This window comes from Somniosus microcephalus, chromosome 1 (assembly GCF_052327205.1).
Source record: "Somniosus microcephalus isolate GS21.2 chromosome 1, FLI_Smic_1.0, whole genome shotgun sequence".
NCBI lineage: Eukaryota > Metazoa > Chordata > Chondrichthyes > Squaliformes > Somniosidae > Somniosus > Somniosus microcephalus.
This window is the reverse complement of record NC_140987.1, coordinates 181,847,816-181,991,994: the sequence shown is the minus strand read 5'-3', so window position 1 is coordinate 181,991,994 and position 144,179 is coordinate 181,847,816. Positions and strand designations below refer to the sequence as shown.

The following is a 144,179-nucleotide window of genomic DNA, read 5'->3' as shown; positions in this document are numbered from 1 at the left end:
GAACACCCTACTGCAAACGGGGGTACCATGGAAGTGGAGTGACGAATGTAAAAGAGCTTTCCAGAAGTGCAAAGCATTGATCACATCAAAAGAGGTGTTGGCTCATTTCAACCCAGCACTACCAATTCGGTTGGCGTGTGATGCATCACCCTATGACATTGGAGCGGTGCTGTCACACAAATTCCCGGACGGCTCGGAGAGGCCAGTAGCCTTTGCGTCTCAGTCACTAACCTCAGCCGAGCGTAACTACGCCCAGATTGACAGGGAGGCCCTCAGCCTAGTGTGAGGAGTGAAAAAGTCCAATCACTATCTGCACGGGCAGAAGTTCATCTTGCTGACTGACCACCAACCACTTGTCTCCATCTTTAATCCAAAGAAGGGCGTTCCGGTGATGACTGCGCAACAGCTACAAAGATGGTCCCTTTTTCTAGGGGCGCACCAATATGAAATCGAGTATAAGGGCACGAAACAGCATGGAAACGCTGATGGGCTATCACGCCTGCCACTGCCTACTGCGGAGGAAGAACCAGCAGTCGATCCTGTCGAAATATTTCATTCGACTATAATTGAATGCTTGCCAGTAACTAACGCTGGTATAGAGAAGGAGACCTGAAATGACCCGACACTGTCTCGGGTATATGATTTGACGGTGAAGGGATGGCCAGCACATGGCAACTCACTGTTGCCAGCATTCTCATCCAGAAGAGAACAGCTGTCAGTATGTCAGGGGACCTTGATGTGTGGATCCCGAGTGGTAATTCCACCCAAGTTAAGGGGGAGAGTGCTCAATGAGCTTCACGAAGGTCATCTGGGAGGGGTGAAAATGAAAAGCCTTGCTAGGGCTTATGTGTGGTGGCTGGGGATCGATCAGCAAATCGAGGACCTGACAAAGAGCTGCTCAGGATGCCAGAAGGTCCAAAATGCACCACCACATGCCCCTCTACACCCATGGGAGTGGCCCTCATCTCGATGGCAACGGGTGCTTATTGATTTTGCTGGTCCATTTATGGACTCAATGTTTTTAATAGCCGTGGATGCGCACTCGAAATGGCCTGAGGTGATCAAAATGTCCTCCACCACCACGGAGAAAACTATTGCAGTCCTACGGACCATTTTTGCCAGGAACGGCTTGCCAGAGCAGATTTGCTCTGATAATGGACCACAGTTTGTGTCCGAAGAGTTTCGAAGATTTATGAAAAGGAATGGGGTAAGGCATTACACATCCGCCCCATATCATCCAGCCACAAATGGATTGGCTGAGAGGTTCGTACACACCTTTAAAAAAGCAGTAAAGGCCATGTGCGATGACGACATTCCACTGCAGCATAAGGTGGACAATTTCCTGTTAGCCTACAGAAATGCGACACATGCAGTCACCAACCAGGCCCCGGCCATGATGTTCTTTAACCAAAGGTTGAGATCTCATCTGGATTTGCTCAGACCAAATGTACGAAGAGATGTTGAGAGTAAGCAATTCCAGCACATCAATGAGAAGCCGACAAGGAGCTTCAATGTAGGGCAACCAGCCTTGGCCCGCGACTACCGAACAGAGAAATGGCAACCAGGAACGATATGCACACGGCAGGGGCCACTAATGTACACAGTGGATGTTGGGGAGAGCATCGTGAGACGCCATGCTGACCAGATCCTAGAGTCACAGGAACGAGTCAACCCCATGCCTCGCCCATACGTACCTGGTGATGAACCCGAAGTACAGGTAGCATCTACCCCAGAAACAGTAGCATCGGAAGCTGATGAACCAACCGACGACAGGGGGCCAGAATCGCCTCCGCACCAAGAGCAAGATACTCAGGAAAGGCGCTATCCAGAAAGGATCAGGAAGCCTCCCCAAAGACTGAATTTATAAATAGACTATTTTCAGCTAATGTTGCATGTTAAAAGTGTTAATTGTAATTAGTTTGATATTTAATTGTTAAACGAGTGTTATGGTACTGTTAATCTAAAAGGGGAGGAATTGTAATGTATGTACCTTTAAGGGGGGAACTACTTTCTACAGCTCATGTATACTGTAGTACCGGCAGTGACCACACCTGTATATAACGCTGAGTAGTAATCTGTTATTTCAGTTGCAGTTTGAACCACGTTGAGTAAACACCTGTTGTACCGTTCTCTGCAGTCCTTTTCTTATTATTACATGGACGTAACAGTTAGGGTTAGGGTTAAAGAGGTAGGTGTTAAGGAGCATCTTAAAGGAGGAAAGAGAGGTAGAGAGGCGGAGAGGTTTAGGCAGGGAATTCCAGAGCTTAGGGCCAAGGCAGCTGAAGGCATGGCCACCAATGTTTGACTGATTATAATCAGGGATGCTCAAGAGGGCAGAATTTGAGGAGCGCAGATATCTCTGGGGGGTTGTGGGGCTGGAGGAGATTACAGAAATATGGAGGAGTGAGGCAATGGAGGGATTTGAAAACAATTATGAGAATTTTGAAAACAAGGCGTTGCTTAACCGGGAGCCAACGTAGGTCAGCAAGCACAAGGATGATGGGCGAATGGGACTTGGTGCGAGTTAGGACACAGACAGCTGAGTTTTGGATGATCTCAAGTTTATGGTTCTCACAGTGGATAAAAATTTGTGGGTAAATTCTATCACTTTGCACTCCTAATATGTAATGAGAAATGATTAATTAGCAATCTTGTTGTGCGAGGCCCCTTGGGTCGGAACGATTATAAAATTATAGAATTCTTCATTAAGATGGAGCGTGAAGTAGTTGACTCAGAGACTAGGGTCCTGAATTTAAATAAAGGAAACTACGATGGTATGAGGTGTGAGTTGGGTAGGATTGATTGGGGAATGTCACTCAAAGGGTTGACAGTGGATAGGCAATGGCAAACATTCAAACATCGCATGGATGAACTGCAGAATTTGTTCATCCCTGTTTGGTATAAAAATAAAACAAAAAGGTGACTCAACCGTGGTTAACAAGGGAAATTAGGGATAGCATAAGATCCAAGGAGAGGACATATAAATTGGCCAGAAAAAGCAGTAAACCTGAGGATTGGGAGCAGTTTAAGATTCAGAAAAGGAGGACAAAGGGATTAATTAGGAGGGGGGAAATAGAGTATGAGAGTAAGCTTTCAGGGAACATAAAAACTGACTGTAAAAGCTTTTATAGATATGTGAAGAGAAAAAGATTGGTGAAGTCAAGCGTAGGTCCCTTGCAGTCAGAATCAGGGGAATATATAATGGGGAACAAAGAAATGGCCGACCAATTAAATACATACTTTGGTTCTGTCTTCACAAAGGAGGACACAAATAACCTCCCAGAGATGTTGGGGAACATAGGATCTAATGAGAGGGAGGAACTGAAAGAAATCAGTATTTGTAGGGAAATGGTGTTAGGGAAATTGATGGGATTGAAAACCGATAAATCCCCAGGGCCTGATCATCTACATCCTAGGGTACTTAAGGAAGTGGCCCTAGAAATAGTAGATGCATTGCTGGTCATCTTCCAAAATTCGATAGACTCTGGAACAGTACCCATGGATTGGAGGGTAGCTAATGTTACCCCACTATTCAAAAAAGGTGGTAGAGAGAAAACGAGGAATTATAGACTGGTAAGCCTGACATCGGTAGTGGGGAAAATGCTAGAGTCCATTATAAAAGATGTAACAGCAGAGCACTTGGAAAACAGTGACAGGATTAGACAAAGTCAACATGGATTTACAAAAGGTAAATCGTGCTTGGCTAATCTACTGGAATTTTTTGAGGATGTAACTGGTAGAATAGATAAGGGAGAACCAGTGGATGTGGTGTATTTGGACTTTCAGAAGGCTTTCGATAAGGTCCCGCATAAGAGATTAGCATGTAAAGTTAAGGCACATGGGATTGGGGGCAAGGCATTGACTTAGATAGTGAACTGGTTGGCAGACAGAAAGCAAAGAGTTGGAATAAATGGGTCTTTTTCCGAGTGGCAGGCAGTGACTAGTGGGGTACCGCAGGGACCGGTCCTAGGACCCCAGCTATTCACAATATATATTAATGATATATTAAGACGAGGGAACTAGATGTAATATCTCCAAGTTTGCAGACGACACAAAGCTGGGTGGGCGTGTTTGCTGTGAGGGGGATGCCGAGAAACTCCCATATGATTTGGACAGGTTGGGTGATTGGGCAGAAGCATGGCAGATGCAATATAATGTGCATAAATGCGAGGCTATCCACTTTGGTGTCAAAAACAGGAAGGCAGATTATTATCTGAATGGCAATAGATTGGGAGAAGGGGAAGTGCAACGAGACCTGGGTGTCCTTGTGCACCAGTCACTGAAGGTAAGCATGCAGGTGCAGCAGGTGGTTAAGAAGGCAATTGGTATGTTGGCCTTCGTAGCGAGAGGGTTTGAGTACAGGAACAAGGATGTCTTGCTGCAGTTGTACAGGGCCTTGGTGAGACCACATCTTGAGTATTGTGTGCAGTTTTGGTCGGCTTATCTGAGGAAGGATGTTCTTGCCATGGAGGGAGTGCAGCGAAGATTCACCAGGCTGATACCTGGGATGGCAGGAATGACGTATGAGGAGAGATTGGGTCGATTGGGCTTATACTCGCTGGAGTTTGGAAGAATGAGAGGGAATCTCATTGAAACTTATAAAATTCTAACAGGACTAGATAGACTAGATGCAGGAAGGATGTTCCCGAAGGCCGGGGAATCCAGAACCAGGGGTCACAGTCTAAGGATAAGGGTTAAGCCATTTAGGACAGAGATGAGGATGAATTTCTTCACCCAGAGAGTGGTGAACCTGTGGAATTCTCTACCACAGAAGGCAGTAGAGGCCAATTCATTAAATATGTTCAAGAAGGAGTTAGATATATTTCTTAAGGCTAAAGGGATCAAGGGATATGGAGAGAAGGCAGGGGACAGGGTACTGAATTTGGATGATCAGCCATGATCTTATTGAATAGCGGAGCAGGCTCGAGGGGCCAAATGGCCTACTCCTGCTCCTATCTTCTATGTTTCTATGTTAATACACACAGCAGAAACATCAAAGTCTGAAGTAAGAACTTTCAGTTCCAAGATTGTGAGAAAACCAATTTGTTATGTAGGCAATAACTAGATCGTAACAGTAAACCATTCAGGAGCAAAATAATCACCTTGCTTGTTTATAGACTGAAGGTAGGCTACTCCAAAGCCCAGTTAGGACATGTTTGTTTCATTCGCACAAAAGAAGGAAGATGTGATGGGAATATATTTCCACTTTAAGAGCATTAGTTAGAGTAATGTGACTAAGACTGAAAAGTTCAGTGTTTACTCAAGCAATTGCTTGATTCTATGAGATTCTCAGTTGTTAGAGCAAAATCAAACATTGTCTGGTTTCTTCCTGTAAATAAATCTGTTTAAAAACCAAGACAAGGCTCAAACTAGTTATATGATACATGTCTCACTGATGTGAAATAGATTCTGTAGGATTTGCAAAATTGAACATTGTCCTATAAGGGCCTATTGGCAGCAAAGGCCTTAATTTTTAAAAGACTGTTTTAAAAGAAGCCCAGAAAAAGGGCACACAAAATGGCCACCAGGCTCCGTGACCAGCTTTTTTTGGACATTTTAAAATGGTTCCTGCAGTCCACAGACAGATTTTGTGGATTCAGCCCACAGTAAATTCTGGAACACAGTTTCGGAGAAAACGAAACCAGACAGAACCCCATACATATGGATTGGATGCAGATCCAATCAGATCGGCCTGTAGATAAAGGCCATCAAAATGTTTACCCAGACAAAGGGAAACCGCTTCATATTCAAAGGGGAAACATCAAGACCCATTAAAGACAATACAAGGTCATTCCAGACCAGAGATGGCAGTTACCGGCCATCCCGAAGGTACTTTAAACACAAAGACTACCCCACTGTGCTACAAGCCCGCCAAAAGTTAAACAAAGACTAACCTTGATATGGCGGGAGATAAGGGCCTCCATGAAAAGTATAACTGGAGTCCTGGGGTAGCGTTGAGAAGGGAAGAATTCGGATCGGAGACCATCAGGTTTCGGTAGCCATTGAGGAGCATGAGCATCGGGAGAGACCAGTGCAGATCATTTTCGAGAGATTGCTCAGGGGTCCGAAGAAGGCCTTTTCGGACTCGGAAGTAGAAGACGAGACCTGGGGTAGTTATCGGGAGATTATCGACAAAAACCCCGGGCCGTTGACGAGACGATAAGACAGTTGACGAAGAGGAAGAAAATGAAACGCCTTACAGAACGGGTAGCCACCAGCGTCGTGGACAGGAGCACAGAGAAATCGAGACTGTGACCACCATCATTGTATGCAGGGGCACCAAGAAGGCAGCTGGTGGGCGAAACGATGGACGGCGAGTCCTGCTGAATTAAGGTGGCCGAGACGCCATTAGCTTGGGCAGCCCGCTGCGCCTACAGCCCAACGACCACGTGACGACGGCAGGCCCGAGAGAGAGCACCAAGTAAAGAACCCCAACCCAACTGCAGTTTTGGATTGGTGAGCATGTTTCTGGCCCCTCATAATCTAATCTAGCCAGGTTTAGGGGGTGGGCATTTTAGGGGATAATTAACAATGAGTTGTTGTCCCTCAATGTTCCGTGTGTTTCCCTATTTCATGGTGACCATTGTAAAGTATAATATGCCTGTATATATATTGGTTAGTACTGTATTATGATTTGTTTTTCCCTCCCATGTATCTTATTGGCTTACATTCAATCTTTCCTTTATGCAATAAAATTTCATTTTGTTTCATTAAACTTGGTCTATAGAGTATTCTCTGCATTGTAGTTCCTGCCTCAAAGTCCAGTGTATAGAACCTAAGGGGTGAGTGGGTCGAACCACTCGGTAAAATACTGTGCAAGAGAGAGAGGCCTCTAGAGCGAGAGAGAGAGAGAGACCTCGGCGATCAAAACCCCTTACAGAAAATGGCAACCGTGGCAGAACATTGGCAGCAGGATTGCAATGTATTAGACCCAGGTTTAAATGGACGAAATGTTATGGGTGAGAGGATAGCGGATTATGTTTTTGGTAAGGTAAATCTCACTGAGCAGTGGATTTCCGATCTCTTACTGGATGGGCGTCCGGTAGATGCAGCTGTCAGATGGACAGAGAGTAAAGAACATAAAAAGTCAGTAGAGAAGGCAGTGTGGCTGATGTGCTACAAAAGACAAGTCCAGATTTTGGACAGAGTTGTTGCAGCGCAGGCAGCCAAGATCAAAACCCAGGCTTCAGAAATAGAGGAAAAGGCCATGGGTGGGGAAAAGCTGATCGTAGCGCTTCACGCGCTGAATCAGGAACGCCAAACTATAGCCAGCCAACATCAGGCTAAAGTAGAGTACCTGGAATGTCAGGTCACTGAGGCAAAGTTTCAAGAAGCGAGAATACGGGAGAAAAATGCCCGCCTCGCACAACAGCTAAGAGCGCAGGAGGAGAGAGTAGTAGAGGTTAAGGCAGCTTTCAAGCTGACCATTGAGAACGGGTTTGAGAGCACAGACCACAGCCCCTGCCAGAAGGCATTAGAAGACCTAAGAACGGCCCTGGCGAAGGCAAAAGGCATGGTATGCCTCGTAAGCCCAAAAGCAAGTCACATAGATTTCCTGAAGGAATCCAAAAGACCGATTCCACGCGAAGTAGTTGTGGCACCAGCCACTGAACCCTCAGCACCGCCGAGCTATAGTGAGGTTTGGCCCGAAGCAGGGGTGGTAGAAGGGGAGTAAGCCGAGGTAGAACCGGAGGAAGAACAACCCCCGGTAGTGAAGCCGGAGCCGGCACCAATGTGTCCTACTCGGCACCAGAGGTACGGTCCCGTCGACGCAAATGGCGCTGACGGACCCCTCCTGAACCAGATCGTGTTGCCCCACGGTGCCCAACAACTCAGAGCGATGGTGAGCCACCTTCCAAAACTCTCCGAGAAGGGAGATCCCTCAGTCCATTTCAGGGAGATAGAGCAGACAGCCGCCGTCAATGACTGTGACGGTCCACAACAGGCTAAGATGTTGCTATTCTCCCTGGATAGCACAATCCTTCAGTGCCTCTCAGTCGGGAGTAAGAGGGGGCAGAGGGGGTATGAGGAACTCTGGGACGAGGTCCTGGAGGTTATGGGAGTGGACGATGGCAACCCGTTCCTCCGTGTGGAAGGGACTGTGCAGCTAACTGGAGAATCCTCACGGGTTTTCGCAGAAAGGCTGTGGCCAGTGTATCGGCGCAGCTGTCCAGGCATGCCTGAATGGGCCGCAATGAACAATGTCCAGCGGGTTCATTGGCTCCGCTGCCTGGTTGCCAACAGCTTACCGCAGATACAGGCCCAAGCCAAATCTTGGTTTGACCCCCAATGTCCCGGGATCATGGAGGAGACAGTGCTCCGACAGCTCACCATTGCATATAAGAATTGCAGGAGTCAGGAGGCACCTCCCTCTAAGGGAAAAGTGCATGAGGCAAAACCCGCAGCCCGAAGTAAAAAGGAGTGGCATCAGGAGGGGAATCGCCCTCCCCAAGCCAAGCTCAATTGCTACGGGTGTGGGAAGGATGGACATTGGCGCAGGGACTGTAAAAATCCGTGGAAGGATAATAAGGGAAGATCTCCCACAGCCCAAGCCCAAGCCCAGACTGCCACCCCAGCACAAGTCCAGGTCCAAGCTGCAGCCCCTGTCCCAGAAAAGGGAGCTGGTGCAGCTATGGATCCCGCTGCGATAGAGTCAATTTTAGAGACAATGCGGTCTCTTATGATCTCGCAGGGGAAGGTAGCAGTCACCACCGGTCCTGTCGTTCCCGCAGCCCCGACCGTTTCACCCCAATGACTGGAGCCCGTGCAGCCCGTTTACCTGTGTTCGCTGCGATATGATTTATGGAGACGACCCCTCGTGGAGATGGAGGTAGAGCAGGAAAAGGTGACCTATCTGTTGGATACGGGGGCATCGTGCACCGTGATCCACACAGCTAACCCTACCACCTCACCTCTGTCCACCGGGGTTCCATATATTCTGTCAGGCTTCACGGGCAAAGAACAGGCTGGCGCATTCTCCATCCCTCTCTCCATTCATTTAGGACCACTCCGCACCACGTGGAAGTGTGTACTGATGAAGTGGGCGGTGGAGGGTGGAAAAGGGATCCTTGGGTCGGATTTCTTAGTAGAACACGGGATTCTCGTGGATCTTAGAAATCACTGTCTCTGGGGAGCGAGTACAGGTGAGAAAGGAAAAAGGGGTTTCAAGGTGAAACCAGGGAAGGCACGGGTCGGCCAGCAGGAAGTAAAATTCCTGGGTCTGACCATCCGCGCTGGAGATAGAGCCATTGACAAGGCTAGACGGGAACCGGTGCAAGACCCACCGGTCCCCAGCACCTACGCAGTGAAGTTGCCCCGGCGCACTAAATGGTTTCACGTAAACCAGTGCAAACTATTTAAGCCGGGTGCAAAAGAGCCAACAACCGAGGCCAGGTCTGAGGGTAAAAATCCTCAGCCTGAGGCGTGCATAGAAACATAGAAACATAGAAGATAGGAGCAGGAGTAGGCCATTCGGCCCTTCGAGCCTGCTCCGCCATTCAATGAGATCATGGCTGATCATCCAAATTCAGTACCCTGTCCCTGCCTTCTCCCCATATCCCTTGATCCCTTTAGCCTCAAGAAATATATCCAACTCTTTCTTGAATATATTTAATGAACTGGCCTCCACCGCCCTCTGTGGCAGAGAATTCCACAGGTTCACCACTCTCTGGGTGAAGAAATTCCTCCTCATTACAGTCCTAAATGGCTTACCCCTTATCCTTATACTATGACCCCTGGTTCTGGACTCCCCGGCCATCAGAAGCAACCTTTCCGCATCTAGTCTGTCCAGACCTGCCAGAACCCCAACCTAACCGCAGTTTTGGATTGGTGAGCATGTTTCTGGCCCCTCATAATCTAATCTAGCTAGGTTTAGGGGGTGGGCATTTTAGGGGATAATTAACAATGAGTTGTTGTCCCTCAATGTTCCATGTGTTTCCCTATTTCATGGTGACCATTGTAAAGTATAATATGCCTGTATATATATTGGTTAGTACTGTATTATGATTTGTTTTTCCCTCCCATGTACCTTATTGGCTTACATTCAATCTTTCCTTTATGCAATAAAATTTCATTTCATTTCATTAAACTTGGTCTATAGAGTATTCTCTGCATTGTAGTTCCTGCCTCAAAGACCAGTGTATAGAACCTAAGGGGTGAGTGGGTCGAACCACTCGGTAAATTACTGTGCAAGAGAGAGAGACCTCTAGAGCGAGAGAGAGAGACCTCGGCGATCAAAACCCCTTACAATTTTATTATATGAAAAGTATAGGTTCCTCTCATGGCTCAGCAAGCTTATTCAGTGATAATGGAGCCATATAGACCAGGAAGAATTTAGGTTCAATTTTGATGTGAGCTGATGCAGCTAATCTCAGTTTAGGTGGTGGTAGGGGCATTACATTTGGTCAATATATTTTGTTTGTTCACAGTTGCTATAGTGCAGCCTGTAGATTATACATACTTCAGTCACAGTGAGCCAGTGATGAAGGGGTTGCCAATCAAGTGAACTTATCTGTCCTTGATGGTGTTGAGCTGCTTGAGTGTTGTTGGGCTGCACCCACCTAGGTGAGTATTCCATCAGACCCCTGGTATGAGCTTTGGAGATGGTGGATAGGTTTTAGGAGTCAAGAGGTGAGACACTTGTCACAGAATGTCCAGTCTCCATCCTGCTCATAGCCACAGTGTTGATTTGGTTGAATCGGTTCAGTATCTAGTCAATTGTGACCCCCAAGATGTTGATATTGGGTAAGCAAGCAATGGTAGTACCATTGAAGGTCAATAGGAGATGGCTGGACTTTCTCATGTTTAAAATGTTCATTACCTGGTATTTATGTGGTATGAATGTTACCTGCCACTTGTCAGCCCAAGCCTGGATGTTGTCCAGGTCCTGCTGTAGAGATTGCAAATGGAGCAGAACATGGAAAAATTCAGTCAACATCTCCATTTCTGACCTTATGACAGAGGGAAGATAATTGATGAAGCAGCTGAAGATGGTTAGGCTGAGGATGCTTCTCCTGCAGAAATGCCCTGAAGCTGTGATAAATGGTCTCTGACAACGACAACCATTTTATTTGTGTGCATTAAACATACGGCTTCGAACAATGACAAACAGATAAAGATCCTCTGGTCCATCTAGCCTGTCCCATACAATTGTGATACATTGTATATCAGAATATATATTCTCTCCACCTCACCCAAAACCATGTGCTCTCCTGGGAGAGGTGAAAAGCCAGGTAAAAACCCAGGCCAATTTGGTGGTGAAAAAATCTGGGAAATTCTTCCCCGACCCATCTAGGCGATCAACACTAGTCCAGGAGATCACATAAGAAATAGGAGCAGGAATAGGCCACTTGGCCCCTCGAGCCTGCTCCGCCATTCAATAAGATCATGGCTGATCTTGGGCTCAAAGCCACTTCCCAGCCCGCTCCCCATAACCCTTCACTCCCTTATCTTGCAAAAATTTGTCTATCTCCACTTTAAATGTATTTAATGAACCAGCCTCCACAGCTCTCTGCGGCAGAGAATTCCACAAATTTACGACCCTCTGAGAGAAGAAATTCCTCCTCATCTCAGTTCTAAAAGGCCGACCCTTTATTCTGAGACTGTGCCCCCTGAATTCACTGAAGTACCTACCTTTTGTAAGAGGTCATTCCACCCCAACCAGAAACAGGTCCAGCTCTTACTTGAAGGAATCCAGCAAACCGGCGTCCACCGCACAAGACAGTAGCCTATTCCTGAGGTCCACTATTCTCTGGGAAAAGAACAACCTCCTCACATCGACCCCAGATCTAGCCTTATATAACTTAAATTTGTGACCCCTGGTCCTCCCTAATCTATTTAATTGGAACAAACTGTTAGCTGGAACACAATCTATTCCCTTCATCATCTTATAAACCTCAATCAGATCACCTCAAAGCCTACACTTCTCTAAAATATAGAATCCCAACTCTTTTAACCTATCTTGATAACTAAGATGCTTTAGACTGGGAATTAGTCTAGTGGCCTTCCTCTGCATCCTCTCCAAAGCCTCAATATCACCCACCATGTGAGGAGACCAAAACTGGACACTGTATTCCAAGTGAGGCCTGACCAAGGTCTTGTACAAGGACAAACTAGTATGCCTCGTCTTATAATTAATTGTCCTTTGAATGCACCCCAACACCCTATTTGCTCTAGCTATTGCTTCATGGCATTGCTCATGCACCTTTAGAGATCTATGCACTAGAACACCCAGATCTCTTTCTTTCCCCACCTTCTTTAATGCTTTCAGCTTTCCTAGGGTCCAATCAGTCAAATGCTGCTTTGATGTTGAGGACAGTGACTCTCATCTCTCCTCTGGCATCCATGTCTGGATCAAGGCTGTAATGAAGTTAGGAGCTGAATGATTCTAGCAGAGCCATAACTTAGCATCAGTAAGCAGGCAATGGATAAGTAGATATTACTTGATGGTACTATTGATGACGCCTTCCATCACTTTACTGATGATTGAGAAGACGCTGATAGGTCAGTAGTTGGTTGAGTTAAACTTATCGGGGTAGAGTTTCTGCTTTGGGTGCAATCGACAATTCCAGTGAAAATTGCGCCCGTTTTGAAAAGTGTTTTTTTCACCCACGTTTCCGCTCAAACTCATTTGTATATCGGCAAATGCATGACATGAACTAGCGCAATCGGGCAGCATTTTAAAACGTCAATTTTTTACAAAAATGTTGCTTTAAAATATTCTCTTTGATATATTTAAGAGTGGTAACTTCATAAAGTTTGATTAATACAACTGAAAATGGGTTTATCACAAACAATTAGCATTTTAAATCACAGTGTCAGTCCACTACCCGTGAGTAACCCGATCTTAAATTACTGAAAATGACTTTTAATAAATATACAAAACTATTTTCTAGTTAGATTGAGGTACAGTAGTCAGTTCCTTAGCAATTTTTTAAAAAATGTATTCGGAAGCTTTCAAAACGTACCTATTAGTGTTCTTGTGCCTAAAAGTTTCAGCTTAATTTTTGGAGCCTTCTCAAAGGGCTGCAAACAAGCAAAATTAGCAGAAACTCCCAATGATGATTAATTCACCCTGGAGGCATGGCCAGTTTTGTGGGCGGGGCCTGCTTCTAGCACGATATTTTTAAAACTAGCGCAAAAGATCGCAGAAACTTGAGCTGCGTTGAACGCAATATGCGCTTAAAATTCCGCAATCTTTTGCGCCGGTTACACTGTTATCGGGGGAAATGCACCGAACAAACCAACGCAATCGAGTGGAATCTCCAGGACATCCTGTTTTTTGAGACTGGGACATAGCCGGGCAATTTCTACATTGTCAGGTAGATGTCAATGTCATAGCTGTATGAGAACAACCTGGCTCTGGGAACAAGGAGATCTGTTGCACAGGTCTTCAGTACCACTGTCAGGTGCCCTTAGCCTTTGCTGTGTAGGGAAACTCAGCCACTTCTTAAGTCACACGGAGTTAATTAAATTGGCTGGCTATTGGTTTCCATATTGGTGGAAACATTGGGAGAAGGCTGAGTAGGATCATCCACTCGGCACTTTTGGTGGAAGATACTTGCAATCGCTTCAGCCTCATCTCTTGCACTCACGTGTTGAAGATAGGGATGTTTGTGGAGCCTCCTCCTCCTATAAGTTGCCTAGTTCTCCACTACAATTCTCAACTGGATGTGGTAGGGCTACAGAGCTTCGTTTTGATCTGTTGTTTGTGGGACCACATATCTCTGTCTATAGCCTGCTGTTTTTTGTGTTTAGCTTACAGGTAACCCTGTGCAGTAGCTTCACTAAGTTCATACATCTTTCTAAGGTATGCGTGATGCTGTTCCTGGCATGTTGTCCAATGTTGTTACATTGAACTAAGGTTGATCTCATGGTTTATTGGTAATCAAGGAGTGTCTGGCTACAGATTGTAGTGGTATTGAATTCTGCTGCTGATGGCCCACAGTGTCTCATTGATGCCCAGTTTTGGGTGCTAGATCCATTCTTAGCCCATTAAGCACAGTAGTAGTGCCAAACTACACAATTAAGGATGTCCTCATGATGGAGATGAGACTTTTTCTACACAGAGATTGTGTGCTGGTGACCTCTACCAATTATATTGTGGACAGACATGTTTGTGGCAGGTAGTTTGGTGAGGAGAAAGTTAAGGAGGTTAATTCCTCATGTTAGTTCCCTCACCACCTGACACAAGTCAAATCTGGCACTTATGTCTTTCAGAAATTGTCTAGTTTGGTCAATGGTGGAAACAGCTTAGCCACTCTTAGTGGTGAACTATGAAGTATCTTCTTCCAGAGTATATTCTGTGACCTTGCTTCCATTAGACTTCCTCCAAGTGATGTTTAAAATGGAGGAGTACTGCCTTGTCAGTTCAGGTGTGAGGGCAGTAGATGGTGGTCAGCAAGGGGTTTCCTTGACAATCTTTGACCTGAAGCCACAAGGTTTAATGGGGTCCAGAGTAATTGGAGTCACGTGTTGACCTAACTGGGCAGGGGTGGTATGCTCTCTTCCCTGAGTCAGTTGGGATTTGTTTTGACAATCCAGAGGCTTTCAGTTATTTTTCCCTGGTACTAACTCACAGCTTACCAAATTTATTGATTTCTGTTTCACAACAGACTAAGGTAGGATTGTGAACTCACAAAGCATGGGTTACTAGTCCAGTAACATAACCATTAGATTACCATACCAAATTCCTAGGATAAAGAGAGAAAAATTAGCTAACATTGATGATCCTAATCACTATCATCCCTGCTGGAAATTTGCTCAGTTTATCCTATTAGCCTTAGGTCTGAGCTGGACTTATTGGCACCAGTTCCGGAGACCTCTTGGGTATGTGGAAACTGCAACAGGGCTCTTTTTTAATTGGATGCAACTCCCTCCTCCAATTAATCAGCTTAGTTGGTGTTTTACTGACAGCTTCATCAACTATTTCCAATGTCAGAAACAGGTGTTGAAACTTGTAGCCTTTGTCAAGTGGCTAGATGAACAGTTCAAACCACACAGCATGGTTATTTTTGGGCATCATTCAACTGCCAGAAAAATTTATGACATAAGGAAACTCACCACCAAAGTCTGAGGCAAGATGTTATTTTAAAATAAATGGAATGGTAGTCACAAGGAAAGGAAAAGGTTGTCACTTAACATCAGTGGAATTTCTCATGAGCAGCTGTCACCAAACTCCTTTCACATGTTTACTATAAAATTGATAATCTGATGGGTGCTTCAGCTTGGTGATACTGAATTTTAATTCTGAATTGTAATCATTAAACAATAATTGATTGTTAAGAATTAATTAATTGGTCTTGAAATTTGAAGTAAAATATTGTAATCTTCACTATACAAGTCTGAGTAAATGGATGTGTTTTGAAGTAGAACTGACTTTCCAGTGGGTAACAGATGATTACAAAGTTCAATTTGCTAGTAATCAAATAAAATAAGGTGGTGTAAGATCTCTGAGTTCTTGGACAAGACACCAATAGGCAGCAGCCAGTATGTTTGAGCAATAGATCAAAGTTTATTAAGCATACAACATAATATACTTAACATTAGGCGATAGTTTTAATGAGTAGCTCACAGCCCTTGATCTCTGGAACCTCTCGGACACAGATGATGTCATCTTAAGTCTGTTCCTTTGTTCTCGCAGTACGTCTGTGCAAAGTTGTTCTTTGAGTATCGAGGTTTTAACCCTTTTCTTATCAACAGTTCGTTTGGCCAGTGTCCATATATGGTCTTTAACAAAAATCACCTTTTTTAATTGGTTCTAATGGTCAAAATACCATTGTCACTCAGACTAAGGGTAGCATCTTGGCCACTTCTTTTTCAGTACTTTTCCACAACCCTATCCTGCTGTCTTGTTATCCTGTTTATATTTTTTCACCCCATTGGAATTTACCATATCTCTTTCATTTCTAGCTTCCCTGGTACAAGACCTTTATACCAAGGGCCCATATCAGCACTGTTTCACTAGTCTTGAGGTATCCAAACTATCTCACTTTAATCTACCAGATAAATACTCCATGATCTCTCTCTCATTTTATGTCCTTATACTAATTGGCCTAGAAATTCAGTTGTGTGCGCCAGCTGTTAGCGCCTTAGGAGGAGTAGATCTTGAGCGCTAGGCGCTTAGCGCCCGGGCGCAGTGCGATCTGCGCCTCGCCCCAACTTCAGTAGACATTTAGCGCCGGCGCAAAGTCTTTGCGCGCGCCCTGCTGCGCGCGCAGATTATGACGTCATTTCCTCGTGCAACGCCCTTTATGCGCCCCAAACTGGAACTTCAGTCGCGCCGGCCCATTGTGCGCCGGGCGGCCCTAACGACTGTGGAGTGGAACGGTGCACAGCCGAAGCGGGCCGCGGGGAGCGCAAATTAAAGGGCACTTACCCTGCACTATAAAGGGCAGCCATTTTGCAGCAATCACTCTTGTGCAACGGATTTTTTGAAAAAAAACAAGGAAGGGAGCTTACTGCTTTGGGCCAACATTAGGACAGGTATTTTTGGCTTCAGGCCAGAGCTTTGCAATTCGCCTTCACTGATATCTCATTGTTTGCCAGCATATTATGGGGGCTGCATGGGGTGCCAATGCTGAGTTTCAGGATTATGTCGGAAGGGCTCGCAGACGCTGTGTGAGAGGGGCAGCCCTGGCTAGATGCAGAGGGGGCAACAGGCATCGGCAACGTGGGCCTTACCCACTCAGGCAATACCGCCAGCAGGTCTCGTATCTCAACATGACTGGCGCGCAATGTGTTAGGAGGCTGCGATTCAGAAGGGAGGTGGTTGCAGAGATCTGCCATCTGCTTCACAGAGATCTGCGTCCACAGCTGAGTTGCAGGACGCCTCTGTCGGTGGAAGTGAAGGTGACGGTGGCTCTGAACTTCTATGCCACCGGCTCCTTCCAATCAGCTGCTGGGGACATTGCTAACATATCCCAGTTCGCCGTGCATTGCTGCATCCACCAGGTCACCAATGCCCTTTTCAGAAGGAGACGCCAATTCATCTCCTTCCCCATGACCCTGGAGAGGCAGCAGCAGCGTGCAGTGGGATTTGCAAGAATCGCGGACTTCCCCATGGTGCAGGGCGCCATTGACTGCACGCATGTGGCTTTGCGGGCACCTCTGGACCATCCCGAGGATTACCGCAACCGGAAGGGCTACCATTCCCTCAACGTACAGCTGGTGTGTGACCACAGGCAGTGCATCCTAGCTGTCAATGCCCGCTTTCCAGGCAGCAGCCACGATGCCTTTATCCTGCGACAGACTACTGTGGCTGACATCTTCCAGGCACAGCCTCACCCAAGAGGATGGCTTATCGGGGACAAAGGCTATCCTTTGTGTACCTGGCTCATGACCCCGCTCCGTGCGCCCAGGACCCCTGCTGAAGAGGCATACAACGAGAGCCATCAAGCAACTAGGAACATCATAGAACAAACAATTGGCGTCCTCAAGCAACGGTTCCACTGCCTGGATCGTTCCGGCGGATCTCTGCAGTATTCGCCGGAGCGAGTCTCCCAGTTCGCGATCGTTTGCTGCCTGCTGCACAACCTGGCTATCCGCAGGACTCAGGCACTGCCACCTCACGCTGGAGCACCACCTCAGGAGGAGGAGGAGGAGGAGGAGTACCAGGCCAGGAGGGAGGCACAAGGTCCAAGGGCCGCCCGTCGGCGGCTTATTGAACGTCACTTCTAGGCCCCCTGTCAGGGAATGGCTTGTGCCAATGAAAGAACATGAATGCAGCCGCTCCGCAAGCCCTCAGCCGCTTAAGGCAACAAACACTTCAAAGATCAAACATGGACAATATGAATAAATAAAATGCTTTATTGAACAAACTCAGGGCCCTTCCCACATGAAACCCAAAAACAGACAACACCCCCCAAAAAACAGTCACACACATGACTCACTCCCACAACCTGGGGAGGAATAACAAAACATTTAAACAAAAATGGCCTTCATCCTCGGCCTTAACAAAACAACTATCCCCAGAAACAAAACAACCATCCCAATATAAAAAAACATTTGTCCAGACCCTCTACTTTGTGGCCCGCGAGGGCAATTCCTTGTCCAGCCTTTGGCGGCCCCTGGCCGCCCTGCTGCTCCTCCTCAAACCGTGCCCAGTGGCTGCTGCAAGGCTGGGGGAAGGCTCCTGAGGGGGCACATGTCGTCACGGCAGATGCCCTTGGGGGTCGGCCTAGACGAGGTCTGGGCCTCGAGGGGCCGGCTGGTGAATGCAGCAGCTGTGGCTGGCCAGCATCAGTCGGACCAGCATCTTGTGGCAGCTCCACTGGGGGAGTGACAGTGGCGGCTGGAGGAATGGGGGCAAGCTGGCGTATGGCAGGCGGCCGCTGGTCAAGTGACACACTGGCACTCGCCCGGGCCCGCACTGCAGCATGCGCTGCAATGTGCCGAACGACAGACCGCTGTGCTGCTACAGCGTGGCGGGTGTCCTGGTGATGCCTGGCTGACACAGCGAGTGTGGCAGCAGTGAGTGCCCATGCTGCCCTGGTCTGTGACCGCATCAGACCAGCCAGTGACTGCACGGCACCACTGATCACCTGCCCACTCGCTGCGTGAGCTGCCCCGAATTCCACCCAACTCGCTGCCTGTGCTGCCCTGAATTCGACACGACTCGCGGCCTGTGCTGCCCCGAATTGCTCCAAACTCCTGGCCTGTGAGGCCCCGAACTCGGCCACACTATGAGCCAGGGACTCGATGGCCTCAGGCATCCGTGCCACAACCCCCATGAGCTCGGTGTGCCGGCGCTCCGAGTCCACGGACATTTGATCGAGGAGGCGCAGCTCCTCGGAGTTGACCGTCGCCGGACTGGAGGCCGGACTCTCCCTCTGGGGAGAAGGCCGCCGAGCTGGCCGACCCTTCCCGCGTTGCTGGATGCCACTGGGCCCAGCAACTACACCCCTCTGGGAAGAAGGCCGCTGAGCAACCGCACACCCCCTGCGTTGCTGCACGCCACTGGTCCCAGGAGCGACACTCCCCTCCGACACTTCCCCCAGGCTCTCCTCCAGGGAAGATGTGTCCCCTACATTGGCATCCCCTGGCGCGGGTGAGGGTTCCCCTGATGGGCCGCCTTCCTCTTCCTCTTCCTCCTCCTCCTCCTCCTCCTCTTCCGAGGGGCTGTCACTGGCAGCTTCAGGGACCTCCTCCTCACCATCTGAAAGCAGGAAGGGACAAGAGTAGCTTTAGATTGAGGAGAGGGCGTCAGCGAGGGAGGCATGAGTGGTGGCATTCAGCGCATTGGTCGGACAGTGGCAAAGGATGTAGATCTGATGCGCAAGTGGGACGAGAGAGGTCCAAAAGGTGATGTCCTTACCATTGGTGCCCAGAACAGGGTCGGCATCTCCACTGGCAACGGGCCCAATCACCCGGGCTCCCATGAGGCGACCCATGCGCTCTTCCAGGTCAGTGAGCTGCTGGATCTGGGGACCGCCTCCCCCGGTCTCAGTCCGGCTCTTCTGATTGTGGGCCAGCTTGGCCTGCAAGAGAAAGGACGGCCTCTAAGTACAGTGTGTAGCCCTTATCTGGTGTGCACTGCCTCCCATGGTCGAATAGCTTGGCCAGTGTGGAGCCCTGATCTGGTGTGCACTGCCTCCCATGGTCGAATAGCTTGGCCAGTGTGGAAAGTGCAGAATGTGCAATTGATGTTCATGCCAGTCCCATAGCTGCTGGATGAGGGCTGGCCATTAGGGCTTTCAGGTCCCTTTGCCCATAATGTGAGGTGCACATGCAAGGATGAGGACGACACTGGAAAGGGTACTCACCCTGACAATCCTGGTGAGGTCATTGAACTTTTTTCTGCATTGGACAGAGTTCCTGGGGACCTCACTATTGGCTGTCACCCTGATGGCGACCTCCCTCCAGGCTTTCCTGTAGACGCTGGTCGCAGGCTTCTTCCCACTGTCCGGGAACAGGACTTTGCGTCTCCTCTCCAAAGCCCCAACCAGCAGCTTCAAATCATGGCCAGAGAAGCGCTGCGCTCGTTCACGGGCCTTCTGCATCTTTCCCGGCGCTATTTCTGTTCAGCAGCAGTGTTTAGGCCTAGCTGGAGGGCTGCAGTGTCCAGGGTGTGGCAGCAGACGAACTTGACCCTTCCCCCTTTAAGAGCTGGCCGGCGCCAGGGTGTCTGCTGTCAATCAAGAAATGACCGCACCTGCGCTGCGCCCGGCCTCGGTGGTTTAGCTCAGCACCGCCGGCTTTGCGCCTAAAGATAGTTGTGGAACGCCAGTTTTAGCGCTCGAGCAAACTCTTAGGGCGAAGCTACTGAATATCGGCGAAGTGGCCTCGACTTTGTGCCGGGCGCAAACTTTAGCGGCCGCCCGACTTTTCCGCCCCAAAAGTGGCTATACTGAATTTCTAGGCCATTATTTTTAAAATATCATTGCAATTAGTTTTGGTAAGCGAATTCTAATTTCTACTTAGCATCATAATATGTATTTTTAGCAATTTAACCTACACTCGCAGTCTGTGGCTGTTTGTTATCAAAACTTAGTCAAAACTGCTTTTGCCTGTCCTTCACAGCTGCTTTTTCAACGAGTCTTAGCTTTTTAGTTACCCAGGAGTAATTATGGGTAATGTTGGCCCAGAAATTCGGGTCTCCACGGGTGAGTACGCGCTGGGTACTCACCCGTAGGCCTGATGGAAGTGCCGGTTTCCTGCATGCACTGCGCATGCGTGGGAAACCGGCACTTCCGTTCCTCTGAAAGCAGGGGTTCAGAGGTCGAATGTGTGCGTGGGGGAGTCTGCGTGTGCGCATTGAACTTACTTTTTTTTTTACAGGTTTTTCCGTGAGGGTAAGTCTGCAGCAGTTAGAAATTTAAAAAGCAGGCGTAAGTCCTGCTTTTTACAAGGTAAGTGGTGAATTAATTAAAATTAAAACATTTTTTCCACAGGTTTATTATTTTTAAATACTTTAAAGCAAGGTAAGTTTATTTTTAGCCCCGTTAGAATATAAAATTATTTTTTTCAAAAAATTAAATTATTGTTTAAAATAGTTATTTCATGTAATTTATAGTTTATTTTAAAAATGTGATTTTTTTTTCAATTTATTTGAAGGTTTAGTACTATTTTGGGGCCAATGGAGCATTCCCTGCTCCGATTGGCTCCCCATGGCCCACGTGATCCCAGGGGACGCATCGAACTAACTGCACCCCTGGGATACGCAAGCACTGCGTGCCGGCAGCTAGACCAGGCCCCGGATCGGAATTCCACGGGGCCCTACAGCTCAACTGCCGGCGCGCAAGGTAAGCACAGGTCGGGGGCTTGCACCCGCGGGAAGCCCCCGACCCGAATTTCTGGGCCATTGTTTGATCAATGGCTATATGAATCTCATCTACTAAATATCTCTAAAAATCAGCATGGTGGATAGGCAATGGCAAACATTCAAAGACCGCATGGATGAACTACAGAATTTGTTCATCCCAGCTTGGCATAAAAATAAAACAAAAAAGGTGACTCAACCGTGGCTAACAAGGGAAATTAGGGATAGTATAAGATCTAAGGAGAGAACAAATAAATTGGCCAGAAAAAGCAGTAAACCTGAGGATTGGGAGCAGTTTAGGATTCAACAAAGGAGGACAAAGGGATTAATTAAGAAAGGGAAAATAGAATATGAGAGTAAGCTTGCGGGGAACATAAAAACTGACTGTAAAAGCTTTTATAGATATGTGAAGAGAAAAAGATTGGTGAAGTCAAGCGTAGGTCCCTTGCAGTCAGAATCAGGGGAATTTATAATGGGGAACAAAGAAATGGCTGACCAATTAAATACATATTTTGGTTCTGTCTTCACAAAGGAGGACACAAATAACCTTCCAGAGATGTCGGGGAACATAGGGTCTGAGAAAAGGGAGGAACTGAAAGAAATCAGTATTTGTAGGGAAGTGGTGTTAGGGAAATTGATGGGATTGAAGGCCGATAAATCCCCAGGGCCAGATAATCTACATCCTACATACTTAAGGAAGTGGCCCTAGAAATAGTTGATGCTTTGCTGATCATCTTCCAGCATTCGATGGAATCTGGAACAGTACCCATGGATTGGAGGGTAGCTAATGTTACCCCACTATTCAAAAAAGGTGGTAGAGAGAAAACGGGGAATTACAGACCGGTAAGCCTGACATCGGTAGTGGGGAAAATGCTAGAGTCCATTATAAAAGATGTAATAGCAGAGCATTTGGAAAACAGTGACAGGATCGGACAAAGTCAACATGGATTTACAAAAGGTAAATCATGCTTGACTAATCTACTGGAATTTTTTGATGATGTAACTGATAAAATAGATAAGGGAGAACCAGTGGATCTGGTGTATTTGGACGTTCATTCTTTATAAATCAGGATTCATACATCACATTCCCAGGTTCACTTCACCCTCACACACTTAGCACTGCGGCAAGCCTCACACTCAAATTTCACACCTGGCATAAACTGCCAGCTATTCAACCATGACAGGTACATCACCCAAACACATTACGCCACACTCACTGACACATTTCCCTTTCTTTTGCAGGCCAAGGTGGCTCATAACAGGAGAAAGGAACAGCTAACCGGTGGTGGACAGGCACGGCTGCATATCCTGACACAGTTGGAGGAAACTCTGCTGGATATTATTGAAGGGGCCGTCATAAAGGCCGTGGCAATTGGTGAGACTGAAACCAGTAAAGTTGATGGTATGCTCATACCTAATCCTTCTTCTCACATCCCACTTCCTCCTCATCCCACAATCTCTTCTGATTTACAAGCTGCAGATGGTGTAAGCATGTCACTCACTGACACACTTTCGATCTCTTGAACATAAGAACGTAAGAAATAGGAGCAGGAGTAGGCCAATCGGCCCCTCGAGCCTGCTCCACCATTCAATAAGATCATGGCTGATCTGATCCTAACCTCAAATCTTCTATCACTGTGCATTCACCCGAACCCATGTGATCTCCCGGGAGAGGCGAAAAACCAGATAAAGACCCAATGGCCAATTTGGGAGAAAAAAATCTGGGAAATTCCTCTCCGACCCATCTAGGCGATCGAAATTCTTCCAGGAGATCACTCTGTCCCTATATTTTCTACAGTACTTACCTTCTGTAAAGGCGATCTCCAACCCAGCCAGGAACAGGAATAAAACCATCTCCTGAAATCTAACACAGAATTAGAACACAGTAGGAGCAGAACCAGGCTACACGGCCCCTGGGCCCACGCCACTATCCACAGGGCCATGACCATTCCGAACCTAGACTCATGTCCAATTTCCTGCCCGCTCCCCGTAACCCTTAATTCCCTTTACTTCTAGGAAACTATCTATTTCTGTTTTAAATTTATTGAATGATGTAGCTTCCACAGCTTTCTGGGGCAGCAAATTCCACAAACCTACCACCCTCTGAGTGAAGAAGTTTCTCCTCATCTCAGTTTTGAAAGAGCAGCCCCTTATTTTAAGATTATGCCCCCTAGTTCTAGTTTCACCCATCATTGGGAACATCCTCACCGCATCCACCCGATCAAGCCCCTTCACAATCTTATATGTTTCAATAAGATCGCCTCTCATTCTTCTGAACTCCAATGAGTAGAGTCCCAATCTACTCAACCTCTCCTCATATGACCACCCCCTCATCCCCGGGATTAACCGAGTGAACCTTCTTTGTACTGACTCGAGAGCAAGTATGTCTTTTCTTAAGTATGGACACCAAAACTGTATGCAGTATTCCAGGTGCGGTCTCACCAATACCTTGTACAACTGCAGCAATACCTCCCTGTTTTTATATTCCATCCCCCTAGCAATAAAAGCCAACATTCCATTGGCCTTCTTGATCACTTGCTGCACCTGCATACTAATTTTTTGAGTTTCGTGCACCAGGACCCCCAGATCCCTTTGTACTACAGTACTTTCCAGTTTCTTGCCATTAAGATAATAACTTGCTCTATGATTTTTCCTACCAAAGTGCATAACCTCACATTTTCCAGTATTGTATTCCATCTGCCAAATCTCTGCCCACTTAATTAGCCTGTCTATGTCCCTTTGCAGGTTTTTTATGTCCTCCTCACTCACTACTTTCCGTCCCATCTTTGTATCATCTGCAAACTTTGATATGTTACACTCGGTCCCCTCCTCCAAATCGTTAATATAGATTGTAAAGAGTTGGGGACCCAGCACTGACCCCTGCGGAACACCACTAGTTACTGGTTGCCAATCTGAGAACGAACCATTTATCCCAACTCTCTGCTTTCTGTTAGATAGCCAATCCTCCACCCACGCCAGAATATTACCCCCAATCCCGTGATTTTTTATCTTGAGCAATAATCTTTTGTGTGGCACCTTGTCAAATGCCTTTTGGAAGTCTAAATACACTACGTCCACTGGCTCCCCTTTATCCACCCTGTATGTTACTTCCTCAAAAAACTCCAGCAAATTTGTCAAACATGACTTCCCCTTCATGAAACCATGCTGAGTTTGTCCTATTAAATTATGTTTATCCAAATGTCCCGTTACTGTCTCCTTAATAATGGACTCTAACATTTTACCAACCACAGATGTTAGGCTAACTGGTCTATAGTTTCCAGCCTTCTGCCTACTACCCTTTTTAAATAAGGGTGTTACATTAGCAGTTTTCCAATCTGCCGGGACCTTTGCTGAGTCCAGTGAGTTTTGGAAAATTATTACCAATGCATCCACAATCCCTACCGTTACTTCCCTCAAGACCCTAGGATGCAAGCCATCAGGCCCAGGGGATTTATCCGCCTTGAGTCCCATTATTTTACCAAGTACCACTTCCTTAATGATTTTAATCGTATTTAGTTCCTCCCCCCCTAGAGCCCCCTGTTTGTCCAGTGTTGGGATATTCTTAGTATCCTCTACTGTAAAGACTGATACAAAATAATTGTTCAGTGTTTTTGCCATCTCCATGTTTCCCACCATTAATTTCCTGGTCTCATCCTCTAAGGGACCAACATTTACTTTAGCCACCCTTTTTCTTTTTATATAACTATAGAAACTTTTACTGTCTGTTTTTATATTTTTTGCTAATTTACTTTCATAATCTATCTTCCCTTTCTTAATCAATCTTTTAGTTATTTTTTGCTGTCTTTTAAAGACTTCCCAATCTTCCATCCTCCCACTAGATTTGGCTACCTTATATGCCCTTGTTTTTAGTCGGATACTATCTTTAATTACTTTACTTAGCCATGGATGGCTATCTTTTCTTTTACACCCTTTTTTTCTCAGTGGAATATATTTTTTTTGGAAGTTGTAAAATAACTCCTTAAATGTACACCACTGATCATGTACCGTCTTACCCTTTAATCTATTTTCCCAGTCCACTCTAATCAATTCCGCTCTCATACCTTCATAGTCTCCTTTATTCAAGCTCAGCACGCTTGTTTGAGATCCAACCTTCTCAACCTCTAATTGAATATGGAACTCAACCATATTATGGTCACTCATTCCAAGGGGATCCTTTACTAGGACATTTTTAATTAATCCTGTCTCATTACACAGGACCAAATCTAAAGTTGCTTGCCCCCTGGTCGGTTCAGTTACATATTGCTCAAGAAACCCATCCCGAATACACTCAATGAACTCATCCTCAAGGCTGCTCTGCCCAATTTGATTTGTCCAGTTAATATGATAATTAAAATCCCCCATAATTATAGCTGTTCCCTTATTACAAGCCTCAACTATTTCCTGATTAATACTCCGTCCAACAGAGTTGCAACTGTTCAGAGGCCTATAGACTACACCCACTAGAGTTTTTTTCCCCTTATTATTCCTTATCTCCACCCAAACTGTTTCACTACCCTGCTTCTTTGACCCAATGTCATTTCTCTGTATTATAGCGATTCCTTCCTTTATTAACATAGCCACCCCACCTCCTCTCCCTTCCTGCCTGTTCTTCCTGATTGTTAAATAACCTGGTATGTTTAATTCACAGTCATGGTCACCCTGCAGCCATGTTTCTGTAATGGCCACAAGATCATATCCATATGTCGTTATTTGTGCCGTTAACTCATTCATTTTGCTACAAATGCTACGTGCATTCAGATAACGAACTTTCAAATATGTTTTGTAACACTTAGTTCCTGTTTTTTCCCTTTTTAGTACTTTACTTTTTGCTCCATACCTTCTGTCCCTTCCTGACACATTCTGGCCTAGAAATTGAGTGGGGTTAGCGCCCAATTAGAGGCGCTAGAGGGCCTTGTGCCGGAATTATAGCCGCTTCGGAAATTGATTTGGGCCCTACCATCGGCGTTAGCCGGTAGCGCTGCGCCGGCACCGATGACATCATCGGTGTGCGCAGCGTCCCGGTTGCCGTGGTAACGCGGCTGGACGCCGAAATTCAGTTGCGGCCGCCTCGCCCGTGGCAGCCGCAACCAACGATTTTTCAAAAGTTTCTTGCTGGACTTAGTGCCGGCGCATTAAGGTGGCGCAGCGGCCGGCCGCTTTCCCGGCGGCCGCCTGCCCGCACCTCCCTCCCTGGACTCCTCCACCACCCCCCCGCGGCACAGATGTGTGTGGGCCTCGAGCCCGGCACTTCTCCGAGGTGCCGGGCTCATTTTTCGTGCGATTCCACCGGCCAGCGGTCGGCTGCAGGCAGCTCCTCCTTAACAGAAGGAGGAGGCCTGCAGTACCCCAGCCTGCCGCACCGCATCGGGTGCCGCAGCGGGGGATTAGCGCCGCAATCCTGCATTCAGTGCCCATTGCGAGGCACTGACACCCTCCATTAGCGCCCGCAGCCGTCTGGGCACAGCGCAGCTGAATTTTTAGCGGGCGCAGCGGCAATTAACGCTGGCGCTAAATTTCAGGCGCTACAGCCCTGGCGGAGGCAAACTCAATTTCTAGGCCTCTGTTTTTTAATTCCCCCACTGCTACCTAAGTCTATGACCTTCTCTGTTGTCATTTCTATTATTTGCTCTCTAGAAACCTCCCCCACACTAATTAGTTTAAAGCCCTCTCTACAGCCCTAGTTATATGATTCGCCAGGACTCTAGTCCCAGCACTGGCCAAGTGGAGTCCGTCCCAACGGAACAGCTCCCTCCTGTCCCAGTATTGGTGCCAGTGTCCCAAGAAGCAAAACCCATTTCTCCCACACCAGTCTTTGAGCCACGCATTTAACTCTTTAATTTTATTTATCCTAGCCATATTCGCTCGTGGCTCAGGTAATAACCCAGAGATTATTACCCTTGAGGTTCTGTTTTTTAATTTGACCCCTAGCTGCTCATACTCCTTTAACAGAACCGTCTTCCTTGTCCTATCTACGTCATTTGTACCAACATGGACCACGACAACTGGATCCTCCCCCTCCCACTCCAAGTTTCTTTCCAGCCCAGAAGAGATGTCCTTAACCCTCGCACCGGGCAGGCAACACAGCCTTCGGGACTCCCGCTCTTGACTGCAGAGAACCCTATTTATCCCCCTAATGATACTATCCCCTACCACTACAACATTTCTTTTTACTCCCTCCACTTGAATGGCCCCCTGTACCACGGTGCTGTGGCCAGGTTGCTCATCCTCCCTGCAGTCCCCGCTCCCGCCCTCACAGGGAGTAAGAACCTCGATCCTGCTGGACAAGAACAAGGGCTGCGTCTCCTTCAACACTACATCCTGGATCCCTGTACCTTCCTCACTCGTAGTCACACTGTCCTGTCCCTGACCACGGACTACATCTGCAGTAATTAACTTCATAGGTGTGACCATCTCCTGAAACATAGAGTCCAGGAACTTCTCCCCCTCCCTGATGTGTCGCAGTGTCTGAAGCTCGGTCTCAAGCTCCATAATATGGAGCTTGAGTTCCTCTAGCAGCAAACACTTGTCGCAGATGTAATCACCGTGAGCCTCAATGGGGACCACCGGCTCCCACATCTCACAACAGTAACACATCACCTGCTCCATTCTATATAATTAATTAAATTTCTTATTATTAGTTATGAAGACCCTGCCCGGATATAGATGATAATGTCACACCACTATTCAAAGGACTTACCAACTTAACGGTATAAAAGAGAAGAGAAGGAAGAAAACCAACCAACCAGCTGATCACCAACCTCCTCCTTGAATACTGTCTGTGGGGCCTGTTTGGTTGACTCGTCTCGCTGCTCCGCCTCCGCAGTGTTGTCCAAGCCTGGGAGTGGGGAACAAAACAGAGCAAAAAACATACCCTCACCTCCCACTTATCCGAACTCTCCCACTTAGCAAAACTCCAGCACCACTCAATGCACAAGGCACTCCGTGCACTGCACTAGCCCCTCCCCTTTTATACCTGGATTCTACTTCCAGTTTAAACTGCCCAAGAGTTTAAAAAACCCTTAAAAAATTAAACTTACTTCAAATAATTGACTTCTTAACACACTAAAATTCACAAAATACACTTAAATGATTTTTCTCCCACTTAGCAAAACTCCAGCACCACTCAATGCACAAGGCACTCCGTGCACTGCACTAGCCCCTCCCCTTTTATACCCGGATTCTACTTCCGGTTTAAACTGCCCAAGAGTTTAAAAAACCCTTAAAAAATTAAACTTACTTCAAATAATTGACTTCTTAACACACTAAAATTCACAAAATACACTTAAATGATTTTTCTCCCACTTAACAAAACTCCAGCACCACTCAATGCACAAGGACAAGGCAGCGCAAAACTGGAGGCAGCAGGAGCTCACTGGCAGGGGAACAGGTGCACCTACAGGTCCTAATCCCCATGGAGGAGATGGTGCTGGTCATTATTGGAACAGCCATTGCTGAGGCCGTGGCCAGAGGCGGGGCTGAAACCATCAAAGATGATGGTATCTGTAGTGTATGTACTTTGCAGAAGGAACTATATTCTGCAGCCCCTGTATACTGCAGTACCAGTAGTGACCACCCCTGTATATAAGCCTGTGTAGTAACTTTGCATAGTTAGTTCCAGTTTGTCTCCACTCAGTAAAGACCTGTTATAACCAACTCCTGCAGTCCGTGTCTCAATTACACACGGACATAATACTGGCGACGAGCAGATCCGAACTTACCTACAGTCTGCACCAGCTCATGGGGATCCATCCCTGAAGCGAAGTTGTCAGAGGCCGAGGCCAGAAGAAAGGAAGAAAAATAAATAAATAAAACGATCAGAAGAAACGGGCGTTGACCGTGGGGCAACTGCCTCTGATTCATCGGAGTGAAAGATTTGCAGGAGAGGCTGTCGAGAGCGGGGCTTGGTTATCCTGTCAATGGTGTTCCAGCTAATCGGGCTGGTGGCAGGTAGTACACTGATCCTTCCTGGGCTGCGGCGGGCTAGAGCTCGATCGGGTGGCTTTTCAACGGGGCCGAGCAGCGTTGTCGGGAAGAGGAGAGAGAGAGAGAGGGTGGAGCACACAGGGCGCGGCCGGTGCTACGAAGCCGGGCAGCGTACAGACCCGAGAAGAGGGAGGAAAGTGTCCCGCAGGGTTGCTCCGACGACGGGGAAATAAAAGAAATTAGAAGCGCAGAAAGCCGCAAGGAGCTGCCGTTTGCCACAGGAACCGCGGAGAGCGGCGTTAGCAGCAGCACGGGGGGAAGTGCGCGAAGACCATAGGGCGTCGCCATCAAGGCATAAAATGCCAGCAACAGCGCTAGCAGCAGCGGAGAAGACGGAAAGCGCGGGAGGCGCCATTTTGTTAAATCGGGGAAGAAGGCAATGCACGGGAGGCGCCATTTTGTTAAATCAGGGAAGAAGGCAAAGCGCGGGAGGCGCCATCTTAGATTTCCAAGATGCCAAAGACTGGCAATATCACTGCCTTCGATAATGCAATAGAAGACTGGACCACGTATGTGGAAAGAGTCGAAGTATATTGCGAGGCAAACGAAGTAGCCGATGAGAAAAAGGCATCGGTACTACTAAACTTAATTGGCGCAAGAATGTACGGCCTATTGCGGAACCTGATTACTCCAGCCAAACCGATGGCGAAGAGTTATAACGAAATTGTTGATATTCTACAGGAACACCTAAATCCTACACCGCTGCTGATAGCAGAAAGATTTAAATTCCACAGGAGAAATCAGCATAAAGATGAGAGCAATGCTGATTACCTTACGGAACTACGCAAGCTATCAAAGCACTGCCAGTTCAGAGCAGGACTGGCAGATACCCTACGGGACAAATTTGTCTGTGGACTCCTGAGTGAAGGAACCCAGAAGAGGTTACTCTCAGAGAAAGAACTGACGCTAGATAAGGCTTTCAGCGTGGCAGTATTGTATGAAGCAGCAGCAAGGGGAGCTGCGGAAATACAGCAAAAGCCACAGGAATACGGCACCCACGAAATGACACGGGGATTTGAAAAATGTTATTGCTGCGGCAGAACAAATCATGACCAGAAGGACTGCTGGTCCAAGGACAAAATATGCAGGCAATGCGGAAAGATGGGACACATTGCACGAGTTTGCAGGTCTGGGAAGAAGACTAACGACAACAAAAAGGCTACTAAGGAACAGTACAGGAAAGTACAAAAGATGACGGACAGTAGTTCCGAAGACCAGATGAGTGATAGTGAATCCGGGAACAAGAGACTAAGCTGTCTCAAACTTCACAACGTAATCGCAAAAGAGGATCACCGAACCATTTGGGTCACCCTCACGATAGCAGGGTCCCAAATCAAAATGGAATTGGATACAGGATCAGCCCTGACCATCATGAATCGACGAGACTACGAGCGGCTATTCTCACACATACCCTTGAAAGAGACATCCATTGTCTTGAAGACGTATACGGGGCAAAAAGTATACCCCAGAGGAAAAATAAGGGTGCCTGTCGAATACAACGGCAAGGAAATACAGAAATTGTATCTGTACATACTGCAGGATGGTGGACCACCGTTATTGGGACGTGAATGGATCAGAAAGATAAGTTTAGACTGGCACTCCATTCAGGCACTGACGGTGCCTGGTAAAAAGGATGACGACATCACACCTGGACGATTGTCAAAAATCTTAGCTAACGCCAAAGAAGTATTTCAACAAGAACTGGGAACTCTTAAAGGCGTAACCGCCTCGATAAAAATAGAAGAGAATGCAATTCCCAAGTTTTTCAAAGCAAGACCGGTACCATATGCAATTCGCCCAGCCGTCGAGGCAGAGCTGGAGAATCTGGAGAATGCAGGCGTGTTATCTAAGGTAGACTGGAGCGAGTGGGCGACACCCATTGTTCCTGTCATGAAGAAAACGTTAAACAATAAGTCTGAGGAGCCAAGGAAGGTTCGCATCTGTGGGGACTTCAAGGTGACGGTGAACCCAATCCTTCACACAGTACAATATCCTCTCCCGAGGATAGAAGATATTTTCACCTCACTATCTGGAGGGAAGCGTTTTACAAAAATTGACCTAGCACAAGCATATTTGCAGATGGAGGTTGAAGAATCCTCTAGGAAGTATCTCACGATAAACACTCACAAAGGTCTTTACCAGTATAATCGACTGGTATTTGGAGTAGCATCAGCTCCGGCGATATGGCAAAGAGCGATGGAACAAGTCCTGCAAGGGATTCCGGGGACTCAGTGTTACTTGGACGACATCCTAGTGACAGGTGAAGATGACAGTGAACACCTTGCCAACCTAGAGCAGGTGCTCACTAGACTAAGAGAACAGGGGCTACGAGCCAACCGCCCCAAGTGTGAGTTTTTTAAGAAACAGATACCGTATTGTGGCCACGTGATTGATGAAGAGGGGTTACATAAGTCCCCTGACAAAATTGAAGTGGTAGTTAAGGCTCCAGCGCCTGAAAATGTGTCGCAACTCAGGTCATTCCTCGAATTGGTGAATTACTACCATAAGTTTTTGCCGAATTTGTCCACAATTCTGCACCCACTGAATGCCCTACTACAAACTGGAGTAACATGGAAATGGAGCGATGAATGTAAGCGGGCCTTTCAGAAGAGTAAAGACCTAATCACTTCAAGAGAAGTATTGGCTCACTACAACCCATCACTACCGATAAGACTGGCGTGTGATGCGTCTCCCTACGGCATTGGAGCGGTACTGTCACATAAATTCCTTGATGGTTCAGAGAGGCCGATAGCTTTTGCGTCACGCTCGTTAACTTCAGCCGAGCGTAACTACGCCCACATTGACAGAGAGGCCCTCAGCCTGGTGTGGGGGGTGAAGAAGTTCAATCACTACCTGCACGGTCAGAAATTTACTCTACTAACTGATCATCAACCTCTTGTCTCCATTTTCAACCCTCAGAAGGGCGTCCCGATAATGACAGCACAACGGCTACAGAGGTGGTCCCTTTTCCTAGGGGCACACCAATATGACATCGAGTACAAAGGAACTAAACAGCATGGTAATGCTGATGGATTGTCGCGCCTACCGTTGCCGATGGTGGAAGAAGCACCTGCAGTGGATCCAGTGGAGATATTCCACTCGACCATAGTTGAATGTCTACCTGTGACGAATGCAAGCATAGAAAAGGAAACACGAAATGACCCGACACTCTCCTGGGTCTATGATTTAACGGTGAAGGGATGGCCAGCACATGGCGAACCACTGTTGCCAGCATTCTCGCTGAGAAGAGAACAGCTGTCAGTGTGCAGAGGAACCTTGATGTGTGGATCCAGAGTAGTAATTCCACCCAAATTGAAGGATAGAGTGCTCAATGAGCTTCATGAGGGTCATCTGGGAGGGGTAAAAATGAAGAACTTAGCCAGAGTGTTTGTGTGGTGGCCGGGAATCGATAGAGAAATCGAAGAGATGACCAAGAGCTGTACAGGATGCCAGAAGGTCCAAAACACCCCACCACAAGCCCCTCTACATCCATGGGAGTGGCCCTCATCTCCATGGCAAAGGGTGCACATTGATTTTGCTGGTCCATTTATGGACTCGATGTTTTTAATTGCTGTGGATGCACATTCAAAGTGGCCAGAGGTAATAAAAATGTCCTCAACCACCACAGAAAAAACTATCAATCTTACGAACCATATTCACCAGAAATGGGCTGCCTGAACAGATTTGCTCCGACAATGGACCACAGTTTGTGTCTGAAGAGTTCCAGAGGTTCTTAAAGAACAATGGTGTTAAGCATTACACATCCGCCCCATATCATCCAGCCACCAATGGATTGGCTGAGAGGTTCGTTCAAACATTCAAGAAGGCTATCAAGGCAATGTGTAATGAAGACATACCCCTACAACACAAGGTGGATAACTTCTTGTTTGCCTACCGGAATGCGACACATGCGGTTACCAACCAAACTCCAGCCATGATGTTCTTCAATCGAAGACTACGATGCCCCTTGGATTTGGTTAAGCCAAACATCAGAAGAGATGTGGAGAACAGGCAGTTTCAGAATATGAATGAAAGGCCGACCAGGAGTTTTAAGATAGGTCAACCAGTTTTGGCCCGGGACTACCGCACAGAGAAATGGCAGCCAGGAACGATCTGTACACGGCAAGGACCTCTAATGTATACCGTGGACGTTGGAGAGAGCATTGTAAGACGCCATGCTGACCAGATTCTAGAGTCACTGGAAAACGTCAATTCCACACCACGATCCGGTACACCTGGTGATAAAACCGAAGTACCAATTGCATCTACCTCAGAATCGGGAATATTGGAAGCAGACGAACCCAACAACGACGTTGATTCCGAATTAACTCTGCCAGAAGAACCTGATACCCCAAAGAGGCGTTATCCAGACAGAATCAGGAAGCCTCCTCAAAGACTGAACTTATAATTGCTTAACTTCAGCTAATGTATATGACAACTGTAATTGTAAATATGTTATTTAATTATTAATCGAATGTTATGTACTGTTTAGCTAAAAGGGGAGGAATTGTAGTGTGTGTACTTTGCAGAAGGAACTATATTCTGCAGCCCCTGTATACTGCAGTACCAGTAGTGACCACCCCTGTATATAAGCCTGTGCAGTAACTTTGCATAGTTAGTTCCAGTTTGTCTCCACTCAGTAAAGACCTGTTATAACCAACTCCTGCAGTCCGTGTCTCAATTACACACGGACATAATAGTATCCTTACATCTAATCCTCCTTCTCACATCCCACTTCCCCCTCATCCCACAATCTCTTCTGCATACTGCCTTCAAGAGGAGCAGGCTAGCTTTTAGTAAAGGCTAGCCTCGCTCCAGCAATGTGAACTTTGGCCCCTTGCTGAGTGCACAACCTGTCAGCAGCGGGTTCAGTGCTGCTCTGTGCGCTACGATCATCATAATTAGCAGGCAGCCCGAGGTTGGCGATGCGAGATACGCCCGTGCCTGTTTTCTGGCGTTATTGAATTTCCCGGCCAGAGTATTAAATCAAACACGGGATTATTTGGCATTAATAAACACTTCAAGATTTCTTCTCACTGTGATTTATGACTGGGAAATGTTGTAATAAAAGAGATGGAAATGTGAGAGGACATGAAACAAATTTGCTAAAGACTTTTTTCCTCACACAAATGCTATTTCACTGTGTTACAACATGGTGATCAGCTTAAATTGCAGATAAATAATGTATTCAAAATTATCACAAAAGCTTCTCTGTTCATTATTTTTTCATGAATTTGACCATTTTTGGAAATCTTTAATTATCCCCCGAGCTATGTGAAAGTCACTGGAGACATGGCTAACCTAAAAAAACAGATGTATAACCTTCTGGGGAAACGCTAATGGTTCCAAAACATTTGATGGAATTTGGAAAACTACATCGCCCACCACTCAAATACTCCCACAATGCCACTTCATCAAGGACCTTTGAGGATTATTAATGACGGCGGTCAACCAATAACAAATACTTTTCCATGGCAGTGAACTACTGCAATGAGATTTTGCTTTTTGTGCTTTATTATGCCATTTAATATTATTAACCTATGTTGTTCTAATGCAGGGGTTCGCAACCGGGAGTACGCGGCCCCCTAGGGGTACGCGAGAAGATTTCAAGGGGTCCGGGATTTAAAAAAATAAACAAGAAGAATATACCGTCACGTAAAGGTGGGATTGAGCTGAGCAAACTGGCGGCTCCGGCCCCGGCTCGGAGCTCTGTTTCCCCCCGCCTCTCCCCATTGTCTGTGCGGCAGCTGCCGCTGAGTTCAAGCTGCGCTCGCTGGCAAGGGGGAGAGGCGGCGCCCGCTGGTCGCTGAGCACAGAGCCCCGGCTCCAGCTCTCCGCCCTCCGCTCTCCTCGCGCCGGTTCCATTTCAGATTTGATTTTTTAAAATTCTATTTTTGTTATTCGTGTGGTCGCGATTGCCAGTCAAATGAAGAAGGGTCAAGGAAATAGTCGGCAGATGCAAGGAGGAAAGGAGCTGCTGGGGTCAAACAATGAGTCGCTGTCTTTGTGGAGGAAGAGGAGCGGAACATGTCAACATGAGGAAGCTATTAGGATTGACACTACCAGCAAAATTGAAACAATTTGCAAACTCATCTAAATATTCTGCACTCTCTAATTTCTCTCCCACCCGCCCCATTTTCTCTCTTGCTGTCCTCAGTGTATTCACTCATACTATAGTATAGTTACAAGGGTGCTGGCTGCTCTTTGGTGCCTAATCTCATTCATTCTTCACTTGCAAGCCTATAACTTGAGTGATTGCAGTCTCACTCTACCAAGGAGGGCATCACAGGCAGACTGATTGTTCACATCCAATGTTGGCCTTCAGCTAGGATTTCAACCTTCCAATACCGTCCTGCAGTTGCCAGGAATAAAACATTAATCTGGACACTGCTATGAGCAATTTGGGAGAAAAATCAAACGGGCATTAAAAAAATTGACCCTGAAATTTTGGTGTCTGCAATGGCGTACTCTCAGAGTACACCATCGTATTCCCTTTGAAGGTACGCCTTGGCAGACCATCCAAACCGCCTGAAAACTGAGCATTGCTGGCGCAGAGTTGCGCTATTTGCCCAGTGACTGGCCAGCAATTGCCCACGTAAGTCTTACAGTTGGAGTTATCTAAGGCATCAACAAGACATTTAAAAATGTAAAATTATGCACATACACTTAATTAAATGAGTTTATGCAAATATTGGCCCGGATTACAGTCTTAATGAGGTTTAAAATTATTATCAAAAGATTACATTTTTATTGAGTTTGGTGGAATGAAGGAACTTTATGAATAAAATTGCAATTCTGTACATTGTATAATTTTTACATTTCGGGATTCCATTGCATATCATTAGGGGATTCCCTTTCTAAATGATTGCAATGGAATTCTCCTTTGTCATTGGAGGACCGGCCCACGTGATCCCAGGAACGCTTCCGAACCATCTGCATCCCTGGGATCCGTGGGCCTTTCCGCTGCCGTCCGCCTGGATGCCTGAGACCACAACTCTTTGCAGCCTGCGCGCCAGGAGGTACTTTCAGAATTGTTTCGCGGGTCAGAGGCATGCTCCGGAGGTATGCCCCTGACCGCAATTTCTAGGTCATTGTGGTTTTTTTCATTTTCATTTTCATTGTACCCTTTGTTTATTAGTTACAAAAATATAGGAGATGGGGGGAAAAAGCGGCTGTTTGACTGTCAATTAAGCAGAGAACCGGAACCAGCTGATGTGGCGGGAACAGTCGGTGAGGGAGTCGGGGGTTGCATGGATAAGAGGGAGACTGGGGGGTCCGGTGATTTGGTCTCATGGGGAGGGAAAGAGGGAGTGAGATGTGTAGTGTATGTACCTTTAAGAGAGAACTACTTTTACAGCTCCCGTATACTGTAGTACTGGCAGTGACCACACCTGTATATAAGCCTTGAGCATGCCTCTGTATTGTTAGTCTTTAGACTACCCTCCTCCAGTAAACAACTGTTGATTGTTAAGTTACAGCCTCCGTCTAGTTATTGGAAAACATCATGCTTTAAGAATCACGGATTCAACAGTGGCAACGAGGTCGATTCGAATCTACCTGCAACTCTGCATTTCCTTTCAACGATTCGCTCCGGGAGGGCGGTGGAAGAAAGTCGAGGCCAGAAGCACGGGCGTCGAACACGAGCAACCGCCCAGTCGTCCGGCAGAGAGTGAACATCGCAGGGGAGGCTGTTGAGAGCCGGGCTTGGTTCCCCAGCCACGACGATCCAGCAACAGACTGGCAACAGGTTCAGCGCAGACCCTTCCCGGACAGCAGCGGCTGGAGCCGACCGACGGCACAGAAAAGGCCAAGCAGCATCGACGGGGTAAGAGAGAGGGTGAAGCGCACAGGGCACAGCCGGGGGTTGAAAACCGAGCGGCGTCGAGGAAAAACAACAACAAAAAAGAGAGGGTAAAGCAGCAGCCGGGTTCAGGACCGAGCGGCGGCAACGGGAGAGGCGCACAGGAGAACGCGCAGAGCACAGCCAGGGCTCAAGGGCTGAACAACGTCCGCGGGGGAAAGAAAGGAAGCGCGGGAGACGCCATTGAGCCGCGGAGAAGAAGGGAGAGCGCGGGAGACGCCATTTTAGAAGCTGCAGCGGAGAAGAAGGGCGAGCGCGGGAAGAAAGGAAAGCGCGGGAGACGCCATTTTGTGCCAGCGGAGAAGAAGGGAGAGCGCGGGAGACGCCATTTTAGACAGTTTAATCACACCCAGGGACGCCAAAGAGTGGCAGTATCACTGCGTTCGACAATGAAGTCGAAGATTGGGCGACATATGTGGAACGCATTGAGGTGTACTGCAGGACGAATGAAGTGCCAGATGCAAGGAAAGCACTGGTTTTGTTGAATTCCATGGGTGCAAAAACTTATGGCTTACTGCGAAACCTAATAACCCCAGAGAAGCCAGTGGATAAGAATTTCAAAAGCATAGTGGAAATCCTACAGGACCACTTAAACCCCACACCGCTGCTGATAGCAGAAAGATTTAAGTTCCACAAAATGAACCAGCATAAAGACGAAAGTAATGCTGAGTACTTAACGGAACTGCGCAAGCTATCGAAACACTGCCAGTTTGGATTGGGACTAGCAGATACGTTAAGGGACAAGTTTGTGTGTGGGCTTCAAAGTGAAGGAACCCAGAAACGGCTTCTATCAGAAAAGGATCTTACGCTGGACAAGGCTTTCAGCATGGCAGTATCACACGAAGCAGCCGCATGGGGCGCTGCAGAGATACAGCAGAGACCGCAGGAATATGGCACCAATGAAATGTCATATGGAGCAGGGAAGTGTTATCGCTGCGGCAGAACAACACACGACCAGAAGGATTGTTGGTTCAAGGACCAAGTGTGCAGACAGTGTGGAAAAGCAGGACACATAGCAAGAGTCTGCAGGTCAGGGAAGAAAACCAACAGCAAGAAATCTCCACAGGGGAAGTACAAAAAGGTACATAAGGTGATGGACAGTAGTTCAGACGAACAGAAAAGTGATACAGACTCCGGAAGCAAGGAGCTGGGTTGTCTGAAACTACATAAGGTAACCAAAATGGAGGATCACCAGACTATCTGGGTTACACTCAAGATAGACGGAGTCCAAGTGAAAACGGAATTGGACACAGGATCAGCCCTAACAGTCATAAACCAAAGGGACTAAAAGCGGCTATTTTCACATATACCCTTGAAAGCTACAGAGATTGTCTTGAATACGTACACGGGGCATAAAGTCTACCCCAAAGGAAAAATAAAGGTGAAAGTGATATACAAAGGCCAGGAAATACCTAAAATGGACCTTTTATGTATTGCCAGATGGAGGACCACCACTACTAGGATGTGAATGGATCCGGAAGATGCAATTAAATTGGCATTCCATACAGGCACTGAAGGTTGAGGCCAAAAAGGATGATGACGTCACATCTGGACGACTGTCAAAAATGCTAACTGGCGCAGAGGAAGTGTTCCAGGAGGGACTCGGAACACTAAAAGGCATAATAGCGACGATTAAAATAGAGGAAAATGCAAGCCCAAAGTTTTTTAAGGCCAGACCGGTGCCTTATGCGATCCGACCAGCCGTCGAAGCAGAGCTAGAAGGGTTGGAACGTTCAGGAGTACTTTCCAAAGCAGACTGGAGCGAGTGGGCTACACACATCGTTCCTGTAATGAAGAGGTCGTTGAGTAATACGCCTGGGAAACCAAAGAAGGTCCGCATCTGTGGGGATTTTAAGGTGACAGTGAACCCAATCCTTCACACGGTACAATATCCACTTCCACGGATTGAGGATATTTTCGCCTCACTATCTGGAGGTAAACGCTTCACCAAATTGATCTGGCCCAGGCGTACCTGCAAATGGAGGTAGAAGAAGTCTCGAAACAATACCTCACGATCAACACTCATAAAGATCTCTACCAATACAACTGGCTGGTGTTCGGGGTAGCATCGGCTCCGGCTATTTGGCAAAGGGCAATGGATCAAGTCTTGCAAGGGATTCCAGGGACCCAGTGTTATTTGGACGACATCCTGGTCACGGGCAAAAATGAAAGTGATCACCTCGCCAACCTGGAGAAGGTGCTCACTAGATTAAAGGAATATGGGCTGCAAGCTAATCGCCACAAGTGCGAGTTTTTCCAGAAGCAGATCTCATATTGTGGCCACGTTATTGATGAAGAGGGGTTACATAAGTCCCCTGAAAAGATTGAGGCAGTAGTTAAGGCTCCAGCACCGGAAAATGTGTCACAACTGAGGTCGTTCCTCGGGCTGGTGAACTACTACCATAAGTTCTTACCAAATTTGTCTACAGTATTACACCCACTGAACACCCTACTGCAAACGGGGGTACCATGGAAGTGGAATGACGAATGTAAATGAGATTTCCAGAAATGCAAAGAATTGATCACATCAAAAGAGGTGTTGGCCCATTTCAACCCAGCACTACCAATTCGGTTGGCATGTGATGCATCACCCTATGGTATTGGAGCGGTGCTGTCGCACAAATTCCCAGACGGGTTGGAGAGGCCAGTAGCCTTTGCGTCTCGGTCACTAACCTCAGCCGAGCGCAACTACACCCAGATCGACAGGGAGGCCCTCAGCCTAGTATGGGGAGTAAAAAAATTCAACCACTATCTGCATGGGCAGAAGTTCACCTTGCTGACTGACCACCAACCACTTGTCTCCATCTTTAATCCAAAGAAGGGCGTTCCGGTGATGACTGCACAACGGCTACAAAGATGGTCCCTTTTTCTAGGGGCGAACCAATATGAAATAGAGTATAAGGGCACGAAACAGCATGGAAACGCTGATGGGCTATCACGCCTGCCACTGCCTACTGTGGAGGAAGCACCAGCAGTGGATCCTATCGAAATATTTTATTCGTCGATAATTGAACGATTGCTAGTAACTAACGCGGATATAGAGAAGGAGACCCGCAATGATCCGACACTGTCTCGGGTATATGATTTGACGGTGAGGGGATGGCCAACACATGGCGACTCACTGTTGCCAGCATTCTCATCCAAAAGAGAACAGCTGTCAGTATGCCAGGGGACAGTGATGTGTGGATCTCGAGTGGTAATTCCACCCAAGTTAAGGGAGAGAGTGCTCAATGAGCTTCACGAAGGTCATCTGGGAGGGGTGAAAATGAAAAGCCTTGCTAGGGCTTATGTGTGGTGGCCGGGGATCGATCAACAAATCGAGGACCTAACGAAGAGCTGCTCAGGATGCCAGAAGGTCCAAAATGCACCACCACATGCTCCTCTACACCCATGGGAGTGGCCCTCCTCTCCATGGCAATGGGTGCATATTGATTTTGCTGGTCCATTCATGGACTCAATGTTGTTAATAGCAGTGGATGCGCACTCGAAATGGCCTGAGGTGATCAAAATGCCCTCCACCACTACAGAGAAAACGATTGCAGTCCTACGGACCATATTTGCCAGAAACGGCTTGCCAGAGCAGATTTGCTCTGATAATGGACCACAGTTTGTGTCCGAAGAGTTTCGGAAATTTATGAGACGGAATGGGGTAAGGCATTACACATCCGCCCCGTATCATTGAGCCACAAATGGATTGGCTGAGAGGTTTGTGCAAACCTTTAAAAAGGCGATAAGGGCCATGTGCGATGATGAAATTCCACTACAGCATAAGATGGACAATTTCCTGTTAGCTTACAGAAATACGACACATGCAGTTACCAACCAGACCCCAGCCATGATGTTCTTTAACCGAAGGTTGAGATCTCATCTGGATTTGCTTAGACCAAATGTGCGAAGAAATGTTGAGGATAAGCAATTCCAGCACATCAATGAGAAGCCGACAAGGAGCTTCAATGTAGGACAACCAGTCTTGGCCCGCGACTACCGAACAGAGAAATGGCAACCCGGAATGATATGCACACGGCAGGGGCCATTAATGTACACAGTGGATGTCGGGGAGAACATTGTGAGATGCCACGTCGACCAGATACTAGCGTCACAGGAACAAGTCAACCCCATGTCTCACGTACCTGGGGATGAACCCGACATACCGGTAGCATCTACCTCAGAAACAGTAGCAGCGGAAACTGATGAACTAACCGACGAAAGGGGGCCAGAATTGCCTCCGCACCAAGAACAAGAACCTCAGGAAAGGCGCTATCCAGAAAGGATCAGGAAGCCGCCCCATAGACTGAATCTATAAATGGACTATTTCAGTTTAATGTGCATGTTAAAGTGTTACCTGTTATTTGAATGTTATGGGTACTGTTAATCTAAAAGGGGAGGAATTGTAGTGTATGTACCTTTAAGAGAGAACTACTTTTACAGCTCCTGTATACTGTAGTACCGGCAGTGACCACACCTGTATATAAGCCTTGAGCATGCCTCTGTACTGTTAGTCTGTTATATCCCCAGGCCATAAAACTCATGAACGATTAATTTTTTATTATTTATTACTGTTGTTTTATTTATTATTACTGTCTTTCTATTAGTATTTCTATTAGTATTTTTATCATTGTTATGCCATATTTATTCCAATGTTGGGAGGACTCGTAAAAATCAACATTTCATTGTGCAGTACACACGTCTGCTGCATATATGACAAATAAAATTGAATTGAATTGAATTGAATTGAATTAGTCTTTAGACTACCCTCCTCCAGTAAACACCTGTTGATTATTAAGTTACAGCCTCCGTCTAGTTATTGGAAAACATCATACTTTAAGAATCACGGATTCAACAAGATGGAAGTGGGGAACAGTATTTTCTGTTGTGTTACAGGGGGTCCGTGGAATTTTTATAACACGGGACTGGGGGCCTCAGAAACAAAAAGGTTGAGAACCCCTGTTCTAATGCATTGACTGATGGATTTACAGTGTTTCCTTCTGTAAAACTCAACATTTTTAAAGTGTGATTTCTGTAATAGAAAACATGTTAAAAAGACTAAAGGAAATTGTTGTATATTTTGAATGTGTATTAGAATTGTCCCTCATGGGATACCGTAGTGGTGATTTGCAATGCACTATGGGAAATGTAGTGCATTGAGTGAAGAAGCACATTGTAAATAAAATGGCCGTTAACTAAACTCTCCACCCCGGAGTCCTCCTTAATTGTTTTATAGGTAAGGGTATAAAACCCCTTGAGACACAACAGAAATCCACAAAAATATTCTAAGATTTCTCCCAGATTGGAGCCACGCTCAAAGGAAAAGTGGGTCAAAGGATCAGTGCTGCAGTGTTACAGAGTTACGTAGGGTTGAATCTTAACTCCCAAAAACAGGAGGGTTGGGGGTTAGGTCAGAGGTTAAAATTAAAAAATTCAGAAACAGGAACCCAACCTGCCTCGAGTCCGCCCACTTTCGGTTTTAATGGAGGCAGAACGAGTGGCGGGTGGCCAACCCGCTTGCAGGAGGCGGGTTCGTCATTTAAATATTATAATGTGATTGCGAACCTTCATGTTAACGGTCATTCTATTTTTAACTCATGTCGGCTGGGTTTCTCTGGCCTCAGGAAACCCGGCAGGTGAAAGGAGGTGCGAAGGGATGAATCCATGAGGTAAGTGCCTTTACAGCACTGCTTATGGACCACGAGGAGCAGGAGTGTTTTCTCCGGGCCCAACAAGCTACTCAGTAAGCTCCCCATCCCCTGTCTGTTAATCCCCCATCATCGGACATCCCCCCCGACCACCATTGGACTCCCCGACCACCATCTGCCCCCTGATCACCATCAGTCCCGCCCAAATCAACATCAGAACCTCCCCCATGATCAGACCCCTCCCCCAACCACCATCTGGTCCTCCCCACTGGGATTGGACCTCACCCCCGCGATTGGACCCTCCCTGCAATTGGACCCCCACCCCCTCCCCCGCCCCACCACGATCTCTCCCACCCCACCACTAAATGTACCTGCTCTCAGGCCAGCTCGGCTGCAGCCTTGTGCTGGAAGAGTTCCCACCCAATAGGCCTCCAGCCTGTCAATCAGGCTGGCTGTGGGCGAGAAACCAGGAAAAAATTCAGTGACGTACTGCAGTTAAAAACTGCAGGACATTAACAAACCCCATACTTCTGGGTTTCCCGACCTCCAATCATCCTCCCGCTCCCTCCCTGTCTCCGAGCTAAAATCTAGGCCATAGAGCCTACAGCACAGAAACAGGCCATTCGACCCAACTGATCTATGCCGGCATTTATGCTCCACACAAACCTCCTCCCTCCCCTTTCACCTAATCCTAGCAGCATATCATTGTAGCAGTATCTCCGAGCAGCTTTCCTCTGAGAGGCCACGATTTTGCCAACCATTGTACCAGGTCATACTCTGCCTTTGACAAAATAGGATCAACTGAGAAAATTGTCCTGCAGTTGCTTAAACCTTTGACTGTAGAAATAAACAACAAACTGAAGTGATAACTAACATGACATGGGTTGTTTTGTCCATGGCCCAAATTAGATTTATTTGCACATGGCCCAGTTCAGCCCAGGTATAGTTTGGATATGCCTGTTCCTTTAATGGGCACGTGCAGAATCAAAAATGCTGCAGGTGTGATATCATTTTCATATTCTGCCACGAGTATTTTTGCTGTCATGACAGTTAGCTGTTGGTGATTGGTGGGTGAAGCAGTGACAAATGTAGATGGCTTTTTATTTTTTCTATTGTTGTAATTGACAGCTCAGCTTCGAGGTCTATTTGATAGGGAGGGATTTTTAAACAAGGATCCGGATTTTAAAGCCAAGGCATTGCAGTATAGGTAGGTAGTGCAGTTTGGCGAGGACAGAGTTGATAGGTGAGCAGGACATAGTATGGGATAGGATGCAAGTGGCGGCAGTTTGAACTGGTTGGATTTTATGTAGGACGGAGCTCAGAAGGACAACAAGGAACACGCTGGACAAACTGACCTTGGATGCGGCAAAGGCTGGTTTTAGCAGCAGAGATGGGGGAGTGAGGTATGGATGGAGGCAGGCAATATTTTGGATGTGGCAATAATCGCATTGGTGATAGAAAGCATATGAGCTTTGAAGCTCAGCAGCAATACTGAGGTTATATACCACTGGACTTAGCCTAAGTCAGCAGCAAGGAAGAGAGATCTAGGGTCTAGGATGCATGATTCCTGGTGGGTGCCAAGCAGGATGGCTTTGATCTAGCCAATGTTAAGCTGGAGAAAATTCTGGCTCCTTGATGTTGAACAAGTAGTCAGACAGCATGGTAACAGTCATGGAGTTGAGCGTGGTAGTGGAGAGATAAAGCTGGCTGGGAAGCTGACCATGTAATAAGAGATAAACATTATAGACTAAGAGATTGAATTTTTGTGGAGATTCTCCCAATCATCCACCATAACTCCAGCGGAAGATCGCAGGTACTTGGTGTAATTGTATAAATGGTGCAGCAATTGGATATCGAAACAGAAATTACTATGATGGTTTACACATATGGGGAGTGGAATGAAATGTTATTTTGTGTTGAAGATTGCACTGACCAGGGACTAGAATTTACTTTGTCTTCTCTGGGCAATGCCTGGGGTACTTTATATTTGCATTTACTTGACTATAATGTAGTACTGTTACACAATGCTGTGAAGTATATAATATTCAGCTTATTTTGACAGGTATAAATACATTGGGCCAGAAATTCGGGTCAGAGGCTTCCCGCGGGTGCAAGCTCCCGAGCTGCACTTACCTAGCACGCCGGCCGTTGTACTGTGGGCCCGCGTGGGATTCTGATCCTGGGCCTCCTCCAACAACCGGCACGCAGTGCTTGCGTATCCCAGGGGCGCAGTTAGTTCGAAGCGTCCCCGGAGATCACGTGGGCCATGGAGAGCCAATCGCAGCAGGGAATCTCCATTCATAGATTTGACAAGAAGACCTGTCAAATCTATGAAATAGAGATCGGCCCCAAAACATAACTAAAACTTCAAATAATTTTTTTTTTTAAATCACATTTTTAAAATAACTATAAATTACATAAAATAACTATTTTAAACAATAATTTAAATTTTTGAAAGAATTAATTACAGTTTTTAACAGGGCTAAAAATAAACTTACCTTTCTTTAAAGTATTTAAAAATAATGGCCTAGAAATTCAGTATAGCCACTTTTGGGGCGTTAAAGTCGGGCGGGCGCTAAAGTTTGGGCCCGCCGGAAAGTGGAGGCCACTTCGCCGATATTCAGTAGCTTTGGCCAAGGAGTTTGCTCGAGCGCTAAAACTGGCATTGCACGCCTATCTTTAGGCGCTAAGCCGGCAGTGCAGACTGATACCGCCGAGGCCGGGCGCAGCGCAGGTGCGGTCATGTTTTGATTGACAGCAGACACCCTGGCGCCGGCCAGCTCTTAAAGGGGGAAGGGTCGACTTGGTCTGCTGCCACGCCCTGGATACTGCAGCCCTCCAGCTAGGCCTAAACACTGCTGCTGGAGAGAAATAGCGCCAGCAAGGATGCAGAGGGCCCGTGAGCGAGCGCAGCGCTTCTCTGCCCATGATTTAAAGGTGCTGGTTAGGGCTTTGGAGAGGAGAAGCCATATCTTGTTCCCGGACAGTGGCAAGAAGCCTCCCAAGAGGGTGTACAGGAGAGCCTGGAGGGAAATCGCCCAGAGGGTCACAGCCAACAGCGATGTCCCCAGGACTGCTGACCAATGCCGGAAAAAGTTTAACGACCTCACTCGGGTTGTCAGGGTGAGTACCCCTTCCAGTGTCCTCCTCATCCTTGCATGTGCACCTCACATTATGGGCAAAGGGACCTCAAAGGCCTAATGGCCAGCCCTCATCCAGCAGCTATGGCACTGGCATGAACATCAATTGCACTTTCTGCACTTTACACACTGGCCAAGCTATTCGACCATGGGAGGCAGTGCACACAACAACAGGGCACCACACTGGCCAAGCTATTCGACCATGGGAGGCAGTGCACACAACAACAGGGCACCACACTGTACTTAGAGGCCGTCCTTTCTCTTGCAGGCCAAGCTGGCCCAGAATCTGAAGAGCCGGACTGACACCGGGGGAGGCCGTGCCCAGTTCCAGCAGCTCAGTGACCTGGAGGAGCACGTGGGTCGACTCATGGGTGCCCGGGTGATTGGCCCCGTTGCAATTGGAGATGCCGACCCTGTGCTGGGCCCCAATGGTAAGGACATGACCGTTTGGACCTCTCTCGTTCCCCTTGCGCTTCAGATCTACATCCTTTGCCACTGTCCGACCAATGCGCAGAATGCCACCACTCATGCCTCCCTCGCTGATGCCCTGTCCTCACTCTAAAGCTACTCTTGTGCCTTCCTGCTTTCAGCTGGTGAGGAGGAGGTCCCTGAAGCTGCGAGTGTCAGTCCCTCAGAAGAGCAGGACGAGGAGGAGCAAGAGGAAGGCGGCACATCGGGGGAACCCTCATCCGCGCCAGGGGATGGCAATGGAGGGGACACGTCTTCCCTGGAGGAGAGCCAGGGGGAAGTGTTGCAGGGGGGTGTAGCTCCTGTGCCCAGTGGCGTCCAGCCACGCGGGAAGGGTCGGGCAGCTCGGCGGCCTTCTCCCCAGAGGGGGGAAGTGTTGCAGGGGAGTGTAGCTCCTGGGCCCAGTGGCGTGCAGCCACACGGGAAGGGTCGGCCAGCTCGGCGGCCTTCTCCCCAGAGGGAGAGTCCGGCCTCCAGTCCGGAGACGGTCCTCGCCCAGGAGGTGCGCCTCCTTGATCAAATGCCCGCGGACTCGGATCGTCGGCACACCGAGTTCATGGGGGTTGTGGGACGGTTGCCTGAGGCCATTGAGTCCCTGGCTCATAGTGTGGCCGATTTCGGGGCCTCACAGGCCAGGGGTTTTGAAACTCGCGGCAGCACAGGCCAGGGGTCTCGAACAATTCGGGGCATCACAGGACGCGAGTCGGGCACAATTCGGGGCATCACAGGACGCGAGTCGGGCCGAATTCAGGGCATCACAGGACGCGAGTCGGGCCGAATTCATGGCAGCACAGGACGCGAGTCGGGACGACTTCAGGGCAGCACAGGCAGCGAGTGGAGAGTTGATCAGTGGTGCCGTGCAGTCACTGGCTGGTCTGATGCGGGCACAGACCAGGGCAGTACGGGCACTCACTGCTGCCACACTCGCTGTGTCACGCACGCATCGCCAGGGCACCCGCCGCGCTGCTGCAGCACAGCGGTCTGGCCTTCACCAGATTGCTGCGCTTGCTGCAGTGCCAGCCCGGCCGAGTGCCAGTGTCTCTGGCGACCAGCGAGCGCCTGGCATCAGCCAGCTTGCCCCCATTGCTGCAGCCGCCACTGCCACTCCCCCAGCAAAGCTGCAACGAGCTGCTGGAGAGACTGATGCTGCCCAGCCACAGCTGCAGCAGTCAGCAGCCGGCCCCTCGAGGGCCGGAGCTCGTCTAGGCCGACCCCCAAGGGCACCTGCCGTCACGCAATGTGCCCCTCAGGAGCCTTCCCCCAGCCTTGCAACACCCACAGGGCCCAGGTTGAGGCGGAGCAGCAGGTCGACCAGGGGCCGGAAAAGCCTGGACAAGGACTCGCCCTCTCGGCACACAAAGTAGAGGGTGTTGGCAAATGTTTTTTTATCTGGGGGTGTTTGTGTTCTTTATGGGGGGGTTTATCTTGGTAAGGCCGAGGATGAAGGCCATTGTTTTTTTATATGGGGGTGGTTGTGTTCTCTATGGGGGGGGGGTTCTTTTGGTAAGGCCGAGGATGAAGGCCATTTGGATGGACAAGTTTTGTTATTCCTCCCCAGGTTGTGGGAGTGAGATATGTTTTTGACTGTTTTTTGGGGGTGTTGTCTGTTTTTGGGTTTCATGTGGGAAGGGCCCTGAGTTTGTTCAATAAAGCTTTTTATTTATTCAGCTTGTCCATGTGTGATGTTTCAAGTGGTTGTTGCGTTAACCGGCTGAGGGCTTGCGGAGCGGCTGCATTCATGTGCCTTCATTGCCGCAAGCCATTCCCTGACAGGGGGCCTAGAAGTGTCGTTCAATAAGCCGCCAACGGACGGCCCTTGGACCTTGTGGCTCCCTCCTGGGCTGGTACTCCTCCTCCTCCTCCTCCTCCTCCTCATGGTCCTCCTGCTCATCCTCCTGAGGTGGTGGTCCAATGTGAGGTGGCAGTGCCTGAGTCCTGCGGATAGCCAGGTTGTGCAGCATGCAGCAAACGACGACGAACTGGGAGACTCTATCCGGCGAATACTGTAGAGATCCGCCGGAGCGATCCAGGTAGCGGAACCGTTGCTTGAGGACACCAATCGTTTGCTCTATGATGTTCCTTGTGGCTTGATGGCTTTCGTTGTATGCCTCCTCAGCAGGGGTCCTGGGCGCGCGGAGCGGGGTCATGAGCCATGTACACAAAGGATAGCCTTTGTCCCCGATAAGCCATCCTCTTGGGGGAGGCTGTGCCTGGAACATGTCAGCCACAGTAGTCTGGCGCAGGATAAATGCATCGTGGCTGCTGCCTGGAAAGCGGGCATTGACAGCTAGGATGCGCTGCCTGTGGTCACACACCAGCTGTACATTGAGGGAATGGTAGCCCTTCCGGTTGCGGTAATCCTCGGCATTGTCGATAGGTGCCCGCATAGCCACATGCGTGCAGTCAATGGCGCCCTGCACCATGGGGAAGTCGGCGATCCTCGCAAATCCGACTGCACGCTGCTCCTGCCTCTCTAGGGTCATGGGGAAGGAGATGAATTGGTGTCTCCTTGCGAAAAGGGCATCGGTGACCTGCCGGATGCAGCGATGCACGGCAAACTGGGAGATGTTCGCTATGTCCCCAGCAGCGGCTTGGAAGGAGCCGCTTGCATAAAAGTTCAGAGCCACCGTGACCTTCACTTCCACCGAGAGAGATGTCCTGCACATCAGCTGTGGACGCAGGTCTCTGTGAAGCAGCTGGCAGATCTCTGCAACCACCTCCCTTCTGAAGCGCAGCCTCTTAACACAATGCGCGGCAGTCATGGTGAGATAGGACACCTGCTGACGGTATTCCCTGAGTGGGTAAGGCCTACGTTGCCGACGCCTGATGGCCCCTCTGCGTCTAGGCATGGCTGCCCCTCTCACACAGCGTCTGCGAGCCCGTCGCACATAATGCTGGAACTGAGGGTTGGAACCCCATGCAGCCCCCATAATATACTTGCAAACAGTGAAATCACAATGAGTCAAATTTCCAAGCTCTGGCCAGAAGCCAAAAATACCTCTCCTATGTTGGCCCAAATCAGTAAGGTCTCTTCCTTGGTCTCTGTCCAGAAATCCGTAGCACTAAAGTCATTGCAGCAAAATGGCAGCCCTTTATAGTTCAATCTAAGTGCCCTTTAATTAGCGCTCCCCGAGGCCCGCAGGGCCTCTGCTGCGTTCCACCTCACAGTTCTTAACAGCGCCACGCCCACATTGGGCGGGCGCCACTGAAATTCCGGTTTGGGGCGCACAAACGGCGTTGCACGACGAAATGACGTCATAAGTTGCGCGCGCAGCTGAGCGCGCGCAAACACTTTGCGCCGGCGCTAAATGTCAACTGAAGTTAGGCGTAGGTGCAGATCATTCTGCGCCCGGCCGCTAAGTGCCTAGCGCTCGAGATCTACTCCTCTTATGGCGCTAACGGCTGGCGAACGCAACTGAATTTCTAGGCCAATAAACCTTGGAAAAAATGTTTTAATTTTACTTAATTCACCACTTACCTTGTTAAAAGCAGGCCTTGCGACTGCTTTTTAAAAGCATAGCTGCTGGAGACTTATCCTCCCGGAGATACCTGTAAAAGAACAGGAAGTTCCAGGCGTACGCGCTGCCTCTCCGGCACACGCGTTCGACCTGTGAACCCCTTCTTTCAACGGAATGGAAGTTCCGGTTTCCCGCGCATGCACAGTGCAAGCACAAAACTGGCACTTTCGTTGGCCCTACGCGTGAGTACCCTATGCGTACTCACCCGTGGGGACCCGAATTTCTGGCCCATTATATTGTGATGGACTACTGTAACATTTTTAATTCATTCAGTCTGGACTTCTGGAATTTTAGGTCATATATTAAAGAATTCTAAATTGATTTTTGGACCATTTCATGCAAAGTTTTAGTTATGGTCATCTTTTGACGAATACTGTATTTCTTTACTCATTTTAGGAAAGTATTAAATTCCATTATGAGCTAGAGTCTAGGGCAATACATGCCAACAATACTGGATAAATGATGGGGCTGCAGGCAGTGGAAATCTATTATATTGAAAATGTTAGCTTAGAGCAAAATTCCTATTAGACTATACCTACAGATGTTAAAGTCTGGATCTTTCGTGACAGAAGCTAAAAATTGGCCCACATGGTGCTTCAGCTAAAAGCTGCTAGCTGGCTCTGGGAATAAAGTGGCACTGTATTTGCAGAGAGTAAATATATGTTGCAGAAAATGCAAGATTCCATTCAAGCAGGAAATACATTTAGCTCCCCAAAACTGAGATTATAAGATTGTTTCTGCCCTAAAGCATTTAGCTCTCACACTGCCTCGATTTATGAGTCTACATATACCTCTAATAAACCAAATAAAAGGCTGCCTTGTCATTTAAATATCAAACCTAACAAATTAATATTTGGGGCCTCGGCATAGTTCTTTATACTAAACAAATGGCAAAATGTCTCCCAAAGCAGGAATCCTAGTTAATTGTTACAAACCATGACAAAAACTGCTGATATTAATTTTCAGGATCCATTCACTTCAAAAAGCTTGGGGAAAAAAAGGTAAAACTTATGACTTATTTCCAATATTTGTGACAAAACTGTTTGAGCCTAATGTAACTAAATCTAGTGTGATCAACTATCAGGCTAAGAATTGTTCCTGACAATCAAATGATCCAATTACTAAATCATAATTTATAGCTAACTCAATCAGTCAGCAGACAGAACCATCACCTTTACAGGAGGATGCTGATCCTTTTTATTTTTGGAACTTACATTACAAATATCTTATTAAGTATTTTTTTGTTCTGTTACATTATGTTACTTCATTGCAGTAAAAAATATAATGCAAAAATATTGAATGATGCCACAAGACTATCAATCAACGCCAATGTGATTTATTTTTCTAGCCAGCGCTGTCCCATCATGTGTGCTACTAATGCAATGCATTGTTCTGTATTTCATTGTTATTCCATTGTTAATAAATGTGATTGCTTTATTTTAGGGTAGATTTGATTATAATCTCACAAGCAGAATAGAGAGTTTGTGTTATTTGTTTGCAGCTGCAATATAATAATAGGATAAAAAATAACAGAAGTGCCATGTCAGATTATGATGTTTCAGGCCACGAGATATCTTATGACGTAATAGACATTAGGGATACAACTGGACCTGTTTTGGGTCAGACTAATTGGTTGCATCCCTGAATCTGTGTCAGTTCAGACACTCCTGGTTTGAGCTGCCACATCCTTTTAAAGGGTTGCTCTGCATTGCTATGCCTCAATTTTCATTATTCGTTCCTAATTTTACCTGACAGCACGGAAGGCAATAAATCAGTTTTGAATTAACAAATGACAAATGTGGCCTTTTAAATATTATTATTATTACCTGGTAGTCTAGTGTGTGTGAGTTTATCAAGGAGGTGATAGAGGAGGTGGTGATGGTATTTGGCTCTTTAAAAAATGATAAACTTTTAAAAATCTGATTCTGAATAGCAGGAAGAGAACTATTTGGCCTTGTAGATGTACATCACTATTGTTATATAGAGGAAGGGAGCAATCTGGCACTGTAATAAATATGCTTGCATCAGCTGCCTGGTAAATCAGTAGGCAGAGGGCAATAATGCAGCCTCATGGTAGTGATGTAGAATCCAATTAGTGATAGATGAACTAAATGGTGGCAATTCAAGTATTCCATTCGGCACAGTGATCCCTGTGTTGCTGGGCTGGGAGGGCAGGCTTTTGTTCTCCATGGAGAGCAGCAGACCAGGGATGAACAGTGAGATGTGGGAATAGATCAATATTCGGAAGCTTTGCTTCACTACCATTGAGGATCAGAAAGTGTTCATGCGGAACTTTCCCTCAGGAGATCAAATGAACAGGATTGAGTTCTTAATAGGGTAGGTTTTGAATGGTCTCTGGAAGAAATGGGTTTTGTGGGCTTTCTTATGTCCATATAACTAACCAGTTTTATTTGCTTTGTGTGAATTTTGCTGCTGCTTGGGAATGAAACATTTTCAAGGACTCCCAAGTGTAACAGTGTTAGATGTACAATCCGTGCAAGGATCAGTGATGGGACTTTTGATAATCGCACTGTCTATCAATGATGTGGAATTGGGGATAGCGGCAAAGCTGTCAAAATTTGCCAATGACATCAAGATGAAGGATTTGCAAGCAATTAAGAGCAGGCTGACCAATTGCAGAGGGATCTGATGCGCTATCAATTACTGAGAAAGACTGGAAGTTAAGAGAGTAACAAACAGGCTTTTATTAGCTAAAGAACGAAGGCATGCCTCTAGTGGTCGACCGGTCCTGAATGCCTGGGGAACTGCAGAGCAGCCGCCTTTATACCAGGGCATATGGGTGGAGCCAGGGGCAGAGCCAGCTGAGGTATGCACAGACAGGTACAACAATGGGCAAGAGTGAACAACAGTGAACAACAGTGAACAACAGTGGTTTACCACATTCACCCCTTGCTTAAAAAATGAGTCCGACGGGGTGAAGTGTATTAAAAGTTCGTATAATTAAGTCTTTCTGGGGGTCTTGTATGCCGTCGTGATCGTCGTGGCGACGGCTGAGGTGGTGCAGCTTTCGACGCCGAGTCCCGCGTGGGCCGGAGCACTGGCGTGTCGTCCTCATGGGTGTTGAGTTGGTTGGTGATCAATGACGGGTCACGGGGCCACGGCGTGCCGTCTACAGGGGTTAGGTATGGGTCCGTTGCCGCTGGTGCATTGTGGGTAGCGGTGAAGGGCAATGGTAGTGGGTAGTGGGTGATGTTGGTTTCAGGGGCCCCCGAGGGTGCGAGGTCTCGTATGGAGACTGTGTCCTCCCGCCCGTCCGGGTACGCAACGTAGGCATACTGAGGGTTGGCGTGGAGGAGGTTGACCGTCTCAACCAGGGGGGCTGTTTTATGGGTCCTCACGTGCTTCCGAAGTAGGACGGGCCCTGGAGACATCAGCCATGGTGGTAGCGAGGTCCCCGATGTGGACTTCCTAGGGAAGACGAGCATTTTTTCGTGAGGGGTGGCGTTAGTGGCAGTATACAGAGCAGTGACCGAATGGAGTGGAGCGCATCGGGGAGGACATCCTGCCAGCGGGAGGTTGGAAGGCCCTTAGATTTTAAGGCTAGCAGGGCGGCCTTCCAAACTGTCGCGTTCTCTCTTTCTACCTGTCCGTTCCCCCGGGGGTTGTAGCTGGTGGTCCTGCTCGTGGCAATACCTCTCACGAGCAGGTACTGGCGGAGTTCGTCGCTCATAAACGATGAGCCCCGGTCGCTATGGATATAGCTGGGGAAACCGAACAAGGCGAAGAGGTCGTTCAGGCATTTAATGACCGTAGCACTGGTCATGTCTGGGCAGGGGATGGCAAACGGAAAACGGGAGTACTCGTCGATGATAGTGAGGAAGTACGCGTTGCAGTCAGAGGAGGGGAGGGGCCCTTTAAAATCGACGCTCAGGCGCTCAAAGGGGCGAGTGGCTTTTATCAGGTGTGCTCTGTCTGGCCTATAAAAGTGCGGTTTGCACTCGGCACAGACTTGGCAGTTCCTGGTCATGGTCCTGACCTCCTCGATGGAGTAAGGCAGGTTGCGGGCCTTGATGAAATGGAAGAACCTGGTGACCCCCGGGTGGCAGAGGTCATTGTGGAGGGCCCGCAGTCTATCAACCTGTGCGTTGGCACATGTACCTCGCGATAGAGCATCCGGGGGCTCATTGAGTTTCCCGGGCCGGTACAAGATATCGTAATTGTAGGTGGAAAGTTCAATTCTCCACCTCAAAATCTTGTCGTTTTTGATTTTGCCCCTCTGCTTGTTATTAAACATAAAAGCAACTGAACGCTGGTCAGTGAGTAGGGTGAATCGTTTTCCGGCCAGGTAATGCCTCCAATGTCGCACAGCTTCCACAATGGCCTGGGCCTCCTTTTCGACAGAGGAGTGTCTGATTTCGGAGCCTTGGAGGGTTCGTGAAAAGAAGGCCACGGGCCTTCCCGCCTGGTTAAGGGTAGCGGCCAGGGCAAAGTCGGACGCATCGCTCTCCACCTGGAAAGGGATGGACTCGTCCACCGCGTGCATGGTGGCTTTAGCAATGTCCTCTTTGATACGGTGGAAGGCTAAGCGGGCCTCTGCCGCCAGGGGAAAAGAGGTGGACTTGATAAGTGGACGGGCTTTGTCCGCATAATTAGGGACCCACTGGGCATAGTAGGAGAAAAACCCCAGGCATCTCTTCAGGGCCTTGAGGCAGTGGGGCAGGGGAAGGTCCATAAGGGGACGCATCCGGTCGGGGTCGGGGCCAATGACTCCGTGTTCCACAACACAGCCAAGGATAGCGAGGCGGGTTGTGCGGAATATGCACTTCTCCTTGTTATACGTAAGGTTTAGGAGTTGGGCAGTGCGGAGGAATTTGTCGAGGTTGGCGTCATGGTCCTGCAGGTCATGGCCGCAGATGGTCACATTGTCCAGGTAGGGAAAAGTGGCCGGCAACGCATTCTCGTCGACCATCTGGTCCATCTCCCTTTGGAAAACGGAGACCCCATTGGTGACGCCGAAGGGAACCCGAAGGAAGTGGTAGAGGTGGCCGTTTGCCTCGAAGGCAGTATACTGGCGTCCTCATAGCGGATAGGGAGTTGGTGATATGCTGACTTAAGGTCAATGGTGGAGAATATGCGGTATTGTGCGATCTGATTGACCATATCAGATATGCGGGGGAGGGGGTATGTGTCCAGTTGGGTATATCGATTAATTGTTTGGCTGTAGTCAATGACCAGGCGCTGCTTCTCACCGGTCTTGATGACCACAACCTGGGCTCGCCAGGGGCTGGTGCTAGCTTCAATAATCCCCTCCTTCAGGAGCCGCTCCACCTCAGATTTAATAAAAACTCTGTCACCAGCGCTGTATCGCCTGCTTTTGGTGGCAATGGGCTTACAGTCGTGGGCGAGGTTAGCGAACAACGGGGGGGGGGGTGACTTTAAGCGTGGAGAGGCTGCAAAAGGTGCGCGGCGGGCAATTTGAAAACTGCTGGTTGCAGACTGAGTGGGGGAAGGGGTCCACCGTACGCCATCGTGACACTCTTAAGGGGGCACTGAAAATCCAACCCCAGTAGAACGGCAGCGCAGAGATGGGGCAGGACAAGCAGTTTAAAGTTTCTGTACTCTGTGCCCCTCACCGAAAGGGTCACCACGCAGTAGCCACCGACATCCGCTGAATGGGACTTGGAGGCCATAGAGACCCGGTGGCGCGCTGGCAGGACCGGGAGAGAGTAACGCCGCACCATGTCAGGGTGGATAAAGCTCTCCGTGCTCCCGCAGTCGAAAAGGCAGGTCGTGGCGCGGCCGTTTACCTTAATGTCCATCATGGACCTGGCTAGTTGGTGAGGTCTAGATTGGTCCAGTGTAACGGAGGCCAGCGTAGGGTCAGGCGTGTCGCTGCAGTCATCAGGTGAGGCGGTGGGTGAGTCAGGGGCCCGTTGCAAAAATGGCAGCCGGAACGGATCACCCATGGTCGAAGGCATCCAAGATGGTGTCCAAGATGGCGGCGCCCATGATCCACACGCGGCTGGAGGCGTACAAGATGGCGTCCAAGATGGCGGCGTCCAAGATGGCGGACCGCTCGACCCACACGCGGCACTGCTGGAGTTTGGGGTAGGTTTAGCCTTGCAGACGCTGGCGTAGTGCCCTTTCTTCCCACAACCAGAGCAAGTAGCGTTTTTCGCCGGGCAGCGCGCTCTAGGGTGTTTGGCTTGGCCACAGAAGTAACACTTTGGGCCCCGGGACATCGCTGCAGAAGTTGGGCCGTTGGCGGGATGTGACGGGGGTGTCGCGACGCAGGGTGGCGGTCCTACCATGTCCCAGGATGGCGGCGCCCGCGCCATCCACGATGCGGCCGCGCGGTCAGGGGAGTAGGCGTCCATATTCCGGTGGGCCACGTCTAGCGAGAGTGCGAGGGCCGTGGCCTTCTTCAGGTTGAGTTCGCCCTGCTCCAACAGTCTCTGCCGGGTGTAGTTGGACCTGAGGCACGCGACGAAGGCGTCCCGGACTAGTTCCTCCGTGTACACCGCGGCTGACACCTCTTTACATTTGCAGGCCCGGCCGAGCACCTTCAGCGCCCGTAGGTATACCTCCATCGATTCCCTGGGTTGCTGTTTGCGGGACCCCAGGAGGTGTCTGGCGTAAACCTCATTTACCGGGCGTGTGTACTGTTCTTTAAGGAGGTCGAGAGCACCCTTGTAGGTAGTCGCATCTTGGATGAGCGAATAAGCTTGGTGGTTCACCTTGGAGGTCAGAATTTTTAGTTTGTCGCCATCGTTTTGAACAGTTTCGACGGAGGCTTCGAGGAAAATTTCGAAGCATCGCAGCCAGTGTGCGAACTTGGTAGATGAATCCGCCTCTTGAGGGTCTAGTTCCAGGCGTGCTGGTTTGAGGATTTGCTCCATTGAAAAAAAAGTTTAGCTAATAAAATTGATGCGCTATCAATTACTGAGAAAGACTGGAAGTTAAGAGAGTAACAAACAGGCTTTTATTAGCTAAAGAACGAAGGCATGCCTCTAGTGGTCGACCGGTCCTGAATGCCTGGGGAACTGCAGAGCAGCCGCCTTTATACCAGGGCATATGGGTGGAGCCAGGGGCGGAGCCAGCTGAGGCATGCACAGACAGGTACAACAATGGGCAAGAGTGAACAACAGTGAAGTGAACAACAGTGAACAACAGTGGAGTGAACAACAGTGAACAACAGTGGTTTACCACAGGATCTAAATAGATTGGAAAGTTGGGTTGAGAAATAGCAAATTAAATTCAATGTTGACAAGTGTAAAGCAATGAGACTAGGGAAGGGGAATAAACAATTATTCTCCAGGCATTATTGAACATACGAATGCATCAACCATCTGGGCACCTGAGTCGACGCTATTTACTTTTGTGATGATGATAAATGATCCTTTACCTTCTCCACAGCATCTAGAAAGCTAAAAAAAAAAGTAGCTGGTTAAAATGATGATCATATATTGATATATATTAATGACTTGGACATGGGTGTACAGGGCACAATTTCAAAATTTGCAGATGACACAAAACCTGGAAGTATAGTGAACAGTGAGGAGGATAGTGATAGACTTCAAGAGGACATAGACAGGTTTGTGGAATGGGCAGACACGTGGTAGATGAAATTTAACGCAGAAAAGTGCGAAGTGATACATTTTAGTAGAAAGAATGAAGAGAGGAAATATAAACTAAAGGGTACAATCCTAAAGGGGGTGCATGAACAGAGAGACCTAGGGGTATATGTGCACAAATCATTGAAGGTGGCAAGGCAGGTTGAGAAAGCAGTTAAAAAAGCTTACGGGATCCTAGGCTTCATGAATAGAGTTATAGAGTGCAAAAGCGTGGGAATTATGATGAACCTGTGTAAAACACTGCTTCGGCCTCAACTGGAGTATTGTGTCTAATTCTGGGCACCACACTTTAGGAAGGATGTGAAGGCCTTAGAGAGGGTGCAGAAAAGATTTACAAGAATGATTCCAGGGATGAGGGACTTCAGTTACGTGGATAGATTGAAGAAGCTGGGGTTGTTCTCCTTAGAGCAGAGAAGATTGAGAGGAGATTTGATCGAGGTGTTCAAAATCATGAGGGGTCTGGACAGAGTAGACAGAGAGAAACTGTTCCCATTGGCAGAAGGGCCGAGAACCAGAGGACACAGATTTAAGGTGATTGGCAGAAGGACCAAAGGCAACATGAGGAAAATCTTTTTTACTCAGCGAGTTGTTAGGATCTGGAATGTACTGCCTGAAAGGGTGGTGGAGGCAGACTCAATCGCGGCTTTCAAAAGGGAATTCGATAAGTACCTGAAGGGAAAAAAATTGCAGGGCTATGGGGAAAGGGCGGGGGAGTGGGACTAACTGAAGTGCTCTTGCAGAGAGCAGACACGGGCTCGACAGGCTGAATGGCCTTCTTCCGTGCTGTAACCATTCTATGATTCAATGATTATGGGCAAAACGATCACTTAAATGACTGGCTACTTATTCAAAAATCACTGAATTCAGGAAGCTAATAGTTGAAAATTCTCATTAAAACAAAAGAAGAAAAAAAATCAGAGTTTATATCAAAGGATGAAAGAAAGATAATCAGTCCTTGAAACATAGGCATCATTGGAGCCATTAAAAAGCAAAACATGCAGTAACAAGATAGTTGATAAGATGTGTGTGCATGAGGGCCTCACACAGCCATGGTTTTTAAGGAGCTCTTATTGACTAGTGCCAGTTCCACTTAAAAGTACACACTAGATACATGTAGGTGACAGGAGAGGCTCTGCTCTGTATCAGAGCACAATGAAATCAAGTGCTACACGTCATTAAAATGTGCCATTTAATTTTAGCTAGTGTGTGGTTTTATTTGAATTTATTTTCTGTAGTTCTCCACATTGGTGATATTACACCTTGGGAATAAGGATTCATTCCAAAGTAAGTTCAGTGTTTCACTGATTTCTACTGTGGTTCCCATTTTTTACCTGATTCTTTATTTCACTTGTCAGGTAGTTTTACGTGTGTCAATTTCTATTGGCCTGCACCTATTTCTTATCTATATGCGGCCCCTCAGTGACATCATCCAAAAACACAACATGAATTTCTACATGTATGCTGATAACACCCAGCTCCAGTTCACCACCACCTCTCTTGACCCCTCCACTGCCCCTGATTTGTCACGCTGCTTGTCCGACATCCAGTATTGTAAGAGCAAAAATTTCCTCCAATTAACTATTGGGAAGACTGAATCCATTTGGGGGAATGTTAATGTAAAGTCTGTGGGTTGTTTAGTTAATTAATACACAGACTCCAAGAGTAACTTAAAACAGGACTTTACTATTCGAAGGTCGGGGCGAATCTGCCCAATAACTCCTGGCACAACACTTATATACTGGTGTGGTCACCGTCGGTATTACCATATACAGAAGCCAAACAAAGTAGTGCCACACCTAAAATAGTTCTCTTAAAGGTGAACGGTTACATACAATAGTTCTCTTAAAGGTAGACGGGTACATACACTGCAATCCTCCCTTTTTAGCTTACAACATACTTATTCCCCATTAAACATAACATATAATCAACTTCATGTAAAACAATTCACAGATATAGTCTCTGCGGGAAACAGTTCACAGATTCAGTCTCTGCGGGAACAGTTCACAGATTCAGTCTCTGGTCTTGACTCGGTCCGAACAACATCTCTGTGGTGTAGCCGGTTCACATTTCTAGCGTGACTCATCCAATAGTCTTTCCCTTGGCTTAACAGCTTGAACTTCTGTCCTGCTGAACCAGCAGTGCTGACTTTTACAAACAGCTGGACTGCCTTGGTAATTTTTCCTACTTTCCAACTGATTTGGCCCCCTTCGTGGGGCCCACGTGCATGATCTGATAGAAGTGATAATGATTTAGATGGTTATCGTCTTCTGCTTCGTCTTTTTCTTTTCTGCTTCTTGGAGACTCTCGGGGCTCCCTTATCCGCTGCCAGCTGTAGCGCCACCATCTCCCTATGTTCCTTAGACTTTAAGTGCTTCATCCTGATTTCTGCACTTTGGGAGTTTTCATCACAAGCTGGGCAGACCAAGTCATCGTAATATTCCGTGTCACTCAACAGGTCATGGTAATATTCGGTGTCGTCCTGAGCTAGTCTAGCGAGAGGGCCTGCTACTTCTTCCGTACCCAACTGGACGTTAGCCGACTGTTGTTCCCTCCCTAGACATCTTTCCTGAAGAGACTTCTTCATGCGTTCATATTCATCCCGCTCTTCCTGGGTTTCCTGCAAATCCTTCACTAATGACTTCGTTTGTGATTTCAATACTTCCCCTTCCCTCGGGGATTGATTGATCAGGCTATTCAATCCTTCTACTGGAGCAGCTGTTTCAACATTCTGCTGTTCACATTGACGTGATTCAGCGTACTTTTGGCATCCCTGTAAAATCTGTGTTGCAACCTCAGCTATTTCCATAACTTTTGAGAGCTCCGAACTCCTTCCCTTTGAAGATTGAAGCTCGTGTTCAGATTGTTCCCATTGTAGAGTCTTGTCCTTCAGCATATGAAGGAGTTGGCTGACCTTTAACTCTTCCACGGGAACACTGTGGGTCAGAGTCTTCTCCATTTCATCCACCTTTTCCTCCAATGCTTTCACCTTCTTTTCCTCTTGTACTTTGGCTTCCAGCGCTCGGAGAAGTTGCGCCTTGATGCTCTCTAGCTCATGTTCAGAGGCCATTCTTACAGTCTCTGTGTTTCTTACAGTTCCCTTTTCTTCCACTGAACGGATTCCCAGTTGAATCTGTTCTTCAAGTTGTTGAATCTCGGTCATTGCCGCCCCATATTTGTCTTGGGTTTCCTTTAATATTTTTATGAGTTCTTGTACATCTTGTCTTTCATGTTCTGCCATGTCTTTCACCTCTAATTTCTCATCTATGGATGGAACTTCTACCGATGAGTCTGTCTTGGCCTTGAGCTCATCAAGAATTTCCTGCAGCCTTTGGACTTCTTGCTCATGTTCAACCTTCAGTTGCTCATATGCTTCCACTGAAACTAGCTTTTCGGAGGTTGCCGAGTTAACCCCTTGCAGAATTGTAGCCTGGGCCTGTTCATACTGTTCTTTCAACTTCTCACACTCTGCTTGTAAGGAGTCATAGAGAAGAACTGGAATAAAATCCTGGCTTCCTGAAGATTCCTCTTCATTTGCTTCTTCCTGCAAATATTCTAACTCCTGAACAGCATAAGGGAGATGTGATCGGTAATTGGTCACGATGGCTCTATGGTCGCTCTCTGCTTGAGCTAGCTGCTTCTGTTGTCTTTCCAGATTCTCCCATTCGGTGTCATAGAACTTTTTCATTGTTTTCATCTCTTGTACGAGACGGTAACTCAATTGTTCTAATTGTTGTCGTAATTTGAAATAAGTTTGAGTCTGAGCTCGGTGTTCTTCTGTCATGGATATGTTCGTAACTTGAACAGGCTCAGAATTTTCTGTCAAACTAGGTTGTCGTTGTTCAGTGGAGTTCTGTTCTGAAACTTTGTTCTTCTCTGGAGCATAAACCTTTATGCATGCCTTCGTTTTTCCAACCTTCGTCGGCAAGTCCATTTCAGCCTTGTCTTTCATATTTGGGTTGGTCTTATCGTCCCCCGTTTCAGAATCTGAGCTGATTGTCTGCACCGAGTCCTCACTCGTTATGGCTTTTAGATAGTGCCATTCCATGTCTATTTTCTTGATCCACTCCCGTCCTAGAAGTGGTGGTCCTCCCTCATGTAGTACGTATAAGTTCATTCTTGGGTGTTCTTTACCCCTATCTCTCACTTTGACTCTTATCTTTCCCATGGGGTATACTTTATGCCCCGTGTATGTCTGCAATACGAACTTGGTATCTCTTAAGGGTATATGTGAGAATAGCCGGTGGTAATCCCTTCGATTTATGACTGATAGAGCTGATCCAGTGTCCAACTCCATTTTCACTTGGATTCCAGCTATTTTTAGCATGACCCAGATAGTTTGTAGGTCAGCTTCCTTGCTCACATTGTGAATTCTCCCCAGCTCCTGGCCGTTTGGGTCTGAGTCTGAATTCTGTTCGTCTGAACTCTTCTCAGCCACCTTGTGTACCTTGTTGTACTTTTCCTGTGATGGCTTCCTTTGGTTGTTGGTCCTTTGGTTGTTGGTCTTCTTCCCTGACCGGCATACCTTAGCTATGTGACCCAGTTTGCCACATTTCCTACATTCCTGGTTCTTAAACCAGCATTGGTTCTGGTCGTGTGTTGTCTTCCCACAACGATAGCATTTTGTTGTTGTCGAGGTAATTTGATCCACACTTAGTGCTGCTGTCTTTAGCTGCATTTCCGCAGTTCCCTTCGCTGCGGCTTCGTGCGATGCTGCAATAAGGACAGCCCTGTCAAGTGTAAGGTCGTTCTCTTCGAGTAGTCGCTTTTGCGTTCCTTCCTTTGCCAACCCGCACACGAACTTGTCTCGCAATGCCTCTGTCAGATTCCCTCCAAACTGGCAGAATTTCGCTAGTCTACGCAGTTCGACCAAATATTCTGCGTTGCTTTCGTCTTTCCGTTGCGTTCTCGCATAGAATTTGAATCGTTCCGCCAACATCAACGGTGTGGGGTTCAAGTGATCCTTCAGAACAGCCACAATATCATCGAAAGTCTGATCCGCCGGTTTAGCTGGTGATAGTAGATGCTTCAAGAGCCCGTATGTCTTCGCGCCCATCGAGTTTAGCAAGGTTATAGCTTTGTCATCTTCTTCTATTTTATTGGCCTCACAATAGATCTCGATGCGTTCCACGTACGTGGCCCAGTCTTCTACCTCGGCATTAAAATCGTTGATGTTACCACGCCTAGGCATCTTCCTCTCTTTCTGATAACACCCCGAATTATTTCTTTAACTTATTTTTTTTTTCTAAGATGGCGGTTTTCCCGCGAAAATGGCGGTTTCCCGCGCTTATCTTCTCTCCCCGCCCACTTCAATGGCGGTTTCCCGCTTCTGTCTTCTTCCCCGCCTAATGGCGGCTTCCTGCGTTTCTTCCCTAGCGGGAGGGGTACACTTTCCCCCACAGGCGACAGCCGCTGGCTTTCAGATTCACAGCCTGCGCGTCGGCTTCAGTGCTTTCCCTTTTTCTCGGCAAGGCAACCGGCGCTGGGTACACCCCGTTGACGGCGAACAGGTTCAGCCGCTGGGCTGGCTCTCGCTCAGTTCCCCTTGCTCGGGCTCGGTCTCTCTCCCGCTCTCTCGGCTCTACCGGCGCTGGGTACACCCCGTTGACGGAGAACAGTTTCAGCCGCTGGACTGGCTCTCGCGCAGTCTCCCTTGGTCGGCTCTGCCTCTCCCGCTCGCTCGGCTCCCAAACGCCTCTCCCAGCCGTCTCGCAGTCCGGTGCTTCCCTCCCTGGCTGCGGCTGAGTTTTTATATCTTCCCGCGCCTACGCTCCCGGTCGCAGCGCTTCGTGGCTTCGGTCGCTGCCCGGCCTTTTTTGCCGGTCGCGGTCTAGCTGTCTCACGACGCCATTGCGTCCCCAGCCTGTCTGTACCGCGGCTTCCTTGCTCCACGCTGCCCCAGTCGCAGCGCCTCTGGGCCCGACTTCTGTCCGGCTCCTTTCCCCCTCGACCGTGGTCGAGTGCACCGCCCTTATCCTCCGGTTATTCTTTTTACTTTTCCCTTACTCACAGTCACCGTGGCTGCCTTGCTTCTCGTGCTGATCGGCTCACTCCTCACCGTGGCAGAAGGGACAGTCAGTGCCTGTTGCTGATGGAAGTCTTTGTCTCTGAATTCTTCCTCCTTTCCAGCTCTGCAGACTCGAGTTTTCTCCCAGAAGAATGACGAGGGCGGTTGCCTCTTCTCGACGCTCGTTAACTGCTTCGGAATTATTGTTGCCGCAGGGTACGATCGGACTCGTCGCCACTGTAAAGTCTGTGGGTTGTTTAGTTAATTAATACACAGACTCCAAGAGTAACTTAAAACAGGACTTTACTATTCGAAGGTCGGGGCGAATCTGCCCAATAACTCCTGGCACAACACTTATATACTGGTGTGGTCACCGTCGGTATTACCGTATACAGAAGCCAAACAAAGTAGTGCCACACCTAAAATAGTTCTCTTAAAGGTGAACGGTTACATACAATAGTTCTCTTAAAGGTAGACGGGTACATACACTACAGTTAACATTAAAGAGTGAGTGTGTTTGGGAGTGGGTGGATGGTTAAATGCACTGAAATTGACAGCGCTTCGGGAAGCCGGCTCCAACCCACTGACTTTTGCATTTCACTCGAGCGCGTTCGGCTGTGTACGAGAAACCCCCTTGGGAGAGGCGGGTTACCAATTTAAAGCTATTAAGAAGCCAATGGGAATCAGGGGAAAGACTCTCCACAGGCTGGAGTCATACCCAGCACAAAGGAAGATGGTTGTGGTTGTTGGAGGCCAATCATCTCAGTCCCAGGACAGCGCTGCAGGAGTTCCTCAGGGCCATGTCCTAGGCCCAACCATCTTCAGCTGCTTCATCAATGAACTTTCCACCAACATAAGGTCAGAAGTGGGGAAGTTCGCTGATGATTGCACAGTGTTCAGTTCCATTCGCAATTCCTCAGATAATGAGTCAGTCTATGCCCGCATGCAGCAAGACCTGGATGACATTTAGGCTTGGGCTGATAAGTGGCAAGTAACATTTGTGACACACAAGTGCCAGGCAATGACCATCTCCAACAAGAGAGTTTCTAAATGTAGGATTCACAAAATTGGACTTTGTATTAATAAGGGTCAAATGGCAGTAGAGACCATGATTTAAAAGACTGTTTTAAAAGAAGCCCAGAAAAAGGGGCATACAAAATGGCCACCATACCATGTGACTGGCTTATTGGGACATTTTAAAATGGTTCCTGCGAATCCTCAGACAGCTTTGTGGATTCAACCCACAGTAAGTTCTGGAAGCCATTTCTGAGAGAACGAAACCAGACCCACACATATACATATGGATTAGATGCAGATCCAGTCAAGATCGGCCTGGAGACAGAGGCCATCTAAATGTTGACCCAGACAAAAGGGGACAATTTCATATTCATGAGAACAGCACCAAGGACTAGATAACAAGATCAGCAGGACATTAAAAACAATGAAGGTCATTCCAGACCAGAGATGGGCCTTTACCGGCCATCTAAATCATTAAAAAATATAATAACTACCCCGCTGTGCTCCCAGCCCGCCAAAAGTTAAACAAAGACTAACCTGATTTTGGGCGGGAAGTGGAGACTCCTGAAGAAAGGTATAACTGGAGGAGTTGAAGTTGTACAGACACACTGAAGGAGACCGGAGTTGTAGTTGCGGAGACAGTTGGAGACAGCTACACTCGGAAACACATGACCGAGTGGCAGTGGGTGAAGAGGAGTCGCTTCGGGAGAAGATCAGCAAACTCCTCTCCACCACCGGAGGAGGAAGAAGAATTAAGCCAACATCAGGAAGGCCATTCGAAGCCGGCGTCCCGCCCCGGGGAAAACATCGGGAGATCATCGACCATCCCCGGGCCGTTGCTGAAATGAGAGGCCATCGACCCAACTCGGGAGAAGAGACAAAAACAAACTGAAGAAACGATGGGAGCCAGCCCAAGGCTCCTCTGACCAGGGTCGAGCCGATGATCCCCGACCCCGCCGACAGCCAGAACCAGCCGGTGTCCAGCCGCCCCCAACCCCCACCTCAGGAGAGAGGTGTGGCGCAGCTCGCTGGGGCTCCATGATCCACGTGGAGACGGAATGCCTGAAAGGATCAAACGCAGACTGGTTCAAAACCATGCACTTCCTAGTTGGATTGGTGAGCATGTTTCTGGCCCTTCACGATCAGATCCAGATAGGTTTAAGGGGGTGGATTTAAGGGTACAATTAACATGAGTTGTTGTCCCTCGATGTTCCGTGTGTTTCCTTATTTCATGATGATCTTTGTAGAGTATAAGATGCCTGTATTTGCCTTAGTTAGTATTGTGTCGTTATGATTTGTTTGTGTTTTTCCCTCCCATGTACTCTCTTATCTGCTTGCATTTCATTTATTTTTCCTTATGCAATAAAATTTCATTTTGTTTCATCAAACTTGGTCTACAAGAGTTTTCTCTACATTGTAGTTCCTGCCCCAAAGTCCAGAGTATAGAATCTAAGGGGCGAGTGGGTCGAACCACTCAAGGTTTTACTGTGCAAGAGAGAGAGGCCTCTAGAGAGAGAAACCTCTGCGATCTAAAACCCCTTACAGAAAATGGCGACCGCGGCAGGACTCTGGCAGCAGGATTGTAATGTAGTAGATTCAAGTTTGAATGGTTGAAATGCAATGGATGAGCGGATAGCGGATTATGTGTTTGGCAAGGTAAATCTCACTAAGCAGTGGATTTCCGATCTCTTGCTGGATGGGCGTCCGGTGGACGCAGCCATCAGGTGGACAGAGAGCAAAGAGCATAAGAAGTCAGTGGAGAAGGCAGTGTGGCTGATGTGTTACAAGAAGCAGGTCCAGATTTTGGACCGGGTCATTGCAGCACAGGCAACCAAGATCACAACCCAGCAGCAGAGATAGAGGAAAAGGCCATGGGAGGGGAATAAAATTTCATTTTGTTTCATCAAACTTGGTCTACAAGAGTTTTCTCTACATTGTAGTTCCTGCCCCAAAGTCCAGAGTATAGAATCTAAGGGGCGAGTGGGTCGAACCACTCAAGGTTTTACTGTGCAAGAGAGAGAGGCCTCTAGAGAGAGAAACCTCTGCGAACTAAAACCCCTTACATAACCACCGCTCCTTGACATCACCATCACCGAATCCCCCAACATCAATACACTGGGGTTCACCATTGACCAGAAACCTAACTGGACCAGCCCCATAAATACTGTGGCTACAAGAGCAGGTCAGCGGCTGGGTATTCTGCGGCAAGTGTCTCACCTCCTGACTCCCCAAAGCCTTTCCACAAGGCACAAGTCAGGAGTGTGATGGAATACTCTCCACTTGCCTGGATGAGTCCAGCTCCAACAACACTCAAGAAGCTCGACACCATCCAGGACAAAGCAGCCCGCTTAATTAGCACCCCACCCACCACCTTAAACATTCACTCCCACCACCACTGGCGCACCGTGGCTGCAGTGAGTACCATCTACAAGATGCACTGCAGCAACTTGCCAAGACTTCTTCCACATCACCTCCCAAACCCACAAGCTCTACCACCTAGAAGGACAAGGGCAGCAGGTGCATGGGAACACCATCACCTCCAAGTTCCCTCCAAGTCACAGACCATCCTGACTTGGAAGTATATTGCCGTTCCTTCATCGTCGCTGGGTCAAAATCCTGGAACTCCCACCCGAACAGCACTGTGGGAGTACCTTCACCACATGGACTGCAGCAGTTCAAGAAGGTGGCTCAGCTAGGAATAGGCAATAAATGCTGGCCTTGCCAGCGATGCCCACATCCCTGGAATGAATTTTAAAAAAGGTAGTTAACAGGTTTTTTAACAGGGGTTTTCAACTTTCTCTGTGGGCGCATGGGTTTCCCAGGTTTCCTGGACCTCGCCAGTGAGGGCAAAGTGAGAGCATAGCGGCAATTGAAGGGGCTGAAGAAATGACAGGCAAAAAGTCGCCTAAGTACTGAGACCTCACACCTGCTTCCTTACCTAAGTTCAAAGCTTTTGCTCACAGCACTTGTTCTGAGAGTTTGCTTTCAGTAATTCGCAAGTGATTTCTACTACTTTGGAGGTGGTTTCCAATACTTTGGGGGTGATTTTCACTACAATTGGAGGTCACTCTCATTCCTTTGGAGGTTTGTGCATCTGATCTCTGTGATGAAATAACTCTGTGTTCTGATATTTGTACTTGTACTTGTAATGTCTGGGATGTTCCACCGGGGGGAACCACCAATACTCCTCCCTGGCCCCGCCCCTCTTCTGGTATGTTCTACCAAGGGCTCGGTCGATGATGAACTCTGTTAACTCTGCCATGATTCTTACTTAATAAAAGCCTTCAGTCTTAAAATTTAACTTCATGGATTCGGGCAGTTATTTGGCACATCAATTTTATTAAGTAACAACTTTTGGAAGATGGATCGATTTTTGAAACCAGAGCGTCTGGATATCGATCCGCATTCGGCAGATGCGTCGAAGAAATTTACGCATTGGCTGCGATGTTTTGAACACTTCATCGCATCGTTCGATTCGACGGTTAACAAGTTGGGTCTTCTAACCAACTTGGTAAGTCATCAAGCTTACTCTATAATTGAAGATATTACTACATATGAAGAGGCCCTCGCAGCTCTTAAAGCCCAGTACCTTAAGTCGGTTAACGAAGTATACGCCAGGTATCTCCTGTCTACTCGCAGGCAATTACCCGAGGAATCTCTGGACGATTTCCTGCAGGACCTTAAGGCTTTGGCTAAGGGTTGCAACTACTAGGCTGTCTCTGCCATAGTGTATCAGGAAGAAGCCATCCACGATGTAATGATATCAGCAAATAGTGATGTTATTTGCCTGTTTGATTATGATGCCTTACCAGCATGTTTGCATGTATCGATTACTTATGCCTGACCAGCAGAGGTCATGTGACAGAGACAAGCAGTTTGGTTTAGTTTCAGTTTCGTTCTAGATGGATCACTAGCATGGTGTCTCCTGAAATGCTGTATAAAGAGTTGAACAGACTTTAGATTAAAAGACATTCTCTTTCATAAATGTCTCATCATTGAACCCACAAAGAAATCAATACATGGTGTCAGAAGTGATTGAAAGAGATGAAGAGGAAAAATCTGAAGTTAAATCAGCTCTCCACAGATTAGCAAGCCAAAAGAGAACATCATTGCTTACCATTGAAGAATAGCTAACGAAGTGAAAAAATGGAAGGATTACACCCACCGGCGAAGCTTCAGTTAACAGGTAATGTGGCTGAAAATTGGAGGAGATTCAAACAACGTTTGGAATTGTATTTATCAGCAATCGGAGCTGATGAGAAAAGTAATAAAAGGAAATCGTCACTGTTCTAACATGTCGTGGGTGATGAAGCGCTGGAGATGTATAATAACTTCACATTCGCTGCTGATGGAGACAAAATGAAGCTAGATAAAATAATGGAACAGTTTGAGGCCTACTGCATACCTAAACGTAATGTGATGTTTGAGAGGCACAGATTTTTCACATGTGCACAGAAAACGGGAGAAACTATTGATCAGTATGTGACTGAACTGAGAAACAGAAGCAAATCGTGTGAATTTGGGGGACTGACAGACTCGCTGATAAAAGACAGACTGGTGTGTGGTATTCCGAATAATGGTCTAAGGGAAAGACTGCTAAGAGAGCAAGATCGAGACCTGGGAAAAGCCATAGCACTGTGTAGGGCTACAGAGACTGTGAAGTCGCAAGCAAAGGAGCTGTTCAGTGACAATAGCTGCAACGTGGATGCAGTGAGAAAGAACGGATACAAACCGTTTAACAAAAAGAGCGCCAATGTGAAAAAAGAGGCGTGGCCAGCGAATGAAAATGAAAGGGACAATCGAAAGTCATGCAGTCGATGCGGTACACAGCATACACCAAGAAAGTGTCCAGCATATGGTAAAACATGCAATAGTTGCAACAAAAACAACCATTATGCCCGTTGCTGTAAGAACCAAGCGCAACAAAGCAAGGTCCATACAGTAGATGAAAGCAAGATAGAGGAGTTCTATGTAGATGTTGTGTCTGAAAACAAAAAAGAAGAAAGAGACTGGATGTTGACACTAAAAGTGAATGACATACACATTCCATTTAAATTGGATACTGGAGCACAAGTTAATGTGATATCAGAGACTGATTTTAAGAAAATTAGACCCAGACCAAAGATACATGGAATCAAAGTGAAAGTGACAGGATACTCAGGTACTGAGATACCAGTGAAAGGAAGATGCATTGCCAAAGTAACACACAAGGACAGAGAGCACACGCTAGCATTAATCGTGGTGCCAAAGGATGTGCAAGCCATACTAGGTTTAAAAGCCTGTGAGAGACTGAACCTGGTAAAGAGAGTCCTCGTTGTGGAAAGCGAAGGAGAGACAGTCTATGATGAACTCATGAAAGAGTACAACGACCTATTTAAGGGTCTAGGCTGCCTGCCAGGAGAACACACGATCAGAGTAGATAAAAGTATGCCAACGGTCATACATCCATGCAGAAAAGTTCCGTTTGCTCTTCAAAAGCAACTGAAGGCAGAGTTGGACAGGATGGAAAGCCTGAACGTGATTCGGAAGATAGATGAGCCAACTGAGTGGGTGAGTTCCCTTGTCGTAATGGACAAAAAGAATGGAAAGCTCAGAATTTGCCTGGATCCAAGAGATCTAAACAGAGCAATAAAGAGAGAGCACTTCAAGCTTCCTACACGTGAGGAAATCATGGCACAGTTTGCAAATGCAAAGTATTTCAGCAAGTTAGATGCATCATCAGGATTTTGGCAGATGAAATTGGACGAGGCAAGTTCAAGACTGTGCACGTTCAACAGTCCATTTGGCAGATACAGATTCCGAAGGTTACCATTTGGCATTGCCTCAGCTCCTGAAGTGTATCACAAAACTATCCATATGATCTATGAGCACCTGGAGGGAGTTGATACATCAATGGATGACATCATAGTATGGGGAACCACGAGAACTGAGCATGACGAGAGACTGAAAAAAGTGCTGGAAGCAACAAGGAAAACAAACCTGAAGCTGAATAGAGAGAAATGCCAGCTCGGGGTGACAGAACTGACATTCGTGGGAGATATCCTTAGCAGTGAGGGCGTCAGACCAGATCCCAGAAAAGTGTCCGCCATTGAGAATATGCCAAAGCCACAATGCAAAAAGGACATGCAGAGGTTTAATGGAATGATCAACTACATGGGTAAATTCATATCCAGCCTCTCAGAAAAGATGGAGCCACTGAGACGACTAACTGAAAAGAACATAGAATGGGAATGGAATCATGAGCATGAGAAGTCATGGAGCGATCGAAAGAAACTGCTCACAGAGGAACCAGTTCTGAGGTTTTATGACCCAGCGAGACCCATCAAGATATCATCAGATGCATCACAGAGTGGGCTCGGTGCCGTTCTTCTGCAAAAATATGACTACTGGCAACCTATTGCATATGCATCGCGCTCAATGACAGATGCGGAGACGCGATATGCTCAAATAGAAAAGGAGCTGTTCAGCATCACATACGCCTGTGAAAGATTTCACCAGTTTGTGGCAGGACAAGCAATCAGTGTAGAGACTGACCATAAGCCCTTGATTGCATTGTTCCAAAAGCCACTAAATAGCTGTCCGCTTAGAATACAAAGAATGATGATCAGGCTGCAACGCTATACACTGAATGTTGCGTACACACCGGGTAAGCTGATGTATACAGCAGACACGTTGTCCAGAGCTGTTGACCCAAGTGAGCCCGCAAACACCACAATGGATGAAAAAGTGAACGCCTACGTGGACATGATCACAAGTGCACTGCCAATAGCAGATGCAAAAATGGAGCTCATAAAGACTGAGACAAACAAAGATGAAACAATGAGACGACTGAGGAAAAGCATCTTGGAAGGATGGCCCAACATGAAGCAAGACTGCTCACCTGACATGGCAGAGTACTGGAACTGCAGGGCGGAACTATCAGTGGTCGAAGACATCATCTACAAAGGAAGTAAAATAGTTATCCCAAAGAGTCTGAGAAAAGAGATGCTAAAAAGGATCCATGGAGGACATCTGCGAATCAAAAAGTGTAAGAAACGAGCACGAGAGGTGATGTACTGGCCACGAATCAACCAAGATGTGACAAATGAGGTGTCAAACTGCACAATATGCCTGAAATATTGAGCAAGCAATCCGGTAGAACCACTAAAGCCACACCCAGCACCAGACAGACCTTACCAGAAGGTAGGCGCTGACCTATTCGTATGTCAAGGGAAGGACTATCTTGTAGTCACAGACTATTACTCCCTGTATCCAGAGGTTTGTAAACTGTACACCACCACTGCAGATGCTGTGATAAGATGTATGAAAGCCATATTCTCCAGACATGGCATGGCAAGCGAGGTCTTCACAGACAACGGATCCCAGTTTTACAATGCAAATTTCCAACACTTTGCCAAAGAGTGGGACTTTGTCCACACAACGTCAAGTCCTCACTATCCACAGTCCAATGGTCTAGTGGAAAAATCGGTCCAGACAGTGAAAAGACTGATGTACAAGGCAAAAGACAGTGGAACTGACTTCTACCAGAGCATGCTTGTATACCGCACAACGCCGCTCGAGTGTGGTAAGTCACCAGCCCAACTCCTTATGGAACGTCGGCTAAGGTCAAACCTACCCATCCCGGAGAACCTCCTGAAAACAAAAGAGGGGGAGAAAGTGAGGAAGTTCAAAGATCAACAGAAAGAAAAGCAAAAGTACTACTATGACAGAGGAACACAAAACCTACCTGAACACCACACTGGTGACCAAGTAAGGTTCAAAGACAAAACAAACATATGGACACAGAAGGGAACCGTCCTGAGTGAAGTTCAACCAAGATCATACACCATTCAGACAGATGAGGGTGCTGTTCTGCGAAGAAATCATCGAGATCTTCTCATGGGACCAGCCACAGCAAGTCAAAAGACTGATACTGTTGAACAACCTGATCACACAGCTGAGAAACCATCATCTGAGGCAACAACTCAGATTCAAGGACAATCAATCAGAAAATCCTCAAGACACGTGAAGCCTCCTGAGAGACTCATTGAGCATATTTAAGGACTATTGTTATAGAAGGAAGTAATGTTATCTTATTCTTTCTTCAAGTTCTAGTGTAGTTACATATTTCATGTGAACACACAAAGCAAGGTTAAAAAACCTTGATCATGATAATGATAATGTAAGTTCATTAAGTGTTACCGTTAAAATGCAGATTAATACAAAGAAAACATGTTGTTAGTTAAATGTAAAATACTTTTGTTTTAAGAAAGGGAGATGTAATGATATCAGCAAATAGTGATGTTATTTGCCTGTTTGATTATGATGCCTTACCAGCATGTTTGCATGTATCGATTACTTATGCCTGACCAGCAGAGGTCATGTGACAGAGACAAGCAGTTTGGTTTAGTTTCAGTTTTGTTCTAGATGGATCACTAGCATGGTGTCTCCTAAAATGCTGTATAAAGAGTTGAACAGACTTTAGATTAAAAGACATTCTCTTTCATAAATGTCTCGTCATTGAACCCACAAAGAAATCAATACACACGATTCTTTCATATCTGGCCTCCAATCTAATTATATTAGACAGAGACTCCTCGAGAACGACTCGTTAGTTTTAAAAACGGTCGTCGCTGCTGCTCGATCGTTAGATGTAGCCCAGAAGAATTCAGAAGTGTATGCATCAGCCCATGCATCTCTCTCAGCCTCGTGTGTTCCGAGTATGGAGGCATCCATAACGCCAATGGAGCCCCCACTTAATCCTATTGTTGCGGCTGTGCCCCATGGGTCTAAGTGTTATTTTTGTGGCCAATCTAAACACCCCAGGCAAAGTTGCCCAGCCAGAGAGGCTACCTGTTTTAAATGTAAGAAACGGGGACATTTTAGTAAAGTGTGTAAGGGTAATCCTGTACCCAAGGTCTTCTCTGCTGCCGCCTATCGTTTTACTCTAGCCTTGGCTATGGTTGACCAGACCATACCGTGTTCCTTGTCAAAATCTATGATGGACATCAAGATTAATGGTCGTCCTACTGGGTGTTTGATAGACTGTGGCAGTACTGAAAGTTTTATACACCCCAACCTTGTTAACTCTTGTTCATTGAAGGTGTATCCTACTCGAAGTGAAATTGTGATGGCGTCCAAATCCCTTACTTCAGAGGTAACTGGATATTGTAAAGTCACATTGACCGTTAAGGATACGGAGTATAAGGGCTTTAAACTCCTCATATTACCTCAGTTGTGTGTGAACTTAATATTAGGCTTGGACTTACAGTGTCAGCATGAGAGCGTTACCCTTAAGTATGGTGGATCTCAGCCTCCACTCACAGTCTGCGGCCTTTCTACTTTAAACGTAAGTCTGCCTTCTTTGTTTACGAACCTTGCTCCTAATTGTAGACCTATAGCGACTAAGAGTTGACGGTATAGTTCAGAAGATAAAACATTTATAAAAGAGGAAGTGGAAAGGCTTCAACGGGAGGGAATCATCGAACACAGTGGTAGCCCGTGGCGTGCCCAGGTGGTGGTGGTTAAAACTAATGAGAAGAAAAGACTTGTGGTCGATTATAGCCAGACTATAAACTTGTATACCCAATTAGACGCCTATCCTTTGCCTCGTATTTCTGAGATGGTGAACCAGATAGCTCAGTACCGCGTGTTCTCCACCATTGATTTAAAGTCTGCCTACCATCAAGTCCCCATCAAGATAGAAGACCAACCTTATACGGCCTTCGAAGCTAATGGGCGCCTGTACCAATTCCTTTGGGTGCCCTTTGGAGTGACGAATGGGGTATCCGTCTTCCAACGGGAGATGGATCGTATGGTGGATGAATACGCGTTGGAAGCAACATTCCCATACCTGGACAATGTTACCATCTGTGGGCGTGACCAACGGGAGCATGATCAAAATCTCGCGAAGTTCCTAGAGATGGCAAAGAGGTTAAACCTGACCTACAACGAAAACAAGTGTACCTTCAATACTACACGTTTGTGTATTCTTGGTTGCGTTGTGGAGAATGGGGTAATCGGGCCAGACCCTGAAAGATTACGCCCACTTAAGGAATTATCTTTACCTCACACTGTTAAAGCTTTAAGAAGGTGTCTGGGATTCTTCTCGTACTATGCCCAGTGGATGGCTAGCTACTCAGATAAAGTCCGACCTCTTATTAAGTTGACGTCTTTTCCGCTATCGGCGGAAGCTCAGGAGGCTTTCCTTAATATCAAACGGGACATTGAGAAGGCAGTGGTATGTGCCGTGGATGAGAAGATCCCTTTTCAAGTGGAAAGTGATGCATCTGATTTTGCGTTGGCAGCAACTCTTAACCAAGCTGGTAGACCAGTAGGTTTCTTCTCTCGTACATTGCAAGGACCAGAAGTTCGACATTCTTTAGTGGAAAAGGAGGCACAGGCGATTATCGAAGCAGTCAGGTATTGGAGACATTATCTCGCTGGCCAACGTTTTACGCTCATTACTGACCAGCGATCCGTGGCCTTTATGTTCAACACTAAGCAGAGAGGCAAGATCAAAAATGATAAGATTTTAAGATGGCGAATAGAACTGTCAACATATGACTATGATATTCAGTACAGGCCTGGAGTATTCAATGAGCCATCGGATGCTTTATCACAAGGAGTATGTGCTAGTCTAGGTACAGATAAGCTTCAAAGTCTCCACGACGCACTCTGCCACCCTGGGGTTACCAGAATGAACCACTTCATTAAGTCCCACAATCTACCCTACTCTATTGAGGAGGTCCGGACAATGACCAGAACCTGTCATGTTTGTGCTGAATGCAAACCCCACTTCTATAAGCCGTCCGAGCCAGCTCATTTTATTAAAGCAACTGAACCATTTGAGCGTTTGAGTCTCGATTTTAAAGGTCCCCTTCCATCGAGCGACCGTAATGTCTATTTTCTTAATATTATAGACGAGTACTCTCGGTTCCCTTTTGTTATCCCCTGTCCGGATGTGACTAGTGCTGTTGTAATTAAATGCCTCTGCCAACTGTTTTCCTTGTTCGGCATGCCTAACTATATACATAGTGATAGGGGTTCTTCCTTTATGAGCGAAGAATTACGACAGTTTTTGCTATCGAAGGGGATTGCAACGAGTAGAACTACCAGCTATAACCCTTGTGGTAATGGGCAGGTCGAGAAAGAAAATGCGACAGTGTGGAAGGCTATCGTACTGTCTCTGAAGTCACGAGGCCTGCCAACTTCTCGCTGGCAGGATGTCCTGCCAGACGTGCTGCATTCCATAAGGTCTCTTTTGTGTACAGCGACGAATGCCACCCCTCATGAAAGGATGTTTAGTTTTCCAAGAAAAGCTACTAATGGAGTATCGTTACCCACATGGTTGACGACCACGGGCCCTGTGTTGTTGCGCAGACATGTGAGAGGCCACAAGACTGATCCACTGGTGGAGGAAGTACAACTCCTCCATGCTAACCCCCAGTATGCGTATATTCAATATTCGGATGGGCGAGAGGATACGGTCTCTATTAAAGATCTTGCACCTGCTGGAGCTCGAAAAGAGTTCAACTCTGAGAGTAGAGTTTTCAATCGTGGTATTGGACCCTCAGAGACACAAACCCTCAGTGTGGAAAATACTGATGATTCTGGGAATTCGAATGAACCGGAGTTAGTATTCCGGGAGGAGCCTCAGCAAGAGTTACGTCGTTCCCAGAGGATTATCAGATCTCCTGACAGACTGAATCTATAGCAGGGGGTGAATGTGATGAAATAACTCTGTGTTCTGATATTTGTACTTGTACTTGTAATGTCTGGAATGTTCCACCGGGGGGAACCACCAATGCTCCTCCCTGGCCCCGCCCCTCTTCTGGTATGTTCTACCAAGGGCTCGGTCGATGATGAACTCTGTTAACTCTGCTATGATTCTTACTTAATAAAAGCCTTCAGTCTTAAACTTTAACTTCACGGATTCGGGCAGTTATTTGGCACATCAATCTCCACTTTACATTTGTCATATATCAGATCAAACATGAGTGTCGCTTATGCTGGTTCACCTTGGACTTCAGATGAGGACCAAAATGAGCACCAGCATCAACAGCACCAGAAGGAGCAGCAGCAGCCTTCTCCTCACAAACCTGCCGCTCCACAGGAGAGGGGATGAGTACAGAGGTTCAGCTCGTAGGAGTCGATACACGCAACACAGGGTATATAGGCAGAGGATCAGCTTCCTTGACATGTCCGAACACCAGTGCCTCAGGAAGCTCAGGGTATTGCGTCAGGTCACGGCAGACATTTTCACCCTGCTGGAACAAAACCTGCTGCCAACTGGACCTGGTGGCCACGCTTTACCAGTGGCTATCAAAGTGACTACTGCCCTCAACTGCTTTGCTTGTTCAAGTGATCTGCAGGAGATTTTTGCAGGGTTTCGCAGTTGGCTGCCCACAAATGTATTACACAGGTGACCAATGCCATGCTTACCAGGGCAGGCAATTATCTGCACTTTGCCACCGATGAAGCCAGTCAGAATGAGTGGGTGCTTGGTTTTTCGGCTCTGGCTGGCTTCCCAGAGGTGTAGGGCATTATCGACTGCACACATGTGGCAATCAAGGCTCCCCTAGATCACCCAGGAGTGTTCTTGAACCATAAAGGCTTCCACTCCATCAATGTGCAGCTCGTCTACAACCACAATAAGTTCATTATGTAGGTGTGTGCAAGATTCCCAGGGAGCTGCCATGATGCATTCTGTAAGATCCCAGAGGGACCCTGGTTCCAAATGATTCGAGGTTGACCCATATTGGGGACAGTGATTTAATTTTATTCAGCACAAGAAAGACTTAATACATTACAGTATTTGAGCAGCAGTTTACAGAGCATAATTGAGGCTTATATTACCCCTTATACGCTGGGTAGAAGCCGCAACTGTAAGTAAGCTGAACCCTGTGTCGCTTGTCTCTTGTCCCTCTTTGTCTCCTGAGTGCCTCCTTGATTCTTCCTGAAGTCTTCTACTCTTTCTGAAATCTTCTACTCCTGAAATCTTCTACTCCTGAAATCTTCTACAATTTGTGCCTGTTAAGACCCTCTTTCTTTACCCTTACTCTCATTCAAAACCTATGGAGTCCTCCTGAACCAATCACTGGCTGACACCCAAACCCAAAATCCAATCATAAAGATGCCACGTTCATAGCACCTTGGCTTACGCAGGTTCTAGTCTTATGAGACCCCTGCATCATCTGTTTTTGACCATCAAGATTCATATCTGGGGTAGTTATGGCAATACAAAGCAGCGAACCTGGTCAGGAACAGAGAGGAGAGCCAGATATAAGGAGCGGTGGAAAGAAGCCCCAGACTCACAGAGCAGCGAACCTGGTCGGGAACCAGAGAGGAGAGGAAAAAAAAGAAAAAATCCAGACATGACATCACAGGATAGCTGGTAACTGATTGATTGGTAAAAGTCATGTTGTTTTGTTTGCCCTTCAAATTAGGGGCTAGGAATTAGGTAGAAACTTGGAGATTAATAAAAGTTAAATTAGAAACTGTTTTATATTAATAACTTGAATCAGATACATCTTTGTCTTAAGTTTCTGTGAGTTAGTTAATAGCCTATTAAATAGAGGCATGGCACAGCAGCTCAATCCCGTGGAATGCACATCTTGTGCCATGTGGGAAATCCAGGACACTTCCCGTGTCCCGGACAACCACGTGTGCAGGAGGTGTCGTCAGCTGGAGGAGGTCGAGCTCAGGGTTTCGGAGCTTGAGCAGCAACTGGTGTCATTACGGTGCATCCGCAAGGCTGAGAGCTTCATGGATAGCACATTTCAGGAGGTGGTCACCGCACAGATAAGGAGTGCGCAGGCAGTCAGGGAATGGGTGACTGCCAGACAGAAGAGGAGGACCAGGCAGGTAGTGTAGGAGACCCCTCCGTGCATCTCGCTCTCCAATCAATATTCGGTTCTGAGTACTGGTGAGGGCAATGGTTCCTCTGGGAAGTACAGCCAGAGCCAAGTTCATGGCACCACAGGTGGCTCAACTGTACAGGGGGGGAGGAAGAAGAGTGGGAGAGCAATAGTGGTAGGGGATTCGATAGTTAGGGGTGCAGACAGGTGTTTCTGCGGCCACAGACATGACTCAAGGATGGTATGTTGTCTCCCTGGTGCCAGGGTCAAGGATGTAACTGCAGAACATTCTGAGGGGGGTGGGTGAATAGCCAGAGGTCATGGTCCATATTGGTACCAATGACATAGGTAGAAAGAGGGATGAGGTCCTGCAGGCAGATTTTAGGGGGCTAGGAAAGAGATTAAAAAGCAAGACCTCAAAGGTAGTAATCTCCGGATTACTCCCGGTGCCACATGCTAGTGAACACAGAAATAGGAGGATAGAACTGATGAATGCACGGCTGGAGAGATGGTGCAGGAGGGAGGGCTTCAGATTCCTGGGGTATTGGGACCGGTTCTGGGGGAGGCGGGACCTGTACAGGCCAGATGGGTTGCACCTCAAAAGGGTCAGAACCAATATCCTCATGGGGAGGTTTGCTAGTGCTGTTGGGGAGGGTTTAAACTAAATTGGCAGGGGAATGGGCAGAAGGATGTAACATTAGAAAGGGGAAATAAAGTGCTCAAAGGATTGGGAGAGGCAGAGAGCACTAATGTAAGAAATAGTAAGGTATTCGGTGGGTCCAACTAAGAGAGAATACAGGATGGTCTAAGATGGGTTTACAGATGGGTATGTTTGTGAATGCACGAAGCGTAGTAAACAAGGTAAATGAGCTGCAGGCACAAATAGCCACATGGGAATATGATGTTGTGGCAATAATTGAAACCTGGCTCAAAAAAGGGCAGAATTGGGAATTAAATTATAAGTGTTCAGGAAAGATAGGGAAGGAGAAAAAGGAGGTGGTGTGGCAGTTTTGGTTAAGGAGAATGTTACAGTGCTGGAGAGAGAGGATGTCCTGGAGGGGTCAAGGACAGAATCTATATGGCTAGAGTTAAGAAATAATAGAGGTGCCATTACACTACTAGGTGTATTCCATGGACCACCAAATAGTGGGAAAGATATGGAGGAGCAAATTTGCAGAGAAATTACAGAGAGATGCAAGAACTATAGAGTCGTAATAATGGGGGACTTCAACTATCCTAATACAGACTGAGATCGTAATAGTGTAAAGGGCAGAGAAGGGGAAGAATTTCTGAAGTGTGTTCAGGAGAACGTTCTTGATCAGTATATTTCCGGCCCAGTGAGGGAGGAGGCATTGCAGGATCTTGTTCGGTGGAATGAGGTAGGTCAAGTGGAGCAAGCGTTAGTAGGTGAACATTTAGGGAACAGTGATCATAGTAACATAAGGTTTAGATTAGCTATGGAAAAGGACAGGGAGCAATCTAGAGTAAGAATGTTTAACTGGGGAAGGCCAATTTCAGTGGGATGAGAACGGATCTGGCCCGGATAAACTGGAATCAAAGATTGGCAGGCAAAACTGTAGTGGAACAATGGGCTGCCTTTAAAGAGGAAATAGTTCAGGTACATTCGAGGTATATTCCCACAAGGGGGAAAGGTAGGGCAAATAAAGTCAGGGCTCCCTGGATGACAAAACAGATAGTCAATATGATGAAGCAGAAAAAGAGTGCGTATGACAGATGTCAGGTTGCAAATACATCTGAGAATCAGGCTATATATAGAAAGTTCAGAGGAGAAGTGAAAAAGAAAACAAGAGTGGCAAAGAGAGGGTATGAGAATAGAATGGCAGCCAACATAAAAGGTAATCAAAAAGTCTTCGATAAGCATATAAATAGTAAAAGGGCAGTAAGAGGAGGGGTGGGGCCGATTAGAGACCAAAAAGGAGACCTATGCATGGAGGCAGAGGCTATGGCTGAGGTACTAAATGAGTACTTTGCATCTGCCTTCGCCAAGGAAGAGGATGCTGCCATAGACATAATGAAGGAGGAGATAGTAGAGACACTTGATAGGATAAAAATTAATAAAGAAGCGGTATTAGAAAGGCTGGCTGTACTTAAACTGGATAAATTACCAGGGGCGGATGGGATGCTGAAGGAATTTAAGGTGGAAATCGCGGAGGTATTGGCCATAATATTCCAATCCTCCATAGATACAGAGGTGGTGCCAGAGGACTGGAGAATTGCAAATGTTACACCATTGTTCAAAACAGGGTGTAAAGATAAACCCAGCAGCTACAGGTCAGTCAGTTTAACCTCGATAGTGGGGAAGCTTTTAGAAACAGTAATCAGGGACATAATTAACAGTCACCTGAATAGGTGTGGATTAATTAAGGAAAGCCAGCATGGATTTGTTAAAGGCAAATCGTGTTTAACCAACTTGATCGAGTTTTTTGATGAGGTAACAGAGGGTTGATGAGGGTAATGCGGTTAACGTAATGTACATGGATTTCCAAAAGGCGTTCGACAAAGTGCTACATAACAGGCTCGCCAGCAAAGTTGAAGCCCATGGAATAAAAGGGACAGTGGCAGCATGGATACAAAATTGGCTAAGTGACAGGAAACAGAGAGTAGTGGTGAACGGTTGTTTTTCAGACTGGAGGAACGTATACAGTGGTGTTCCCAGGGGTCGGTTCTAGGACCACTGCTTTTCTTGATATATATTAATGACTTGGACGTGGGTGTACAGGGCACAATTTCAAAATTTGCAAATGACACAAAACTTGGAAGTATAGTGAACAGTGAGGAGGAGAGTGATAGACTTCAGGAAGACATAGACAGGCTGGTGAAATGGGCGGACACGTGGCAGATGAAATTTAATGCAGGAAAGTGTGAAGTGATACATTTTGGTAGAAAGAATAAGGAGAGGACATATAAACTAAATGGTACAATCCTGAAGTGGGTGCACGAACAGAGAGACCTGGGGGTATGTGTGCACAAGTTGTTGAATGTGGCAGGTCAGGCTGAGAAAGCAGTTAAAAAGGCTTACGGGATCCTGGGCTTCATAAATAGAGGCTTAGAGTACTAAAGTGTGGAAATTATGATGAACCTGTATAAACACTGGTTCAGCCCCAACTGGAGTATTGTGTCCAATTCTGGGCACCGCACTTTAGGAAGGAAGTGAAGACCTTAGAGAAGGTGCAGAAAAGATTTACGAGAATGATTCCAGGAATGAGGGACTTCAGTTACGTTGATAGACTGGAGAAGCTGGGGTTGTTCTTCTTGGAGTAGAGAAGATTGAGAGGAAATTTGATAGAGGTGTTCAAAATCATGAGGTGTCTGGACAGAGTAGATAGAGGGAAATTGTTCCCATTGGCAGAAGGGTCGAGAACCAGAGGACACAAATTTAAGGTGATTGGCAAAAGAACCAAAGGCGACATAAGAAAAAACTTTTTTATGCAGTGAGTGGTTAAGATCTGGAATGCACTGCCTGAAAGGGTGGTGGAGGCAGATTCAATCACGGCTTTCGAAAGGGAGTTGGATAAGTATTGGAAGGAAAGAAATTTGCAGGGCTACGGGGAAAGGGCAGGGGAGTGGGACTAGCTGAGAGTTGGCACGGGCTCGATGGGCCGAATGGCCTTCTTCTGTGCTGTAACCATTCTATGATCCTATGATTCTAAGTGTTCTAAAAACCAACTAACCCATGATGATCTTACAATGCATCTTGCGCCAGTCCACCCTCCCTGATCTCTTCACACCTCTGAACAGACTTATCGGCTGAATGCTTGGAGACAAGGGCTATCCACTTAAGATGTGACTGATGATAGCCATACATAGATACATAGAAGATAGGAGCAGGAGTAGGCCATTCGGCCCTTCGAGTCTGCTCCGCCATTCAATGAGATCATGGCTGATCATCCAAATTCAGTACCCGGTCCCTGCCTTCTCCCCATATCCCTTGATCCCTTTAGCCTTAAGAAATATATCCAACTCTTTCTTGAATATACTTAATGAACTGGCCTCCACCGCCCTCTGTGGCAGAGAATTCCACAGGTTCACCACTCTCTGGGTGAAGAAATTCCTCCTCATTTCAGTCCTAAATGGCTTACCCCCTTATCCTTAGACTATGACCCCTGGTTCTGGACTCCCCGGCCATCAGAAACATCCTTCCTGCATCTAGTCTGTCCAGGCCTGACAGAATTTTATAGGTTTCGATGAGATCCCCTCTCAATCTTCTAAACTCCAGTGAGTATAAGCCCAATCGACACAATCTCTCCTCATACGTCATTCCTGCCATCCCAGGTATCAGCTTGGGCTCCTCATCAGCCCCTGATGAGGAGCCCAAGCAATGAGGCCCATATGACAATGCAATGTGTCATTGAGCAAGCGATCGGGATGTTGAAGATGCTCTTCAGGTGCCTCATCAGATTTGGAGGCACCCTTCAATACGCACCAGCCTGGGTCTCCAGAAAGATAGTGGGTTGCTGCGCTCTGCATAGCACAGCACAGCAGTGAGGATTGAAGCTGCAGGAGGAGCAAGGCGCAGAGCACATTGCCTTTTCAGAGGAGGAAGATGAGGAGGAGGAGAAACGTCACGTGGCCATGTTACCAGCAGCAGCACACATTGCTACCCAGGATGCCCGTGATGGACTTATCATGGCCAGATTTAGTTAGGTTGCACCACTGTACCCATCTGACAGCCACATGCTGAGCCCTCTTGCACCCCCCACCTCCCCCCCACCCACCCCCTCCCCCAGCACAAAGCAGTCCTGCAATCAACAAAGCATTCCTTCCACAGACACCCATTGCTCAGATTTAAGTGTTGTCTTACCATTCATCAGAACTGAGATGGCCAGTTGCCAGGCTGCAGGCAAAAATGGGCAAAATTGGAAAATGGTGCAAAGAAATAATTTTATATGTGGCTCAAAACTTATACATTAACTTATCATTGTAATATGTTTAACACACCCATGGGCATAACCTTGTGCAACTGCTAATCTTTCATCTTCCTTTTCCAACAACTCCTGCATGATGCAATCCCTGTGGCTTCAGCAGAGGTAGAAGTAGGCTACTCACATCCCTGCTCTGACTGCTGAGATGCTCTTGGCCGACGTCCTCTGGGTTTTGGAGCCTGTGAGGGCCCCGCCAAAGACTGCTCCTCCTGCACCTGTGCAGGGGCAGACTCGGCCACTGGGACACAAGGCAGCATGTGGAGCTGACTGAGGGGGGTGCAACAGGTGAGAAGTGGAAGCACTTTGATTCAAGTCTCCACTTGTATGTCGCCTTTCGCCTTCATCCCTCTCATGGCCCACCCGCACTTCCCTACTAGCAATGAGCTGGGGAGCACTTCGCTGCACATCAGTGGGGTGCTGAACAGTCAGTGCTAGGTTTTGATCTATCCTAGTTAAGATGGCATTCAAAGTGTGCATGCCATTGGTGAGGGCAAGCATGCAGTTGTTTGACTGCCACATTTGATGCTCCATGCAGGTGGCCACTCTTTTCATGGATGAACACATCATAGTAAAGGCCTGCGACATCATGCCACTCATACTTGAGATGGACTCCTCCATTCTCTCTGCAAGCATGCACAGTGCAGCCGGAAATCCTGCCAGAGCCCGACACATTTTTTTGCTGCTGCTCCAGAATCATCCTCTTTGTAGGCAGCTCCGAGGTTCCGCATCTGCGTCCAGCTGAGCCAAGCTTGGAGAGTCCTGCGCCCTCCGACAAGGACTCTCTACTGCTGTCCCTGTCTCCACCATCTGCTCTTGCTCACATATGATGTGTGAGACACCAAGTGACAACACATCTATCTGTCTTGCTGCTCCCACCGACGTGTGTGTATCTGAGCTGGTGCATGATGTGAATGATTCCTGTGATGGTGCACCCTCAGAGTTAGCGACCCCCACTGGCTCCACCTTCTGTGGGACACTTGATGGGCCTGTGGGAGATTAAAGACATGAATTAGAACTGTCATGTTAAGAATATTTTAATTTAACATTATGCACATGATCATATTTCACTTGCTGCTGACATCAAGTCAACATGAGTGAGTGTTGTATGCCATGTAGCTGTGTGATATTTAATTCTGTCACCAGGTAGCTGGGAGGTCCTCATTTCTCCATCTCCGATCACCAGGCCACCGACACTTGGCTTATCTCCAGAGCATCCTCCTCTGCAGCTGTCAGCATGGCGATGACTGGAGGGCCACCTCTGGTTCTCTGCCTCTCCCTGGAGTTCTGTGCTCTCTTCTCCTCCAAGGAGGGAAACAAGAGACCTTTGAGTGAGAGTCATGGAATGAGTGGAAAGGATGGATGGACAACATTTGTTGAGGGTGACTATAAAGGAGAGGCGTGACATTGCATTAAGATGAGGGTGAGTGTCAGTGGTGGATGGTCAGATGGGGATGTGAGGAAGTGCACAGACAGACAGGGATGGGTGCACCTGCAAGGTACGTTGGTGTGAGGAGTGATGTGCAGGAGCAGGCTTGGGAAGGCAGAGTGAGGAGGTTGGGGTGATACGCACACCAGGATGTAGTTGAATGTACCAGTGTACTCACCTTTCCTGCCATCATTAGGTCATTAAAGCGCTTCCTGCACTGTATCCAGGAGGGTGGCACCTCGCTCTTGTTGCTGACCTCCTCAGCGATCTCCAGCCATCATTTCTTGGTCTCTGAGGCAGGCTTCTTCCTCCCATCAACAGGGAATAATATCTCCCAGTGGGCCCTGACACCTCACAGCATGAGGCCTAGGGATGCATCACTAAAGCAAGGCACAGCCTTTCTATGCTGAAACTCCATTCTATGCAGCTTACTATGTTTCTCAACCTCCACAATCCTTCAACTGTCATCTTTGCAGTGTTCCTTTAAATACCTCAGCTGAAGAAGATCTATGGGTGTCGTCATCACGCCTGCTTGCGCTAATTGGTTGGGAAACCCGAAAGTCAGAAGCAAACGTAGTGGCTGGGTTAAAAAGCCACTGACAGATGCACTGCAGCTACTTCTGGGTTTCCCACACGCAACCGGACACCCCCGCTCCTAGCGCGTCAGCAAGTATTATAGCCTTTGTCTTCGGCCCCCGCGATAAACTCTGTTCCCTAGCTATTGACTCCATTCCTCTACCTGGCCACAGTCTGAGGATGAACCAGACCATTTACAACCTTAGCGTCCTATTTGACCCTGAGCTGAGCTTCTAACCTCATGTCCTCTCAATCACCAAGACCGCCTATTTCCCCCTCTGTAACATTGCCCACCTTGCCTGCCTCAGCGCATCCGCTGCTGAAACCCTCATCTATGCATTTGTTACCTCTAGACTCAACTGTTCCATTACTCTCCTACCGGCCTCCCACCTTGCACGCTTCGTAAACTTGAGCTCATCCAAAACTCTGCTGCCCGTATCCTAACTCACATGAAGTCCCGTTCACCTATCACCCCTGTGCTCGCTGACCTACATTGGCTCTCGGTCCACCAATGCCTTGATTTTTAAATTCTCATCCTTGTTTTCTTAATCGTTCCATGGACTTGCCCCTCCCTATCTCTGTAACCTCCTCCAGCACTACAACCCTCCGAGATCTCTGCGCTCCTCCAATTCTGGCTTCTTGTGCACCCCGATTTCCATTGCTCCACCATTGGTGGCTGTGAGTTCAGCTGCCTAGACCCTATGCTATGGAATTCTCTCCCTAAACTTCTCCGCTTCTCTACCACTCTTTGACCAAGCTTTTGCTCACCTGTCCTAATATCTCCTTATGCAGCTCGGTTTCAAATTTTGTTTGCTAACACTGCTGCAAAGCAACTTGGGAAGTTTTACTATGTGAAAGGCACTATATAAATGTAATTTGTTGTTGTTGTAGTCCATTGGCCCAATTCCTGTTTCTAAAGATTTTTAGAAAATTAGAGTTAGTTATTTTTTAGCCAACCTCCTTCAGTATTCTGGGTTGCATACGACCTGGACCTGGTGACTTTTCGACTTTTACCCCATTAACTTTTGTTAATACAGTTTCCTTCTGGATATTTATCTCCAGTAGTAGCTCTTCCACATCCTCCTCAGAACATAAGAAATAGGAGCGAGAGTAGGTCATACACCCCTTCGAGCCAGCTCCACCATTCAAGACGATCTTGGCTGATCTTCTGTCTCAATTCCACCTTCCCACACTATCCCCATATTCCTTGTTTCCCTTAATATCTAAAAATCTATCGATCTCGGTCTTGAATATACTCAATGACTGAGCACCCACAGCTCTCTGGGATAGAGAATTCCAAAGATTCACCACCCTCTGAGTGAAGAATTTTCACCTCAACTCAGTCCTAAATGACCATCCCCTTATTCTGAGACTGTGACCCCTAGTTCTAGACTCCCTAGCCAAGGGAAGCATCCTCCCAGCATCTACCCTGTCAGACCCCTTAAGAATGTTATGGGGGATAGTCCTGTTTGGGGCGCTAAAACTTTAAAAGTTGAAAAATTAGTGCCGGGCACTAATCATTCTCGCCTCCCACGAAATTCAGTTTTAGCGCTCCAAGATGGAAGTGGAGCGCTAAATCAAGCACTAACCACTTTTCTTAGGACGTTAAAGTCCGAGAGCGGGGTGGTAGCGACAGAGCGCTGAACAATTTCGAGCGCATTGTAACCGGCACCCTCATCATAGAGGCTGCTTTCCTCGCTTAAAGGGAAGGGCCAATGATGCTGCACTAGCTCGTTGTCATCAATTCTGTTTTGCAAGGCGACCTGGGCAACTGCCATTATAGCCCTAAACACTCTCACAAAGTGGAGGGCTTGGACATCTTGCACCAATGAATTATTAAAACTTTGCGCAGGCACCAGAATAGTGCAAATAATAAAGGTGGCGCTAGCTGAAAAGCATTCCCTTTAATTACCGTTCCCGAAGCGGGTAGCTGAGTTCAGAATGCCTCCTCTTGCTGGCGTTGTCGGCGCGAGGCGATAAAGCAGGGGGTGAGAGTCAATGTTCCATCCGGAGCGACAATGGGGCGCTGCTAACTTTATGACGTCATGACCTGCAAGGCACTAGAGGCCCAGGCGCTAAGAGCTGGCGCCAGCGCTAAACCAGCTCTGAAATTCGCAGGCATCGCTGCATTCACCGCGCCCGGGCGCTAACCCCTTAGCGCCCCGTTAGCGCCCCAGCCAGGTGCTAACGGAAGGCGCTAACATACCGAATTTTGCGGCCAACGTGTTTTAATACGATCACCTCTCATTCTTCTAACCTCTAGTGAATATAGGCCTAGTCTACTCCATCTCTCCTCATAGGACAATCCCCCCATCCCAGGAACCAGTCTGGTGAATCTTCGTTGCACTCCCTCTAAGGCAAATATATCCTTCCTTAGGTAAGGAGACCAAAACTGTAGACAGTACTCCAGGGGTGGTCTCCTCAGGGCCCTATATAATTGCAGCATGACTTCTTTACTCTTTTACTCTAAACCATTTGTAATAAAGGCTAACATAACATTTGCTTTCCTAATTCCTTGCTGTACCTGCATGATTCATGTACAAGGACACCCAGGCCTCTCTAAATATCAGTATTTCCCAGTCTTTCACCATTTAAAAAATATTCTGCTCTGTTATTTTTCCCACCAATGTGAATAACTTCACATTTCTCCACATTATATTCCATCTGCAACATTCTTGCCCAATCACTTAACCTGTCTAAATCCTTTTGCAGCCTTCTTGCATCTTCCTCACAGCTTACTATTCCACCTAACTTTGTATCATCTGCAAACTTAGATACATTACACTCAGTCCCCTCATCTAAGTCATTGATACAGATTGTAAATAGCTGAGGCCCAAGCACTGATCCTTGTGGCACCCCACTAGTTACAGCCTGCCAACCTGAAAATGACTCGTTTATTCCTACTCTCTGTTTTCTGTCTGTTAACCAAATCTCAAACCATGTTGATATATTACCCCCCAATCCCACAAGGCCTAATTTTGTATAATAACCTCTTGTGTGGCACCTTATCGAATGTTGTTTGAAAATCCAGATACACTACATCCACTGATTCCCCCTTATCCACCCTACTAATCTCAAAAAACTCTTAACAGATTTGTTAAATACAATTTCCCTTTCATAAATCCGTGTTGACTCTGCCCAAGCATATTATGATTTTCTAAGTGCCCTGATATGACATCCCTAATATTCGATTCTAGCATCTTCCCTACTACTGATGTCAGGCTAACTGGTTTATAGTTCTCTGTTTTCTCTTCCCCTCCTTTCTTGAATAATGGGGTTACATTTGCTACCTTCCAATCCACAGGAACCGTTCTAGAATCTAGGGAATTCTGGAAGATCAAAACCTATGAATGCACTATCTCTGAAGCCACCTCTTTTAAAACCGTAGGATGTAGGCCATTACGTCCAGGGGATTTGTCGGTTTTTAGTCCCATCAATTTCTCCAGTACTACTTCTTTACTAATGCTAATTTATTTAAGTTCCTCATTCTCACCAGATCCTTTGTTCCCCAGTATTTCTGGAATGTTTTTTGTCTCTTCTACCGTGAAGGCAAATTTATCCATCTAAATATTTGAGCTCTACATATTGGGGATATTTTATGGTTGCCAATGATATATTTCCTCCAGTGAGGCTGCTTGAATAACTTGTGTACATTATGATCAGTATCATACATGGAAAAGTAACACACAATGCAATCTACTTCTCTTATTTCAAAGTTGCTAATTGAAATTAGCACTAAATACCTTCCTTGCTATGTTATTTACTTTGCTTAATTCAAATTAATGGACAATTCCATTTTTTTTAGCACAAACACTAACTGACTTATCATGAGTAAACTTAAATCCCTAGACCATGAAGTACAACATTGGGCCGGGCCATCTCACGGCGCATGGTGTTAGACTTTTTTCTGCACCCTTCAGCTCGAAAAACGTTTGTGCTTTAACTTGCTGGAAGTGCAAGCTGATAACAGCGCAATGAGGGCAGCGGGGCATCTGGGACCTTAGTGAATGATGGGAATGGTAGCATAGTGGTTATGTTACTGGACTAGTAATCCAGAGACGTGAGATCAAATCCCACCATGGCAGCTGTGGAATTTAAATTCAGTTAATTAAATAAATCTGGAATAAAAAGCTCGTATCAGTAATGGTGACCATGAAACTACCGGATTGTCGTAAAAACCCATCTAGTTCACTAATGTCCTTTAGGGAAGGAAATCTGTCGACCTTACCTGGTCTGGCCTATATGTGACTCCAGACCCACAGTAATGTGGTTGAGTCTTAACTGCCCTCTGACATGGCCTCGCAAGCCATTCAGTTGTAACAAACCGCTACAAAGAAGAATAAAACTGGACGGAGTACCCAGCAGCGACTTTGGACATGACAACGGCACACCCAGCCCAGTTGGCCCTGCAAAGTCCTCCTTACTAACATCTGGGGACTTGTGCCAGTATTGGGAGAGCTGTCTTAGTCATACTAACAGAATCATACCTTTCTGCCAATGTCCCATCAGAGGTGGTATACAGTCGGGAGGGAGTGGCCCTGGTAGTCCTCAACATTGACTCTGGAATTCATGAAGTCTCATGGCTTCAGGTCAAACACGGTCAAGGAAACCTCCTGCTGATTATCACCTACTGCCCTCCCTCAGCTGATGAATCAGTACTCCTCCATGTTGAACATCACTTGGAAGAAGCACTGAGGGTATCAAGGGCACAGATTGTATGCTCGGTAGCGGACTTCAATGTCCATCACCAAGAGTGACTCGGTAGCACCATTACTGACCGAACTGGCCAAGTCCTGAAGGATATAGCTGCCAGATTGGGCCTGCAGCAGGTGGTGAGAAAACCAACATGAGGGGAAAACCTATTTGATCTCATCCTCACCAATCTACCAGTCACAGATGCATCTGTCCATGACAGTATTGTTAGCAGGAACCGTCGCACAGGCCTTGTGGAGATGAAGTCCCATCTTCACAATGAGGACACCCTCCATCGTGCTGGATGGCACGACCACTGTGCTAAATGGGATAGATTCAGAACAGATCTAGCAGCTCAAAACTGGGCATCCATGAGGCGCTGTGGGCCAACAGCAGCAGCAGAATTATTTTCGACCACAATCTGTAACCTCATGGTCCGGCATATCCCTCACTCTACCATTAACATCAAGCCAGGTGACCAACCCTGGTTTTAAAGGAGTGTAGAAGAGCATGCCAGGAACAGCACCAGGCATAACTAAAAATGAGGTGCCAACCTGGGGAAGTTGCAACACAGGATTACATGCATGCTAAACAATGGAAGCAGCATGCTATAGACAGAGCTAAATGATCCCACAATCAACGGATCAGATCAAAGCTCTGCAGTCCTGCCACATCCAGTCGTGAATGGTGGTGGACCATTAAACAACTAACGGGAGGCGGAGGCTCCATGAACATCCCCATCCTCAATGATGGCGGAGCCCAGCATGTGAGTGCAAAAGACAAGGCTGAAGCGTTTGCAACCATCTTCAGCCAGAACTGCTGAGTAGATGATCCATATCGGCCTCCTGAGGTCACAAAAGCCAGTCTTCAGCCAATTTGATTCACTCCGAGTGATATCTAGAAATGGCTGAGTGCACTGGACACAGTAAAGGATATAGGCCCTGACAACATCCCAGTTTTCATGCTGAGGACATGTGCTCCAGAACTAGCCGCACCTCTAGCCAAGCTGTTCCAGTATAGCTACAGCATGGGCATCTACCTGACATGTGGAAAACTGCTCAGGTATGTCCTGTCCACAAAAAACAGGACAAATCCAATCCAGCCAATTACCGCCCCAATAGGCAGGAGTGTGATGGAATACTCTCCACTTGCCTGGATGAGTGCAGCTCCAACAACACTCAAGAAGCTCGACACCATCCAGGACAAAGCCGCCCACTTGATTGGCACCCCATCCACCACCTTAAACATCCCCCCCTTCCACCACCGGCGCACCTTGGCTGCAGTGTGTACCATCTAAAAGATGCACTGCAGCAACTCGCAGCACCTCCCAAACCCGCAATCTCTACCACCTAGAAACACAATGGCAGCAGGCACTGAGCCTCCAGTGTATCGTATCCATCTGATACAAATTTAGGTGCAGAAGCTTGGGCTTCTGAAAGTTGATCAAATGTTGATGGATAAATCTTCATGAATTTAAGTCCCTAGATAGATATGACAGGAGATACACTTTTTAATAAGGGGTGCAAATCTTATAAAATGCAGGCTGCTCCATCTGTCATAATAAACATAAGTGTTTTTCTTTAAATAAGATAGTATTGAGTGTATTACAAACCTGCTGGCTGCACATAACATTGTTTTCTCAGGCGAGTTGATTAAGGATAAGGAAGTCAATGGACCAAAGTAATGATGATTTATAACACTCATATGGAGAAATATCAATGAAAATTGAAATTATATTTTCACAGATATAACTTCACAATAGCAAGGTAACATTGCAACACAACTTCAACTAATTTTCTTGATCTCAAAAAATCCAAGAAAAATACTTTTCAGAAACCTACTGCAAGTATTTATAATGAAAACCTGGCATTATTAGCCATAACATGCAGTAAGTGCCTCTACCAAAACTCTTTTGTGACTTATCTGATCTGATTCAGTCATATTTATCACATACCATGGCCAAAAGGGGCATATCTTCCATTTAGAACACTGTAAAGAAATGATTGTGGAAGCAAGGATCAAATGATATGACCAAGCTGTTTCCTTCGATTTTCTTCAGCTAAAAATGCTGCAAGCCTACTCATTACAACTTGTACTTTTTTGTTGGAACACACTGTAAATATTTTGACATATTGGGCCAGATCTTGCTGGAAAATGAACGCTATATTAACGATGCACGCCATTATTAATCACAAATCAGCCAGTAAATTCAGGGAATTAAGATATATGCAAATCTCCAGAACTGACTTTTGTCGATTTGTGCTCCTCCACTGTTTGCTTCGCACAAATGGCACCTCACCCTTAGCCTCCCCGTTATTTTCAAGAACTTGCTGGATTTGCACATTAATTACCCATTAATCTTGCAGAACAAAAAGTTCAAACTGCTAATTAAGAGCATAAGCACCCTATTGATGATGCAATCACCAGCGAACATCCCCATTTCTGACCTTATATATTGGTGGGAAGGTCATTGATGAAGCAGTTGAAGATGGTTGGGCCTAGAGCACTACCCTGTGGAACTCCTGCAGCGATGTCCTGGGGCTGAGATGATTGACCTCCAACAACTTCAACGATCTTCCTTTGTGCTAGGTAAGACTCCAGCCAGTGGAGAGTTTTCCTCCTGATTCCCATTGGCTTCAATTTTACTAGGGCTCCTTGATGCCACACTCGGTCAAATGCTGCCTTGATGTCAAGGGCAGTCACTCACACCTCACCTCTGGAATTCAGCTTTTATGTCCATGTTTAGACCAAGGCTGTAATGAGGTCGGGAGCCGAGTGGTCTTGGCAGAACCCAAATTGAGCATCGGTGAGCAGGCTATTGGTGAGCATGTGCTGTTTGATAGCACTGTCGACGATACCTTCCATCACTTTGCTGATGATTGAGAGTAGACTGATGGGGCGGTAATTGGCCGGATTGAATTTGTCCTGCTTTTTGTGGACAGGACATACCTGAGCAGTTTTCCGCATTGTTGGGCAGATGCCAGTGTTGTAGCTGTACTGGAACAGCTTGGCTAGAGGTGTGACTAGTTCTAGAGCACAAGTCTTCAGCATGACAGCCAGTATATTGTCAGGGCCTTTGCTGTATTCAGTTCGCTCAATCGTTTCTTGATATCACATGGAGTGAATCAAATTGGCTGAAGACTGGCTTCTGTGATGGTAGTGACCTCAGGAGGAGGTCGATATGGATCATCCACTCGGCACTTCTGGCTGAAGATGGTTGCAAATGCTTCAGCCTTGTCTTTTGCACTCACGTGTTGGGCTCCATCATCATTGAGGATGGGGATATTCATGGAGGCTCCTCCTCCTCTTAGTTGTTTAATGGTCCACCACATTCACGAATGGATGTGGCAGGATTGCAGAGTTTTGATCTGATCCGTTGACTGTGGGATCGCTTAGCCCTGTCTATAGCATGCTGCTTCTGCTGTTTAGCGTGCCTGTAGTCCTGTGTTGCTCCTGGCATGCTCTTCTGATTTAATGTCACTTCCACCTGTTTTGGGCATGAATCAGTGAAGTGACAAAAATCTAAGTTGGGAGCTGCTGCACCCGCTGGGAGGTATCATATCAAGCATTGTGCACAACCATTTTTCTTTCTTGTATTCACTCTCACAATATGAGCGCGCTGACATTTCATTGCCCATCACTAGTTGCCTTTGAGAAGGTGGTGGTGGGCCTTCTTCTTGAGCTGCTGCAGTCCGTGTGGTGAAGTTACTTCCACACTGCTCTTAGGTAGGGAGTTCCAGGATTTTAATCCAGCAACAATAAAGTAACAGCAATATATTTTCTAGTCGAGATGGTATGTGACTTGGAGGGGAACTTTGAGTTCCCATGTGCCTGCTGCCCTTGTCCTTCCAGCTGATAGAGGTCGTGGGTTTGGGAGTTGCTGTCAAAGAAGCCTTGACGAGTTGCTGCAGTGCATCTTGTAGATGGTACACACTGCAGCCACGGTGCACCGGTGATGGAGGGAGCAGATGTTTAAGCTGGTGGATGGGGTACTGATCAAACAGACTGTATTGTCTTGGATAGTGTCGAGCTTCTTGAGTGTTGTTGCAGCTGCACGCATGCACACAAGTGGAGAGTATTCCATCGCACTCCTGACTTGTGCCTTGTAGATGGTGGAGAGGCTTTGGGGAGTCAGGAGGTGAGTCACTTTTCGTAGAATTCCCAGCCTCTGAACTGCTCTTGTAGCCACAGTATTTATGTGGCTGGACCAGTTGAGGTTCATATCAATCATGATCCGTAGGATGTTGAAAGTGGGGGATTCAATAATGATAATACGGGGGTACAGTAGCATTGTGGTTATGTTACTGGACTAGTAATCCGGAGATCTGGCCATTGTCGGGAGCAGTGAGAGCGAAGTTTCAGTGAGTATTTAAACTCACTTTTGCAGGCTTTTGTTCACAGGCCAGTGTCGGGATCGGTGAGAGTGAAGTTTCAGTGAGTATTTAAACTCACTTTCGCCGGCTTTTTTTCACAGGCCAGTGTAGAAAGCGGTGAGAGCGGAGTTTCAGTGAGTATTTAAACTCACTTTTGCGGGCTTTTTTTCACAGGCCAGTGTCGGGAGCGGTGAGAGCAGAGTTTCAGTGAGTATTTAAACTCACTTTCCCGGGCTTTTTTTCACAGGCCAGTGTCGGGAGTGGTGAGAGCGGAGTTTCAGTGAGTATTTAAACTCACTTTTGCGGGCTTTTTTTCACAGGCCAGTGTCGGGAGCGGTGAGAGCAGAGTTTCAGTGAGTATTTAAACTCACTTTCCCGGGCTTTTTTTCACAGGCCAGTGTCGGGAGTGGTGAGAGCGGAGTTTCAGTGAGTATTTAAACTCACTTTCGCGGGCTTTTTTTCACAGGCTAACCAATCTCACAGACCTGCGGCGGCGTTCCAGAGCCACGTCACGATTCAAAACTTGACGCGGGCAGGAGGAAGCAGCTGATTGGGTGAGTACAGCCAGGTGAGTATTTATACTACTCTATAGTTTGACAGTTAAGGTTCATAGGCCTAGAAATTGGGTATAGCCCCGCTTGAGGCGTTAGAACTGGCGATGCGCAAAGTTTATAGCCAGATGAAACTTATCGCCGACTGGCGCGATATTGGGTTGCATCGCCCCCAAAGGGGATTGAGGCGCTAACTCAGCCATTGCACGGTGCTCTTAAGGCACAAAAGGTCAGGCGCTACTCAATATCGACGCGGACGGGCGCAGCGCAGGTGAACTCAATTACGGGAAAGCACGAGACCTACAGGCGCCGGCCAGCTTTTAAAGGGGCGGGTCAGTCAGACTGAGCTAAAACACCCAACGCCCTGAAGGCCTCAGATTCGGCGCTCGCCCTTGTCTGGCGTTAGAAACTTGTGCATTATGGAGAAGGTTAGGCAGAAAGCAGAGCGCTTCAGCACTGAGGCTCTGGACCACTTGGTGGCTGCAGTTGAACACTGTCGAGAGGTCCTGTATCCGGATAATGGCAAGAGGCCAAATCAGAAGGCATATCGACGATCTTGGAGGGAGGTTGCTGTGAAGGTCAACTCCAGCAGCATGGCGACCAGGACCCCTGTTCAGCGCAGGAAGAAATTCAACGACCTCACACGGATCGTTAGGGTGAGTGATGGTTTACCAAACTTGTGCTTCCCTCCATCTGCAGCTGACTTCGGCACCCTGCTGCAATGATGCGCCAATGGCCATCTGTCAGTATGCACCCATGGCCCTTTCTGGGCACACACATGGACAGATGTCTTAAGGCCTCATATAAGGGCTCTTGCACCATGGGGGGCATGCGATGATGTCTCAAGGCCTCATGTAAGGGCTCTTGCACCATGGGGGGCATGCGATGAGGTCTCAAGGCATCATGTAACAGAACCTCCCCCTCTTTCCCCTGCAGTCCAAGATGGCACAGATTAGAAAGGAGCAGCGTCGAACCGGTGGCGGACCTGCACAAGTGGTCACTCTCGCGGATCTGGAGGAGAGAGTGCACCAGATACTTGGAGGACGTCTGTCTGGTCCAGTGACCACTGCATCTGCCGACCCCATTACCGACAGCGAGGGTAAGACTCTCACCTTTTCCACCTGTTGCCTTCCACTTGGTCCCCCCGCCAGCATGCATCCTCAGTGTGCAGCCATGTCAGAGCCTTGCCGCAATCTGGCATGCCTTTCAGCAAACCTGTCCTTTTGCTAAAGCCACTCTTCCACCTCCCACTTTCAGATGAAGCAGCACCAACTCGGGCTCAACGCGCTGAAGCTGCCAGTGCCAGTGCCACCGGAGGTGAGGACCAGGAGGAATCCGGACCAGCCGTTGCAGAATCCGGGGAGCGGAGACATCTGCAGACTGGGGATAGTAGTCCCCTGGAGGGGAGGGGTGGTGGCTCTGAGGATGAACCAGTTGCCGGACCAAGCGGCATGGAGCAACGCAGGGGGGATAGGCAAGTTCGGCCACCGTCTCCCCGCAGGGCAAGGCAGGTCGTCATGACTGCTGCACAGAGTGCAGATGAGGTCCGTCGCCCTCCAAACAAGCTCCCATTCCGATGCCAGTTGGTCAAAAGGCTTTTAGGTGTAGTGGTGCAAGTGCTTCGGACAGGGTTGAAGGTACCAAGTACTGTAAAGCTCAAATCCCAGAACTCCGCTCCACATTAGCTCGCCAACTCTCTCTAGAAGCGAGCGCAATGAGCAGGCCAAGTGGCAGAAGATTCTGCAGTAGAGCTGTCCCCTTTAAATAGCGCCCCCCTACTCGGAGAAGGGCCTGTTAGCCCTCCCTCGAACTGTCACTAATAGCGCTGGGCGCTAAGGCTCCGGGCGCCACCCAATATGTGTTCAGGTGCTCCTAAAAGGCGTTGCACACTGAAATGACATCATGAGCTGCTTGCGCTCACGGGCGCGTGCAAACACTTAGCGCAGGCGCTAAATGTATAGTCAATATCTGAGTTGGCGCTATCTTCATAGCGTCCGCCCCAACATAGCGCTTCGCCCCAATTCTAGGTCTCTTTAGGCGCTCAGCGCCGGCGCTACCAACCCAATTTCTAGGCCATAGTTTATAAAGTTTAGAAGGTCTTAATTTTGTGGTTGTAGTTTCTAAGGTCTATGTTGTGTAGCGGGGAGTGCTAGGAAACAAGGGCCCTTGAGTATATCATTTAATTGTAGTATAATTGGTGGTATTGATTTAATTTAAATTAATTAAAGGGTAAGTCATGGCAGCAAAGCTTGGCCCCATGGCATGCTCCTCCTGCACTATGTGGGAAATCAGGGACACTTCCTGTGTCCCTGATGACCATGTGTGCAGGAAGTGTATCCAGCTGCAGCTACTGGCAGACCGCATTGCGGCACTGGAGCTGCGAATGGATACATACTGGAGCATTCGCGATGCTGAGGATGTTGTGGATACCATATTTAATCAGTTGGTCACACCGCAGGTAAAGGCTGCACAGGCAGGAAGGGGATGGGTGACCGCCAGGCAGAGTAGCAGGTGCAGGCAGGTAGTGCAGGAGTCCCCTGTGGCCATCACCCTCTCAAGCAGATATACCGCTATGGATATTACTGGGGAGGATGGCTTTTCGGGGGAAGACAGCAACAGCCAACTTCCTGGCACCATGGGTGGTGCTGCTGCACTGGATGGGAGGAAAAAGAGTGGGAGAGCTATAGTGCTAGGGGAATCTATTGTAAGGGGAATAGATAGGCGTTTCTGCGGCCGCAAACAAGACTCCAGGATGGTATGTTGCCTCCCTGGTGCAAGGTTCAAGGATGTCTTGGAGCAGCTGCAGGGCATTCTGGAGGGGGAGGGTGAACAGCCAGTTGTCGTGGTGCATATAGGTACCAACGATATAGGTAAAAAATGGGATGAGGTCCAAAAAGCTGAATAGAGGGAGTTAGGAGGTAAATTACAAAATAGGACCTCAAAGGTAGTAATCTCAGGATTGCTACCAGTGCCACGTGCTAGTTAAAGTAGAAATAGAAGGATACTTCAGATGAATATGTGGCTAGAAGAATGGCGCAAGGGGGAGGGATTCAAATTCCTGGGACATTGGAATCGGTTCTGGGGGAGGTGCGACCAGTACAAACTGGACGGTTTGCACCTGGGCAGGACCGGGACGGATGTCTTAGGGAGAGTGTTTGCTAGTGCTGTTGGGGAGGGTATAAACTAAAATGGCAGGGGGTTGGGAACCTGTGCAGGGAGACAGAGGAAAGGGAAGCAATGATAGAAGCAAAAGACAGGAAGGAGTAAAGCAAAAGAGGCAGTCAGAGAAATCAAGGGTATAAATCAAACATGGCCACAGTAAATAATAATTCTAAAAGGTCTAAGTGTGTTAAAAAAAACAAGCCTGAAGGCTTTGTGTCTTAATGCGAGGAGCATTCGTAATAAGGTGGATGAATTAGCTGCGCAAATAGATGTAAATGGATATAATATAATTGGGATTACGGAGACATGGCTCCAGGGTGACCAAGGCTGGGAATTCAACATCTAGGGGTATTCAATATTCAGGAAGGACAGGCAAAAAGGAAAAGGCAGTGGGGTAGCATTGCTGGTTAAAAAGGAGATTAACGCAACAGTAATGAAGGATATTAGCTCTGATGATGTGGAATCTGTATGGGTAGAGCTGAGAAATACCATGGGGCAGAAAACATTAGTGGGAGTTGTATACAGACCCCCAAACTGCAATGCTGAGGTTGGCGATGGCATTAAATGGGAAATTAGAGATGCGTGCAATAAGGGCACAGCAGTTATCATGGGTGACTTTAATCTACATATAGATTGGTCTAACCAAATTAGTAACAATACTGTGGAAGAGGAATTCCTAGAGTGTATACAGAATGGTTTCCTGGACCAATATGTCAAGGAACCAACTAGAGATCAGGCCATTTTAGACTGGGTATTATGTAATGAGAAAGGATTAAGTAGCAATCTTTTTGTGCGAGGCCACTTGGGGAGGAGCGATCATAATATGATAGAATTCTTCATTAAGATGGAGAGTGAAGTAGTTGATTCAGAGACTTGGGTACTGAATTTAATTAAAGGAAACTATGATGGTATGAGGCATGAGTTGGCTAGGATGGATTGGGGAATGTTGCTTAAGGGGTTGATGGTGAATAGGCAATGGAAAACATTTAAAGATCGCATGGATGAACTACAGAATTTGTTCATCCCTGTTTGGCATAAAAATAAAACAAAAAAGGTGACTTAACCGTGGCTAACAAGGGAAATTAGGGGTAGCATAAGATCCAAGGAGAGGACATATAAATTGGCCAGAAAAAGCAGCAAACCTGAGGATTGGGAGCAGTTTAGGATTCAGCAAAGGAGGACAAAGGGATTAATTAAGAGGGGGGAAAATAGAGTATGAGAATAAGCTTGCAGGGAACATAAAACTGACTGTAAAAGCTTCTATAGATATGTGAAGAGAAAAAGATTGGTGAAGTCAAGCATAGGTCCCTTGCAGTCAGAATCAGGGGAATTTATAATGGGGAATAAAGACATGGCAGACAAATTAAATACATACTTTGGTTCTGTCTTTACAATGGAGAACACAAATAAACTCCCAGAGATGTTGGGCAACATAGGTTCTAATGAGAGGGAGGAACTGAATGAAATCAGTATTTGTAGGGAAATGGTGTTAGGGAAATTGACGGGATTGAAGGCCGATAAATCCCCAGGGTCTGATAATCTACATCCTAGGGTACTGAAAGGATTCGCAAATTTCATGTCTCCCCCCCGCCCCCCTCCACCGAAGATTTACTTTTGGTTTATTAAAGAAACCCTGGTTGGACTGAGTTTGGAATCCAGGGCTCAACAAGATGGCTGCGGTCAGCCTCATGGCCAAAGCCTGTAAGTTTCAGTTTGGACTGACAAGCTTGTATTCTGATGACTGTGAGAAGGAACTTTCCAGAAACTCGAATGTGGACAGACCTTCTGCATTTATGCATGAGAAGCAAACCCAGTGGCATTCGGGCCTCTGATTAAAAATCATCAAGGTTGTTTGCACAAACAATCAAGAGCAGGCAAGGCCTATTCAAAATGTAGTGGGACAAGTTCAGCTGCATCCAGACCTTCGTTTAGAGAACATCATCATTGTTTACAAATGATAAATGGGGCATTGAGTCTGGAATGGCCCCATCATGAAACCAGTCGGACAAAGGGGAACACTGATGAGGCATTTAAAACCGATTAGCCGGCCATCCAGGTCGATGGGCCCAGATCGGTATCTTTTGTATGAGTTTCAATACGTCCAGATTAGACAAAAGAAATGAGCTGATCTGGCAGGAGATAAGGGCTACCGGGAAGGGTATAACTAGTCCCTCAGGAAGCCATCTCTCTCTCTCTCTCGCTCCCGCCTCGCCTCCGGTGCCCTGCTGTATCATCAACCCAGCTAGAGAATCGTCGACGAAGAGCCCATCCAGGGAAGTAGGATACCCACAGTTACGTTTGAATCACTGGGGTATCTCTGCTTTGGGGCGGTGAAAACCTAAAACATCGGCAGGCAACAGGGCACGGAGAAGGCATTTCAACATCCTAGACTGGTGAGCATCAACTTTGTGGCCCATTACAAGACAATCTAGATAGGTGCAAAGGGTGGGAGTTAAGGGGAATTGCTAAAGTGTCATTTTAGTCATTTTCCCTCGATATGTCCATTTCTCCTCCCCTGTTAAGGGTAATTGTGTTGCATCCATAGTGATTTTTCTCTGTATAGTAATTGTTTCTCTATTTTTAATAAACATTGGTTTTCTTTGCACCAAACCACTGGTCTCGTTTGTCTATATCGCTACTTGTAAATAAGGCCGGTGGTCAGAACCAAAGGGGAAGCAATTCGAACCGCACGGGGCTGGAGCAGCTCAGACACGACTGATTGGCCAGGCACAAACCCCAAACCAAAACCCCCTACGGTACTTAAGGAAGTGGCCCTAGAAATAGTAGATGCATTGCTGGTCATCTTCCAAAATTCTATAGATTCTGTAACAGTTCCCATAGATTGGAGGGTAGCTAATGTAACCCCACTCTTTAAAAAAGGTGGTAGAGAAAAAACGGGGAATTATAGACCGGTAAGCCTGACATCGGTAGTGGGGAAAATGCTCGAGTCCATTATAAAAGATGTAATAGCAGAGCACTTGGAAAACAGTGACAGGGTCGGACAAAGTCAACATGGATTTACAAAAGGTAAATCATGCTTGACTAATCTATTGGAATTTTTTGAGGACGTAACTGGTAGAATAGATAAGGGAGAACCAGTGGATGTGGTGTATTTGGACTTTCAGAAGGCTTTCGAAAAGGTCCCGCATAAGAGACTAGCGTGCAAAGTTAAAGCACATGGGATTGGGGGTAAGGTACTGACTTGGATAGAAAACTGGTTGGCAGACAGGAAGCAAAGAGTTGGAATAAACAGGTCTTTTTCCGAGTGGAAGGCAGTGACTAGTGGGGTACTGCAGGAATTGGTGCTAGGACCCCAGTTATTCACAATATATATTAATGATCTAGACGAGGGAACTAGATGTAACATCTCCAAGTTTGCAGATGACACAAAGCTGGGTGGACGTGTGTGCTGTGAGGAGGATGCCAAGAAACTCCAGTACAATTTGGACAGGTTGGGCGATTGGGCAGATGCATGGCAGATGCAGTATAATGTGGATAAATGTGAGGTTATCCACTTTGGTGGCAAAAACAGGAAGGCAAATCATTATCTGAATGGCAATAGATTGGGAAAATTGGAAGTGCAACGAGACCTGAGTGTCCTTGTGCACCAGTCACTGAAGGTAAGCATGCAGGTGCAGCAGGTGGTTATGAAGGCAAATGGTATGCTGGCCTTCATAGCGAGAGGATTTGAGTACAGGAGCAAGGGTGTCTTGCTGCAGTTGTACAGGGCCTTGGTGAGACCACACCTTGAGTATTGTGTGCAGTTTTGGTCACCTTATCTAAGGAAGGATGTTCTTGCCATGGAGGGAGTGCAGCGAAGATTCACCAGACTGATACCTGGGATGGCAGGAATGATGTATGAAGAGAGATTGTGCCGATTAGGCTTATATTCACTAGAGTTCAGAAGAATGAGAGGGGATCTCATTGAAACTTATAAAATTCAAACAGGACTAGACGGACTAGATGCAGGAAGGATGTTCCCGATGGCGGGGGAGTCCAGAACCAGGGGTCACAGTCTATGGATAAGGGGTACGCCATTTAGGACTGAGATGAGGAGGAATTCCTTCACCCAGAGAGTGGTGAACCTGTGGAATTCTCTACCACAGAAGACAGTTGAGGCCAATTCATTAAATATATTCAAGAAGGAGTTAGATATATTTCTTAAGGCTAAGGGGATCAAGGGATATGGGGAGAAAGCAGGGACAGGGTGCTGAATTTGAATGATCAGCCATGATCGCATTGAATGGCGGAGCAGGCTCGAGGGGCTGAATGGTCTACTCCTGCTCCTATCTTCTATGTTTCTATGATCCAGAGATTCAAATCCCACCATGGCAGCTGGGGAATTTAAATTTAGTCAATTAAATAAATCTGGAATAAAAAGCTATTATCAGTAATGGTGACCATGAAACTGATTTATTAGCTAGACAGCTTTTACCAGATGGTAGAGTTCTCTTGACTACAAAGAGTTGCACATGGTACATTTATCAGTAATGGTGACCATGAAACTATCGGATTGTTGTAACAAAAAAACATCTGGTTCACTAATGTCCTATTAGGGAAGGACATTACCCGGTCTGGCCGAAATGTGACTCCAGGCCCACAGCAATGTGATTGATTCTTAACTGCCCTCTGAAATGGCCGAGCAAGCCACTCAGTTGTACCAAACCGCTACAACAAAGTCAGCGCTGTGGGAGTACCTTCACCACATGGACTGCAGCGGTTCAAGAAGCTGGCTCACCACCACCTTCTCAAGGGCAATTGGGGTGGGCAATAAATGCTAGCCTGGCCAGCAATGCCATCATCCCAAGAGTGAATAAATTTTTTTAAATACCGTTTTATGTCAAGAGGAGGTGGTTAGGCTCTCTCTTGTTGGAGATGGTTATTGTCTGGCACTCGTGTGGCACGAATATTACTTGCCATTTAGCAGCCTAATCCTAGATGTTGTCCAGGTCTTGCTGCATGTGGGCATGGACTGCTTCATTTACTGAGGAATTTCAAAGAGAGATTTAGCAGACATTGTTTCAAAATGCATTAGCTGCATGCCACACTTTTCTTGAATGTGGGGGTGGCAGTCAAGAAATAGTAAATATGCTGAGGCATCAAGGCCAGGTGTTCCTCTGGGTTTCTCAGTGCAGTCAGTAGCCATGGATGCAGAGGATAGCCCCATTTCCTGCAAGTCATCAACCCAAGTAATATGGGCATTGTTGAATAATGAAGATATCATGGCTGTTTCCTGGATAATGGCTGATTATGTGTATGATGATGTCTTTATGGTCAGCTATCACCCCAGCTTTAATTGAGTGCAAACCTTTTCTCTTCAAGAAGAATATGTGGTTGTGCCTTGATGCCCACATGGGTACCATTTGCAACTCTTTGTAGTCAAGAGTACTCTACCATCTGGTAAAAGCTGTAGGTCCTGTCTAGCTAATGCCTCATTTTCACAGGAACAGTGATGAAAGGTGATACCCTTTGCAAACATGGCCATTGCTGCCACTGATATAGGTGTGCAGTGCAAACTGCCTGATGTGGCAGATATTTTTTGAGGTAGCTTGGAAGAAAATATGAAACCTTCATACTGTGGTAACCTTCACTTCTATAGGGAACACCATCCCTGAGTCAATGTTGTGCACATATATATGTGCAGTAGATGACACACTCTGTGGCAGCCTGTCTTGTGAAACGGAGGTGGTGATGACGTTACTCTTCTGCCATGAGGTAGTGATGGGTGTGGCCAAAACACCCGAGTGGTCATTACACCGATATTGTTGGTCTCTCTTGAATTCCTTTTCCTTACCTCAATTCTCCAGAGTGTTCAAAACCCCTGAAAAGAATGCCCATCCTACCCTCTTCAGAAAGTGCCATGTCAAAAACTATTGGTGGGGAAAGAAATCTAAAAATGGAAAATTGGAGGCCTGCCCAGCAAAACTAACGAATGCATTGAGCAAAATGCATCAATGGGAATACTAGACTGCCAAATCATCTTCATAAAACCTACCTTCCCCCTTGAAGAAGTTTGCTTCACCAGCCAAACCTCAGGATTTTTCTAGACCAAAAAGTTTACTAATGAATTTTAACAGTTAAATAAGATCATACATGCTGCTAGTGTGGCCTTGTTGATTGACTCCAAAATGTGTCTTGTATAATTGAGTGTACAATGCATCAGGTACATGAGATTATGCATCCAATTTTGCAACCGTCAACAGCAGAGTGCAAACCCCAACAATGACCTCAGGCCTCACAAAATTCATCATGTTATAAGAACATAAGCACATAAGAAATAGAAGCAGGAGTAGGCCATTCGGCCCTTCGAGCCTGTTCTGCCATTCAATAAGATCATGGCTGATTTTCTACCTCATCTCCACTTTCCTGAACTATCCTCATATCCCTTGATTCCCTTACTATTCAAAAATCTATCGATCTCTGTCTTGAATATACTCAATGACTGAGCCTCCACAGCCCTCTGTGGTAGAGAATTCCAAAGATTCACCGCCCTCCAAGTGAAGAAATTTCCCCTCATCTCAGTCCTAAATGGCCGACCCCTTATTTTGATACTGTGACCCCTGGTTCTAGACTCCCCAGCCAGGGGAAACATCCTCCCTGCATCTACCCTGTCGAGCCCTGTAAGATTTTGTATGCTTCAATGAGATCACCTCTCATTCTTCTAAACTCTAGAGAATATAGGCCTAGTCTACTCAATCTGTCCTCATAGGACAATCCCCCCATCCCAGGAATCAGTCTGGTGAACCTTTGTTGCACTCCCTCTATGGCAAGTATATCCTTCCTTAGGTAAGGAGACCAAAACTGTACACAATACTCCAGGTGTGGTCTCACCAGGGCCCTATATAATTGCAGTAAGACATTTTTACTCCTATACTCAAATCCTTTTGTAATAAAGGCCAACATATCATTTGATTTCCTAATTGTTTGCTGTACCTGCATGTTAACTTTCAGTGATTTGTGTACAAGGACACCCAGGTCCCTCTGAAAACCAACATTTCCCAATCTCTCACCATTTAAAAAATACTCTGCTTTTCTATTTTTCCTACCAAAGTGGATAACTTCACATTTCTCCACATTATATTCCATTTGCCATGATCTTGCCCACTCATTTAGCCTGTCTATAACCCCCTGAAGCCTCTTTGGATCCTCCTCACAACTTACATTCCCACCTAGCTTTGTATCATCAGCAAACTTGGATACATTACATTTGGTCCCCTCATCCAAATTATTGATGTAGATTGTGAATAGCTGAGACCCAAGCACTGATCCTTGTGGTACCCCACTAGTTACAGCCTGCCAACCTGAAAATGACCCGTTTATTCCTGCTCTCTGTTTTCTATCCGTTAACCAATCCTCAGTCCATGCTAGTTTACTACCACCAATCCCATGAGACCTAACTTTGTTTAATAACCTCTTGTGTGGCACCTTATCGAATGCCTTCTGAAAATCCAAATACATCACATCCACTGGTTCCTCCTTATCTATTCTGCTAGTTACAACCTCAAAAAACAGATTTGTCAAACACGATTTCCCTTTCATAAACCCGTGTTGACTCTGCCCAATCCTATTACTGTTTTTTAAGTGCCCTGTTACCACATTCTTAATAATAGATTCTAGCATTTTCCCTAATACTGCTGTCAGGCTAACTGGTCTGTAGTTTCCCATTTTCTCTCTCCCTCCTTTCTTAAATAGTGGGGTTACATTTGCTACCTTCCAATCTGCGGGAACCGTTCTAGAATCGATGACATTTTGGAAAATGACAACCAATGCATTCACTATCTCTATAGCCACCTTTCAAAACCCTAGGATGTAGGCCATCAGGTCCAGGGGATTTATTGGCTTTCAGTTCCTATAATTTCTCCAGTACTATTTTTTTACTAATACAAGTTTATTTCAGTTCCTCATTCTCGCTAGACTCTTGGTTCTCCACTATTTCCGTAAAGTTTTTTGTGTCTTCTTCCGTGAAGATAGACACAAAGGCCACAAATTTAATAGAGCTCAGAGGGCGGATTTGGAGGTGGGTTGGTAGTGAAAATCTAAAAGATTGACGGCGGGTTGTGAATCCGCCGCCATCCCGCCTCCACTTTACTTTGGCAAGTGTCGGGTCAGCGAATCCCGATCTGACCCGACACCAAACGGCGGGAGAGCCACTTAAGACAGTTAACAGCTTGTTAACTGCCTTGATCTTCTTCTTCTTAGGCAGTCCCTCGGAATCGAGGATAACTTGCTTCCACACTAAAAATGAGTTCTCAGGTGACTGATGAGTCCAATGCGGGACCTGCAGTCTCTGACATAGGTGAGGCAGACGGTGGTTGAAGGGGTGGGTGGGTGGGGTGCTTGGGTTGACGTGCGCTCCTTCCACTACTTACGCTTGGCTTCCGTTTGCTCCCGTCGAAGAGACTCGAGGTGTTCAGCGCCTTCCCAGATGCTTCTCCTTCACTTTGTGCGGTCTTGGGCCAGGGATCCCCAGGTGTTGGTGGGGAAGTTGTACTTTTTCAAGGAGGCTTTGAGGGTGTCCTTGAAGCATTTCCTCTGCCCACCTGGGGCTCTCTTGCCGTGTCAGAGCTCCGAGTAGAGCACTTGTTTTGGGAATCTCGTATCGGGAATGCAGACGAGGTGGCCCGTCCATCGGAGCTGATCGAGCGTGGTCAAAGCTTCGATGCTGGGGGTGTTGGCCTGAGCGAGAACACAGACGTTGGTGCACCTATCCTGCCAATGGATTTGCAGGATCTTGCGGAGGCAGCATTGGTGGTACCTCTCCAGTGCTTTGAGGTGCCTGCTGTACATGGTCCATGTCTCTGCAGCATACAGGAGGGCAGGTATCACTACTGCTCTGTAGACCATGAACTTGGTGCTGGGTTTGAGGTCCTGGTCTTCAAACACTCTCTTCCTCAGGTGACCGAAGGCTGCACTGGCACATTGAAGGCGGTGTTGGACTTCATCATCAACGTCTGCCCTTGTTGACATTAGGCTCCCGAGGTATGGAAAGTGGTCCATGTTGTCCAAGGCCTCGTCATGGATTTTGATAATCGGGGAGCAGTACTGTGTGGCGGGGGCAGGTTGGAAGAGGGCCTTTGTCTTACAAATGTTTAGTGTAAGGCCTATGCTCTCGTATGCTTCAGTGAAGGTTTTGACGATGGTTTGGAGTTTGACATCAGAGTGTGCGCAGACACAAGCGTTGTCTGCATACTGTAATTCAATGACAGAGGATGGGACGACCTTGGATCTGGACTGGAGGCAACGGAGGTTAAACAGTTTCCCGTTTGTTCTGTAGATTAGCTCCACTCCAGCGGGGAGCTTACTGAGGGAGAGATGGAGCATTGCAGCCAGGAAGATCGAGAAGAGCGGTGGTGCGATGACACAGCCTTACTGGACCCTGGTCCGTAAGTGAATTGGGTCTGTGGTGGATCCGTTAGTCAGGATCTAGGCTTGCATGTCGTCGTGAAGGAGGCGGAGGATGGTGACAAACTTTTGAGGGCAGCCAAATTTGTGGAGGACACTGCATAATGCCGCACGGTTGATGGTGTCGAAGGCCTTTATGAGGCCAAAGAAGGCCATGTACAGTGGTTGGTGCTGTTCCCTACATTTCTACTGTAATTGACATGCGGTGAACATCATGTCCCATAGTGGGCGGAATTTGCATTGCGAATCTGTGAGGAGCTCTTCAGCCACTGTAACGGCTTCAGCGGCACTTCCCTCTGCTCGCCACCTGAGGGCGGTTTTTGAGGCCTCGGTGCACTACTGCCGTGCCTTCTGGGCCCCTCTCCTCACCTGTTTCTTGAGTAATTGATCTCATCAGAGTAATTAGGCTAGTTAATAAAGTTGTTCCTCTTTTTGGTAGGACCAATCAAAAATAAACAAATAAACTGTAACTAATAAAACTTTAAATAAACGTTAACAAATCAAATTAGAATTTGGTTATCCAAATCAATTATGCACTCCAGTCCCCGCGGCGCCCACCGGTCACGGAAGTCCTCGAGCGTGCCGGCGGACACCGCGTGCTCCATCTCCAGGGCGACCCGGACGCGAACATGGTCGCGTAAGAGATGGAAGCAACCTGGCTGGACGACCCCCTCGACCGCCCGCTGCCTGGACCAATTGATGGCTTTCTTAGCCAGGCCCAGGAGCAGACCCACGAGGAGGTCCTCCAACCTGCCCGCTCCCCTCCGCACCGGGTAACCGTAGAACAAGAGCGTGGGACTGAAGTGCAACCAAAAATCGAGGAGCAGCCCCTTCAAATAATGGAAAAGGGGCTGCAACCACTCACACTCCGTGTAAATGTGAAAAACGGACTCCTCCAGGCCGCAGAACAAACAGGCGGCCTGGGAGTCCGTGAACCTACATAAAAATATATTGCACGGGACTGCTCCGTGCAACACCCTCCAGGCCAAGTCCCCAATAGAACAAGGGAGGACCCCCGCATAGGGAGCCCTCCATTGGGGACCTCCGCCTCCGCCAGAAGGCAAGACGGCACGGCACGCCACGGCGTGTCCGGATGGCAGGCGAAGATGACAAAGTGGAAAGTGTGCAGGAGCAGCCCATACAGGAAACACCTCCGTGCGGAATGAAAAGGCACGGAGGGTATTTCCTCGAGATGGCTCAAGTTGTGAGGCGTCTGTTCCCGAGGGGAGTTTCGGAGATCCACCCTGTCGAACGCCTTCTCCTGATCCAGGGAAAGGAAGGCGACCGACAGACCAGCCCTCTGGGAATGGTGGACCAGGTCCCGGACCAGATGGATGTTATCGTGGATAGTCCGGCCCGGGACCGTGTAGGACTGGTCGGGGTGGATCATGTGGGCCAGCACGGCGCCAAGGCGAGCAGACATGGCCCTGGCAAAAATGTTATAGTCCGTGCTGAGGAGGGAGACCGGGCGCCAGTTCTTAAGGAGGCGGAGATCGCCCCTCTTAGGCAGCAGGACAATAACCGCCCTGTGCCAAGAGAGGGGCACCTCCCCGGTCACCAAACTTTCCCCCAGGACCCATGCGTAGTCGCCCCCCAAGACGTCCCAGAACGCACTGTGGAACTCCAAGGTCAGCCCGTCCAGCCCCGGGGACTTTCCCCTGGAGAGCTGGCGGAGGGCGCCGGTCAGCTCCTCCCGACACAGAGGAGTGTCCAATTTTTCGGCGCCCTCCAGGCCGACCTTCGGCAGGTCCTCCCACAAAACTCCGCTCGCATCCTCGCTGGACGGATCCAGAGAGAACAGAGCCCCGTAATAGGAGCGGGTCTCCGCGCTGATTCCCTTCAGATCCGAGACCAGAGATCCGTCGTCGGCCAGCAGCCCCAAGAGCTGCTTACGGACCCCCCGCCTTTTTTCCAGCGAGTAGAAGAAGGGGGAGCCGCGGTCCAGGTCCCGCAGGAACTGGATCCGCGACCTCACGTACGCGCCTCGGGACCCGAGCAGCTGCAGGTCCTTCAGCGCGCCCTTCTTCTCTTCGTACACCTTCCGCAGGGCCGGGTCCTCGACGACTTGACCGAGACGGGACTCCAGGTCGAGCATCTCCTTCTCCAACCGCCCGACCCGGGCCTCCCGCCTCTTGGTCGACCCCTTCGCGTACTCCTGACAGAAGAGATAGGCGTGAGCCTTGCCCACGTCCCACCATAGCCTCAAGGAGGGGAAGCCCCCCTGCTTCCTTCTCCAGTCGGCCCAGAACCGACGAAACGAATCCCGGAACCGCGCATCCTCCAGCAGCAGGTCGATAAAGTGCCAATACGCGGACCCCCCCCACGCGCGCAGCGGTACGAGCTCCGCCCACACCAGGTGGTGGTCCGTGCACAGCACCGGCCGCATGGAAGCCGCTGGAATGCAGCAGACGTACGCCCGGGAAATGTAGAGGCGGTCGATTCTGGACCCTCCTCCTCCAGACCTCATGTTAGTGAAGGCGCTGGAGTCGGGATGAAGATTTCGCCAGACGTCCACCAAGTCGAAGGACCTGAAATGGTCCCTCAACTTCTCCATCACCGCTGGGCATCGTGGGGGACCCGGACGGTCCCTCACCTCGAGGGTGCAGTTAAAATCCCCCCCGAGGATGACGCACTCGCCCACGTCGATGGAGCCCAGAAGAGCGGACACTTCTTCAAAGAAGCGCACTTGCTGCGCACCGGCCTGAGGGGTGTACACGTTCACTAGATGGAGCGGCACGCCCCCCAGGCGAACAGTGACCTGGAGCAAGCGGCCCGGCACATGCTCCTTTACCCCCAAGATCTCCGGCTGAAAATGCGGGGCCAGCAAGATAGCCACCCCACTGGTAACGCTGGAGAGGTGACTCATGCTGACCCCTCGTTGCCACTCCAGGAGCCACGTTGCCTCGTCTCCCGGAATGGTGTGGGTTTCTTGCAGGAAGCACACCGCATACTTCCCGTCCCGAAGGACCGAAAGGTTATAAAATCTGCGGCGAGCCTCCCTGCTGCCGTTGATGTTGAGGCTGGCTATGGTTATCTTCATATCAGAAGCATAGTGCAACCTCTACCTACACCTAACGGGAGGAGGGAGCGCAGCCGTTAGTCGACCGCCACTCCCTCAGCAGTCCAGTGAGGAACGACCTGAGCCGACGCAGCTCGAGCAGGCTCACGTCCGCGTCCGCACCCATGGTCTTGACGGCGGCGCGGACCGACCCGATGAGCAGCACCAGCTCCGACCACCTGGCGAGGGCCAGCCGGGTCTTGTTTAGACGACCCTGGCACACGGCCACAAAATCCCGGAGGTCCCTGATGGGAATGAGGGGAGACTCGGTGAGGGGCACGAGGTCATCCAATGCCTCGTTGGCGATGGAATCCAACTCGTCCTCCGCGCTCATCACCGAGTTCCTGTCCTCCTCCGGGGGGTCGCCACCAGCGGCCGACCCGTCCGTCGCGCAGTGCGCAGCGAATGGCTCAGCCGCATCGGCCGGCCCCACCTCCACCCGGATCCCACCCCCAGGATCGGTGGCAGAGGATTCCTCCCTGGGCTCCTCCAGGGGCGCTGGGCCAGAAGATGGCGGCGGTTCGGAGTCCCCCTCTGCCCCAGACGCCAGAATGCCCGGAGAAGTCAGGGAGAAAACAGATTGAAATTACTCCAGGATGTACGGCGCCAGAGGCACAGTCAGGGGGCCTTCCTCCCCATCACCACCAGTCTCTGACCCAGCAGATGGGGTGTCCTGGACTAAAATTTCAACCAGTTCGAGCAGCCCCTAGGAAATGTCCGGGTCGCATTGGGCGAGCTCAGTTTGTTCCAGCTCGCCCGACCCAGACCCCAGGCCGCCCAACCCGGCGAGGGGTAACGGCACAGAAAGTATATCTTTTTCTGCCGCGGGTTGTTCCGCGACCCCCCACCACGGGCAGGGTCTCGTCCCCATCCCCGGGAGGCACGTGCTGGACAGACACATCTGTCTCAGCCTCCCGAGGGACAGGCGACCACTGCCAATCGCTGGTGATGGTGACAGCGGGGGGGGGCGCAGTACCCGCAGCGGGCGACGACTCCCCCTGCTCGGAGGGACCTTCCTCCTCCCGGCCCTCCTCCTCTTCCAGGGGGTCGCGCCTTCTTTTTAGCGCGGAGGGAGCGAGGGAGACCTCCATGTCTGCAGAGGCCTCCTCCTCTGCTCCCTCCGGCGTAGCCGGTTTGTTGGGTTCCTCGGGCCCGAGCCCGGCCACAGGTAATGGCGTTTCCGCTACGGCGGTTGCGGCCACAGGCTCGGGCACGAGGCCCCTCCCACCCTCGTCTGCCCCGACCAACTCCGCGAGGAGCGCGGGTGTCAGGGGCTCTAAGTCTAGGGGTCGGCCCTCCGCGGGGGGACCTGCCCTGAGGTGTTTCGTCTTACGCCGCGACTTCCATCCGCCCGGACGCGCTCCCTCCCCCCCGCCGGAGGCCCTGGTGGCATCGGCCTCCGACGTCGACCGCGCATCAGTGGCTCCCGACGCGCGGACAGATCCGGGGGGGGAGCGGCGGCGGCGCCAGCCTCGGCCACGCCAGACGAACTGACGACCTTGGAGGCGGGGCAGTTTTTTCTGATGTGCCCCACCTCCTTGTAGGCGTGGCACCGCACACCGTCCGATGTCCAGAAGATGCGATAGGCGGTCCCCTCATGGAGGACGAAGAAAGCCCCGTCGGTGTCCTCCTCCCGCGCCAGCTGGATAAAAAGCTGGCGCCGGAAGGAGAAAACATGGCGAAGGCTGGCCTCCCGGAAGCCGAGCGGGATGGATGTAATCCCCGGCCTCGCCTCCCCAAGTTGACGTAAGTGGGGGAGGAGGAGCTCACCAGGAACCAAGGGCGGGAGGTTGGAAATAACCACCCTCTGCGCGGTGGCCTCGAGGGGGTCCACCGGCAGGAAGGTCCCGCCCACGGTGAGCCCCTTGGTGACGGCCAGGGACACTGCCTGCTCCGACCGCAGGAAGAACACAGCCTTCCCGTACATTTTTGAGGCGGCGAGGATGGCTGAAGGGCCGACAACCCCAGCCATGGCCTTTACACACGCCTCAATTGTCTTTGTGGGTGGGTGTAGCTCTTCACCCCAAGCTTTTTATTTATTAAAGAGAAAGGTGACGGGGCAGCAGAGGCAGCGGGAGCAGCTGTGGCTGCCACCGCCGCATATGACCTAGCCGGCCCCGCCACCGGCGAGGAATTAGATGCCATTATGGGGTGTGTATAACATGTCATTCTATAGTGGACACTAGGTGGAGCCATAGAGCTGTGTAGAGCTGTATGTATAAGACTACACTACCCAGCTATATATATATTAAGACTACATTACCCATGAGGCACTAGGCTACCCACAAGGCAACAGTCAAGATGGAAGCCTCTACAGATACTGTACCAGTCCCCATGTGCTCAATAAAGTAACTAGCAAAAGCTAGCTGTGTTCATAATAAGAATGTCTATTTATTAATGAACATAAGATGGTACCAGGGTGGTGAAGATCTGCTGAAAATTGTGATAAGCGATATGGAGAATTTGAAGCCACCAGAGCGTTTGAATCTCGAGGAAAAAATCGACTACAATTGGCAGATTTTTAAACAACAATTCGAACTCTACATTGCAGCCATCGGATTCGGTACGAAGCCAGACGCAAGGAAGATAGCGTTGCTGCTTACGGTTGCAGGCCCACAGGCAATAGAGGTATTTAATACATTTGTATTTAATCCAGTGGAGAACAGAGAAAAATTAGAAGATGTGCTAAAAAAATTTGATGCACATTGCTCTCCCAAAAAGAATGAGACCTATGAAAGATACATCTTCTGTTCTCAGACACAGCAGCAAAATGAGACTTTTGATAGCTTTATAACTGATCTGAAACTGAAAGCACAGACATGTAATTTCTCTGAGCTCAAAGCATCCATGATTCGTGACCAGATTGTGTTTGGTATTCGTGATAAAAAAGTCAGGGAACGTCTGTTGAGAGAAACCGAACTAAATTTGGAAAATGTGGTGAAAATATGCCAAGCCAGTGAGCTAGCTCGAAAGCACGCGAAGACTTTCAGTGAAATCAATAATGATGCGAATGTAATGAGTGATAATGCTGCTGTCGATGCTGTGTCCTACAAGGGGAAGAAACGTGGGCAGAACAGAAAAGAAAAGCAATCGGAGGATGAAATTTTTAATTGTAAACGCTGTGGTTACAAACACCAGTTAAGACAATGCCCAGTGTTTGAAAAAGTGTGCACAAAGTGTAATGGAAAGAATCACTTTGCCAAACAATGCTTTTCAAAAGTAAAAACAACGAAAGGGCAACAAGTTAATGTAATTGAGGACACTGATTTAAGTGAGACATTTTTTGTAGGAATGGTGTCATGTGACAATATCAAAAAAGATACAGAAAATGTGCAGCCCCCAGAAATGGACAATGCTGAACATAAAGTCAATGCAGTAAAAGTGGACAAATGGATGATCCCACTGCAGATAAATGGAGCATTAGTTACATTGAAACTGGACACTGGGGCAAAAGCAAACTTAATCAGTATGAGTGACATAAAAAATATGAAAGAAAAGTCCAAAATACAGAAAAAGTCAGTACTACTGAAGGACTATAATGGACAGAAAATAGATAGCTTAGGTGTATGCAGACTTAAAGTGACAGTCAAAGACAAAGTGCATCACCTCATGTTTTCTGTTGTGGCTGAAAGACTTGATTCGATACTAGGTGACAAAGCTTGTGAAGATTAGAACTGGTCAAGAGAGTCTACCGTATAAACTGTGCCATAAGCAGACCAGATGACTCAGGTGATGAAGCAGAGAGCCCATCAAGGATGAAAAGGCCAAAGGGTATCCATGTCTTCAAAAAGCCTAGTTTCTCCAAGAAGAAAGAAAAAGACTTTAAGGTCAAAGAGAAGCCAAAGGAAGACAAGCACAAAGAAGAAAAACACAAGGAGAAAAATTCCAAAGATATAACCGCAGCAGATGTTGTTAAGCAGTGGAAAGAGAAAAAGAAAAAGAAGAAGCCTGCACCAGAGCAGGAAGCAGTTCCGGTGGATACTCCTTCTTCCCTCAGGCCAATCTTTGGTGTTCCATTAGCCGAGGCTGCTGAGAGGACTATGCTGTATGATGGGATCCAGCTGCCAGCAGTTTTTCGGGAGTGCATTGACTACATTGAGAGTTATGGCATGAAGAGTGAAGGAAACACTGAAACCCTCTCCAAGCAAAGATCGCAAGGAAACCTCAATCTATACAAGAGCAGATTGATGAAAATGCCGCAATTGCATCTTGTCATTCACCGCCAGAACAATCTCATGAAGACACATCAGACTTACCCGTGTTGAGAAGATCCACACGTGAAGTAAAAGAGCCTGATAGACTTAATCTTTGAGTACAATGTAAAGCTTTGAAAATGTGTTGACTGTTTTGAAAATGTTTATGTTTATAGAGCACTAACAAAAGAGTTACTGATATTATCTTTATTGTTTTCTTGAAAGTTGATTGATTTTGATTTAGTTAAACCTCAAAGAAAGGGGGATGTAACGATCAATAACATGTCATTCTATAGTGGACACTAGGTGGAGCCATAGAGCTGTGTAGAGCTGTATGTATAAGACTACACTGCCTAGCTATATATATTTTAAGACTACATTACCCATGAGGCACTAGGCTACCCACAAGGCAACAGTCAAGATGGAAGCCTCTACAGATACTGTACAACTCCACATGTGCTCAATAAAGTAACTAGCAAAAGCTAGCTGTGTTCATAATAAGAATGTCTCTTTATTAATAATGAACAATAGAGGGTGGTTTTTTAAAAGAGCTATACCCACCCCAAGCCACAGGCCTTGAGATGTTGATGATGGCCTCCGGTTTTTTAAAGTCCTCCCTTGAGCAGAGGGAGCTGTTAAATTAAAGGCCCACCTCTCCCCTTATTGATTGGAATTGGGAGAGGGGCCTTCTCCCCTCTGCTCAAGTGGCAATTAATTAAAAGGTAGAAAGGAGGTGCCTCTTGAGAGAGACAAAGAGAGAGACAAAGAGAGAGAGAGAGGGGGGTGGGAAGGAGGGAGGCCGCAAAGGCAAGGTCGCCACTCAGGATGGTAGGTGGGTGGGTGTTGGCAGGGGTGCACTCTCTGATGGAAAAACAAAGTCTCTGTTAGTGGTCTTCTGGCAGGGGGAGAAGATGTCTTCACCTGGGAAAGCTGGAGATGCCCAGGCTCAGTCCAACAACAGGTCTTGACGATGTATTAATTGATTTAAAGACTTCACCTAGGCAGCTCCAGCTGTCCCAGGCCAGGCAATAGAAGGGGTGCTTATTAGTGGTGTGTGTGGCCTAGCATTCTACAAGAGCCACACACACACACAGACACCCCTTGGTGTTCCGGCCGGTCTTCTTTCCTACCCCACCTAGGAGAATGCACCAAATGACACCCACCTGCAGATGTTCACCTTCTCACCTTCCAAGCAGTTGATGGTGGGTGTTGATTGCTGCTTCTCTCCCCTCTCTCCCTCTCCTGGAATGGAGGACAATTTGGGGAGGCAGTGGTGGAAAGGCCTCTCTTCTGGTAGGTGTTGGCCTCATCTCTCCCTCCGTCCCCTCTCTCCAGGCACCTCAGTTGTAGCTGTTGCTGTTGTGGTCGTGGTGGTCTGACGTTTCTTCTTCTCCTCCACTCCCTGGTCAAGGAGACCACCACTTTCCACTCTCCTTTGGGTGAACCAGCAGCACAGAGAGCAAGGCAGAGAATGAATAAAGTTGTGCCTCTTTTGGTAGCGCCAATCAAAAATAAACAAATAAACTGTAACTAATAGAACTTTAAATAAACGTTAACAAATCAAATTAGAATTTGGTTATCCAAATCAATTATGCACTCCAGTCCCCGCAGCACCCACCGGTCACGGAAGTCCTCTAGCGTGCCGGCGGACACCGCATGCTCCATCTCCAGGGCCACCCGGGCGCGAACATGGCCGCGGAAGAGAGGGAGGCAATCTGGCTGGACGACCCCCTCGACCGCCCGCTGCCTGGACCAATTGATGGCTTTCTTAGCCAGCCCAGGAGCAGACCCACGAGGAGGTCCTCCAACCTGCCCGCTCCCCTCCGCACCGGGTGACCGTAGATCAAGAGCGTGGGACTGAAGTGCAACCAAAAATCTAGGAGCAGCCCCTTCAAATAATGGAAGAGGGGCTGCAACCTCTCACACTCCGTGTAAATGTGAATAACGGACTCCTCCAGGCCGCAGAACAAACAGGCGGCCTGGGAGTCCGTGAACCTACTTAAAAATATATTGCACGGGACTGCTCCGTGCAACACCCTCCAGGCCAAGTCCCCAATAGAACAAGGGAGGACTCACGCATAGAGAGCCCTCAATTGGGGACCTCCGCCTCCGCCGGAAGGCAAGACGGCACACCACAGCGTGTCCGGACGGCAGGCGAAGATGACAAAGTGGAAAGTGTGCAGGAGCAGCCCGTACAGGAAACACCTCCGTGCAGAATGAAAAGGCATGGAGGGTATTTCCTCGAGGCGGCTCAAGTTGTGAGGCGCCGGTTCCCGAGGGGAGTTTCGGGGCGGGGCGCCGATAAGGAATCCCGTCCGAATGGGGGAAAGCTCGGACGGGATCGCCGCATGCGCTTGAGCCTCCTCAATACACCTTGTGGCACCGGGGCGCAGTTCGCTTTCATTGACTCGATGGCTTTGACCGCGAGCCGGACGTTGGCCCAAGACATGCGCCGCGCCGACTCCTCTGGCGCCATCCAGCCCAATCCTCCGCCATCGAGCAGGTCCCCGACTCTAGTCACCTTGCCAGGCACAGCCCTGCGTTCCACCAGCCACCCGAACCCGCGGATGTGGAGGTGCGGATTCCTTAACAGCGGCTCCCAAAGGACAGCCGCCATTCCTGACGGGGGAGTGCTCCGCCTGGAAGCGACGTAGTTCCAAACCCATAGCAGTTCCTGGTAGAAGACAGGCAGCTCCCGTAGGCTGGCACGCATGCCGCCCACTTTCACAAACAAGAGCTGCATGTCGTAATTGAGGCCGTGCAGCTGGCGGAATAAATACGTCACCAGCGCACACCATCTCGGAGGATTCTCGACGTACAGGTTAGTCTGCAGCGTCTGAAGATGGAAAGTCGCAGACTGGGTGCGAAGGCACACCAGCGCCTGACCGCCCTCCCTAAGCGGGAGACTCAGAACTGCGGCAGAGACCCAGTGCTTCCTTTTGCCCCAGAAGAAGTCGATGAGCTTCTTCTGTATCTTGGCGACAAACGCAGGGGGAGGGATCAGAGTGACCAACCGGTACCACAACATGGCGGCCACCAGTTGGTTTATGACCAACGCTCGACCCCTGAAGGACAACACTCGGAGCAGTCCTGTCCAGCGTCCTAAGCGAGTGGTGACTTTGGCCTCCAACTCTTGCCAGTTCGCCATCCAGGCATCCTCGGCAGGGCTGAGGTAGACTCCCAAGTACAGGAGGTGCGTGGTGCTCCAGGCGAAGGGCCTGAACTCCTCCGGCAGGGAGTCCACCCGCCACTGACCCACCAGGAGTCCGGAACATTTCTCCCAGTTGATCTTGGCGGAGGATGCGTCCGAGTAAATCTGCTGGCATTCCCGCATCCTCCGCAAGTCAGCGGGATCCATGACCGTGAGGAGCACGTCATCAGAGTAAGCCGAGAGGACCACCTCCATGCCCGGCCCTTGCAGAGCCAATCCCGGCAACCTCTTCTGCAAGAGGCGCAGGAAAGGCTATACGCAAATGGCGTATAACTGACCGGACATGGAGCATCCCTGACGCACCCCCCCCCCCGAAGCGAAGGGGCACCGTCAAGGACCAGTTAACTTTAATCAGACACTCTGCGGCAGCGTACAGAAGTCGGATCCGGGCGACAAAATGCGTCTCAAACCCGAATGCGCGCAGAGTCCCGAAGAGATACTCGTGATCCACCCTGTCGAACGCCTTCTCCTGATCCAGGGAAAGGAAGGCGACCGACAGACCAGCCCTCTGGGAATGGTGGACCAGGTCCCGGACCAGATGGATGTTATCGTGGATAGTCCGGCCCGGGACCGTGTAGGACTGGTCGGGGTGGATCATGTGGGCCAGCACGGCGCCAAGGCGAGCAGACATGGCCCTGGCAAAAATGTTATAGTCCGTGCTGAGGAGGGAGACCGGGCGCCAGTTCTTAAGGAGGCGGAGATCGCCCCTCTTAGGCAGCAGGACAATAACCGCCCTGCGCCAAGAGAGGGGCATCTCCCCGGTCGCCAAACTTTCCCCCAGGACCCGCGCGTAGTCGCCCCCCAAGACGTCCCAGAACGCCCTGTGGAAGTCCACGGTCAGCCCGTCCAGCCCCGGGTACTTTCCCCTGGAGAGCAGGTCCTCCCACAAAACTCTGCGCGCATCCTCGCTGGAAGGATCCGGAGAGAACAGAGCCCCGTAATAGGCGCGGGTCTCCGCGCTGATTCCCTCCGGATCCGAGACCAGAGATCCGTCGTCGGCCAGCAGCGCCAAGAGCTGCTAACGGACCCCCCGTCTTTTTTCCAGCGAGTAGAAGAAGGGGGAGCCGCAGTCCAGGTCCCGCAGGAACTAGATCCGCGACCTCACGTACGCACCTTGGGACCCGACGAGCTGCAGGTCCTTCAGTGCGCCCTTCTTCTCTTCGTACACCTTCCGCAGGGCCGGGTCCTCGACGACTTGACCGAGACGGGACTCCAGGTCGAGCACCTCCTTCTCCAACCGCCCGACCCGGGCCTCCCGCCTCTTGGTCGACCCCTTCACGTACTCCTGACAGAAGAGATGGATGTGAGCCTTGTCCATGTCCCACCATAGCCTCAAGGAGGGGAAGCCCCCCTGCTTCCTCCTCCAGTCGGCCCAGAACCGACGAAATGAATCCCGGAACCGCGCGTCCTCCAGCAGCAGGTTGTTAAAGTGCCAGTACGCGGACACCCCCCGCCCGCGCAGCGGAACGAGCTCCGCCCACACCAGGTGGTGGTCCGTGCACGGCACCGGCCGCATGGAAGCCGCCGGAACGCAGGAGACGTACGCCCGGGAAATGTAGAGGCGGTCGATTCTGGACCCTCCTCCTCCAGGCCTCATGCTAGTGAAGGCGCTGGAGTCAGGATGAAGATTTCGCCAGACGTCCACCAAGTCGAAGGACCTGACCAGGTCCCTCAACTTCTCCATTGCCACCGGGCATCGCGGGGGACCCGGACGGTCCCTCGCCTCGAGGGTGCAGTTAAAATCTCCCCCGAGGATGACGCACTCGCCCACGTCGATGGAGCCCAGAAGAGTGGACACTTCTTCAAAGAAGCGCACTTGCTGCGCACCGGCCTGAGGGGCGTACACGTTCACTAGATGGAGCGGCATGCCCCCCAGGCGAACGGTGACCTGGGGCAAGTGGCCCGGCACGTGCTCCAGACCCCCAAGATCATGGCTGAAAATGCGGGGCCAGCAAGATAGCCACCCCACTGGAAACGCTGGAGAGGTGACTCATGCTGACCCCTCCTTGCCACTCCAGGAGCCACGTGGCCTCGTCTCCCGGAACGGTGTGGGTTTCTTGCAGGAAGCACACTGCATACTTCCCGTCCCGAAGGACCGAAAGGTTATTAAATCTGCGGCGAGCCTCCCTGCTGCCGTTGATGTTGAGGCTGGCTATGGTTATCTTCATATCAGAAGCATAGTGCAACCTCTGCCTACACCTAATGGGAGGAGGGAGCGCAGCCACTAGTCGACCGCCACTCCCTCAGCAGCCCAGTGAGGAACGACCTGAGCCGACGCAGCTCGAGCGGGCTCACATCCGCGGCCGCGCCCATGGTCTTGACGGCGGCGCGGACCGACCCGATGAGCAGCGCCAGCTCCGACCACCTGGCGAGGGCCAGCCGGGTCTTGTTTTGACGACCCTGGCACACGGCCACAAAATCCCGGAGTTCCCTGACGGGAATCAGGGGAGACTCGGCGAGGGGCACGAGGTCATCCATCGCCTCGTCGGTGATGGAATCCAACTCGTCCTCCGCGCCCATCACCGAGTACCCGTCCTCCGCCGGGGGGTCGCCACCAGCAGCCGACCCGTCCGTCGCGCAGTGCGCAGCGAATGGCTCGGCCGCATCGGCCGGCCCCGCCTCCGCCCGAATCCCAACCCCAGGATCGGTGGCAGAGGATTCCTCCCTGGGCTCCTCCGGGGGCGCTGGGCCAGAAGACGGCGGTGGTTCAGAGTCCCCCTCCACCCCAGACGCCAGAACGCCCGGAGAAATCGGGGAGAAAACAAATTGAAATTCCACCAGGACGTCCGGCGCCACAGGCACAGTCAGGATGCCTTCCTCCTCCTCGCCACCAGTCTCTGACCCAGCGGATGGGGTGTCCTGGGCTAAAATTTCAACCAGGTCGAGCAGCCCCTGGGAAATGTCCAGGTCACATTGGGCGACCTCAGTTTCTTGCAGCTCGCCCGACCCAGACCCCAGGCCGCCTGACCCGGCGAGGGGTAATGGGACAGATAAAATATCGATTTCTGCCGCGGGTTGTTCCGCGACCCCCCCCACGGGCAGGGTCTCGTCCCCATCCCCGGGAGGCACGTGCCGGACAGACTCATCTGCCTCAGCCTCCCGAGGGACAGGTGACTCCTGCCAATCACTGGTGATGGTGACAGCGGGGGGGGGCGCAGTACCCGCGGCGGGCGACGACTTCCCCAGGTCGGAGGGACGTTCCTCTTCTTGGTCCTCCTCCTCCTCTAGGGGGTCACGCCTTTTTAGCACGGAGGGAGCGAGGGAGACCTCCATGTCTGCAGGGGCCTCCTCCTCTGCTCCCTCCGGCGGAGCAGGTTTGTCGGGTTCCCCGGGCCCGAGCCCGGCCGCAGGTATTGACGTTTCCGCCTTGGCGGACGCGACCACAGGCTCGGGCACGAGGTCCCTCCCACCCTTGTCTGCCCCGACCAACTCCGCGATGAGCGCGGGTGTCAGGGACTCCAGGCTCAAGGGCCGGCCCTCCACGGGGGGACCCACCCTAAGGTGTTTGGATTTCCCCCGGGCCTTTCTTCCACCCGGACGCGCTCCCTCCCCCCCGCCGGAGGCCTTGATGGCATTGGCCTCCGGCGTCAACCGCGCATCGGTTGTTCGGTGGGCGCGGCCAGACCTGGGGAGAGGAGCGGCGGCGGTGCCAGCCTCGGCCGCACCAGACGATCCGGCGGCCTTGGAGCTGGGGCAGTTTTTCCGGATGTGCCCCACCTCCTTGCAGGCGTGGCACCGCACACCGTCCGCCGTCCAAAAGGTGCGATAGGCGGTCCCCTCATGGAGGACGACAAATGCCCCGTCGGTGTCCTCATCCCGCGCCAGCTGAATAAAGACCTAGCGCCGGAAGGAGAAGACGTGCCGAAGGCTGGCTTCCCGGCAACCGAGCGGGATAGGTGCGATCCCCAATCTCACCTCCCCAAGTTGGTGCAAGTGGGGGAGGAGGAGCTCACCAGGAATATAGGGTGGGATGTTGGAAATAACGATCCTCCGCACGGTGGCCTCAAGAGGATCCACCGGCAGGAAGGTCCCACCCACGGTGAGCCCCTTGGCAACGGCCAGGGACACCGCCCGCTCCGACCCTAGGAAGAACACAGCCTTCCCGTACATTTTTGAGGCGGCGAGGATGGCTGAAGGGCCGACAACCCCAGCCATGGCCTTAACACATGCCTCAATGGTCATTGTGGGGTGGGTGTAGCTCTTCACCCCAAGCTTTTTTGTTATCAGTTTAAAAGGTGACGGGGCAGCAGAAGAAGCGGGAGCAGCTGTGGCTGTGGCTGCCACTCCCGCATAAGTCCTGGCTGGCCTCGCCACCGGCGAAGATGCAGTCGCCATTATGGGGTGGTTTTTATAAAGGGCTACACCCACCCCAAGTCACAGGCCTTATGATGTTAATGGCCTCCGGTTTTTTAAAGTCCTCCCTTGAGCAGAGGGAGCTGTTAAATTAAAGGCACACCTCTCCCCTTATAGATTGGAATTGGGAGAGGGGCCTTCTTCCCTCTGCTCAAGTGGCAATTAAATAGTAGGTGGAAAAGAGGTGCCTCTTGAGAGAGACAAAAAGAGAGACAAAGAGAGAGAGAGAGGGGGGTGGGAAGGAGGGAGGCCGCAAAGGCAGGGTCGCCACTCAGGATGGTAGGTGGGTGGGTGTCGGCAGGGGTGCACTCTCCGATGGAAAAACAAAGTCTCTGTTGGTGGTCTTCTGGCAGGGGGAGAAGATGTCTTCGCCTGGGAAAGCTGGAGATGCCCAGGATCAGTCCTACACCAGATCTTAACGATGTATTAATTGATTTAAAGACTTCACCTAGGCAGCTCCAGCTGTCCCAGGCCAGGCAATAGAAAGGGTGCCTATTAGTGGTGTGTGTGGCCTAGTATTCTACAAGAGACACACACACACAAACAGACACCCCTTGGTGTTCCGGCCGGTCTTCTTTTCTCCCCCCACCTACAATACAAAGTCTTTTGGAGAATGCACCAAATGACACCCACCTGCAGATGTTCAGTAGAAGGTGTTAACCTTCCCTCCTTCCAAGCAGTTGATGGTGGGTGTTGATTGCTGCTTCTCTCCCCTCTCTCCCTCTCCTGGAATGGAGGCCAATTTGGGGAGGCAGTGGTGGAAAGGCCTCTCCTTTGGTAGGTGTTGGCCTCCTTTTTCCCTCTCCTCTCCTCTGTCCTCTCTCTCCAGGCACCTCAGTTGTAGCTGTTGCGGTAGTGGTGGTCTGACGTTTCTCCTTCTCCTCCACTCCCTGGTCAAGGAGACCACCACTTTCCACTCTCCTTTGGGTGAACCAGCAGCACAGAGAGCAAGGCAGAGAATGAATAAAGTTGTGAGTTTCTGTCGTTTTCTTGTTTCTGTGCCTCTGGCCTCTCCTGTGTGTTAAAGTATTTATTTGTCTCCTGTCTCATTTGAATAATTATGTCACATGGTCACTCTGGCCTGTATTTAAGCTTCCTGTTTCCTGTCCTCTTTGCTCAGTCCTGGGTTCGCCTGCCTGCAGGTAGCAGCTCTCTCGAGTCTCTCTGAGTTTTTGAGTCTCTACTGAATTTCCTTTCGAGTGTTACCATGTCTCTGTGTTTTCGAGTCTCTAGTGAATCTCCTTTCGCGTGTTACCCTGTTTCTATGTGCTCGAGTCTCAAGGAAGCATCTTTCAAGTTCTACCCGGTCTCGAGTGCTTGGATAGGCTTCCTGCGCTTGGGTCCACTACCGTAACCCTAGCAAAACGGCCCCGTAAATGCACGGCCCCGTGACAGAAGGACTGAGCCATACATGGACCCAGCAGAAAGCAACCAGCCAAGGTTTGAAACTCTCGAGTTAATTTTCGAGCTTTCTTGGGCAATATTTGGTCTCCTAGGAAGAAGACTCCCCGCTGTGTCTGTGTGTTTAATTTTCGAGTCTCCTAGGAAGAAGACCCCCACTGTGTTAAATTTTCGAGTGAACTTTCAAATCTCCTATGTTAAATTCGAGTGAACTTTCAAGTCTACTGGACCCTCATTGTGTTAAACTTCCAAGTCTCCTGGGCCTTCATTGTGTTAAACTCTCGAGCTCTCTTGGGCAAATGTTTGGTCTCCTAGGAAAAGGGCTCCCCACTGTGTCTTTGTGTTTAATTTTTGAGTCACCTAGGAAGAAGACCCCCACTGTGTTAAATTTTCGAATGAACTTTCAAGTCTCCTATGTTAAGTGAACTTTCAAGTCTATTGGGCCTTCATTGTGTTAAAATTTTGAGTGAACTTTCAAGTCTTCTGGGCCTTCGTTGTGTTAACTCTCTAGTTAACTTCCAAGTTTCCTGGGCCTTCGTGGTGTTATATTTTCAAGTCAACTCTCAAGCTTCCTGGGCCTCTACTGTGTTAGGCCCCCAAGTGAACTCTCAGGCCTCCTGTTGGCCTTCATAGTGTTAGATTTTCGAGTCAACTTTCAAGTTTCCTGGGCCTCCCGTTGTGTTAAACTTTCAAGTCAACTTTCAAGTTTCCTGGGCCTTCATAGTGTTAAATTTTTGAGTGAACTTTCAAGTCTACGGGACCTTCATTGTGTTTAACTCTCAAGCTTCCTGGCCCTCTACTGTGTTAAATTCTCAAGTGAACTTTCAAGTCTCCTGGGCCTTTCGTAGTGTTAAATTCTCAAGTCAACTCTCAAGCTTCCTGGGCCTTCGTTGTGTTAAACTCTCCAGCTCTCTTGGGCAAATATTTGGTCTCCTAGGAAGAAGACTCCCCGCTGTGTCTTTGTGTATAATTTTCGAGTCTCCTAGGAAGAGGACCCCCGCTGTGTCTTTGTGTATAATTTTCGAGTCTCCTAGGAAGAGGACCCCCGCTGTGTTTGCTACCCTCCTGGTTTGGACAAGTTTAATTTTCGAGCTCTCCTGGACAAGATAAAGAGTAAAGAAAAGAAAGAAGAAAAGGAGTTTTCCAGTTCTCCTGGGCAAATTAAGTAAACTTTCGAGCTCTCCGGGACAAAATAAACTCTCGAGCTCTCCTGGACAAAATAAACTCTCGAACTCTTCGGTTTTGGTATCGATAAACTTTCGAGCTCCCCTGGATAAGAAACTTTTGAGCTCTCCTGGATAAGATACTCTCAAGTTCCCCTGGACAAGTTAAACTCTCGAGTTCTTCTGGATAGTATAAACTCTCAAGTTCTCCTGGACAAGTTAAATTTTCGAGCTGTCCTGGACAAGATAAACTCTCAAGTTCTCCTGGACAAGATAACTTTCGAGCTCTCCTGGATAAGGTACTCTCAAGTTCTCCTGGACAAGATAACTTTCGAGCTCACCTGGACAAGTTAAACTTTCGAGCTCTCCTGGATAAGATACTCTCAAGTTCTCCTGGACAAGATAAACTCTCAAGTTCTCCTGGACAAGTTAAACTTTCGAGCTCTCCTGCACAAGATAAACTCTCAAGTTATCTTGGGCAATTATTTGGGCTTTTGCTGCGTTTTGTGCTGTTAAACTCTCGAGCGCTCCCGAGCTCCCACTGTGTTTTTTGTTTAATTCTCGAGTCTTGCTAAAAATAAGGTATAAAAAATAAAAATAAATAAATAAATAAATAAAATAGTGATCATCTTAGGCTTATGGGACGTCAGGTGCCGTCCCTAAAAGGGGGGGTACTGTAACAGCTTCAGCGGCACTTCCCTCTGCTCGCCACCTGAGGGCGGTTTTTGAGGCCTCGGTGCATTGCTGCCGTGCCTTCTGGGCCCCTCTCCTCACCTGTATCTCGAGTAATTGATCTCATCAGAGTAATTAGGCTAGTTAATAAAGTTGTTCAGTTTTGTCCTTGTTTTGTTTCTGTGCCTCTGGCCTCACCTGTGTGTTAAAGTATTTATTTGTCTCCTGTCTCATTTGAATAATTATGTCACGTGACCACTCTGGCCTGTATTTAAGCTTCCTGTTTACTGTCCTCTTTGCTCAGTCCTGGGTTTGCCTGCCTGCAGGTAGCAGCTTTCTCGAGTCTTCTGTGTTTTCGAGTCTCTACTGAATTTCCTTTCGAGTGTTACCATGTCTCTGTGTTTTTGAGTCTCTAGTGAATCTCCTTTCGAGTGTTACCCTGTTTCTATGTGCTCGAGTCTCAAGGAAGCATCTTTCAAGTTCTACCCGGTCTCGAGTCCTTGGATAGGTTTCCTGCGCTTGGGTCCACTACCGTAACCCTAGCAAAACGGCCCCGTGAATGCACAGCCCCGTGACAGTGCACCGAGGCCTCAAAAACCGCCCTCAAGTGGCGAGCAGAGGGAAGTGCCGCTGAAGCCATTACAGCCACTGGGAGAAGGTGATTAAGGAAGATTCTTGCGATGACTTTCCCTGTGGCAGACAGCAGGGAGCCTCCTCTGTAATTACCGCAATCGGACTTGTCACCCTTCTTGAAGATGGTTATCATTACGGCATCTCTGAGATCCCCTGGCATGCTCGCCTCCTTCCAAATAAGAGAAATGAGTTCATGTATTCGCGCCAATAGTGCTTCTCCGCCATGTTTTAGCGCCTCGGCAGGGATTCCATCTGCTCCTGAGGCCTTCTTGTTCTTCAGTTGTTGGATGACCATTTCAACCTCATTCTGGGCTGGGGTTGTGTTGAGGTGGTGGCGGGTAGCATGCTGTGGGATGGAGTTGAGGACACTCGCGTCGAAGACAGAGACTTGGTTAAGGAGATCTTCGAAGTGCTCCTTCCAGCGGGCACTGACTGCCTCTCTGTCCTTGATGAATACCTCTCCATTCGTGGCCCACAGTGGGGTAGGGCCTTGGGTGCTTGGGCAGTAGATGGTCTTGACTGCGCTGAAGAATCCACGCACATCGTGGTTGTCGGCTAGCTGCTGGATCTCCTGCGCTTTCTCCGCCCACCATCTGTTCTTTAGGTCGCAAGTTTTTTGTTGGACCTCGGCCTTCAGGCGTCTGTAGCGCTGCTTTCTTGCTCTCGAGTTTCCAGATCAAGAATGCCTTGCGCTTGCGGCTTATTAGCTCCTTGATCTCCTGGTCGTTCTCGTCGAACCAGTCTTGCTGTTTCCTGGTCGAGTGACCGAGCGTCTCTTCACAGGTGCTGATTATGGAGGCCTTGAGTGCAGACCAGGTGCTGTGGACACTCTGGGCTCGAATTTATCAATGGGGACGTGATGGAGGCGGGACTCCCACTTTTTGGGTTGTAGTCCTGCCTCCATCGACTTGTGGCCAACCCACGCTATTTTCCCTTGATTGACCTTGTTAAACCCACCCAGTGGGCTCAGCAGGCCAATTAAAGGACACCTGGTTACTGGTAAGGTCAGCGATTGACATTTCATCTGTCAAGAGCTTTTGACAGATAAAAAATCAGTGTTTGACAGCTCTGTGAAGCTGTCAAACACTGACAATCTGTCTTCTAACTTGAGTCCTTCTACTCAGACTCAGTTAGAGGTCTCTCCAGACCAGAAAGCAGAGGCTGCAGCTTTTGATAGTTCAGCGACTCTTCTGCTTTCTGTGCCGGTGAACTGAGGGACTCCCGAGAACTGAAGGGAGGAAGCCTTCAGGAGAAAGTAAAGGTAAGTAAAACTTATTAAAACACTTTACACTTACCTCACACAGTTACCTCAGCACACATGCACCCATCACTCACCTGCACAACGGACATCTCGACCCCTCCAATCCCTTCAGACCGACGGTCCGCCTCGCTAACTTGGCGTGGTTCGGAGCCGTCGGGAAGCCCACACTTCAGGGCTAAAAATAGGGATTAGGCAAAAAACTGCCTGTTAAATACCTGTTAACAGGCAGTTAATTGGCACTAATCCCCTTCCCGCCTCGGGGAGGCGGCTCCCAGCACAGGTCGGATACCCGCCTCCTGGGACATTGGCACAGAGGTGGGTTGGGGGCGGGATGGATTCCTGCCCCCCGATTCTGCAATTTTCCCACCACTTCCGCCTCCAAACCCACCTCCACGGGGCTTGGAAATTCGAGCCCTCTTTGTCTCTGAATCACTGGGAGTGTCAGGTTGGTTGTGAGGCACAGGCTGAATAGGGCTTTCTCAGCAGGGTCTTTGAGTGCTCCAGCGTTGATTTTCCTGCGGCATTGCTTCTGTTGCCACTGCTGTTTTGGGGCTATGTTGATGGAGATGACAGAGCGGATTAGGCGGTGGTCTGTCCAACAGTCGGCAGCTCCTGTCATGGCACAGGTGATGCAGATGTCCTTGCGGTCCCTCGCTCGGACGACGATGTAGTCCAGCAGATGCCAGTGCTTGGAGCAAGGGTGCTGCCATGAAGCCTTGTACTTTTCTCTCTGACGGATCAAGGTGTTGGTTATGACAACGCCATGTTCTAAGCATTTCATCAGGAGGAGGGTACTGTTAGATCCGTGTGTTAATGGAGACACGGAATGCAGGAGTTGATTTAACAAGTGTTTACTGAACAAAGTCTGGAGGTGAACTAACAACACAAGACGCTACACAGGCTTATATACCCGAGTGGTCACTACTGGTACTACAGTATACAAGGGCTTCAAAAACATAGTTCCTCTTAAAGGTACATACACTACAATTCCTCCCCTTTTAGATAAATAGTACATAACATTTTAAGTAATCATTAAATAACATTTTTACAAGAACAATTACACATTTGCTGAAGTTAATTAATTACAAATTCAGTCTCTCTGGAGGCTTCCTGACTCGGTCCGGATAACGCCTCGGTGGTGTTGTAGGTTCTTTTGGCAAGGTCGATTCGGCTTCAATGCTAGTGTCGGGTTCATCTGGTTCCAGTATCACCGGATCGGAGGTAGATACAATGGGTATCTCTGCTTCATCACTAGGTGTATAGAGTTGTGGTGTAGGTTGTCCTTTTTCGGATGACTCTATGATCTGGTCAGCATGGCACCTTATTATGCTTTCTCCAATGTCCACGGTATACATCAGTGGTCCTAGTCGTGTGCAAATAGTTCCAGGCTGCCATTTCTCGGTACAGTAGTCCTGGGCCAAAACTGGTTGACCTATCTGGAAGGTTCTAGTTGGCCTTTCATTCATGCTTTGAAATTGCCGGTTCTCTACGTCCCTTCTGACGTTTGGCTTGACCAAATCCAGCCGGCATCTTAGTCTTCTATTGAAAAACATCATGGCGGGGGTTTGGTTTGTAACCACATGTGTTGCATTCCTGTACGCAAACAAGAAGTTATCTACCTTATGTTGTAGATTTATGTCTTCATTACCCATGGCCTTTATGGCCTTCTTGAAGGTCTGGACAAACCTTTCAGCCAATCCATTGGTGGCGGGATGGTATGGGGCGGACGTGTAATGCTTAACCCCATTGTTTTTTAAGAACTTCCTGAATTCTACGGATACAAATTGCGGTCCATTATCAGAACAGATCTGTTCAGGCAGCCCATTCCTGGTGAATATGGTCCTTAATACTGTGATGATTTTTTCCATGGTGGTGGAGGACATCTTTATTACCTCCGGCCACTTGGAGTGTGCATCCACCACGATTAAGAACATTGAGTCCATAAATGGACCAGCAAAGTCGATATGTACCCTTTGCCATGGAGATGAGGGCCACTCCCATGGATGTAGAGGGGCTTGTGGTGGGGCGTTTTGGACCTTCTGGCATCCTACACAGCTCTTGGTCATTTCTTCGATGTCTCCATCAATACCTGGCCACCACACAAACGCTCTGGCTAAGTTCTTCATTTTCACTCCACCCAGATGCCCCTCGTGAAGCTCCTTTAGCACTTTATCCTTGAGTTTGGGTGGAATCACCACTCTGGATCCACACATCAAGGTTCCTCAGCACACTGACAGCTGTTCTCTTCTTTGCGAGAATGCAGGCAACAGTGGTTCGCCATGTGCTGGCCATCCTTTCACCGTTAAATCGTAGACTCGTGAGAGAGTTGGGTCATTTAGCGTTTCCTTTTCAATGGTCGAATTTGTCACCGGTAGACATTCCACTATGGTCGAGTGGAATATCTCCACTGGGTCCACTGTAGGCGCCTCTTCCACCGTTGGCAACGGTAGGCGCGATAACTCGTCAGCATTCCCATGCTGTTTTGTTCCATTGTACTCTATGTCATATTGGTGTGCCCCTAGGAAAAGGGACCACCTCTGTAGCCTTTGCGCTGTCATAATGGGAACGCCCTTTTTAGGGTTGAATATGGAGACAAGGGGTTGATGGTCAGTCAACAAGGTAAACGTTTGTCCGTGTAGGTAACGGTTGAATTTCTTCACCCCCCACACCAGGCTGAGTGCCTCCCTGTCGATCTGGGCATAGTTACGCTCAGCTGAGTTCAATGAGCGTGACGCAAAAGCTATCGGCCGCTCCGAGCCATCAGGGAATCTATGCGATAATACCGCTCCCACGCCGCAAGGGCATGCATCGCACGCCAGTCTGATTGGCAGTGATGGGTTGTAATGAGCCAACACTTCCCCGGACGTGATCAAGCCTTTGCATTTATGGAAGGCACGTTTACAGTCTCCGCTCCATTTCCAAACTACTCCCGTTTGTAGCAGTGCGTTAAGCGGGTGCAGAACCGTCGACAAGTTTGGTAAAAATTTATGATAGTAATTTACTAATCCCAGGAACGACCTTAATTGTGAGACATTTTCAGGCGCTGGGGCCTTTACGACCGCTTCAATTTTTTCAGGTGACTTATGCAACCCTTCTTCGTTAATGACATGGCCACAATACGATATTTGTTTCTGGAAAAATTCGCATTTGGGGCGATTTGCTCGTAGGCCCCATTCTCTCAGCCTCGTGAGCACCTGCTCCAAGTTGGCAAGGTGCTCGTTGTTGTTTTCTCCTGTTACAAGGATGTCATCTAGGTAGCATTGAGTCCCCGGAATCCCTTGCAGGACTTGCTCCATAGCTCTTTGCCAGATAGCCGGAGCTGATGCCACTCCGAAAACCAGTCGATTGTACTGGTACAGGCCTTTGTGTGTGTTTATCGTGCGATACTTTTTAGAGGCCTCCTCAACCTCCATCTGTAGATATGCCTGTGCTAAGTCAATTTTGGTGAAACGTTTCCCTCCGGATAGTGAGGCAAAAATATCTTCTCTGTACCGTGTGAAGAACCGGGTTTACAGTCACCTTGAAGTCCCCACAGATGCGAACTTTTCTCTGTTCTTCAGATTTATCATTATTCAACGTTTTCCTCATGACCGGGACGATGGGTGTTGCCCACTCGCTCCAATCTACCTTGGATAACACGCCTGCTTTTTCCAAATTCTCCATCTCTGCCTCGACGGCTGGACAAATTGCGTATGGCACCGGCCTTGCCTTAAAAAACTTGGGAATTGCCGCATCTTCCACTTTTATTGAGGCGGTGGCGCCTTTCAGGGTTCCTAGTTCCTGTTGAAACACTTCTTTGGCGTTAGCCAAGATTTCTTTTAATCATCCAGGTATGACGTCATCATCGTTTTTTTTCTTACTGGTCACCATCAGTGCCTGAATGGAGTACCAGTCTAAACGTATCTTTCTGATCCATTCACATCCCAACAACAGTGGACCACCATCTTGCAGAACGTATAAATACAACTTTTGTATTTCCTTGCCGTTGTATACAACAGGTACCCTTATTTTCCCTCTGGTGTATACTTTCTGCCCCGTATATGTCTTCAAGACAATGGATGTGTCTTTCAAAGGTATATGCGGAAATAGCCGCTCGTAATCCCATCGACTCATGACGGTCAGAGCTGATCCTGTATCTAGCGCCATTTTGACTGGGGACCCCGCTATCGTGAGGGTAACCCAAATGGTCTGGTAATCTTCTTTGGCAATTACATTATGTAATTTGAGACAGCTTAGTCTCTTGTTTCCGGAGTCACTATCGCTCTTCTGGTCTTCGGAGCTACTGTCCGTCATCATTTGTACCTTTCTGTACTTTTCCTTATTGACCTTTTTACTGTCAGCGGATTTCTTTCCAGATCTGCATACACGTGCAATGTGTCCCATCTTTCCGCATTGCCTGCATGCTTTGTCCTTGAACCAGCAGTCCTTCTGGTCATGGGTGGATCTGCAGCAGCGATAGCATCTCTCGAAACTCCGTGTCATTTCATGGGTGCCGAAGTCCTGTGGCTTTTGCTGTATCTCTGCAGCTCCTCTTGCTGCTGCTTCGTATGATACAGCCACACTGAAAGCCTTGTCCATTGTCAAATCTTTCTCAGAAAGTAGTCTTTTCTGTGTTCCTTCGCTTAGGAGACCACAGACGAATTTGTCTCGTAGAGAATCTGCCAGTCCTGCCCCGAATTGGCAGTGCTTTGACAGCTTTCATAATTCGGTGAGGTAATCAGTGTTACTTTCATTCTTGTGCTGATTCCTCCTGAAGAATTTGAATCGTTCCGCTATCAGCAGCGGTGTTGGGTTTAAGTGCTCCTGTAAGGTATCAATAATCTCCTTAAAATTCTTGTCCATCGGTTTGGCTGGAGTGATCAAGTTTCGTAACAGTCCGTATGTCCTTGCGCCCATCAGATTTAGAAGTACCAATGCCTTTTTATCATCCGCTACTTCATTCGCCTTGCAATATACCTCCACTCTTTCCGCATATGTGGTCCAATCTTCTATATCACTATCAAAAGCAGTAATATTGCCAGTCTTCGGCATCTTGAAAATCTAAAATGGCGCTTCCCGCACTTTTCTTTCTTCCCCGCCGAGTTAAGATGGCGTCTCCCGCGCTTTCCCGCCACTGCCGCTGCTGCCAACACTGTTCTCCGCAGTTCCCGTTGCGGCCTGCAGCTTTTCGCGGTATTTCTATTTTTTTTTATATATAGCTTCAATAGTTTCTCCGTTACTTGGAGAACCGTTCCCGTCGTGGAGCGGACCCTCTGGGACTTTCCCCTCCCTCTGCTCGGTCCGAACGCCGACCTGCTTTGCAGCACCGGCCGCGCCCTGAGTGCTCCACCCTCTCTCTCTCTTTGCTTCTGCTTCCCGACTCGCTGCCTGGCCCCGTTGCAGAGCCACCCGATCGAGCTCTAGCCCGCCGCAGCCCAGGAAGGATCAGTGCACTACCTGCCACCAGCCCGTTTAGCTGGGGAAACCACAGACTGGAGACCAAGCCTGGCCCTCGTTTTCGAGTTTCTTCGAGTTATTTATTTTTTTCTTGCTTCTGGCTTCGACCTTCGTCTGAGGAATCAATCCCCTTGAGGTGCTGCCGAATTGCAGGTAAGTTCATTTCTAACTCGTCGCCACTGTTAGATCCGTGTGTTAATGGAGACACGGAATGCGGGAGTTGATTTAACAAGTGTTTACTGAACAAAGTCTGGAGGTGAACTAACAACACAAACGCTACACAGGCTTATATACCCGAGTGGTCACTACTGGTACTACAGTATACAAGGGCTTCAAAAACATAGTTCCTCTTAAAGGTACGTACACTACAGGTACCGTTGGAGTTGGCTTTCCCTACCCCCTCTCTGCCGATCACACCTACCCAGAGGTCTGTGTCCTTTCCAACTCTGGCATTAAAGTCGCCAAGGAGGATCAGTTGTCGCCCATTGGGACTTGGGACAGGGATTGTTCGAGGCTGGAGTAGAATTCCTCTTTGGTCTCACCTGTGGCTTCCAGTGTTGGGGCAAAGCTGGGTGGGAGGGTAAGCTGTGAGGAGGATGTCGAGAAACTCCAGTACAATTTGGACAGATTGGGTGATTGGGCAGAAACATGGCAAATGCACTATAATGTGGATAAATGTGAGGTTATCCACTTTGGTGGCAAAAACAGGAAGGCAGATTATTATTTGAATGGCAATAGATTGGGAGAAGGGGAAGTGCAAAGAGACCTGGGTGTTCTTGTGCACCAGTCGCTGAAGGTAAGCATGCAGGTGCAGCAGGCGGTTAAGAAGGCAAATGGTATGTTGGCCTTCGTAGCAAGAGGGTTTGAGTACAGGAACAAGGATGTCTTGCTACAGTTGTACAGGGCCTTGGTGAGACCGCACCTTGAGTATTGTGCGCAGTTTTGGTTGCCTTACCTGAGGAAGGATATTCTTGCCATGGAAGGAGTGCAGCGAAGATGCACCAGGCTGATACCTGGGATGGCAGGAATGACGTATGAGGAGAGATTGTGTCGATTGGGCTTATACTCAGTGGAGTTTAGAAGATTGAGAGGGGATCTCATCGAAACCTATAAAATTCTGTCAGGCCTGGACAGACTAGATGCAGGAAGGATGTTTATGATGGCCGGGGAGTCCAGAACCAGGGGTCATAGTCTAAGGATAAGGGGTAAGCCATTTAGGGCTGAAATGAGGAGGAATTTCTTCACCCAGAGAGTGGTGAACCTGTGGAATTCTCTGCCACAGAGGGCGGTGGAGGCCAGTTCATTAAATATATTCAAAAAGGTGCTGGATATATTTCTTAAGGCTAAAGGGATCAAGGGATATGGGGAGAAGGCAGGGACAGGGTACTGAATTTGGATGATCAGCCATGATCTCATTGAATGGCGGAGCAGGCTCGAAGGGCCGAATGGCCTACTCCTGCTCCTATCTTCTATGTTTCTATGTACGCACTGATGGCCGTAGCGCACTCGTTCCGGGCTAGGGTGAGCCGTAGATTCACAAAGCGTTTGTTTATTCCACAAGGGGAGTCTCTGAGACCTTCAACTAGCTCATTTTTTATGGCGAAGCCTACCCCATGGAGGCAGCGTTCTTCTTCAGGTTTACCTTTCCAAAAGAATGTGTAACCATCGCCTTGCTCCTTGAGCTGCCCTTCCCCTGCCCGCAGGGTCTCGCTTAGGGCGGCGATGTCTATGTCGAAACGTCTGAGCTCCCGGGCAACGATAGCAGTACGGCGTTCCGGTCTGTCACTGTTGGGGTTGTCCATGAGGGTCCTGACGTTCCAGGTCCCAAACTTCATTTTAAAGGGTGGAAGATGCCTGTGCATGAATTCTTTTAACGTTGATTCCCCTGCTCCCTGTGATTAGTACCTATTCAAGACAAACACTTACAGCTGACTGACAGTTAACTGCCACTGTCAGGCAACTTCTGTTAACTACAGTTTTTAGGTTAACATCAATATCTTAAACTAAATTTCACTTTTTACAGCTTCTACTTACCCAATACTTACCAGGAATTCCTACTCTTTCCAAATTCCCAAATAAAACACTCTTTTTTAAGTGCACTCTGTTTAATCCCGCTCTGTGCAGACTGCTCTGTGCTCTGCAGAAATGTTTACTCTTATACTCAACACCTTAGGTCTGAATTAGACTTTTATCACTGGAAAAGCATATCAGGAAATCACAGGTGCACTCCCCATGAATTTAAATCCATTAACTAAATGGAGCAGCATTCATAAAATGCATTTTATTGGAGCTGATCACTCCACTGCAAGACTCAATGGAAACAATCCAGTCAGGGTTGCTTTGAGTTTCACTGTTCTGCAGTCATATCTTCACACCACATTTGTGTTTCAATATTTATAAATGTGGCACAAGACTCCTTGTATAATGACAATATTTGACTGGAAGTCTTGTACATTCGCTCGTACTGGTGTAAACCTACCAATGCAAACGGAATTATAGTAAAGTCACTGATGAAAAGAATTGCAAAAACAATAGCCTGTAATGTTTTATCTTTTAGAGTTTACAAGGTTCCATTTAACAATATTGATAAATCTAATGAGCATTATGCATTGGGTTATAATTTATTACAAATATTAAACTTTACAGACGATTGAGTGAATTTCTAGTCAGATTAATTTCCATCCAGTATGAGTAAAACTGTATCCAAGACAAAGCCAACAGTGAACCACTAAACACCTCTGTCAATCTGTCTACACCGTCCACAAACACTAAACATCTCTGTCAACCTGTCCGCATCATCCACAAATGGATTTGCCCTTGAAAATGTGCATTATTGGCTCTGGAAGCTGTTGCTCTGAGCTGTTGTCCGAATAAGAACTCCTGGTACCGAGAGAACACTCTCAGATCTAGAGCAAGGAATTAGAGTTGAAAACCTAACTACTAATTATCCTTGTTTGTTTTGTCATTTTAAATAATATGCTGACTTTATTTTTTTCGATGTATTGAATGCACAGGGAGCTGGACAATCTCACATTAGAGTTGAGGACATGGAGATGGAGCTTACAGCAATGGTATGGTAGCTGGTTTCCACGAAATTCTCATCTGAATGACAGTTTTTTTCATCTTCTCGTAGTTTTTAATTAAATCACAAAACGGTGCAATACCCACACAATCTGTATTGCAATCATAGCAGGCCAATTTTTAATTAAGGTGCTGATAAAAGATGGCAAAGTTAACATGCAGGTACAGCGAGCAATTAGGAAAGCAAATGGTGTGTTAGCCTTTATTGCATGGGGGTTGGAGTATAAGAGTAAGGAAGTCTTGCTGCAATTGTACAGGACTTTGGTGAGACTACACCTGGAGTACTGTGCACAGTTTTAGTCTCCTTACCTCAGGAAGGGTGTACTTGCCTCAGAAGGGGTGCAATGGAGGTTCACTCTGTTGATTCCTGGGATGAGACAGTTGTCCTATGAGGAGAGATTGAGTAGAATGGGCCCTTATTAGCTGAAGTTTAGAAGAATGAAATGTATAAAATTGTTAGAGGGCTTGACAGGGTAGATGCAGGGAGGATGTTTCCCCTGGCTGGAGACTCTAGACCAGGGGCCATAGTCTCAGGAAATGGGGTCGGCCATTTAGGACTGAGTTGATGAGAAATTTCTTCACTCAGAGGGTTGTGAATCTTTGGAATTCTCTACCGCAGAGGGCTGTGGATGCTCAGTCGTTAAGTATATTCAAGACTGAGTTTGTTAGATTTTTGGACATTAAGGGAATCAAAGGATATGGGGATAGGGCAGGAAAGTGGAGTTCAGGTAGAAGATCAGCCAATATCTTATTGAATGATCGAGCAGGCTCGAGGTGCTACATAAATGCAAGTTGTTGTTGCATGGTGACTGGACAGTTGGCAGAACTTGAGACTTAAAAATAGTCACTGCATTCACATCATGGTGAATCATAACTAAAATAAGTACGGTATCAAATTGTGGAGTGGACTGGACTGGAAAAGGCTTGAGACAACTAGAAATGATTATACTTGTAATGGTTGTGATCTACCATAATGGGAATCATCCATGTCCTGGAGGTGAAGTGACAGTGCCTCAGAACTGCAATTTGGTTTGAGTGCATTCACTTGCTGGAAACACTAATGATGGATGAACCATGTCTATTCATTGAGCTTTCCTTTGTCCTGAAGACTATCAAATGATTTCACCCAAAGGCATAAAGTGGTTACAGGAAAAGACTAAAAACATTTTATTCATAACAACAGAAAATGCTGCAAACACTCAGCAGGTCAGGCAGCATTGTGGAGAGAGAAACAAAGTTAACATTTCAGGTCGGTGACCCTGCGTCACAGCTGGAAAAAATTGGAGAAGTAAGGGATTTTTAAGCAAGCGTGGGGCAGGGAAAGTGAGGAGGGGAGGAAATAACAAAGGGAAGGTCTGTGATAGGATGGAAGGCAGGAGAGATTAAAAGACAAAAGGGATGATGGTGCAAGGCAAAAGGAGATGGTAATGGGGCAAGTTAAGAAACAAAAGATGGCTCTAGATGAAGTGTGAATGGCAATGGCAGAATCATCAACAACTGCCATGCGAGAGAGAAAAGAAAACATGGGGGCCGAGGTTATAGTCTGAAATTGTTGAACTTGATGTTGAGTCCAGAAGGCTGTAAAGTGCCTAATCAAAAGATGAGGTGCTGTTCCTGGAGCTTACATTGACCTTTGTTGCAACAGTGTAAGAGGCCAAGGATGGAGAGGCCAGGGTGGGAGTGGAGCGGAGAATTAAAGTGACAGGCGACCGGAAGCTCGGGGTCACGCTTACGGACTGAATGGAGGTGTTCCACAAAGTGGTCACCCAATCTGCGTTTTGTCTCCCCAATGTAGAGGAGACCGCATCGTGAGCAGCGAATACAGTATGCTAAATTACAAGAGTACAAGTAAATCGCTGTTTCACCTGGAAGGAGTGTTTGGGGCCCTGGACAGTGGGAAGGGCGGAGGTAAAAGGGCAGGTGTTGTATCTCCTGTGTTTACATGGGAAGGTGCCGGGCGAAGGGGAAGGGGTGTTGGGGGTGATAGAGGAGTGAACCAGGGTGTCGTGGAGGGAGCGGTCACTTCGGAATGCTGAAGGGGGGGTGGGAAGATGTGTTTGGTAGTGGGATCACTCTGAAGGTGGCAGAAATGGTGGAGGATGATCCGTTGAATATGAAGGCTGGTGGGGTGAAAGGTGAGGACAAGGGGAACCCTATCATGGATCTGGGAGGGAGGGAGGGAAGGGGTGAGAGCAGAACAAAGAATGTTACACTTATCCCACAAAAAGGCAGGCATAGCTAAGGCCCACGCAGGTTCCCATAGCAACACCTTTAATTTGGAGGAAGTGAGTGGAGTCAAAGGAGAAGTTGTTCAATGTGAGAACAAGTTCAACCAGGCGGAGGAGGAGGGTGGTGGTGGATGGGGACTGATTGGGCCTCTGTTCAAGGAAGAAGCGGAGCGCCCTCAGGCCCTCCTGTTGGGGGATGGAGGTGTAGAGGGATTGGACATCCATAGTGAAAAGGAGACAGTTGTTGCCAGGAAACTGGAAACTGTATTTTATTTATACTTGGAATATTGCTTCTTAAAATATTTTCAGTTTAATATTTTAAAAACTGCTCTTCGAAGGGAAGATTTTTAAATGGTTTTAGAATGCATTTCAATATTTGTACAATAACACGTTAAAAGATATTTGAAGATTCTAGTTCGAACATTTGCGTGTAGATTCATATATTCAACTTAATTGTTAACTGTCATCTTCAAATATGAAATATGTTCTTTGCTTGAAAGACAAATATATATTAAACGTAAGTTATTAACCAATGTGTCATTACATTAGTGACTTTACGTGATTTATGCCTTCCTCAGTTATTCTGGGCCGTGTCATCACCAGAAGTGACCATTGAACATTAGACTACTAACCACAGACATCACAAGAAAGACACTTTTGAATTAGAGGATGTTCAGGCACCTGTCATGGAAACCAAACAAATGTCAATTGTTTCATTCATTGTATTTCTACTGAAGCACTAGTATGTGGGTGAAAGCCAGAAAAACCTGACACACATGAACTGAAATCATGCTGTACAATTATGGTGATGAATGGCATTCCTTTGTTATTTGTTTCAATGAAGGCATTAAGCTGTTTTATTTAAAATATCACAAAAATGAATTTCGTATGTACATATAAGTATCTTTGCTACTAATATAACACAAATCAGGATTTCAATCCTAAGGATTCCAGTATCCACATTTATAGCTTCCACACTATCTGGTGAAATATTTGTGAATGAAATTGCCATCATAATTGTAAAAATATTCTACTTTTTGTAATGTTAATGAATAAATGTCTTTTAATGGGGTGACTTTGACATTTGATGATGACAACTATTTGCATGTTATAGAATGGCTTAAAGTAAAGAACATTCTAAGGCACTTCACAGATGAGCATATAGAAAATGGATGCTGAGCCAAGAAGGGAGAGATTGGGGGGATCAAATACTTGATTGAAGAGTTGGCATTTGAGTTGTGTTTTAATTGAAGAGGGAGAGGTTGGGAAGCAGAGGGGTTAAGTGAGGGAATTACAAAGATTAGGACCGAAGTGGCTGAAGGTTTTTCCACTTTTTTTTATTCGTTCCTGGGATGTGGGCATCGCTGACAAGGCCAGCATTTATTGCCCATCCCTAATTACCCTTGAGAAGGTGGTGGTGAGCTGCCTTCTTGAACCACTGCAGTCCGTGTGGTGAAGGTACTCCCATAGTGCTGTTAGGGAGGGAGTTCCAGGATTTTGACCCAGCAACGATGAAGGAACGACAATATATTTCCAAGTCAGGTTGGCGAGTAACTTGGAGGGGAACTTGGAGGTGGTAGTGTTCCCATGCGCCTGCTACCATTGTCCTTCTAGGTGGTAGAGGTCGCGGGTTTGGGCGGTGCTGCCGAAGAAGCCATGGAAAGTTGCTGCAGTGCATCTTGTGATGGTACACACTGCAGCCACGGTACACCGGTGGTGGAGAGAGTGAATGTTTAAGGTGGTGACCTGCTCTTGTAGCCACAATATTTATGTGGCTGATCCAGTTAAGTTTCCTGTCAATGGTAACCCCCAGGATTTTGATGGTGGGGGATTCGGCAATGGTAATGCTGTTGAATGTCAAGGGGTGGTGTTTAGACTCTCGCTTGTTGGAGATAGTCATTGCCTGGCACTTGTGTGGCATGAATGTTACCTGCCACTTTCAGCCCGAGCCTGAATGTTGTCCAGGTTTTGCTGTATGTGGGCATGGGCTGCTTCATTATCTGTGGAGTTTCGAATGGAACTGAACGCTGTGTAATCATCAGCAAACATCCCCATTTCTGACCCTATGATGGAGGGAAGGTCATTGATGAAGCAGCTGAAGATGGTTTGGCCTAGGACATTGCCCTGAGGAACTCCTGCAGTGATATCCTGGGGCTGAGATGATTGACCTCCAACATCCACAACTATCTTCCTTTGTGCTAGGTATGACGCCAGCCAGTGGAGATTTTTCCTCCAATTCCCATTGATTTCAATTTTCCTCGGGCTCCTTAATGCTACACTCGGTTAGATGCTGGGTTGATCGGTGGAGTGAAGGAAAGGGAGGATGCCTAAGAGGTGAAAGTCAGTAAAACAGAGTTTTCAGCAGGAATATAGAAACCATGGAGAGAATTAAAAACGAGGACAAGGTATTTAAATTTGAGGCATTGGGGGATGGGGTCTCAGAGTAAGCCTGCGACAATGGGGCCGATAAGCAAGCAGTACTTAGCATGGTTAAAGATATGGGCAGCAGCGTGTTGGACAAGTTGAAGTTTATGAAGGTAGAGGATGGAAGGCAGGCAGGGAGAGTTGAGATAGTTAAGTTCAAAGGTGACATGGGCATATATGAAGGTCTCAGCGGTGATGGTGAGGTAGGAACAGCAGAGCAATCTTTCTGATGGACAGGAGGTAGAGTTGGATGTTATTGGCGTACATGTGGAAGTGGACCCCATGTTTGCAGATGATAGTAACAAGTGGCAGTATAAGGAAGAGGGGGGGCAACGATAGATACTTGAGTGATGTCAGAGTTCATGGTGTGGGTGACGGTAGAGAAGGCATTGCTGAAGATGCTCTGGCTACATTCAGATAGGTAGGAGCAGGACCACGTAAGGGCGGTCCCATGTAGCTAGACAGTGAAGGAAAGGTGATTGAGAAGGTGATTCAATAATGTCAAATACCCCAAAGAGGTCCAAAAGGGTGAGTAGACTTAGAGGATCCCATTTGTGACTTTGATTGAGGCCATTTTGATATTGTGACAAGAGTGGATTCCAGACTAGAGAATTTGAGCAGGAAGTTAAAGAGGCAGATACAGATCTGGGTGCAGCAATGTGTTTAAAGATATGAGACAGCAAAAGGAGGTTGCTAATAGAGTGATAGTTGGTGAGGATGGAAAGACTGAAGGTGTTTTTTTTATAAAAGGGGAGATAACATTAGTTTTGAAGAGGAGTGGGGCCAGGAATTAGAGTTGGGTGGTCAGAGGTTGAGTGGAGTGAGGATTGAGGAAACAAGAGGTGGATCTCATTAGAACATAAGAATTACGAGCAGGAGTAGGCCATAGGGCCCATCGAGCCTGCTCCGCCATTCAATAAGATCATGGTTGATCTTTGACTTCAACTCTACTTTCTTGCCCAATCCCCATATCCCTTGATTCCCCTAGAGTCCAAAAATCTATTTATCTCAGCCTTGAATATATTCAATGACTCAGCATCCACAGCTCTCTAGGGCAGAGAATTCCAAAGATTCACAACCCACTGAGTGAAGAAATTCCTCCTCATCTCAGTCTTAAATGGCCGACCCCTTATCCTGAGACTATGCCCACTAGTTCTAGACTCGCCAACCAGGGGAAACAACCTCTTAGCATCTAAGCTGTCAATCCTCCTCAGAATCTTATATGTTTCATTGAGATCACTTCTCATTCTTCTAAACTCCAGAGAGTATAGGCCCATTCTACTCAATCTCTCCTCATAGGACAACCGTCTCATCCCAGGGGTCAACCTAGTGAACCTTCATTGCACCACCTCTAAGGCATGTACGTCCTTTCTCAGATAAGGAAACCAAAACTGTGCACAGTACTCCAGGTGTGGTCTCACCAAAGCCCTGTACAATTGTAGTAAGACTTCCTTACTCTTGTATTCCAACCCCCTTGCAATAAAGGCCAACATGCCATTTGCCTTCTTAATTTCTTGCTGTACCTGCACTAACTCTCTGTGTTTCCTGTACGAAGACACCCAAATCTCTCTGAACACCAACATTTAATAGTTTCTCACCATTTACAAAATATTCTGTTTTTCTATTCTTCCTTCCAAAGTGAATAACCTCACATTTCCTCACACTATACTCCATCTGCCACCTTATTGCCCACTCACTTAGCCTGTCTATATTCCTTTGCAGGCTCTTTATGTCCTCCTCACAGCTTACTTTCCTACCTAGCTTTCTGTCATCAGCAAACTTGAACACATTGCACTCGGTCCCTTCATCTAAGTCATTCATATAGATTGTAAATAGCTGAGGCCCAAGCACTGATCCTTGCAGCATCCCACTAGTTACAGCCTGCCAACCAGCTCGTCTAGGAAGCCCGGGGCATTGGAGAACTAGCATAAACAGGGCAACAAGCTATTTCAGGCCACTACCACCCCATTTATGCCAGGCAGCCCAAGATAAAAACTATCCCAAAGAGTCAAGGGAACACGTGGAAAAGTGGTATTGACTTTCTTCACATGCATGTGGAATCTAATCCCATACCTACAAATAATGTTGCTGAGAGGGAGCATATAGACAGAGCCTTTCACTGGGCAATGCAACACCCACCTGTTATAGGCAGTAGGTTCTTTAATATGCAAATTGTGGTCCTATGACATACATGGGATGGCGAATGCAATTTTGCTGGACCATTGGACAGGGTATGCCCCGTGCCCTCTCTGCCCAGTTTTACTTGGTGGTACCAACAGAAAAGGCACCAAAAAAGTAAGTTTAACATTTTTTTTGTGGGACTACAAGAGTAATAATATGGGCCGCTGCGGGCTCTCCCCCGGAACTACCTTCCTGCCGGCTGACTTGACCTTTGGGCCACCTGATATTGTAACATCTCGACAGTTGGCAAGCTGCAGCAAGGCACCCATTTAGCACACGCAGCTCACTGGCAGCATGGTAATGAGATCCACGTGATATCAAGAAACGGCTGAGCGCACTAGATACAGCAAAGGCTGTGGGCCCCGACAACATCCCAGCTATCGTGCTGAAGAGTTGTGCTCCAGAACTAGCCGCGCCTCTAGCCAAGCTGTTCCAGTACAGCTACAACACTGGCATCTATCCGACAATGTGGAAAACTGCCCAGGTATGTCCTGTCCACAAAAAGCAGGACAAATCCAACCCGGTCAATTACCGCCCCATCAGTCTACTCTCAATCATCAGCAAAGTGATAGAAGGTGTCATCAACAGTGCTATCAAGCGGCAATTGCATAGTGGTTAGCACTGTTGCCTCACAGCGCCAGGGACCCGGGTTCGAATCCGGCCTCGGGTGACTGTCTGTGTGGAGTTTGCACATTCTCCCCGTGTTTGTGTGGGTTTTCTCCGGGTGCTCCGGTTTCCTCCCACAGTCCAAAGATGTGCGGGTTAGGTTGATTGGTTATGATAAATTGACCCTTAGTGTTAGGGGGATTAAATACGTGGGGTTACAGGGATAGGGTGGGATATGTGTTGGTGTAGGGGTTACGGGGATTGGGTGGGATATGTGTCGGTGCAGGCTCGATGGGCCGAAATGGCCTCTATCTGCACTGTGGGGTTTCTGTGATTCTGTGAATAACCTGCTCACTGATGCCCAGTTTGGGTTCCGCCAGGACCACTCGGCTCCCAATCTCATTACACCCTTGGTCCAAACATGGACAAAGGAGCTGAATTCCAGAGGTGAGGTGAGAGTGACTGCCCTTGACATCAAGGCAGCATTTGACGGAGCCCTAGTAAAACTGATGTCAATGGGAATCAGGGGGGAAAATGCTCCACTGGCTGGAGTCATACCTAGCACAAAGGAAGATGGTTGTGGTGGTTGAAGGTCAATTATCACAGCCCCAGGACATCATTGCAGGAGTTCCTCAGGACAGTGTCCTAGGCCCAACCATCTTCAGCTGCTTCATCAATGACCTTCCCTCCAACATAAGGTCAGAAATGAGGATGTTCGCTGATGACTGCACAGTGTTCAGCGCCATTCACAACTCCACAGATAATGAAGCAGTCCATGCCCGCATGCAACAAGACCTGGATGACGTTCAGGCTTGGGCTGATAAGTGGCAGGTAACATTT

The 144,179-nt window shown here is 48.1% G+C and overlaps 1 long non-coding RNA gene and 1 pseudogene across 2 annotated transcripts; both read left to right on the top strand.

The window, feature by feature from the left end:
- Positions 1-36,172: 36,172 nt before the first annotated feature.
- Positions 36,173-139,200, top strand: LOC147124495 (uncharacterized). Of its 2 annotated transcripts, XR_015079946.1 has the most exons (3): positions 36,193-36,258; positions 135,834-135,890; positions 138,707-139,200. It is a non-coding gene; the product is annotated as an uncharacterized LOC147124495 (long non-coding RNA). The 2 variants fall into 2 exon arrangements; XR_015079953.1 differs by lacking the exon at positions 135,834-135,890 and having other exon boundaries at positions 36,173-36,258.
- Positions 97,132-98,115, top strand: LOC147124496 (uncharacterized; annotated as a pseudogene).
- Positions 139,201-144,179: the final 4,979 nt, after the last annotated feature.